Below are 144179 nucleotides of genomic sequence, written 5' to 3'. Positions count from 1 at the left end.
TTTTTCACAAGCCAGTAGTCCTGTCCGTTGGCTGCACCATAGCCCACCACTAGTACAGCATGATTTAGTTGCCGGGAGTTGCAGTATTTTTCATCGTATACACCTGAAAGATCAGTATGGTTCAAAATGCACCCGATGGATAATGAACGAATGAATGGAAAACACACAACTAAAATGTTTACGTGTAGCCTACACTTTCTCCCTGATCGCGAACATCTCACAACAACAACTTCCTTGTTATGCATTTGCAGCTACACTGTGGCAGTAGCGTTATAAGACTTGAGTACAATTATGTATAGCACTGGTAGAAATGTGATGTCTCCCTGGGACCCAAACTAGTGAAAATATGGTACAATATGGTACAATCGGCTATTTTCACTACTTCTTAAGTTTTTTTTTTTTTCTAATTTATGGAATTTATTCTATTTTTTCCATTTTTTTCTCATGAAATTCATAAAAAAAATAGTTTTGTTTTGGTGAAAACGTTTTAAAATCTTTTGAAATAATTATTAAAAACAAAATGTAGGAATACAAAAATAAAGCTGTATTTACTTGTGACCAATACAAATTGGTCCGCGAACCACATATGGGTCCAGACCCACTGTTTGGGCAACAGTAATGTACAGTATATAGTGTGTGTCTCAACCTTACCTCCTTTGTAGCGGTGAAAAGACGGCTGCATGGCATTAATGCCCACAGCTACAGGCCCCACTGTCGCAACAACAGTTTTCAAAGTGTTCTCGTTGCCCTGAGACAGAAGGACCCTGACACCAGAGCAGTATGCAGCCTTTCCCTTCATGGAGTAGCGACATGCACCATCCTTAAGTGACATAATCCAAATGAGATTAATTACACTCACATTCTCTTCAGATGACATTGTAATTACTTTATCGCTATCTAATGTGGCACGTCATACTGTAGGCCTACGTATAGTCTTTAAAGCAAATAAGGAATATGTATTTACTATTTTCTTATCAAAGTAGTAGCAGTAGTAGTAGTAGTAGGCTAGTATTATTATTATTATTATTATTATTATTATATTGTTAGTATTATTATTATGTTACTATGCTTTGCTTAACAAAACGGTTTGTTAACAATTAAAAAAAATACAGAAGATAACCTTGTGTTCATAGGGGTAAAAGCTCTCTGAGTCGATGCCTTTGTTGCGGATGATGTAGTTGAAGGCTTTGGAGATGTATCCACCCCTGCAGCCCAGGTTTCCATCCTGGGTGCTGCAGTCAACCAGGTTCTGGGGACTTAAAGGGATGAGGATACCTGTGTGTCTCTTCATTTGGCCCTCAAGGGCCCCCACTGCACTGAAGGCCCAGCATGACCCACACATTCCCTTTAGGGTTCATATGTGTAACGGAGGGAGAGAGAGAGAAAGAGAGACATTTCAGAAACATCAGGCCAAGTTACCCTTTAGAGCAGTGGTTCTCAAAGTGGGGTCTGGGGACCCTCAGGGGCCCTTAGGGGGATTCCAGGGGGTCCCCCTGCAAAAGTAGTTAAAGTAGCATCACAATCAGAATTTGGGTCCAGGTGCAAAAACAGTTGAGAATCACTAGTAGTCACTAATACAATGGAAAATATTCACATTGTTTACACTCCGCTGTCAGGATCCCCAGGGGGGGGTCCCCAAATGATTTTGGGGGGTCTCCAGATGATTAGCTTAATGTGCAACATTGTTTTCTCACTCAGCAGTAAACCAACCAACATACAGTTCAAGTGTAAACAGGGTATCTGCTGCACACTTCCGAAGTTACAATTTTAAGACTTTTAACTAAGTCTTTGTAATACCAAATTGGCCAAATTGTCAAATATTATGTAAGAAAGAGACACATATTGTGAACATAGCAGATCTACAAGCTCACAACGCCTCGCAGTGACCTTGTGTAGCCAGACTTTCAGAGATCTCCGCCTATAGGCAAAGCTAGGTGGAGCTATGCAATCGTCTGGCTATGCTGAGACTACCTGGTTTTGGACGGGGCTGACCATGTCTCTCTGCCGCCAGTCCACTCCCTGGGGCACTTGCACGCCACTTCCTTGCTTGATCGTCCAGTTTTTCAAATTAATATTGTCCCCCATCTTTAAACCATTCAGATTTGTGTTGATGTCCTCTGTTGTCTTGAAAAAAAAGGGGGGGTCCATTAGTAGATGTAATGTGTGTGATACAGGTATCTCCGTCTTACACCTGATAGAGTCCTTATATTGCCACAATAATATATGTTTTGCTGTTCTTTCAGTACGTGTTTAAAGTATATTTAACTTATCTATATGAAAGCCATTAAATAATGTCCATACTATTAACTAATTTGTATAAATCAAGTGTGTAATGTTAATCTAGCAGAAAATAGGATCCTGCACATTGTCAGATGATGAAGTGTGCCATACCATATATCACCACAGTGGGGTGATGTGAAAAGTGATGTGAGATGAATGAATGCAGGACTACGTCTCACAGACAGGCAAAAACCACCTGAACCCATTTAGCCTTCTTTTACATAAATAATAATAATAATAAACATTACTGTACCCTGGGTCCCTGGGTTTAACACAAAATACAAATCAGGACTCACAAATGCAAATCACACATCACTCCATAAAATTAAGAATACTTATAAAGCAGCATATTAAAACAGGATAGACTGTTTGTGTACATTCTGACCACAGAGGTACCTTGTACAACCATACTGGCCAAAGATGAATGATATTAAACATTAATTTGGTTGTAAAACATTACCATAAAGCAAACAACAGATTACTATATGACAGATAATGTTACACCTCATGTTCAGTGCACACATAGCAGAAGAGTGTCACACAGAAAAGTGATTTGAGATGAACGAATTAATGACACGTTCTCCTGACACCACATAGAACGACTATCATGAAAACAGCCATAAATCACAACACACTATGAGACGAACACTAATTACACAACTGGCTAACATGACAGCTGAGTAACACTTGTGTGATTATGACCTCTGTCCGCTAGTAGGATACTAGCGGACTACAGAATGTACCCAGTGTGTTTGTTAGTTAGTGTGTGATGATGATGCTGACCTCTGTCTGGCAGGTGTAGGTTTGGGATCTCTCCATCCAGATGAGATCTTAGCGCTGCTCTTTCAGCCATCGACCTTGAGAGAACTGAGAGGCTCAGGAGCCTGGAGATTGGAGCACAACAAACAGAGGAAGGAAAGAGTATGGTTAAGTGGATAGATGGATGGGAAGGCGAGGACATGAGTGTGTGTGTGCGTGTGCGTGTGCGTGTGCGTGTGCATGTGCGTGTGCGTGTGTGTGTGTGTGTTTTGTAGTGTGCAACTGACTCTGTGACAAAGATTGTGTTCGGAATTTTTTTTTACCCGAAATCAATTAAAATCTGACCAGTTAAAATCAATGTCGGGTAAAATATTACGCGAAGACAATATTTGTGTATAGCTTCCATGGAAATGTGAACAATGGCAATGTTTCACTTTTCATAATGTTTGGGTCACTTTAGGAAACGTAGTCAAATAAATATAAATACGTTGAAAAAATATCATTTAAGGAAAGTTTCTGCTGTTAAACATGCTGGCGGGTCATTTGAACCGAAGACAACGCAAGGGTTTTAATGGGTTTACCCATGGTTTAACCACTTTAACCCCAGCATCCGTTTTGTGCTATTTGTGCTAATATTGTACTATTTTCCTGTGGAAGCTTTCCCCTCAATAACAAAAAACTGAAAATACACTAGTAAAGAGCCCTGAGGGACTCTGCTCAACCATGTGGTTTAAAATTAAACATGGTGCCCACTGTGGCAGTGAGAATGTGGACACGGAATGAGTGATTCCTGTCAGAGTTAAGCTGGAAGTTATTCTTCATCATGTGTAAATTAAATAAACTCTGATTTTATATTCACCTCCAGTTCATCCTGCTGACAGCCAGGTTTTGAACAGTAGTAGCACATCAACAATGGGTTTTCTCAGGGGAGTGCTAGACCCGAAGTCCTGTATACACATCAAAATAAGGATTTTAAAAATCCCAAAAAGGGTAGCACATCCAAAGTTTGAACGCTTTCATTTATTGGTGTGTCCAATAAAGAAAGTGGAAATGTGAGTACTTTGTCCTCCATTTAATTGAAACTTTGGATGTGCTACCCTTTTTGGGATTTTTTTTATTCCTTATTTTGATGTGTATACTATAGTAATACATGTTTGCACTGTAATACATTGCATTTTGACTTTCAGGCAGTACCACTTATCAGCCAGTAAGTGTCCCACCCGACCTTTATTAACAATCTGCAAAAAAAGCACAGAGGTACAGTACAGGTCCATACAAAAGGATGCTAAAAGGACCCAAGAAAGCACTATGGATTGTTTCCATTGGGGTCCTGTGTATTCAATTCATCGAAACATTTAAAGACAAACAATAATATACAATAATATGCAAAAACATCATATAAACTAGTAGTAATAAAATAAAATAAATATATATACAGTAAACAGTTGAGGGGGTTATTTCTGGTGATAAGCTTAGACTTTTTACAGGGGCCAGTTCCGAATTTCAGCCACCTAAGTAAGTGCTCTTTTAGAGCGGTTTTTAAGGAGAGTAACAGTTTTATGATGGTTGTTAGGGCAGACAGGGCAGATAGACCAAATCCAACCACCATGTTGGGTTAGTTATATCTACTCTATGGTCAAAATAACATTATTAATACAAAAAAAAAATTCACATCACTCCAAGAACAATGGAGATTGTATTAATTGTATTACTGTATTCTATTTTATTTACCGAACATTTACAGGTCGACTGATGAACTTTATCTGACTTGTGTTGTGAGATTTACTTCATATCAGTTTGTCCTGTATGAACGCTGACTGAACATGATTTCAAACAATGAAACATTTGTATCTTCTGACTGTACAGGATGCCTTCAAAACCCCAGTGTGACCTTCACATGTTACAAGTAATGTTTATGTCCTGTCTGAAGGCCTCTTTCTCTCTCTCATAAAAGATTTGTGTTCTTAACATTTTTCAAAATGATTCAAACAATTTTCCAAAAATAGCAGATCTACAAACTCAAAATGCGACGTGCTTTGAGCTTGTGGATCAGCTATTTTTGAATTGTTTTTGTCCGATGAACTTTTAACCCAACAACAGCGTGTGCATGTTAGTGCATGAGGATGCATGTTTTTGACACGTACGCAGTGTCTCAGTGCCCACATAGACTCTCCGAGACTGAGAACCCCGACCCCACTTTGATTTCCTTCAGACTCTGAAAATCAGACTGTCAACGTGTTTGTTGTCTTCTATCAGTGGGAACATTTCAACTGTAACACATCGAAATGTTCAGTGGACTAATCTTTGATGACGCAATGGTCCTCAAAGTATACTTCACCAAGCTAGGGTTTTAAACTGTAGCTTTGTGTGAACAATAATGCTTGTGTGAAGTTCATCTTCTGATGACATTCCACGACAGACAGTCAAGGTTGTGTTATGGCACGTTCCTCAGCCTGCTTTGGACATTTATTTCTCTCTTGTGTTCTTGCTCCCTGTTTGGTTTTGGTGTTTAGTCAGATTTTGTCATTGTTTAGTTTCTGTAGCTCGATGTTCAGTTTATTCTGTATTCAGTGTTTAGGTCTTGTAATTCTGTTGGTCTGTTCTTCCCCAGGTTTCCTATCTTATTTTGTATTATGTCCTTGTCCTTGTGCTTTCTGTCTGCCCTAATTAATGTGTTAATTACCCATTGTGTTCACCTGTGTGTAGTTATCCCTAGTATAGTAGAGTGCCAGCCTAGAGACCCTCTATACTTATTTACTTACATACTTATACGTATTATCTCTTTGAGAACTACAGTATTATCTCTCTAGTATCTCTCTCCATGTTTGCAAAAACACATTTCTTATAATCAATTATGTTATTAAAATCGAAGAACCTCCAGTATGCAGTTAAATAACTGACCTTTCAATTCTGCTTTTTCAGGCCTATGGCCAGGAAGCGACCACCTCTAACCAGAGAGCGTACACTGTGTCAACCCCTGCCACCTCTTTCAGTGTTAATGAAGAGTTTCAAACACATAAAACAACAAAATAAACCAAATTGCACGTGCATGTTCTCAATGCAACAAAAATAATTACATTACTTACAAACAGTAAGATGTATCTCTTTGAAAGACTGACAGACACCCTGGTGTCGAGTAGGAGACCTACTGGGTGACAAGTAGTACTGCCTGAAGCTCATACGTGCAATATATCTCCTTAGGCCAGGCAGGGATTGTGTCTAGTCTCCCAGGCGGGGGACCAGGGGAGATCTGCAGCTTTAAAAGAATGTTTAATAAGTGCTATAAATGTCTCAATGGAAGAGTAGGGCGAGCACCTCCAACCACTGCAGCCAGATAGTTATATTTTATTACAGATTGGTTAAAAGAACATTTACTCTTTGATATAACTTATGGATTGCAGCTTTAAGTAGCTGACAGCTTCTAGGATTCATAATAAATGCTCATTTGGCACAATCGTGTTGCGAGGCCAACCTCTCAGTGCAAGCAATGATCCCCCCCCCTCTCTCTCTCTCTCTCTCACACTGTTAATTTAACTAACAAATGTGTCAATTTGGTTACATTTCGATCCATACCAAATGTTTGATGGTCCTCTGGCAGATTGTGTCATTTTACAGAATGTACTTTATCAAGCAAAGATTATGAACGTGCTGAATTATTATGCAGGAGATGGGAACAGTTCATGTTATAATTCACCAATTAAAATTTGCCAATTAAAGTGTGCACATTGAAAAAACATTAGATGAGGAGAACAACGTGTGATATGTCTTCTTTTCTTTTCCTCTGACAAAGGTGATGACATTTGGTTCAGTCGCCTCCATATAAGTGGATTATGAGACAATGGGCCCTTGGGCACAGATGTAAGCTTATTTTTGGCAACATCACAATAATTCACCTTATTTTCATTGTCAACTGTATTGTCACATCACAGGTTTACAGTTGTAAAGAAATGGATGATTTTTTAGGCAACATTCGCGCAAGCGCAAGCTCTGTTGTTTTTGTTGTTTTCAGAAAGAGAAAATGAACGGAGGGCAGGGAGAGCAAGGAGAGAATAAATCAATCAGTAAAGAAAACCATGTCAATGAGAGGCAAAAATCTAAAATAATTCATACATACACATAAACAATCATGTACGGTATGCACATGAGGTGAGGCATAAGGTGCATAAGGTTAGACAAAAGGTGATAACACTTCGGTAGGTCCACATAGCAGGTATACTGTATGCAGTGGCGGAGCGTCCGGGTAGGCCAGGTAGGCGGCCGCCTACGGGCCCGGGACTCCAGGGGCCCGGGCCGTCAGATCACATGGACCTTTATTTTATTAGAATTAGATGCACTTTGCGTGCTCCGCCTCTCCGCCTCTCAGCAACTTTCCCAGAGATTCACCAGCTTACACCAGGAACGCGTCTTACTTGTATATAATACTTGGGGCCGTGGGTGTGTGTGTCTCCTGTTTTTTGTTTTGCAGGGCCAGTGATTGGAGGCGGAGTGACAGCACCTGGTCGTCATTGCCAATCAACCAAGATAAAATCCTGATAGAAGCTCAACTTTAACCCTTTTTCCACTCTTCATCATTATGTGCTGAACCCTCCTTGTTTAACATACTGTGTCATACTTTTATGCAGTGTGCTTAAGGTACATGGGAAGCTTCTAGTAATAGTGTGCTGCCCTTTTATTTTTATCCTCTTTTTCTCCTGTATTGTTTTAGTCAGGGAGACTAGAATTGTAATTTAATTTGAGTTAATTTATTTAGTGTAGCGTTTGGTTTGTTGTTTTAGCCTTGGCCACCCTGCTGACAGGGTGGGACAGAATACTTAATACACATAACGCAAATAAATCAAATATAAACAACTCAAATAATTTAACTTGCAACAAAAGTAATAAACAAAATCACAGCAACAGTAAATATAATCAAACTCACACAGCAAAAATCATAATAATCAAACTCACAGCAAAATCATAATTATTGTAATATATCTGTCCTGCCGAATGACACAAATGTCACGCAAATCGGTACACAGTATCTCTATAGTCATGTGATCAAGACGAATTTGTCCGATATTTCAAATTCTGTCCTAATTGGCTAACATTGGCATCCAAAGTTTGCAGGATAGGCCCGTTTTGAACAAAATGCCTCAAATCATGAATGCAGAGTCTGATTGCCGTGAAAGGCCTAAGAAGAAATGGTAACCTACTAACTAGCCTCGATCTCCAGGCTTTTATTGCTTAGTTTTGCTAAAAAATAAAACCTACTAACCTACCTGACCTGGCCGAGACTTTTGAGCAGCGCTTTTTCTATAGTTTCATTTCATTTCTTTCTTTTTTTGGTTTTAGGTCTTTAAAGTCCTTAAAGGAGAAATCCGGACATTTTAAATGTTATCTTTGATGTGTCGCTAATCACTCACCATCATTGAAAGGGACGTTGAGTTATTTCAGAGAGTCCCGTGACGTGCAGTCTGTCGACCCCCTCCGTTGGCATAATGGGAGCCCGTGTAAGAGTGAAAATCGTCTATTATAACCGATGCAAAGTTAGTATTTTCTCTACTACTGCTCATTGTGGAGTCTCATGATACTCTAACAGGCACTGAAAGTCCCCGACGAGCTAACGCTAATGCAGAACGAGCTAACGCTGGTTCCTTGTTTCTCTCCCAGAACCTGGCAACTCGGTGTTGCCAGGGAGAGAAACAAGCAACCAGCCTGGCTGTACTGTACCTTACAGCAGTGGTTCTCAAAATAGGGTCCGGGGACCCCCATGGGTCTTTGAAGTGGTTACAGCGGTTCCCCAGCAAAATGTGTTGATATAGCATCACAATGTAACCATTACTATGGCAATTCAAAGATAGCTGATCTACAAGATCATATAGCTTGTAGACATGTTTGCTATCGAAAGATCTTGGAGAAATGTAAAAAACAAACCTAACCAAGCCTAATATATATAATCACTTTGGGGGTCCTTGACATGAAAATGTTTGAGAACCACTGTATTACAGCACACATACACAGTACCAACAGCGAATACAAGAAGACTCACTCCAAAACCAACTCACCCCAACTCAAAAAGGAAAACTCACCCCGGAGCTAGGAACACTCACCCCGGGGGGTGGGTAAACTCACCCCAGGACCTGAGAAAACTCACTCCGGAAAACTCACCCCGGGGGTAGGAAAACTCACCCCGGGGGAGACGCACTGTGATTGGCCAGTAGTCACTTTGAGTGGCAGTTGGGGCAAACGCAGTCAGTGGGGCAAACGCAGTGAGTGTGGCAAACGCAGTCAGTGGGGCAAACGCAGTCCCCACCAAAAATATTTACTATTCTGTCCCTATCGGTACATAACTCGGACGGCGCTGATTCGACTAGCAGACCATCGGCTGGTCGTTGCGGGCACTCGCGCCTGGAGGCGCTCGGGCGCAACTCCTCAGCCTCAAGGTCTGCTGAGTCGGCGCGCCTCCGTCATGGTCCAAAACTATACTTTATCGGCAAAAAAAAGAAAAATGGAAAGCTCACAAAGTTAAAAACCATTGGGGTGAGTTTTCCGGAGTGAGTTTTCTCAGGTCCTGGGGTGAGTTTTCCTACCCCCGAAAATCTTGGGGGTGAGTTTTCCTACCCTGTGGGGTGAGTTTTCCGGAGTGAGTTTTCCTAGCAATGGGGTGAGTTGGTTTTGGAGTGAGTCTTCTTGATACCCCAACAGCATATTAACTTAAAAAAGGCGGCAACACAACTAGAACTAGACGCGTCGCAATTCAGGGCAATTGCAAAGTGTGGTTGCGCCGACGCCGGTCGCGGGCTGCGGCCGCCGGGACTCGAGGAATACGCTGGGAGGAATGCCGTCGGAGGCTGCGCCAGTTACATTGTCACGTCTCTCATGAGATCACTTGCGTATCATTTTGAGAGGATCGATCCACCCCGAAATATTTTTTTTGCATCAAACGGTTACATTTTGCGCATTTGTGGCTCCCCCTATGGATCAAAGTGGAAATGCTTTTGGGGATCCGTTGAGTAAACCACCCTTGACATGTGATTCAAATTTGGGATTGACTGGAGGTTTCGTTTGTGATTCTTGGCCTTTTTTGTAAAACGGGCCCCTCCCGCTAACTTTGGAAGCCATTTAAGGACGAACCGTAAGGACTATCAAAATGCTTGGAGATGTTTATCGCATGGGTCCAGAGATCATGTGAACCGATTTTTGTGAAATTTGGACAAAATATGTGGGAGGAGGAGCTAAAAGTGTGTTTTGAAGAAAATTCAAAATGGCGGAAAATCTATCCTGACGCAAATGGGCGTGACCTATATGGGGAGTTGCGTCATGACCCAAGGAATCTAGGGAAAAAATTATTAGATTTTTATTTTACGACCTACGGTTCAAGAGTTATAAGCCAAAACGTAAAGTGGGTTGTTATAGCGCCACCATGAGGTCGATTGGTGTAATTTTTCTTTAATAATTTCGGACTAAATTATGAACCTCCCCTCGAAGTCTTGTAACTAGCCCTTACGGTTTCCGAGGAAAAATACTTGAATGGGACTTTTTGCAATTCCCATTAAAGTGGATGGGGAAATTTAATGCACTAATAAATCAATATCAATTAAACTGTACAACTTATCTCTTAGCAAAGTACAAGCCTGGGATTCCCGATGAAGCCGGTCAATTTGACATATGGCACGAAATTGGGGGAAAAAAACTGTGGGAGGAGTAGCACGGCAAAATAAAGTTTATCTAGTGGAATAAAGTCGGTAGAGTACTATAGTCTGGTTGCCCATTCGGGCAACCACACTAAAAATAAACAGACAGAGCTTCTAATGACAGAGCTTCTAAGGATTTCTCCCCCACAGAGTTGAAGAGTGAAGAGTCCATGTGGTGCATGGAGTAGGCCTCAGCCCCTCTAAAGTCCTACAGATAAAATGAAGGGATAAACACTGACTTCCAATGTATCTTGATGGCTCTTTCTTTTGACATCTTCAAAGTGAATGTTGAGGCTCTTCCTTCAGTTTCTCAGTTGCACTTTTGGGTCACACAGAGGCTCTGGCTCTGGGCCCCTCCCCTTGGGTCCAGTATAGGCCTGTTCAGTAATACACCCCTACACCCCTACACCCCTACACGCATGCACGCACGCACGCACGCGCACGCACACACACACACACACACACACACACACACACACACACACACACACACACACACACACACACACACACACACACACACACACACACAATTTATTTTCTCTTACTGAAAATAACAAAGACGATGGAGCTTTCACAAAAACACATTTCACCCACTTCTTTACAACTATAAACCTGTGATGTAGTAAAAAAGTTGATTCTGACACACACACCGCTCTAGACGCAGACCAAATCAGCAACCTGCACTAGTGTACTTCTTGATCCCACCCAGTATGGTGGGCGACAGTGTTGCCATGTCCGCTTATTATAAGCGAATTTGGGCTTCTTTTTCTGTAAAGTTGCTTGTAAATAATATATTGGTAGTTGCGGATTGCGTTTTTTTTTACTTGTTTCTAAAGTGTAGTTACATATTTAGGCTTGCTTCCAAATGTTTTAATTATTATTTAAACCAGTGGTTCTCAAATATTTTCATGAAAATGTTTTGTGCACAGGGAGTAATTTGTGTTGTTATAATGTTTCAAAAAAGTATTCCACATTTTATTTCAAGCGTTTTGGAAAATAGCAGATCTACAAGCCCACAATGCCGCGATGCAATGCGTTGTGGTCTTATAGATCGGCTATTTTCACGTAGCCGATTAAGTGCTCATGTGGCCTGTAAGTTGCTAATTTTGGGCTTGTTTTCCTATAGTATACCTTGCTTATTTCTCTCACAAAATATGGCAACACTGCTTCAAATGCGCTCCTACCTGCAGGTGACCGTCAGTCTGGTCACCGTCACTAATTCACCTGATCTAACAGACGAGGGTCCGGGACTAGGAGGCATTTAAACCAACAGTAAGTAACTATTTGATTTAAATATAAATAAATCCACCACACATAGGCTATTAAGATTAAGATGCTATAAGATGGAGTCTGTTATCACTTATATGCATCTTGGGTTTTGTTCTGTTGTAGATGTTTTTCCTGATTTGTATGATGATGATGGTTGATGTTGGAATATAGTTTAGCCTTGGATCACAATATGACAGTTATGTCAGTGGTGGAAAAAGTACTCAAATGTACTTGTAAAAGTATCAATACTGTAAGAAATACTCTGTACAACTACAAGTAAAAGTCCGTAATTAAAAATGTAGGCCTACTTGAGTAAAAGTACGAAAGTATTGGTATCAAAATGTTCTTATAGTACCAAAATTAGAATGTAGGCTACTCATTATGCAGAATGTCCCATTTCACAGGTTTTCAAATGTATGAAATGTATATGAATATTTTGAAAATGGCCAATACAAGCTTGTAGATTTGCTACTTTCAAATGAAGAAGGACTTCTCCTTCTAACGCTATGGACCAGAGCTAGGGTTGAATATTGAATCATATGCTATATTATTATATTAGAGCGCTGAACTGATTGTTGAAGGTTGTTTTAGACTAGCCCTGAAACAGTCTATGGATGAACTTAAACCTGGTGTTTGCACTTTCTCCATTTACGGCCCCCGTACATCTACATAAATGTTCAGATTTCAAATATAAAGTGCTTACCCTATGCCCACGGATGTTACAATTATGTACGGCTTCTCAAAAGCCCCGTATCTTCCTTGTTGTTGAATAAAAAACATTTTAATCCGACCGATGGCCATGTTCTCCGTATTTCCTCCATGCTTTCAACTAACGACCCTATCGGTTGGAAAGTGTACTGCACGCTTATTCATTATAACTCTATGAGGAAACAACCACCAATCGGATTAAAATGCTTTTTATTGAACAATATGGAAGATACGTGTACTTCTGATGACCCGTACATAATTGTAACATTTGTAGCCACGGTGTAAGTACTTTATTTTTGAAATTAGAACGTTTATGTAGATGCACGGGTCGTAAATACATAAAGTGCAACTACCAGGTTGAAGTTCATCCATGACAGACGACCGACGTGTGATCCATGGCTAGTTGTCGTGATTTTGTCTGGTTATTTTGAAGCGTGCGTGAGCTTTGGTTGTTTATTGGTTCTTTTTGGTATAACCCTGCTGTTATGCAGAAAGTTAGCCTTTGGAAAAAAAGTTTCTTGTTTTAGAACTTAACCAATTCTGCAACAGATGTTCTGCCAACTGTATGTTTAGCCTATCATGTGAGCTAGTTAACCAAAATACAGTATCTGATCATTTCATTGAGGACTCCTTTGCTCATTATTAATTTTCAATCAGATGAATTTAAATAAATGGTCTCATGCACCGCAGCTGTCAGACAGTGAGAGGGAAGGCAGCAGGGAGGAGGAGGAAAGAAGGACCACCCTTTTCTTTTATTGTTTGTCATTATAAGACCCCATGGAAACAAGCCATAATAGTGCTTTCTTGGGTTTATCCTTTTAGCATCCCTTTGTATTGAACTGTAGCCTACTTTCTGTGCTTTTTTGCAAACTGTTAATAAAGTATTCAATCAATCAATGTCCACCTGGGGAGAGAATCTCTCTGTGAGAGATGCTGCTCTTTCATTTCCTATGACAGTGTTTGTGCAGGAGACCCTACAGGAGACCATACAATCTGTGTATTGTTTTTAACCCCTGCACATACAAAGTTCTGAACGGAAAATAAAGTAATTTGAAGTTGAAGTCAGGTGACTTGCCCTTCTGTCTGCATTGTTTTTGCATTTGTTTCGCTATCACTGTGCTCACTTTGCCACATGCAGGTTCACATCCATTTCTCCTCTCCTCTCCTCTCCTCTCCTCTCCTCTCCTCTCCTCTCCTCACACAGGTACTCCGTTTATCTATTTGTAAGTTGTGACTCCACTGAAGGATGTGGGGTTCTGCTGTGATGAAAGTCATCATCATCTCTGTGATGATTGACATGAGAGGTAATCTCTTCTTTTGATCTCACACACATGCAGGGTTTGATTTTCTGTTATGTTTCATTAATTGTTATGGCTGGGAGTGGGGGGGGGGGGTGGTATGTTTTATCCATGCTTCTGGTCAGACTGAATGGCCAGACATGTATTTCCTTTTAAGTAAATAGAGTTTATTTGATATTTATGTTTGATAATATCACAATTTAGCAATTTAGCAAAAAAATCATCAAACCAATAATTGCTTTTAAACATTGTCAATATTTGTAATTTATTTTTCATTATTTTCAAATTTAAAATAGTAGTGAAAAAGCTGCTCTATAAGCTTACAATCGGGAATGTGAGTTGTGATCTGTTATTTCCACTATTCAACATGTTACACGCTAAGACTATCCCATCCACTAATTTCATAGTTATGTTCTGATACACACACTTTTTGGTTTGATTTAAACTTCCTTACACTCTATCTAATGAAATATTATTAGAAAACTTATGAAGATATTTCTCATGTTTTTACTTTAAACAGGTGCCGCTAAGGACTGGGAGCTCACCTACGACGTGCATGGACCGATCAATCCTGAAGTTGGAGCCATAGTGATCATTGGCTGTTCTTTCACTCATCCTGCTGGTTTCCAACCTAGATCTGTGATATGGTATAAGTGTGATGAATTTAAACCTGTCTGTAGTCCCTCTGAAATGATCTTCCACTCCGGCAACGAGAATGCAGGTCAGGCCAAGGGTCGGGTGTCCATCTTGCAGCCAGATGTCACCCAGAAGAACGCCAGCATTGTCATCAGAGACCTCAGAGTGTCCGACACTGGGTCATATCGACTTAAACTTGAGGGTATCTGGAATGGAAAGGGTTATAGATATTATTATTCTGAGAAAAAGTTCATCAAAGTTACAGGTATGAATTATTGTTTACCACGTAAACCTTATACTTGTAAAGCAGACCTGAGTTGCAACTGTACTTGATAATAGCTGATCCACAAGCTCATCTACGAGCTTGTACTGTAGATCTGCTATTTTTGACAAATGTTTTTGACAGAATAGGGGAATAGAGAAAACAAAAGCACATTTCCTGTACTTGTGTTCGCTCTCCCACTAGGCCTGAGACAACCTAAAATCGGTGGCCAAACCACTGTGATGGAAGGAGACACCGTGAATTTGACCTGTGAGGCTCAGAGCTCCCCTTCCTCTACCGTGGCATGGACTAAAGATGGATCTGACATCCCACTGGTGACTGGAACGCAGAGGGCCAACCTGATCATCCCGATGGCGACAAGAGACCATTCTGGTGTCTACAGCTGTACAGCAAAAAATCTGATGAAGACCCTGACCTCTTTCATTGGTGTCAGTGTGATGAAGGAATGTAAGTGCTGATCTGCTCTGAGGGAATTGTCAATTGTGGCCAATTTCTTTAGTAAGAAAGTGTGTTATACTGTGTTCGCTCTCCCACTAGGCCTGAGACAACCTAAAATCGGTGGCCAAACCACTGTGATGGAAGGAGACACTGTGAAGTTGACCTGTGAGGCTCAGAGCTCCCCTTCCTCTACCGTGACATGGACTAAAGATGGATCTGACATCCCACTGGTGACTGGAACGCAGAGGGCCAACCTGATCATCCCGATGGCGACAAGAGACCATTCTGGTGTCTACATCTGTACAGCAAAACATCTGATGGAGACCCTGACCTCTTTCATTGGTGTCAGTGTGATGAAGGAATGTAAGTGCTGATCTGCTCTGAGGGAATTGTCAATTGTGGCCAATTTCTTTAGTAAGAAAGTGTGTTATACTGTGTTCGCTCTCCCACTAGGCCTGAGACAACCTAAAATCGGTGGCCAAACCACTGTGATGGAAGGAGACACTGTGAAGTTGACCTGTGAGGCTCAGAGCTCCCCTTCCTCTACCGTGACATGGACTAAAGATGGATCTGACATCCCACTGGTGACTGGAACGCAGAGGGCCAACCTGACCATCCCGATGGCGACAAGAGACCATTCTGGTGTCTACATCTGTACAGCAAAACATCTGATGGAGACCCTGACCTCTTTCATTGGTGTCAGTGTGATGAAGGAATGTAAGTGCTGATCTGCTCTGAGGGAATTGTCAATTGTGGCCAATTTCTTTAGTAAGAAAGTGTGTTATACTTAATCACTGAGCAACAAATGTTCTGTAATCTGTCTAGATCCAATAATTCCAATTCCAGAAAAAAAAGAAGAAAGCTTCTTCAGTGTTCCTGCATTAGTGACTAGCAGCATCGCCACCATCGTCATGATCGCTCTGATTGGTTTAATCTACTGGTTGGGACAGAAATGTCACAGGTGCAGTGTTTTCAATTAGTTTTAATAAATGTTAAACCATAATTTGTAATCATTTATCCTAATGTATCTAATGACGACGCTTTTCTTTTCTTTCTCAACATGTCTACTCAGATGCCCAGAGAAGACCTGCACAAACCAGGCTGTGGTGGAGAGGGTGAGAAATGACGGACCGACTGTGCAGAATGTGAATCTGCAGGTACTTCTTTCTGAATTCTCCTTACTATGCTTTGAAAACTGAAAACATGTTGTTAGAAGAAATGGTTTGTCATCATTATGACTGACTTGCTCCAATCAATTCCACATTGTTCTCACAGATTGGAGGAGTACAAGGCGTGCATGGATGATATGGACCTGAGCAGCCACAGGCTCTGGAGGGAGCAGGAGAGAGCAGAGGAGGAGAGAGAGAGGGTGAGGTTCCGGTTCCTGGAACCACAGAACCATGCACTCCTGTCTGAGGAGGATTTTACAACCAAGCTCAGCTTCCCAGTTGACTGCCGTCAAATCCATTTAGTCAGCTGTGTTGGCAAAGTGTATGAAGGACACAATTTCTCATCACTAAATGGTATTGTGGCTAAAAGATCAATTGACACTGCTTTGATACAGATTCTGCAATACTGGAGCATGAAGTACTGATGAATAACCTCAAAATGGACATTCATGCTGTTTTTATTGAATTCCCCTGTCCCATTGACACAAATCATTGTCAAGTGCTACAGACACTGACTGACATGCCTGTCAGATTACTGGCATTTGGCTCTACAGGCCCTATCTTGGGCGCCGCCTTACCCCTTATCCGTAAAGTTATTAGCCATGTTTTATATTTTTTAAATTACTATTTTAAAATGTTTTTCAAAATTGTGAAAAATGGCAAAGAAGTTTAGGGAAATGGGTAAGGCAGCGCACAAGATAGGGCCCTACATCTCAAGGCCATTACTTGCAAATATTTCCCCCTCAGTGCACTTTGACAAGCATAAGTTAATGGTGGAGTACATATGTCTCGTTAGTTGGACATGCCCCCTGGGTCATTGAGCAATCGATTGACTGTGTGTGATCCCTATTATTATAGCTGGTGTCCCCCAGGGAGGCTATTGTCCCCATTGCTCTTAGTCATTTTGTATCAACAACCTGGACTCATGTCTTCCTCCGTTTGTTATCTCTATGAAATATGCACATGACGTTACAATGCTCCTGAAGGTCCTCTGACCCCGCCCTGGCTTCCCTCCCCCGAACAAGTAAGGACACCATCAGGACAGTTAGAGAAAGCAGGGTAGAAATGCAGGATGGCAGAGGGAAAGCTTTTGGCTGTGATCCACTGTTGAAGATGATGACATGAAAATGCAAGCCTCTGACGATGAATGCGTGTTCAAATAGGATGATTTGAGTATGATGAATGTAAAACTGGAGTTGAACCAGCTAATGATAAATGAAGGGGCAATTGGGTTGCTCGTGGAGTAAATGTCAAGCTTTTCATGTATTGCACATTTTATTTAATCAAGTAACGGGTAATGAATGAATTAGAAGCCTGTCTTTAACATGTATGACTGACTGAACTGCATTGTTTAGAAAAACTAAAACTAAGAAGCTGTGTACAGTATGTTATACTGTAAAAGGAAATGAACTAAGAAGCTGTGTTACCGTAAAAGGAGATGTACCTGAGTCTTGCAGGTTCTGGAATCAGTCATGAATGGAAAGCCACATGTTCGGTGTTAGGGGGGAAATTACTGTGATTTAAAATGTGTTCTTTTTAAAGGTAATCTGTATTATTCTATTGGTGGATAGACTATGTTGCTATTGTGAAAAACAGTGCCATAACTCTTAACTAAAAGATCGAAGACACGGAAATTGTTTCAGTGGAGCGATGTACAATTGTCAACAGAATGAAATGTGGACACAAGATCTTGTTTTTATTTATTTTGTATTAACCTTTATCTAACCAGCCTGCCTCATTGAGATATGGAATCTCTTTTTACCAGAGGGACCTGCCCCAGAGGGCAAGATACAATGTTTTCAACAAAGAATGTTATTGTTTTCAGAGTAACAGCTTTAAACATTGTAATGTTTTCCCCTTAAAGGGCAAGACCACTTTGGTAGAGGTTTGGGTTGTGTAGTTACCTTGCCATGATGTAACTCCAAAGGTGGGCAAGAAATCAAAAATAATTGCTCCATTGATTAGAAATTGATAATTCAAAATATGCTCCTCATTGACTTACATTGTATGGTAAAACAGCTCTCAAAGTCACTATTTTAGCACAAAAACGAACGCAAATAAAGTTGATTCAGACAATATAGAGCATCACCAAACCCAGTACAATTTTTGTTTTAATGAAAATGTCAACTTCCTGTTGATTGATTTTGCGATTTTCCCTCAGGGCTATATCCTTGGACCGTTCATTTTCTCCCTCTACACCAAATCTCTGCCGTAAATACCAATCTACAAGCTCACGCTGAGCTTGTAGATCTGCTATTCTTGCAGAACATTTGCCCCAGAATAGGAACGCTAGGACTCATGTGGTGAAGATTCTTCTAGCTTTAGCCCAACATTCTTTTGTGGCAAAAGTTTACTTGTACTAAAGCATTCCTGACAACCATATAGGCTGTAGTTTGTTTTCCAATTCAGATTAAAAACAGTATAAAAAATAATATAACTAGAAAATGTGCTCCTCGGAGCACAAGTCTCCGCCAGCAGACCCGTGCTATTTTATGAACCATGTAGTCTGACATAGGCATCAGAAGGGGTATCGAATACTTGTTTTGCCATGACTGGAGGTAGTTGATACAGGTCACTGACTGCAAGGATACTGACATTGCCAAAACGGGACTCTGAGCTGTGTATGCCAGTGATGTCTTGAAGGCGTTTGTGAATGTGATGTAGAAGATCTGCGCCCACCATGGAAACTTCGTCAATGATTAGCATAGGTGTTCTCAGAGGGACACACACAGAGGGACACACACACGCACGGACGGACGGACGGGTGATTTGTACTGGAAGGTACTGTTCCAATCAAGACTGATTGATCCTGTCTTACCTCACTTCAAAAAACATAAATGTTTTTTTGAAGTCACACACCTATTTATAGGATTTTATTTCGTCATGCGTCCCTCTAGCAAATCAAAGGCATTGGTGTCAACATATTGACACGTGTCACGTGGAGCTTGACCAATGTTAGCTTGGCTAGGAGGGAGGTGAACACACAGCGGGACGAAGCGAAAACATACTCTCCGCCTCCGGCGAAGACAATAATAAACATAATGGGTGTGTAAGATTAGAACAGTGTGACTGTGCAAGCATACTATGGAGCTCAACTGCATTGTCTAATGTTGTTCTACACAACTTTAGGAAGCAACCCAAAATAAGTAACTACACTGTGGAAACAAGCCCCCTACCATTATTGCATATAATAAGCGGACTTCGCAACTATTATAAGATGGACGGACTGCAGGGGTGCCTGTGCAAATCAGCGTAGTGAGGTGTCCAAGGTAACAATTTGTCTTGTGTGTGAAGTCACACCTGAGCTACCTACAGTATAAAGTGCAATATAATGCGATGAGGAAGTCATTGTGCTTTCATGTTGTTTGAGAGATGTTTTATCAAGAGGCAAGCCAGAGATAAAAGGAAAGACTAAGGTGATATATAAGCTGTATATAAGGGTCACAGAATTCCACGTTATATGTCATCACGTGACACAGCAAAGAGTTACCTCTATCTGCTGCAGACGAAATACCTATCCATAGACTCAAACACTTGGGGACAACTAGTTGCCATGACCCCTGTGCGTGTCCTCTTGTACTTGTTTGTAATAAGCAGCTTTGGCCTAGCTGGCAGCACTCAAGCTCCAGGCTGTGCCTGGCCTATAGCAGGATTGAACACGATTTTGAGTGATGATAACCTCAGAAAAATGACGTTTTCACATAGATCTACAGTTAAATGTAATCCGCCACCAGACATTGCTAACGCCAATAAGTACAGCCCAGTGAAACAAGTGTATGATTATGGAGATGTCGTGAATTACACATGTAAGACCAATTTCACCCTTAATGGAACAAGTTCATTAAAATGTCAAGATGAGGGAAAGTTCCATCCGGATCCTCCAACATGTATAATGGTCAGATGCCCAAGTCCTGACCTTAATAGTCTGAATCTGGTTAGCATTGGAGAGTCTAACAACGGTTCTTATGGATATGGGCGTAAACTGTATTTGCTTTGCGCTAATACGTCTTCTATCATGGTTGTCTCAGAATAGGTGATATGCGAAATGACCAGTGAGTGGTCGTCACCATTTCCGAAATGCAAAGACCCTACCACCATAACCTGCCCCCGACCTACAGCACCAATGAACATGACTTTGACTGATGAATCCATTGGAAATGCAACATTTCCCTACGGCTCTGAAGTTACCTTTGACTGTGTTACTGGCTTTGTAATTAAGGGAGGAAGCCAGATAAGTACTGTACCTGTACCTCCGCTGGCACATGGAGTCCAGTGACGCTGGTGTGTGAAAAGGTAAAATGTAATCCGCCACCAGATGTCGCAAATTCCATTAAATATAGACCAGTGAAAGACGTTTATACTTATGGAGATGTCGTGACATATTCATGTAAAAAAGGTTTCACACTCATTGGAATTAAGTCATTAAAATGTCAAGATGATGGGAAATTCCACCCTGCTCCTCCATCATGCATATTCACCCCAGAGCCAGATGTAAAATGTAAACCGCCCCAAGATGTCGCAAATGCCACCAAGTACAGACCTGTGAAGGACATTTATAATTATGGAGATGTCGTGACATATTCATGTAAAAAGGATTTCACACTCATTGGAATGAAGTCATTAAAATGTCAAGATGATGGGAAATTCCACCCTGCTCCTCCATCATGTATATTCACCCCAGAGCCAGATGTACTTGACCCCAGTGAGGATGATGATGAAACTTCATGGTGCCGGTCATGGAGGCTTATCTCTTTGCTTACATCATCCTCCTTGTTTTTTGCATCCATCCATGCTGTTTTTGCCTACAAGTACATCAAGAAAAAAAATTCATTCACAAATCGCATCGCCAAAAAAAAAGAAGCCAGGGAGTAATAGCCGGACCATTACAACATGCTATATGAAGTTCTGAAGGATATTTTGAAATGTACGCACTCCCTGCACATGCCCGTGGAAGGAAGACCCTGGGAATGTCATCCTTGAAACAAAAAACTTTGCAACACAAGTGAAAAACAATTAGTTAAATCATCTTCTTGTGCTGCCAGTGTTGATTGGACCCACAATCAACACAACCTTTTATTATTTTTTACATTTTAAAATAGTGAAACTAGCCGATGTACGCAACTTGGCCATCCCCGCCCCTCACTTCAACTATCTTTAGCCCGTCCGTCCAGCTCTAGGCCGACAACAGAGCTGGTGTTCTTTCTTCTTTTTTTTTTGCCTTTCTGCCTTTATTGATAGTGCAGGGAAGATTTGACCGGAAACAGAGAAAGAGTCTCGGAATGACATGCAGCAAATCCGCCGCCGAGCTCGGGAATCAAACCTGGGACATGCCGTCAGGCATCAAAGGCTATAGTTGTACGCAACTTAACCACTTGACCATTCTCACCCCTCTCTGCAACTATCTTTAACCCCAGCATGCCACAGTGTAGGACAAAATGCTTACTGCCACAGATTCATAGAACATCCTCAGTAGCCTGCTACACACATAAAAAAGCAGTGGTTCCAAAACTTTTTCGCTCGAGACTCAAAAGAGAAATGTGTCTCCCCGAGACCCAAACTAGTGAAAATAGACGATGTACAAGCTAGATATTTTAGTCTATTTTCACTACTTAATTTCTTTTTTTATGGACTTGATTTTTTTTTTTTGATTTTTTAATTTGAATAAGTTATGTAATGTACTGTATGAAGTTATATTGAAACATTTTTGACTTTTTTTTCTAAACAAGTACGTGTACAGCAACAACAACAACATTACGTGTACAGAGACAACAAGTGAATAACAAACATCCTAATAATAATAAATAACACGCAATGTAGTAATAATGAAAACAATTGAATAACAAACAATGAAACAATGATAACAGTGATATGCAGCAGTTAGTGACTATGTTTAGCCAGATGTGCTTGGTTCTTCTGTCCACTGGCTGTCCCTCAGTTGATGAACTAGGGGACTCCATACATATTGTGCAGCCAAAAAGGTGCTTTTACTGTAGACTGCAGTTCTAGAACATATTGAAGTGATGACTTATTAATGGTGGAGTAAAATTCTTATTATTTTTCATAAATATTAGGGAAGAATGATGCTCAAAAATGTTCTTCATATTTGTCACATTGTAACAGGAAGTGTAGCTCTGTCTCCACCTATCCTTGAGAGCAGAGTGAACACAGTCTGTCTTCTCCCAGTGGTTCTCAACCTTTTCAGGCCGCGACGCCCTCCTAAACAAAATGTTGAACTGCGGACCCCCCACCCTGACAAGCACTTGGAATTATAGAATTTAAAGCGGCACTATGTAACTTTGTATTAATGAATAAAATGTAATTTTGTCCAATCTGTATGGTAGAGAATGGTAGAATCTGGACGCAAAATATAATGTTTTCGATAAAGATCATTTTGTTGTTTTCACTGAGTAACAGCTTTAAGCACTATGGTGCTTCCTGAGTCTTGGGACGGTCCGCCTTCAACTCACCCGATTGGACAGAGGGGGAAAATCAGCTCCTGCCTCCAGTTTTCTGCTTCAAATGGACAAGTCGTGTAGAGCAGATTAACGCAAGGTCTGCGCGACAGGCGGAAAGATCCGCTCTTGCGTGAATCCACGCATTTACATTGATAAAGCATTGGCAGATTCTGCCCCAGAGGTAAAATAAAAGTGCGGTGGGAGCGCGCCCTATAGTAGGGGGTACTAAGTGAAAAATCGTTACGCGGCGGATAAAAGCATGAAATTTGATACAGATGTCCCTTGGGTCATCCTAAAACATCCTAGAAGGGGTGCCCAAAAAAATCTTAAACAGGAAGTGAGTTATGGACAAAATCCAAAATGGCCACCTAAACTGTTGACCGTTGACTCAAAAGACACCAAAATAATCTCCAAAAAGCATAAAATGTGGCACACATGTCCTTTGGGTCATCCTAAGACATCCTAGAAGGGGAGCCCAAAAAAATCTGAAACAGGAAGTGAGTTATTGACCAAATTGAAAATGGCCGCCTAGTGTTGTCGATTGACTCAAAAGACAACTAAAGAATCTCCAAAAAGTATAAAATGTGTCACACATGTCCCTTGGGTCATCCTAAGACATCCTAGAAGGGGTGCCCAAAAAAGTCTTCAACAGGAAGTGAGTTATTGACTAAATTGAAAATGGCCGCCTACAGTGTTGGCGATTGACTCAAAAAGCCTATAGAATCTCCAAAAAGTATACAATTTGGCACATATGTCTCTTGGGTCATCCTAACACATCCTAGAAGGGGTGCCAAAAATAATCTGAAACAGGAAGTGAGTTATTGACTAAATTGAAAATGGTCGCCTACAGTGTTGAAAGATGATGCAAGATACCTACAGAATCTCATAAAAGCATGAAATGTGGTACAAATGTCCCTTGGGTGATCTGAACGCATCCTACAAGGGGTGCCCAAAAAGGTTTTAAACAGGAAGTGACCGCCTAAAAGCAGTTGACACAAAAGAAAACATAAGGGGACGTCATAAAAGTGTATAATTTGGTACGTACATTGAGTGCTTCTTAATATATCCTAGAAGGGGTTATTTATTTGTTTGCTTGTTTATTAAACTTTTTAGGAAGGGACCATGTTGAAGAAATTCTAAATGGCTGTTTAAACAGTTGACCATGGCAGTCTGCATATTATGCAGACTCAATACGACAGGTTATGCAGTGCATAACTTGCCGTATTTTGTAGTCTACCTTCTGTTTTCATTTCTACATCACTTATTTATTTTACTTTCTGCATAATTTTTTTATTGTACTCTTTGAATCTTCTTTATTTATCTAACTCTCTGCATATTCTCATTTATTTTACTCTGCATCTTATCGTACTCTGCATATTCTTATTTTACTCTCTGCATCTTATTTATTTTGCACTCTACATCTTCTTGCTTGTTTTACACTCTATCTTCTCATGTATTTTCTTCTTGATCATTACTGTTTTTTTGTGATTAGTGTTTAGTAACTACATGTATTCATGTGTGCCATTTCGCAATTACCAGCACATTGGCATAATGCTCTGCAAGGTAACCCAGCATCCCGGCATCTACACTTTCTCGAACAGAAGGGCTCAGCTTTGCAGCCACACTTGAGTTCTCTACAAACTTAAGCAGCCTCTGGCAAGAGTGTCCATAAAGGTGTCCACGAATCAGCGACTTTAATTTATTTGTCAGGAGATGGTAGAGATTGCATAGCTTTCAGGCTTCTGGACCAAATGCTAGATTGGCTGCTCGATTTGAATATTGTAGCAGTGCAGCCCGTGTGGGAGGAGTGTTTTCCATTGAGAGACTATTCAAACTTTTTTTGGCACCCCTTAGGATGCATTCAGATCACCCAAGGGACATTTGTACCAAATTTCATGCTTTTATGAGATTATTTTTTATGAGTGTCTTTTGCATCATCTGTCAAGACTGTACACAGCCATTTTCAATTTAGTCAATAACTCACTTCCTGTTTCAGATAATTTCAGGCACCCCTTCTAGGATGTCTTAGGATGACCCAAGGGACATGTATGCCATTATGAGATTCTTTAGTTGTCTTTTGAGTCAATCGACAACACTGTAGGCGGTCATTTTCAATTTTGTCAATGACTCACTTCCTGTTTAAGATTTTTTTGGGCACCCCTTCTGGGATGTCTTGGGATGACCCAAGGGACATGTATGCCAAATTGTATGCTTTTATGAGATTCTTTAGTTGTCTTTTGAGTCAATAGATAACACTGTAGGCGGCCATTTTCAATTTTGTCAATAACTCAGTTCCTGCTTAAGATTTCTTTGGGCACCCCTTCTAGGATGTCTTAGGATGACCAAAAAGACATGTGTGCCAAATTGTATGCTTTTATGAGATTCTTTAGTTGTCTTTTGAGTCAATCGACAACACTAGGCGGCCATTTTCAATTTAGTCAATAACTCACTTCCTGTTTCAGATTCCTTTGGGCACCCCTTCTAGGATGTCTTAGGATGACCCAAGGGACATATGTGCCAAATTTTATGCTTTTTGGAGATTCTTTTGGTGTCTTTTGAGTCAACGGTCAACAGTTTAGGTGGCCATTTTGAATTATGTCCATAAGTCACTTCCTGTTTAAGATTTTTTTGGGCACCCCTTCTAGGATGTTTTAGGATGACCCAAGGGACATCTGTATCAAATTTCATGCTTTTATCCGCCGCGTAACGATTTGGCCATTTTTTGTGCTTAGTACCCCCTACTACTAAAGATATAATGTCACACTCATAGTTAAAATCCCCCTGCTGGATTCCATTACAAACCGCTGAGTTTTATGTCTAAGAAGAGGAAAAATAATTTATCCTGAAATTTCTATTATAGCACTACACAGGTTAAAGGACCAGGTTAAAGCAGCACTATGTAACATTTTTTTAACAACTACTGTATATAGCATATTATATCCCCTCCAAATGTGTATGTTTATTAGTTTTATGTCTATTTGTAGCTTACTTTGATTGACTCTCAGTATACTCTATTATGCTACATTTCCTGCAATAAAAGCATCAATGAAATTCTAATTCTGACTTTCTATTATAACTTGAAATGCTTGTGTAATCCTTTTGTGCAGGCCTCATCCTTGAATGTGGCACTTAGAGGCTATTTAGTTCATCAAAAAGTTACAAAATAATATTTTATCTGGAGTCATACTCATTCTCGAACAAGAGCTCTTTCATGGTTCAAGGGCTCTTAGAACGGAGATAAAAATGTATGTATAATTTAAGGCATAATGAAACACAGCTCTGGTTTGTTTTATAAACGTGAGAAGTTTTTCATCCAAAAGAGGAAAGTTGACAGTGTGTCAATTTAAAGGTGAAGAATGGAAAATAGAACTATTTGTTCATCCTACCCGGTTTCATCAATGCAAAGCTATTGCTGTTCATATCTTGACTGTCAGTCAGTTATTGAATAATTTGTCGGGCCAGATATTAGGCCTATCGCTGGCGGGCCAGTTCTGGTCACTGCAGCAAATATTGTTAGACATTTATAGGCAGTAACTATCCTATAAACTGTCATTATAAACTTGCCTGGACAGAGGAAACGCCAGGACTATTGAGAACTGTTAGAGCCTGACCCTGTTTAGTTGATCAATTTATTTGTAAAGTAGGCTAATTCCATTTCAAATTAGTAGTGTTTTTAAATCAGATAACCATTTTTGTTTTGTGACGTCAGACCAGAGCTCCCTATAAGATTAATATACAGTGTAACATGGCGAGGATGTCTTTGACCTTGTAAGAGAGACCTTTGACCAAGAGAGGCAAGACAGCGTGAGAGAGAGCAGAAAAGAGAGAGGAGACACAGGTGATTTTGAACTATACAGGGTGGAGATAATAGGGTTACGGACAAGTGACACAGCACAGAGTCATCTCTATCTGCTGTAGAAAACTTGAAGACAAGTAGAGGCCATGACCCCTGTACGAGTCCTCTTACTTGTTACTAATAGGCTTTGCTTGCCTTGCTGGCAGCACTCAAGCTCTGTCCCAGACGTAATATCATTTTGAATAATGACTTTGCCACATCGATCATCTACAGTTAGATATAATCCACAGCCACTTGAGTTGTGGCTATTATAACAAGCATGCATAAACTTGTGACTTCTAATGGGTGATATGTGCAAAGAATATATACAAATTGTGATATCTATCAACACTACAAAATGTGCACCTGTTATTTCTTAAAAAGAAAATATTTGAACACTTGACCCTTATACACAGAAGCATGCATGCACACACAGTCACGCATGCTCAAACACACACACACACACACACACACACACACACACACACACACACACACACACACACACACACACACACACGCGCACACACACGCGCACACACACACACACACACACACACACACACACACACACACACACACACACACACACACACCTGTTAAATGTTAGTGAAACTTTCATTTATTATTTGCTTTGTCAAGGATCATGTGAGTGAGGGAGAACAAACGGTAATCAGAGAGAGAGAGAGAGAGAGAGAGAGAGAGAGAGAGAGAGAGAGAGAGAGAGAGGAGATGATTTGCACCTACATAGCTTACATGAAAGAGGAATGTTACTGAGCAAACCAATAGCCCACCTCTGACTTATGGACGAGTCAGGACGACTTTATTAGAATTTATGCCAACAAGGCAGAAGACTGATGTTGTATAGACAGGCAGGCAGGCGATTGATCGATAGATCGTCAAAAATCAGAGCTGTGTGTGTGTGTGTGTGTGTGTGTGTGTGTGTGTGTGTGTGTGTGTGTGTGTGTGTGTGTGTGTGTGTGTGTGTGTGTGTGTGTGTGTGTGTGTGTTGGTGTGTGTGTGTGTGTGTGTGTGTGTGTGTGTGTGTGTGTGTGTGTGTGTGTGTGTGGGGGTGTAGGAGGTGGGCCTAGCACTGAGGACTCTGCTAGCGACAGTGGATGAGACGATTCCGGTGCTACCAGCCAGCACACACAGAGAGGTAAACACAAGACAGCGTATAAACCGGCGTATATTTTTTCATATATTCGGCCGTACACCAACGTCGAAGTTACATTTATCAACGCATCCTACACAGCTGATCCGAGCGTACATTTGGTCCCAGCCTTGATAAATGTCACGGCTGAAACCGAGCGTTATTTAAATAACACGCCCTTAAATATTCTCAAAACGCCCCGATTTTACGAAGATTGAAGAACCAGAATACGACCCAGAATAAGACATCATCATGAAAAGCCAATAAGAAAGAGTTTCCTCCGCTCGCCTCGCCACACACGCACACGCCCCTCTCTCTCTCACACACACACACGCACACACACACACACGCCCGCCCAGCTGTGTTTTTCATGTAATCCGTACCGTAGCGGTACAATCTTTGTCACGTAGGCTTGTAGCCTACATGAATGACATATTATGATACCAATCACATCGCCATGAATGGAATACGTTTGTATATTAATTTATTTAACCCATACCGAGCGGTGCACGTTCGAGTCACACTAAAATAAAGCCATCATGTAGGCTATTCCCATTGAGACTAGGACCGTCGGACGGGCGAGTCCCGTCCCGCTCCGCATTAATGAGAGATAGCCTGGAGAGAACATTAATGGATGAAGGCTGGTGTGTGTTGGACCATGGTCCATGGGTTAAATGTCTGATCTCCCGGTGGCCATGAAAATATAACAGCAGCGCCGCTGCACCGGTCTAAACTCCCGAAAGTGCCCTCACAGAAGCGCTGTATATTTTGAAAATAGCAGATCTACAAGCTCACAACGCGTCGCGATGAGACGCTGGCTTGTGAGCTTGTAGATCTGCTATTTTCAATGCAGCCAGATCTACAATCTTATCTGAATGACTGTTAAAGCAGTTTGTTTAAATTACTTTATAAAATGTTATATTTTCACAGGGATTATTTATTAGTGTAGATATACATTTATGAGTGGATTATGTGTCCAGATGCCTCTCAGACAGTCAGACAATGGTGCTCCGCAGGTCTAGGATGGAATAAACGGGCGCAGCCAAAGTCAACAACTGGTCCCGATTTCAGCGTACCGTAGGATGAAGCCCACGTCAGGATATATTGATAAATGCCGAAAGGTGCGGTGATCTCGCCGTACGCCCATTATTTGGGCTGCACCGCGTTTATAAATGAGGGCCACTCTGTCTTCCTGTCTTCTTTTGCTACTGTCTTTGTCTTCTTCACACATACGCATCCCACATGTAACTGGAACAGATAAGGGATTTAGTAGTCCATTCTACAACTGACTTAGGTGCGCCTACTGAGTAAAATCCTGTGTTAATTTAAAGATGAATTAAAATGAGAGTGTACAAATAGAACCTTACAGGTCCATGTTGTTACATTTGTACAGTCTTGGAGTTACAAATGGATACACTGAGGATTTGACTGTCTAAAAGCATTTCTGACAGGGCTGATGAGTGTAACCCAGAAATACTAGCTTATACCCTTTACACTTCGTTGACCAGGGTCCACCAGGGATCAAATCTTTTCGCCAAAACCAGCCAATGTACAAGCTGGTTTGCTTATTGGTTTCCTCATGCATCGCGTTGTAACAAGATGCCCAGAATATGGACTCTAGGGTTCGAGTGGTTAATACATTGTTAAATCACAGGTTTACATGTTCTACTCAAGTGCCTTTATATATGGCTTTACTGACTTTTTTTCTTTCTTTTTTGTTGAAATAGATTGAGATGGCTCAGAAGTTGTTGAATTCAGACCTGGCAGAGTTCATAGGGAAGATTGCCCAGCAGTGCGTCATGACAACGTAGGTACACAAACATCCACCCCCCATTTATTTATGGGGGGTGGGTGTTCTAGTTTTTATTTTGTAAAATTTGATATTGGTCGTTTTATAATGTGGGTAATTAATGGATTGATTAAAAATGCAGTGACATTGGCTCAGCCATTTAGTACACAAACCATATGCTCCTTGTGAGTGGGAGGACCGGGGTTCAAATCCGACCCGTCTTTTCTCGGATGCCTTCCCTCCCTCTGGCCTTTGTTTCCTGACCATCTACACTGACCTATCTAAAACAAGGCATAATGCAAAAGCGCTCGGGTGGCGCAGTGGTAAAGTCACTGCCCACCACCAGGTTGTGGGTTCGAGTAACTTAAAATGTAAACGCTCAAAGTTATATTACAACCACAATCCACACAGCACTGTTACATGCATTATCTTCTGTCTTTTTATTTTCAAGGGCCCCAGTTTGATATGCATTAGAGTCCTCAGTATTAATGGAACTCTGACAGTGTACAAATGGAACCGAATGGATGCACCCTCGAACACCCCTGGGGTCTCCCACACCCCACGTTGCAAACCAGTGCTGTGTGACCTGTGGAAGCAGATTTGAATGAGTGCTATAATCACTTGCCTTATATAGGATGATTTGGTGTGCAAATATAGTTAGACGGTTTAGAGCTCTCAATATTAACACAACTGTACAGAGTCTAAAATATTGTGTTAATATTGTTCTTTAGGACAACAGTGCAGCTGCACTGTAATCATTTTCCCATCTGGATGAGCAGACAGTGAATTCCACCATACCATTCAAATTCAGGCAGTAGTCTAGAGGTGAGGCTGATCATACATTGACATTTCAACCGTGGCGTTGAATAGAATCCTAAAATTAGTTGAATTCATGACTTCTTGGGGTCAGTTTTGGATAAGCCATTCACACATTTGACACGCCCCGTCTCAGAACCATTACAGATGCCTGCGGATTTAACTTCTGCTAGCCCCAAACTAGGAGCTGCATAGGGTCATAAACCTTTGCATCTGTGCTGGCACCCAGACGTATGACAGAGCCACAGCGTGAGACATTTACACTGAAAAGTTTTGAGTATTGTTCAGTACCTGAGGTTCACGTTGAAAAGCCCATTTTCATTGCACTAGTTTGCCATTATCCAACCAGAAGATCTCACAGAACCTAGTGGCTGTCACTCTGGGTGTTTGCTACATTTTTAGTGACTGGTTTATAAATACAATGGAAGGCTGCAAGTGTCACTTATTTAATATTTTATGTTAATCACATTGTTCTGGTGGTGATACAATTGTGATCAAATATTTTGAATAGTTAATTGAATATATTTGTATTTGGTTTCTTTTGTATGAACTCATTCATATTTTTTCCTGAAATGCTTATGCGAATACGTTTCAGAATGGAGTGTCTAGTCATTTTATGATATAGTAGTCATTACGGTCAGCAGTGAATATTCATGATGGTTTTCACAGTGTGAGTTGAGGTTTGCTTAAACAGGAATTGAGTTGCTAGTTTTGATACTAGCATAGGTCTACTATCTGAGATGATCCTCTATTTTAATTAAGCCCAGATAAGCAAAATAAACTTAAATATTTTGAGGATAAATATACTTTTTGAGCATAAATATACTAAATGCCAAATTGATTTAACTTCAAATAATGTCTAACAACAATTGACCCAATTACTCCACATAGAATCTTAAACAGAAAGGCAAAAGCAAAAAAGTACATTATTCTTCTGTTTATTTATTTTTTTTCATTTGAAAACAAACATCGTGTTTGAAAAATGTGCTGCACCTTGAGTTGGCAGTATAAAAAGGGGTTCCAAACAGTAAAAGAATAAGCACTTGATTATTTCAGATTTTTATGAAGGGGTAGCCCCTTGAGATGCAGCATCACATTTTCAAGGGGTCCCATAAAAACATGAACAGACATAGATAGATACATACAATACAAGTATACAGATACATTCATAAACTGATAGCTAGCTCACCCTCTCCCACCCATCACCACCATCAGCTGTTAAACAGAAGAGAAAGAAGGGTACAGTACAAATACATCAGTGTATATATCCCTACCAGTACAGTCAATTTAGAAGCGTAAACGACTTGTATCAAGATATAAATATAGGGAAGTCCTGAAGCGACAAAATGGATCTAGGAGATAGAGGACGATCATTCCAATCAGATGGAGCTTTGTAGCAGAATGACCTTCGGCCAACTTCTTAAAAGATTTGTGGGTAAATAAAGTAAGTGGACATCTAAAGCAGTAGTATAATGTTGCAGTTTTAGAATTACAACTTTGCCATACTGTTTGCAGTGTACATTTCATGGTACTGGTTTGATGCAGTATCATATAGTATATACACATACTGTGTATGCATAGTACACACATGCAGTTCACAACTAGAGCGGTTAGCGCGCGTTGGTTTAAACATAAAGAAAGCTCACTCACTAGACAAAATGAAACGCATATACCCCTCTGGATACGAGAAAAAGAAAAAGAGAAAACGTCAGACGGAGCTGAGACAACAGCAGTCAGGTAATTAAATACAACTGTAACAGTTTACTTGTCTTGCAATTGCAATAATGTGGTTGTTGTTGTTGTTATGTGCTGCACTGTGAAGCCAGTGAGCCATGCTGTTGTTGCTGTGTTTGTAGCCAGCGTGCAATTGCCTTTGTCAGGTTAGAACAGTCTGTCAGCTATAGTCTGCTAAGTTGCAGTGGCAATGTGGTGGTTGTTGTTGTTGTTAAGTGTTGTACTGTGTGAGCCAGCAAGCCATGCTGCTTCTGCTCCTCCTGCTGTCGTTTGTTTTGTAATCTGATATCTCTCTCATATAACGTGGTGCCTCTGGGTCTGCCTCACTGAGGGTAAAAGCAGCAGCAGTGTCTGTATACCTGCCATTTCATCTTCTAAGTTTTAGTTTGGCAAATATATCCTGAAATCATTTCATGATATATTTACCAAACTAAAACTTAGAAGATATTATCAGCAGGGAGGAAATTATATTTATAGTTGGGGTGGTGCATAGTAAAGTGAAGTGCAAGTGAACACTGAAGAAAAATACACAAAATAACAGAACAACTTTGACCAAAACATGACAATATCATAACCTTTTCTTTTCTTTTTTAACACTATCAGGCAGACCCATGCTAGGTTTAGTTGAAAGTTGAATGCACTGATGCAAAATGGAAAGTTATACAATGACATTGACTAAATAGCTATTGATGAAATATCAAAACATTTTGGGCATACTGGGAAATATATGGATGCACAACATTATCTATATCTATCTGTCTATCTGTCTATCTGTCTAACATGTACTCAAGTACTGTACTAGAGTATAATTTTAAGGTATTTTTATTGAGTAATCAGGGGCACCCAATCGAAAAAATAAGAATTAAACAACATAACCCTAACCCCGAATTAAAGTAACAAAAAAACGAAAATAAAGTACCCAAATCCACGAAATTAACCGCAAATTTCTTTTTTAAAATAACATAACCCTAATCTAACCCTAACCCTAAACCCGAAATAAAGTAACAAAAAAAAACAATATAAAGTACCCAAATCCGCGAAATTAACCGTCTAGTTGTCTAATATAATCCACAAAATACATTAGTATAAACCCATTTTGTTTGAATATTTTAGGCAGAAATTGTTTTTTGTGATAATAAATTGGTAAAATCAGGCAAAAATATGAATTAAATAACATAAACCTAAAACCAAAATAAAGAAACCAAAAACCGCGAAAAAAACGAACCCAATCCGCCCAGAACCGCAAAAAAAACGAACCCAATCCGCCCAGAACCGCAAAAAAAAACGAACCCAATCCGCCCAGAACCGCAAATATTTATGTGTGTGTTTAAGGAACGGTTGGGTCCATTTTGCTCACAGACTCACGGACCAACGGGCAGTGGTGTAAAGTAACTAAGTACATTTACACGAGTACTTCCACTTCCTCTTTTTTGGAGAAGGAGGGGGCAGAGGAAATCTTTAAAATTACTTGTGTAGGGCAAACAATGAAGGAGTAATGGTCTCTTAAGGAACTGGTGGTGGCCATCTTGGAAATCTGACCTTTCTAGTGATCAGATTTCTGTACATTTTTGATATGTCATTAAGTACACCTGATAATAAACCATTGAGAAACCTTTTGTTCAAATTATTTTTTGGGTCAAACCATATTTTCTTTTCCCCGCCTAGCGTATCAGAGGCCCTATCAGAGGCACATAAGATCCTGGAGGACCACGTGGCGGCCATGCACGGACAAGTCGCGGCCGTGGAGGGACGAATGACAGCCCTGGAGGAGCCGCGTCCCCCCGTGGCGTGGAGTACACTTGGAATTCCGAACTTTTACTTGTAACAGAGTATTGCTACATTGTTTTTCTATCAAAAGTCAATAGAAGAAGAAGAATAGGTGCGTACGCAGAAATCTGAATGAGGACTGAGTAAAAAATATGAGACAAATAAGGCAGAGGCCATTATTTCATTCAAGCAGTCAGATAGGGCTTTCACATCCATCTGAATTCATCCTCTCCCAGTATTCTTACCAATTAAAATGTTTTCTGGCTGCTCTCTAGAGAGGAGCTCTGGTAAATGTGTTAATATAAATTGGCAATAAATAGGCACCTGTACTGAACTGATTAGAGCTGATTAGCACCACACCTGAACTGATAGCCTACTCCATTTGTTGGCTGAGAGGCATGCTGGAGCTTCGTTTTAGTAGTTATTTTGGTTTCCTTTGTGCTTTCCTGTTTCCTTTTGATACATGATGCATTTCTGAGTAAGTATTGGTTATTTTTTTTATTATTCGCTCAATATCCCTATATTTCACACTAACAAACTGTGTGACTGTTTTACCCCTAGTAGCTGCATATGTGGTGAGAACCTCTAACTGGAAGGAACACAATCCGGCGAACATCACGACGAAAATTAGGCATCCGACGCCCGAAACGAAAATCCAAGATGTCTCAACAACATCAATAAGACGGTAGGCGAACTAGCTAGCATGGTATGACACTGAAGGATGTAATGTGCAGGTGTAACGTTAGATCTGTAAGGTGTACAGACAGTATATTGTAATGGAAATTCTGTGATTAAATGCGGAGTTGGATCATGGTAAAAGCTTTTAAGAGTATTAGTTTGCCTGCGTCTCCCTGTCAGTTATCCACACAACCATGTATGGTTAATGTAAAGTTGAACATGAAACTAACCGAGTCATTTATGTAGACCTAATTTATTATGACTACCTGCTATTGAAACGGTTGTATTTAAAGAGCACTTTGTCTTCTCTGACTATTTGGAGTTTCTTCCTGGAGGCTGAAACCTTGAGGGTCAAACGTGCCAATAGAGAAACAGCGCTTTAGTGACATAGTAAAAACATACCCTCCCCCTCATTATCATAACACAACAGGTGTGGGCATGAGGAGGAGGAGGGACTAGGACAGGTGGGTGGTGCTAAGGTGGTGGAGGAGGTGCTAAGGTGAGAACCAGGTATACTTAATGAACTGGAGGCGTGTCCACATAAAACATAATTTTAACAATTTCTGTACACTTTTTTGAAAAAAATCTTCCTCCTAGTATAACCATAATACCTGATGATTATGTTTTAGGGGGGGGGGGGGAAATCACTGAAAATCACGGCACCCCGTCTTTAAACGAGCCCTTTTTACCAACCAGTCTGAAAATCTGCTTGTATAGCCATGATCTGATTTCATTTTCTTAAATCGTTCAATAATATTTCCTGATTTGTTCACTGAGACAATAGATGTTTGGGCATACACTGTACATCTTCAGCAGGTTTTGCTTATAATTTACATATCTGGTGTGTTTTCTGTGTAGGTGGCCAATATGGATGCAGATCTCAGTCTTAGAAATATCATCATTGGTCCAGTGAAGCTGCAGGATTTTATTACGGTAAGGATTAAACAAGCCAAAACACAAGTGGCCAAGCTGCAATTGCTGGTCTTTGAAACAGGGATAGGTTTATTCACCGACAATGACGATCAGCTGTTTGAAGACTTTGCCAATGTAAGGATTAAACAAACAGCCAAAACACAACAATCTACACAGTAAAATCTTGGGTGTTAATTTGAACTCCAACTCAGAGTTAGAAAACTGGGGGGTTTACATTTCAGCAAGGATGACAATTGAGCAATCAATTGTTCTGATGAGGAGAGATAAATAATGATTTTTTTTTTGTATAATATGCATTTCTCAGTTGAATGTTCACATCAAAATCTTGTTTTACATGAAAGAAATACACAAGACGTAGGGTATTTTTTGCCACACTACATTAATGTCCTCAGGTCAGAACAATGGGATTCATGTTGAAAATCTTCTGTTTGCCTTTAAAGGAGCTACACCGTGAATTTAAAAAATATATTTGATATTTAATATCATATGGCGTATGTCCCTCAAACCTTTTTCAAAAGGTTTGAGCCTAAATCACTCAGATATACTCATCCCAAGTCAATTGTCTCTGGCTTATACAGCACTTTCAGCTGCAATACCAAAACGTCCTCTTGGGCAGGGGGGGGCTACTGAGCAATTCTGTTAATACAAAATTCTGTTAATAAAAAAATATATAAAAAAAAAAAAAAAGAAATGGAAAAATTCTGCATAAAAAGAAGCATCTAAGAAAAATACAAAATCGAAAAAAAAACACTTTGAACATTTTTGAACAATTCCACCAAGTGTTTGAGGTGCCTGTTTCACCCACTTCCGGGGGGCGGAGCCAAAATCCGAGCCCGAAGTATTTGTTCGTAGACCCCCACTTAGGGGGGGTAGAAAAAGTTTCGGAGCGATTCGGGCACTTTTCATTTAACATTGGGTTTGCCATCAAAAATGTTTATGACCTCATAAACATTGCCATTCTGAGATCGCCTGTTCAGACACGCCCATTCTGGAAATCCATGAAATGAGAAGGAATGACTGAATTTAAAAAAAAGTGATTTTCATGGTGTAGACCCTTTAAGCAGTTAAAATGCTTATGGTACTACATAATTATGAATCTATTAATGGTATGTAAAACAATTACATTCTAAAGTGTGAACCCTAAAGTAATCACTCTGTCCTGTCACATATTTTATCATAATTCTTCTTGTGATGCCCTTTCTGAATGTGTATTTGCAGGCAACACTGGTTGGATCAGAGTTGAGCGACCTGATTGGTGAAGCTACTTGCTCAGCCGACGGCTCCACCAATCAGAGCTCTTCTCTAGCGTACCTCCCAGATAATCAGCTGAAAGTAGAAGATATGAACTCATTGCTGCCAAGTGCTAATCAGACCGAGACGTTAGTACAGATCACGACGCCCGAAAAATACACGCCCGAAAAATACAAGATCAAGATGGCGCTTCTGCTTCGTTTTATGGGTTTGACCGATGACTTGGTGGATGAATGTTGGCTGACGTGGCTGGACCTCGACACTAAGGGACTCCTGGTGAACCATGGCTAGAAGCAAGCCTAAATAAGCAAGTAACACTTTATAAAAAAGCCCAAAAAACCGCAACCCGCGACTTTACAGAAAAAGAAGACCAAAGTCGCTTATAATACGCCGACATGGCAACACTGAGTTGAGCTCTTATCTCACAGAAGAAGAAAGAAACGTATCTCACAGATGACTAGCTGAAAGTATTTTGAACGCATTGCTGCTAATCAGTCCAAGTCGAAAACGAAAACTAGGCATCCGACACTGGCGACACAGCCAAGATCTAAGATGTTTCCAAGATCTACGATGGGGTGGTATACTTGGTTATCTGATCAAGAACAAAAATTTGAAGAATGTGTTCTTACATACTACCACCTCCGCGCTGATGGAGTCCCTATCAATGTAAGTGACGGCTGTTCAAAGTTTTCAAATAATTGTAGTGTAGTAAAAGTACAATATTTGCCTCTGAGATGTAGTGGAGTAGAAGTAAAAGTATAGACAAAAAAAAATTCCAAGATCTAAGATGTTTCCTTTTCAACAGCAGAATTTTCCTCCCTTTTGGTAAAGAAGAAGCGGAGGATGAAATTTGGATAACATACCATAACCTTTGTGCTATACCTGGACTCCGTGTTCTCGATGTAAGTGACGGCAGTTCGAGCAGGTAAACACCAGTGGTGGAAAGTAACTAACTAAGTACATTTACTTAAGTACTGTACTTAAGTAAAATGTTGAGGTGTTTGTACTTTACTTGAGTATTTCCATTTTCCAATACTTTTACTTCTACTCCACTACATCTCAGAGGCAAATATTGTACTTTTACTCCACTACGAGTATTTGAAAACTTTAGTTACTAGTTACTTTGCAGATGGTATTGGTATCAAAATGTACTTAAAGTACCAAAAGTAAAAGTACTAAAATCGATACAGAAATACTTTTAACCCTTTATTTGTATTAAAAAATAGAAATAAAAGGTAATACAAATTAAAAGTATTAAACAAAGATCCAGGGTTAGGGTTAAAGACTCCTCATTAATAAGGGTTAATGAGGAGACATTTCCTTCTCATTTCCGGAGAAGGAAATGAGGGGATGTGGATGGTAGCATTGGGGAAAGCCTTGGTGGCTTGTTGGTGCATGGTTTTGAGTGAGTGATTGAGGGTTTGGGAGGTACCCCTTTCCCTATTATTCAATCCATATGAGACTACCATGGTCACTGATGGGTATGGGTGGGGTAGTTTTTGGAGAATGGCCGTAGCATGGCACAGTGCGGGCCCCGGGTAGGTATCCACCTGCACTCTCTGATCCTTGATGCTGGGTAGCCATTTATTATTAGAGTCTCCCATGAGTAGGACAGGGCGTGTAGGGTTCAGGGACCAGGAGGATTTATTATCATTGTGGTGGTGAGTATAAGAGGGGGCCAAGATGTTCCAGGCCAAGGCCCTGGTCTCATCAGTTAAGTACATTACCCCTAGTTAGGGCCTATTTCGTAAAGGATGGGTATAGTATGTAAGGTCAATAGGTCAAGGCCTATTTATTCTTTCTTAAATCTTCTTTAATACCATCCTACATCTGGTTTCTTCTAATGGTGAGACTTTGCACATAATGAGATCTATCTGTCACTAAACCTGTCTCTTGTTCTTTAGAAGAGGACGACGATACCAGTGACGAAAGCCTGACGAGCCTGCACTGGCTCCAGGACTTCTCCACCCTCGGTGCCAACGGCAGAGGCCCCCAGCCAGGCGGAGGTCCCGGCTGGGACCCTCGCTGTCCAGTCACCGTCGGCCATTGGGTTTGTCTGTGGCGGCTTTGTCCCCTCTGGCCGGGGACATGGGGTCCATGGGTATTCCCCTGACCCCGGTCATGCCCACACCAGCGGCTTGCAGCCGGGCCCAGCAGAGCCTCCCAGGCGTCGTGACGCACGGCCACTACCCCGGTGGGGTGGGCTACAACACAAACGCCCATGAGAGGCCACACTACTCCTGTCCCACGCTGATCTGCATGGCCATACAGGCCAGCGAGAAGAGAAAGCTCATACTGGCCTCTATTTACGAGTGGTTCAGTGAAAACTTCTTTCTGCCGCTGCGCCAAAACCAAGTCCTGGCAGAGCACCAACCCTGTCTCTTGTTCTTTAGAAGAGGACGACGATACCAGTGGCGAAGACAATGAGGAAGCCACTCAACTTGCTTAATTCATGTATACAGTATATGTCCCTTAACCCCTATCTAAAATGTTTTGTGCCAGGGACTCTCATATCAAATCCAAAAACCAAAAATATTTCAAAATGTGTACTCGAGTACAAAATGATTGGATCAAAATGTAACCAAAAACATTTAAGTTTGAATTCCGGACGTGTACTTGTAACAGAGTATTGCTACATTGCTACGTTTTTCTATCAAAAGTCAATAAAAATGATAAACATGTTCAAACAATGTCATCTAACAATGTAATCTAAAATGTTTTGTGCCAGGGACTCATGTCAAATTTGTTACCAAAAATATTGAATTCCGGACGTGTACTTGTAACAGAGTATTGCTACATGTCAATAAAAATGATAAATGTGTTTTTTTTGTTATGTACAATATGTTCATGCACAATGACATCCAGCGGTAGTGAACACTTGACTGCCAATGCAATTTTATATTTGTAGCGATCAAACTAGGAGAGAGAACTAAATATTTAAGCCAATTTTACTACAGCAGTTAAGTGGTCAGATTATGTTCTGTTATATTAACATCATGAATTGTGCTTAAAACATGAATGCTGGTATACCAATCTGTATTTTAACAATGGCCTCTAAGAAGCAGGTCCAGTGCAAGACTTTCACATTAAAAACCAGAGCCATTAGAAATTATGCAGTGGGACAAATCGATAGAGGGGTGGATTTGCTGATTTAAAACCAAATTTGCCTGTAGTAGGCTTCTTTGACAGAATGAATGAATGTCATTTTTAAACTTGTACAGTGCAGATGTAAGAATCTTTCATTTTATCTTTATTCTTAACTTATCTACTGTATGTTTCACGCTTACTGCTATTGCTGCCCCAACTAACACCTGAACTTCACCATGGGGATCAATAAAGGCATATCGTTGTTGTCGGGCAGAACCCTCTTATCTCCATAATTTAACTTTGTTTTCTCACAAAATAACACCCTACTTGATCATACTACAGCGTCACACAAAAGCATCAAAGGTAGCAGCTCCACAAGCTCGAAACGTGACGCGACACGTTTCGAGCTTATAGATCTGCTACTTTTGCTACCTTTTGATTTGAATCCTGGTAAAGTAACAGTTTTGGACATATGAGGTTTACACCCGACAGAGACGATATCCTACTGTATCTTGTCCTAACAATACTAAAGTTAATTCGCACAAATGCAGAATAGATTTTCAACCCATTTGTCAAGTGTTAATCTGATTTTGGCTTTAATAAAAAGAAAATAAGAATCATAACAATAAAACATCCCGTGTTCACATATTGTTACTTGGGGCAATAAATGTCTTGTAAATAAAAGTTGTTCTAGTACTGAAAGTGTGGCTAGGATCCTTTATCTTATTCCAGCAAGCCAAGACTAGACAACATATAACACCACACGAAAATGGGCACCCGAGTCCCCGCTCTATTTTTCTCACTCGTAGCCTACTGTTTCCCACATGTACTGTAACATATCATTTATTTTTTGTATTGTCATGTTATATTTATATAAATTTTCATTCATTTTGTCTCCATTATAACTATATTTTGTATATACCTATTTTGAAGGTTGTTACATTATCTAATACCTTTCATATTTATCTTGATGTAGCTGCCAGAATTGTATTGAAAATGTATATCCTGTTTCTTTTGTATGAAATCATATTCTTTTGCCATTATCCCCAAAAGATCTCCTGTTGCTGCATTAGCATGGTACTGTAAGACTTTAAAATGACTTCTCTCATGAAGCAAATAAATGTAAAAAGCAGCACTTCTATAAAAGGCTTACACAAGTAAATGACTTTGGAGTATCATTCTCAGAATATAATGAGTGGGTCAAATCATTAGATTTCATATAATTTTGTGATTCTCTCTCTTTCATACCTCCTCCTCCTCCTCTGTATCCGTCCCAGGATTGTAGTTTCCATAAATCCATAAAAAAAATCAAAAATCACAACTAGTCCATACCCGGTCGACGCATCCGTGGGGGGATATGTGCACATGATCTGACAACCCGGGAGGCAGTAGTCCCATAGCTGGGCAGCCCCGTAACCATGGCGACATTCTTTTACACAAAACGCTAATTAACAGCTGAGATTTGGTGATATCGAAAAACGGTTGCGTTCAGATGGTAATGGTCAATGGCTGTGTGCAATTTCAGATCAAGTGCTCCAGGAGAACAGGGCATACAGTTTTGGGCTCACCACCACCGCAGAGGTTTCTCAAATTGTAGGAGGATTATAGGAGGATGTTCTGGACATAGACTACAAAGCCATGAATCACCTCGCAATATGTAATGTTAATCACATCATTCTCCTTCAGAAGAGGGTTTTTCATGTCATCTGGGAGGCTGTAACCATCTGAATCCATGCTGATGTACTGGTCGAAGGTGTAGAAAAACTGACAAGTGTTTGCACCCACTTCTCCTAGTCCCGCGAGAATGGGAGGTCGGGGTTCAATCCCCTGGCCGGGTCATACCAAATACTATAATAATGGGACCCAATGCCTCCCTGCTTAGCATTCAGCATAAAGAGTTGGATTGGGGGTAAGTCCATGTGACATACTAGCATTATGTATAGAGGGTGCACATGTACATCAAGCTGCCTCACACTACAGAAACAGGAGATAGGCTCCTGCCCTATCGGCCACATGGCTACTTAGCCCAAAACTAGGAGCTGCATAGGGTCATAAGCCTTTTCATCTGTGCTGGCACCAATGTAAGGGGATGTATGACAAAAGCCACAGGGTGAGACATTTTACACTGAACAGTTTTGCGAATTGTTCAGTACCTGAGGTTCCTGTTTAAAGCCAATTTTCATTGCGCTAGTTTGCCATAATCAAACCAGTAGACTCCCCCAAAACATGGCAAACCGAACAGATGATCCCGAATCTGGATGGGTCGAGGTGAGGATGTTCTTGATCGACACAGAGTGCTCCCACTGAAGTTTGACTGTCCCGGTCCTTGTCAGTTACATCCCGACACAGAAAGAAACAAATTGACAATGAGAGGACATAATCATACCAGTTAGATAATGCTGTGCAAAACGTACTGTTTATAATGGAAAGCATTTTATAATGTAAACTGCAATGAAAGGAATCATTATTTTATTATACCAGTCTTAAATTATCTGGATCTGTACATTACAAGTACTGGTTGCAAAAGTGTGCAACAAATGCTTTGTAACTTGGCAGACAGATATTAAAAACTGTTTTCAGTTCAAATCAGTTTGGCCATAAGATAGAAGTAAAAGTCTGTGGAACACACTGAATAACTCAGGAAATTAGTGGCAGTCTTCATTATGGCTTAAAATAACTGAACACCTGTAACATTTACAACTAATTAAGTTACTTACGGTCCGGAGCAGGTCTTAAAGAAGGCAGAATGCTCGTTCCCCAAGATGACTGGCAGTCCCTGAAGACAAAGGCACTAGCTGTGTGTTGGCTCTGTGGTCTGGAAGACAGTGGATATAACACTAAGGAATGGATATCAACACGTATTTATAAGATGTTTAATAACTTCCCGACACTTTTTTTTATTGTACATATCCAAGACTGTATAGTACAGGAGAGAAGATTACATTTAAGGGGAGAGTAGAGGAAAGGGGAAGACAGAAGGGTAAAGAATAGAAAAAGAGATCAAACACAAAAAGCACAGGACAGGAGTAAGAGGAGAATGGAGACAGGAGATGAGGAAAAGTAGAGATGAGAATAAAGAAGATTGGAAAGGCAACGGGGAGCAAGAGGAACAGAGAAAGAGGTTAGAGAGGAATAGACTGGTAAAGGCACCCACCTTTGTCTGACATAAAAGCTCAGCAAAATGTTTGATGCCATCAACATTTCTTTTCCAGTTTCCAGTTACCTACAACACAACAAAGCAAAACAAACGAGGAACTTAAATTAAGCTAGTTTATCACAACAATGTGTACGTGTTCTGCATTAAACATATTTAGACAGTCACTTCAATCTGGATACCATTAAGGACATAACTCTGCATTTAGCTAATGTTCCCTTCTAATTAGCCAAGGAATGTTATGGTAGAGAATATCACCTGGGCATTTTAAATTACAAAATTAATTAACCAACAGCCCCTTGACCGAGAACGATTAATGAAGAATTAACAGGTGTTACTTTTAGTTTTTTCAAGAGTTTGGGTGTTTTAAGCCAAATTATTTAAAACAAATTTCCAATTTCTCACCAACAGCCTCTGGAATTCAAACACATGCAACCAAAATAATATTGCGTTTTGTGTGACTGCACAAGTGGATGAGGTGGAATCAGGTGCTCTGTAACAAAAAAATTAAAGCTTGGAGATCGAGGCTAGGTGCTCTGTGAATACAATGTGGTTGCTAATGTTAATTGGTTGAAAATGATGAAAAAGCATTGTTAAAAGGACCATAGATCGAGTTGCAACAGTTCTTTGAGATAGTGTTTCTCAAACTTTTCAGGCTTTGACCCCCTAAAATAATCATGTTTGAACTGGGGACCCCCCACGCTGACAAGCACTTGGAATTGTAGGAGTTGAGACATTAAATTTAGCTGGACTTAATTCCACAGATAAATATTGGTAAAATATTTTCACATTTTGGGTATTTTCGCAAAGCGAGGCGTTGAGCATGTAGATTGGGTATTTTCAAAACAAATTCTATCACTCACAACAAGATTAACAGGATTGATTTATCCTAATAGCCAGCTCAGCACTGCAGCAGTGGGAGGTGGAAAGACTGGTGACGCGAGGTTACAGCAGTGGTGTAAAGTAGCTAAAGTACTGTACTTAATTTTGACATATTTGGAGGTACTTTTACTTTACTGGAGTATTTCCAATTTTCAATACTTTTACTCCACTACATCTCAGAGGCAAATATTGTACTTTTTACTCCACTACAATTATTTGAAAACTTTAGTTACTAGTTACTTAAGTATTACAAAACATACATTAATCGCTTGTAGATACTGATCTACAAGCTTCAAAAGATCTTTGAAACATTTTATGATACCTTGTGAAACAGGACACTCTGCATAATGAGTACTTTTACTTTTGGTACTTACAAGTACATTTTGATGCCAATACTTTTGTACATTTACTCAAGTAGCCTACATTTTGATTACCATTGTAACAGTGTTTCTACATGGCAGTATTGATACTTTTACTTAAGAAAAGAAATGTAGTACTTTTTCCACCACTGCAGAGGAGAGAGGTGAGGTGACCAACAATAAAATCAACTTCTTCACGCAGTCTCAATGAATAAACATGTTTAAAAACCATTGCAGTCCTTTTTGTTGTTACCTAAACATGTTGTCAGATGCATGTACACATGTACAGAAAACATGATGCACACAAACACTACTAAACACACATTACCCAGCTGGCTTGATGATGGTGATTGCTATTGGAAGCAGCTGTATAAGTGCTCCTAAACTAATCTCTCAAGAACAGATTCTGCTAGTAAAAAACAGCAGAGGGCGCTTTTTCCTTATTTATTTGGCGATGGGTTCACAGATTGCTCCTTTGTCAATGCAAATGCATGGATTCTTGGAAAAAAATCCTCAAGACTATGAATCCACGCATTTGCATTGACAAAGCATTGGCAGATTCCGCCCCAGAGGTAAAATAAAAGTGCGGTGGGGCCGTGCCCTAAACTGTGTTTTTCTGAGGCAGTGCAGGCAGAGTAAACCACGCTCCGCCTGATGCTCACAAGGGCTTTGTATTTCTCCCAAGAGAGACACCGTGAAAAACTGAATGCAATGACATAAAACAAATACAATATTTTTTAACACAAGTTATAAACGTCATGAATTGTAAATCGGTCAAGCTGTCATTTTAAATGTCCATTAAATGATCAATGAAATGTCCGTATTGATTAATTGTCCACGTTGCATAAACAATAACAATTATCATTGTACAGACAAACAAAATAAACAGGTGACATACCGTGTGCGCCTTCTGCACAGAATAGCTAGGAGTGTTAAGTTATTTTTATCTTATGTATTTATATTTTGTAGACTCTCCTTAGCATAGACAGAGCTCCTTTCAGCTCTGAAACTCTGTTCTGCCCTGCTCAAACCCAACATGTGAAGTCAATGCTGCTGTGATTGGTGTCACGTGATATCTGCTACAGCAGGCCAGTAGAAGGCACTATATCACCATACTCCATACACATACAATACAGTATATTACCCAAAATAAACAATATTCACAATTTCCATGTTTTCAAAAAAATTATAAATACCACAAAATTCAACCCAACTCTGGGACAGCTACAAGCTGTGCAATATATAATGTGTGCGTGTGTGTGTGCATGGCCTATTAACGTCCTCCAAACTCAATTCATTCACTGAAAGTTTCTTCAGAAAGTGATGTGATTGTGTTTGGTAAAAAAATATAGTTTCCGGGGGAAACGCGTACGACGGAAATGCTGTCCATTCAAGACTTCCTAGACCAGGGGTCTTCAACGTTTTCAGGCCACGGCCCCCCTAGCTGAGAGAGAGATGAATCAGGGACCCTTCTATATTGTATAAAATTGTGTTTAAGATAAACTTTTGCTGCTCTTTTTTCCCTCTACACCTATGACTCTTTGCCAAAAATAGCCGATCTAAAAGCTCACAACGCCTCGCGCTGCGAGGCGTTGTGAGCTTGTAGATCTGCTATTTTTGGCTAAAGTTCTCCTCAGAAAAGGGATGCTAGGGTTCAAGTGGTTAATGTAAAAAAGAATAATCATATAATACAAAGATTTGGCGGACCCCCTGTAGTAACTCTGAGGACCCCCTAGGGCAGCGCTACTCAACCCGCGGCCCGCGGGCCGCATGCGGCCCCAACGCAGCGTCTTTTTTTTTTTTAAGCACAGGATAAAAATATACATTTCCGTTCAAATATATGGGTTGCTAATTTTTTTTTCAAAAACAAACATCAATTGTTACAGGTATAATGCATAGTTTTCTATGCATTTCGGGTTTTTTGGGGTGTTTGACCCCCATTTTTTCCCGGCCGCGCGGCTTTGCCGCGCGCCCAGGGTAGGTGTCCCTTATTTCAATCTCTGGGAGTTGGCAACCATAACCTTGCCATACCTTAGCTTTTGCTGAACTGATGCCACTGGACATACACACAAAATAAACAGGTACAGTGAAAAGAATATGATGTCAAAATGTACATTTTCTTATAACAATAACAATGCGTAGTGTGTGTTACAAAATCGAAAAATCCAAAATAGGACCGTCATTTTTAGCTTGCGGCCCCTTGGACTTTTGGTATTTTGCTGAGTGGCCCCTGAGCCATCTTAAGTTGAGTAGCCCTGCCCTAGGGGTCCCGGACCCCCTGTTGAAGACCCCTGTCCTAGACACTCGCTGCTTTAGGTCGTGACCAGGCTCTTCTCTTCGCAGATGAGTGAGGCTGGGACCGAGGCTAGTAGTTTCCGATAGGCTACTCAAGGCTGGCGGCTGCTGGCTGCTCTGTGGACATAGGGTACTCTTTTTCCATAGTATAAATTGATTGGGAACGGCTAACTACAAGATCTTAAACAAAGCCCTCTCCTACCGACTGGCGAGTGGCGACTGCCCAGACCACCAGTCAGACAGACCATACCCGGCCGGAAACATTACATCACCATGTCAAAACCTATGCATTTCTGACTAATAATGGCAATTCCAATACATATCATTTAGCTTATCCACCAAACATCATGAAGGGGAAAAGTACCTTGTGCAAGTTACAAAGCGCGCAAGCTGTAGGCTTGTAAATACTGTAAAAGTATCAATACTGCAATGTAGAAATACTCTGTCACAATTACAAGAATTCAAAATTGACTTGAGTAAAAGTACAAAAGTATTGGTGTCAAAATGTACTTAAAGTACTAAAGGTAGCCTACTCATTAGTTTTTAGAATGTATTGAAATCCTTGGAAAATAGCTGATCAACAAGCTCACAACGCGTCAACGCGTTCTGATTCAAATCAACAGCCAATGAAGAAAAGGGGGCGGGATCCACATGCAGCGGGTGTTGCATGTAAATAGGAGCGACGGGAAGCAATTTCTCCTTGAGAAATTGCGGCCGCCATTGTTGTGTACTGCTGTTTGCCTCTCGTCGGACTGTTTAGACGAGTTGCACAGCTCTCAGACCGGTAAGCGGCGTGTCCGCTCAGATTCTGAGCGTAAGCTACATCCCGCGCACAAATACCAGGACTCTGGGAACTCAAATTACTCCCAACTAGGAGTGTGTGAAGCCTACACGTGTGTTGTTGGTCTGACATTACTCTTTGGATGCAGTGAAGTTTACCAACCTGGAAGAAGTTAATCTGGACTGTGCCGTTCGACAGGTGCAGCACGATGGCACTCTTGGTCCTGAACCAGTGAGAGAGGTAGGGCAGGCCATGTTGCCATGTTGCTTGAGAAGGTGAAGGTGCTCGCTCATGTAGCTACGGAAGTACTTGAGCAACGTTATCTGCAAGAGAGGCGATAAACAAAGTGATAAGAATTAACAAACATAAAAAAGGAGGCAGTGAGACAGAAAAGTGTAAAGACTTCCACAGATCAAGCTGTAATGCTACGACTCCTATAAGTGTGACTACGCCAAGAGATCAGGATAGCATGAGATCTCAGCTATAAAAGTTGCTCCAAGCATGGAGGAAATGACTCCATACTGGGCGAATACGTGAATGAATTGAACTCCTTTCCCACTGTCAGTAGACGAGTATAAGTGAGTATATAGTGTTGAGCCTAGTGTACTTTCAAGCCAGATCATAATATGGGGTGCATGGGCACACAACTCGCCACAGGAGTCAATAATATCCGGCAATACAAATAAAAGGACTTATCTGATGTTTCATCAAATAAGTGTATGTCTCTCATTCCCACAGACTCACTCCCCGCCACACACTTTACTTGCTGTGGACCCAATAGCAAATTACAAAGTACATTTAAACTCAAGTACAATTTTGAGGTATTCATTACTTTACTGGAGTATTTCCCAGTACTTTTACTCCACTACATCTCAAAGACAAATATTGTACTTTCACTACACTACAATCATTTGAAAACCTTACTAGTTATGTTGTAGATTTTGATTACTACAAAAGATACATTAACCACTTCTACATTTCGGCCATTTGAAAATAGCCGAGCTACAAGCTTGTAGATCTGCTCTTTTCAAAATATTTTTATACATTTTATTTATTTGAAAAAATCTGAAATGGGATATTCTGCATAATGAGTACTTTCAGTACATTTTGTTGCCAATACTTGTACTCAAGTACATTTAGAATTCTGGACTTTCACTTGTAACAGAGTATTTCTATATTGCAGTATTGGTACTTTTACTTAAGTAAAGAAATGTGAGTAATTTTTCCACCACTGCCTTAAATACATCTGGCTCCCTGTTTTTGGCTCCATGCCCACCAATAGCTGAGTTAGTAATATCTTAAATGTTTAATAAAATATATATATGCTGGGTCAGAGACGGAGACAACTATTGACCTTCTTGGTGAGCGTGGCAGGGTACGAGCGTACACTGATGTAGCTCTCTGCATTGGTTTTGTCAATGTACTGCAGGCTTTCTCCATCAGTGTACATCATCAACCGTGTGTAATCGTTGACAAGCACACCCACGCTGTTGTCACACAGCTGGTAGCCTGGAAAAACCCCATCAAAACTTTTAAAATACACCAAGCTAGGAAGAAATGGCAGAAGGCAAGTCTACATAGACACTGCACATTATTGCAGTACTGTAGTCACATCATGCGACTAGTTATTCTACCCCTGCAAACAGTTGCATACAAATTCTCTGTTGCAAGAGGCTTTAACTGATATGATGTGAAGGCAGAATAAAACATTTAGAAAACAAATATTTCCCCAAAATGCAGAAGTGTGCCTTACCTAGCCCGTATTTATCAGAATAGTCGACCCATTTGCTGATCCAGAAGATGGGGATGCACGCGGGGTCTTCTGCCTTTTCTGAAAGTTCACACAAACAAATTGATTGTCAGTGTCAGAGGTGGCTTCAGTAAAAGTAGCGATACCACAATGTATAAAATACTCTGAATCCATTACAAGTAAATGCCTGCATTCAAAAAGTTTGACCAATAAGAAAACTTCTCGAAATTGTTCCGATCTACAAGCTATTGAGCTATTTTGAAATTGACAAAGTATAAACTAGGGCTTAAAGGTAGGTAAGTGATATTTTTTGGTAATTTATTTTTGTTTTGTTAAAAATAAAAAGGTTAAAGTACTATATTCTGATAGTAATTATTGCTACAGAACGTTTGTTCGGTCACAGGGGTCTCTCCAGCTCTTTAGTAAACAGAATATAGTACATTTTCAGGTAGGTGACAACATTTAAGCCAATCAGGAGAGAGCATTGAAAAGGCATTTTCTGTTTAATAAAGAGCTGGAGAGACATGGGAGACTCCTTTTACTGACACTCTATAGCAATGAGTACTATCAGAATATAGAGCTATAACACTTATTTTAACCAAAGTAAATCACTTGCCCTACCTTTAAGTGTTTCCTTTTGTAAATAATTGAAATCCACAAAGTAACTTGTAAGGGTGCGGTCACACCAAACTTTCATTCTGCCTATGCGGCGGATTTTGTCAATGGGAACGGAGTGGTTTGTTGCCATTCGCGGAGTACCGCAGAAAAGAAACTGTTCCCGCTGAAAAGCATTGGCAGAATCTGCCGCATAAGCAGAATTAAAGTTCGGTGTGACCGCACCCCAACTCAAGTTTTTAAATAATTGTAGTGGAATAAAAGTTCCAATATTTTCTTCTGCGATGTAGTGGAGTAGAAATATCAAGTATTGTAAAATACATATACATACTCAAGTAGAGGAAAAGTACCTCAAAACAGTACTTTAGTAAATATACTTCAGTTTCTTTCCACCACTGGTCAGCATTCACAATGTTATCACAATTCACAAAGATAAGTTCAGTGATCAGCTGAGAGACACACGGCCAGTCGCAGCTTGGGGTGGAATCTGAACACAGACATTTGAGAGGACATGACAAAGTGTTTGCTCTCACCTTCACATACGAGGGGCCTCTCGGATGGCTTTGTTGCAAGGAAAGCTGTGATTTGCTGTAACATGTCAGTCAGGTTGCAGTCTGGTCCCTCTGGTACATCCCTGCCCGCAACGTCCCTGAGAATACAGAACCAGAACTCACTTGTAAAAATCAATCTGTACTAGACACTGGGCGCTGTCCAAGAGCCAGTGGAGAAACCCCTCAACATATAGTTGCCGTCAGGCGGAATATTTTAATTTGTGAGTCGTAAATGAATGCCCTACTTTATCATACTACAGCGACACACAAGCTCGAAGCGACGCGTTTTGAGCTTGTAGATCTGCAACTTAAGCCATTTTTGAATCCCAAAAGTAACAGTTTTGAACATGTGACGTTTTCACCTGACAAACTATATTAAAAGCAAAACCCTCCCATCGATGCTGAAAAAAGTCATGTTTATTCTGAAATGGCACATGTTTACCACTCAATATTCAGAACTTATAAAGAATAACACATGGCATATACTGAGAGACTACCCTCTACTACAGCACCATCCCAATCTAGCACATTTAGCACATTATGCTTGAAAGCAATTGCTGTGAGTGTTAGTCAATATAATTATACTTAAAAACCGTTAACCCCCTCATGTAGGAAAAATATCCCATTTCGATGTGTTGTTTCACACCACAGTCAGTAGGTTAGCTCATTACTTTCCTGGTGGTAAGTCTGTTAAGTATGTTGGCAGATGCAGAAACATGAATTATCCTACTAGTCAAGTCATTTTTCTGTTTAGTTTCTTCTCTTGGCTAATCTAGCCTAAAAGTATGCTGTAGTAAAGAACAGTGATGTCTCACCTTGGTGCAGGATCATCCTTCACCTGCACCTTTTCTGAACCTCCTGGAAAAATAAGAAAACATTGGTCAGGACCAACCTTTCTCTAGCACATGAAGGTAGTACTTTGTTTCATGATGTGTTGTTGAGTACAGTTTCTACCATTGAGGAACAAAATACCTTTGTTGTTGAGCGAGGTGAGCGGGTTCGAATCCCGAGCCCCATGACCTTGGATGCGTGTCACTCCCCGTCTCCCTCTACTGTGGTGTGCCGACGTAACCAGGGGATGGTATAGTTGTTCTTCTTGATCCAGTTGTATGTCTCCTTCAGACAGGACGTCTCAAATGGAAGCGAGTGACCAGACGTCCACCTCGAAGCTGTGGCCCTTCTTGCAAAGCACTTCAGGGGCGATGTAGTTGGGTGTTCCACACAAGGTCTTCTTCCTCTCACCATCCAACTCGATCTTAGTTTCCAGGGTTTGGTCCCCTTGTGGAGAGATATAAAGATTCATGTTAGCTTTCATTCAAATAAGCCCATGTTTACAACTTTATTAGTAGTATTGGAAACCATTCATTTTGTGAGTTGGGGTGTGCCATGGTCTGTTAAGATGACAAACAGGCTTGTTGTCATTACGAAAAAAAGATAGGGATCCCTACAGTTCTTTGAACACTGTGCTGGACCAAATATTTAAGTGAAAATAAGGGAATGTCCGCACACAATATATTGCTTTCCCATATTTTGCTTAACCAACAAGAATGTTTTGCCCATACAAGGGCTTCATCAGAAACCCGATGAAGCCCTTGCATGGGTGAAACATTGTTCTTGTTGTTTAAATAAAATATGGGAGAGCAGTATATTGTGTTGTGTCATTAGTTAACAATCTATGTGTGGCCTGGGATGAGTCACAGCATGCAATTAACTTACCTATTTTGACCATCATGTCGTCGCTGAGGAAGATGTTTCCCAGCTTTAGATCTCTATGGATGACTCTGTTGTTGTGGAGACCGGCAGCCGTTCAGCAGCAGCATCATGAAGTAACGTGCCTCTGGTTCAGTCACTGCCTTTCGGCGCTTGTGTAGTTCCGGCAGAGACTGTAAATAGAACACAAGACATTATTATTATAACCCTCAGAGGACAAGGGATTTACAAACCCAATTTTTAAAACAAATCACGATGAAGTTTGTGGTTTGTTTAAGTGAAGCCATTTCACACATAGCCAGTAGGCTTTAAATAAATAAAATACAGTAGGCTAGATCAGGGGTTCTTACAGTGGAGTCCTTAAGGGGGTCCCCAGATAAAATATTTGATAGTTAGGATTAGGAACCAAATGGACCCTTATTGGGCTGCAACTCTGAGAAGTGTCCAGATGGAACCAAATGGATCTGTAAGGGTCCATTTGGTTCCGTCTGTACACTCTCAGAGTTATGGTGGTTCTCAAAGTGGGGTCCGGGGACCCCCCAGGGCCCTATATACACAGCCATTTAGAAAAATAAAGTACTGAAAATTGGAAATAGTCCAGTAGAGTAAAAGTACCTCAAAATTGCACACACAATTGCAGTGGGCTACTTGAGAGTAAATGTCCTTATTTACTTTACACCACTGGATAAAAGTCAGACACACATGATTGATAGTCCTGATCTAGCTGTAGTATACAACCCTCGTAGACGTCTTTATGATTCTGACGTCTTTATGATTCTGACGTCTTCAATCTACAGAATCATAAATACGTCTACGAGGGTTGTATACTACAGCTAGTCCTGATCCAAGGCTATTAAAGATAAAGGCTATAAACAACAAATCTACAAACCCTCCATCTGCAGATCTCCAGGACCACGAACACGAAGTCGTCATCCTCGAAGAAGCCGTTGAAGCCCACGATGTGCGGGTTGTCCAGGGCCAGGGCTCTTGTGGATGGCGTTCTCCGAGGTCATCTTCTCTCTCTGGTGCTGCCAACGAGTTGAAAAAAAGCGTTTAAATCGCCTATCTACTAACTAGGAACTAGATTTTTCAAATAATTGTAGTGGAGTAAAAGTATAATATTTGCCTCTGAGATGTAGTGGAGTAGAAGTAAAAGTATTGAAAATTGGAAATATTCCAGTAAAGTAAAAATACCTCAAAATTGTACAGTACTTGAGTAAATGTACTTAGTTACTTTACACCACTGCAGAGACAGAGGCGAGTCAGGTGACCAACAATAAAAATGGTTTAAAAACCATTACAGTCCATTACCTAAAAATGTGGTCAGATCAGATGTTCACATGTACAGAAAACAAAACATGATGCAACACAAACACTACTAAACACACACTTCCCTCCTTCCCAGGCAGCAGCTGTGCAGCGTGTGTGTGTGTGTGTGTGTGTGTGTGTGTGTGTGTCAGTGTGTGTGTGTGTGTGTGTGTGTGTGTGTGTGTGTGTGTGTGTGAGAGTGCGTGGCATGCAAAAACGAGCTCCAAACTCAATTAATTCACTGAAAGTTTCTTCAGAAAGCGATAGATTGCCAATGCTTACATTCATGGTCAGGTTCCAGTTGGCTACTCCAGTCTGGCTGCTAGCTGCTCTGTGCACATAAGGTACTCTTTTTCCATATTACACATTGATAGGCAACAGCTAACTACAATACCAAAAACAAAGCCCTCTCCTCCTACCCACTACCCAGGCCAGACCGTACCCGGAAACATAACCATCTCTAACATAATGTATAAACATTATGCATTTCTGACTTATAAAGTATTTTAGGATCATTCCAATGCATTATCATTAACTTATCCAGCAAACTTCATGAAGGGGAAAAGTACCTTATGTAAGTTACAAAGCACGCACGCTTTTGGGGCCCTCTACTGTTGACCGGGTCTCTGACTTTTAATAGCAGAACTACAAGGACATGTTGTGAGCTTGTAGGCATTTCCAAAAATGTTTGGCATTTCTGATTTAAAAAATATATATATATATTTCCTTTTTTTCCCTTAAAGAAAAAAAATGAAAATAGTTTTAACAATACTAAAGTTATTTATTTGCGACCCCGACAAATTGGGTGGTCCGTGACACCAAATTGGGGAGCGACCCCACGTTTGGGAAACACTGTTGGACCGAATTGTTTACAATTGAAAATGCCTCAGCGAGCAGCGGACCAATAGGAACAGGGCTCTCGGGCATCCTTCCTCTTCGCGCAGGTGTTCTAATGAAGTGCGTTCAGAACCAGACGTCAGTGCTGTCCAGAGACTCTTTGAGATCAGACGTGCATCACACCAGCTCCACAGAGACACCGTTACTGAGGAACTACTGCTTGTTTTCATCGATCTTTTGTCATTTTAACGTGTATTTTTTGCTTTTTCAACATTTGCTGACACTTCTTTTGGAATTCCAAGTCTTCTTCAGGTTAACCGACTAAGGTAAGCGGTGTTTTAGATTTTCAAAACGCTCTTAATGGCTGTGTTTGTAGTTAATTTACACCTTGAGAGAGGCTGATGTCTACAACAGTTGTGGATCGTTTACGTTTTCCAAAGTTTTTTGGGGGATATACAAGAAGAGTGGGTTGTTAGTTTTTAGTAGCTAGCTAGTTGTTTTAATTTGACTGAATGACGATCGGAAAGCCGTTATCGTTGAAAGCACTCAAGTCATCCTGTCGCTTGTCAAAAAGAACAGAAGATAAGCTTCATAGAACTGTTTTGTTTTTAGGTGAGTTTTGTTTATTTTCAAAACGTTAACGGAATTGGTGGGAATGTCATTTCATATTTGTTGATTAGGCTACAATTCTGTATCCAACGGTCATCCACTGGCTGGATGAAGAGGTTGTTTTGAATTAAATACAATGACGAAAGGCCGCATGTTGTCGTACGAAATCAAGCTAACAACAACTGTTACTCGTTAGCTTGTAGATCTGTTTTTTTGGCAAGCGACACGTTTTAGAGGGGTTTAAGGGGGCTGTGACTGAGTCATGTGTATCAGGCGGCCTCCAACATGGCGGCGTTACGGTGACATTGGTGACCACTGACCAGGAGAAATATGTGACCATCGTGTGGACTGGACTTCACATATTAACGTCGATGTCCGACCGTAAATCGTAGTTGTTTACTCTGTTTATTAACAGAGTTAAACCTAGTGGTGTTTAGGCCACGTATTGCAAGACCTCAAATGTCCGTTTTGTGTAGTCCACAAGACATATTTCTCCAGGTCACCAATTTAAACCATAACGGAGGAGACATGTGTTGGAATCTGTGTTGGGTCTTATTATGAACTGAACTGTACACGTTATAAATGTTTCACTGTCCAGCAGACACACAGACCATACACTCTCCATATCATTCAAATGGAGACTGTACACTCTTATTGGCTTATCAGTGGTTCTCAAACGTTTTCATGTAAAGGACCCCCAAATTAATATGCATTCAAATGCATCTGAAACGATTTTGTGACCCCCATAACTGAAACACTGTGTTTAAATGTTTCCAAATTAGTCCAGATTTCCAAATGTTTAGAACATAGCAGATCTACAAGCTTACAACGCACTGCATCGCTACCCGTTGTGAGCTTGTAGATCTGCTATTTTCTGAATAGATGAAATATAAAATAGAGTTAAAGTGGTTAAACTGATTCTGATGCTATATTAACAAATTGTTGGCCTCTGTTATGTGTTTTCAAATGAGGCCATCATTGTGTTGGTGTTTTTGTCATCTTGTTACAGCTATTCGTGTTTACTGACTCCCCCCTCTCTCTCAATTTCTCTCTCTCCTCACTGCAGTGCAGCCAAGAGGACAGGACACCAGTAGACCAATACATACATACACACACACACACACACACACACACACACACACACACACACACACACACACACACACACACACACACACACACACACACACACACACACACACACACACACACACACACACACACACACACACATTATGTTTCAGAGGATAGCCATGCTGCCTCTGCACTGTGCCAAGGTGGACGAAAGCCTGACGAGCCTGCACTGGCTCCAGGACTTCTCCACCCTCGGTGCCAACGGTAGAGGCCCCCAGCCAGGCTGGGACCCTCCGCTGTCCAGTCACCGTCGGCCATTGGGTTTGTCTGTGGCGGCTTTGTCCCCTCTGGCCGGGGACATGGCGTCCATGGGCATTCCCCTGACCCCGGTCATGCCCACACCAGCGGCTTGCAGCCGGGCGCAGCAGAGCCTCCCAGGCGTCGTGACGCACGGCCACTACCCCGGTGGGGTGGGCTACAACACCAACGCCCATGAGAGGCCACACTTCTCCTGTCCCACGCTGATCTGCATGGCCATACAGGCCAGCGAGAAGAGAAAGCTCACGCTGGCCTCTATTTACGAGTGGTTCAGTGAGAACTTCCGTTTCTACCGCTGCGCCAAAACTAAGTCCTGGCAGAGCACCATCCGGCACACCCTGTCCGTCAACAAGGGCTTCATCAAGCTCCCGCGGGAGAAAGACGAGTCGGGAAAGGGGGGCTTCTGGACGGTTGACCCGCAGCATGTTGAGCGCCTCCTCAACGGTGTTTACAAGTTCCAGATCGACCCCCGATCCGGCTCGCAGCAGCTCCCCGGGAACTTTGAACAGAACCAGCCGAGCCAGGCGGTCGGCGGGCACAAGAGGAAGCTGCCCCAAGCCTCTGCAACTAGCCTGGCCAAAGTCCCCCGGCGCTCCAGCTCCCTGCTGCTTCGTGGTGACGAACAGAAAGAGCTGGGGTCGGTCGACGGGAACTTGGACTTGGACGCCCTCCTGGAGTGGGCCTCGAGCAGGGAGCTCAGTCCGGACAGCGGCGAGCCACTGTCCAGACTGAGCTACACACTCCCTCCTATCCAGCACCAGCTTCCGGAGCTCTGCAGTGTGGCTAGCTCCGCTGTGTCTGCGCCTCCTTCCCCTCCTAGCTGTGCCTTGGATTGGCTCCCACAGAGTCAGTGCACCATCCCCACAGAGGAGGACCTGGTGGCTGACTATGACTGGGACGCCTTCCTTGATCCAGCCTTGAGTGAGGAGCTGAGCCAGGACAGCGGGGAGCCACTTAGCCCCACCCCCACAGAGGAGGATCAGGTGGAGGACTTCGACTGGAAGTCCTTCCTCGATTCTGCCTTTGGTGGGGAGCTGAGTCTGGACTGAGGGAGCTGCTGAGCCCCATCTCCTAAGAGGAGGACCAGCCGTGAACATCAGGGAGGATTCCCTGTTTGGTTATGGAGGTCCCCCAAGATGACCCTGGTTAGTTGAGTTGAGGCTTGCTGGAGTTTCCTCTTTGATGTCCTGAGAGCATGTATGGTCTGAGATCAGCGTGTCGAGATAGGATCAGGTTGTTGGACACCAGGGCTTGTCCACACACCGGTGGGCCTGTGCACCCTGCCTCTGGGGCCCACTGCTGCTACTTTCAATTAAAGTTTTTTTTTTATTTGAACTTAAACAGGTAAGAAATCACCTACCACCATACACACATACAATACACCTGTACCTCTGTCTGTCTGTCAGTCATGGACCACACAGCAGGTTCCCCGGACTGGAGGTGGAGGTCCCCCCAGTCGAAGTTGGTCAGTCGAGCCTCGCTCGAGGCGCTCCTGATCGCTCCTGGTGCGCGTGGATGTGCTTCCACAAAGGGGGACGACTGTAGGCATGCATATATGCTGTACTGTGGCTGCCAGGAAACACTAGGAAATGTGTTTGAAATAACCTGAGGTAAGAACATTTACTTTTGTCTGTTACTTTATATGGTTTAGAGTTTAACATCAAGTAGTAATAGTCATTTTAGGAATAGCTGTTAAGAAGACAAAGGGCGAAAATGCAACAAAAAAACCTATCTGTCTTTTTATGGACCGTGTTGGAGTTTCCCCGGACTGGAAGCGGAGGTCCCCCCAGTCGAAGTTGGTCAGTCGAGCCTCACTCCTGATCGCTCCTGGTGCGTGTGGATGCGCTTCCAGAAAGGGACGACGACTGTAGGCATGCATAGGCTGTACTGTGGCTGCCAGAAAACACTGTTTGTTTGAAATAACCTGAGGTAAGCTTCATTTACTTTCGTCTGTCACTTTATATGGTTTAGAGTTTAACATCTGTGTGTGTGTGTGTGTGTGTGTGTGTGTGTGTGTGTGTGTGTGTGTGTGTGTGTGTGTGTGTGTGCACACAGACACACAATCTAAACATTTTGGGGCGTCTGGGTGTGGTAGAGGCAAAACACTCCCCCACCACCGCAGATACCTGGGTTCAATACCCAGCAGCAGCGGCGGTGCATCCAGCTTGGCTGGGCGCTTCAACAAACACAATTGGCCGTGTTTACGGGTGGGAAGCTGGTGAGGATCAAGTGATCATGTCCTTTTTGGGGCTGTACATCAAGATTATTATTGTTCTGAATACTTCATTAGTTTTGACTTCATATTTTCAATATTTCAATTTAGTTGTAATTAGTTTTTAAAGTGAGTTTGCTACTTAATCTTTTTGAAAAGGCTGACTGGATAATGCTGCCTTTGCTAGTCGTTCTTACGGAGGGGGAGAAGCTCAGGGGACGACTGTAGACATAGGCTGTTACATTGCCGCTCGCTAGCGAGCCTGGCTCTTTACCCGACTAATAACATACGCGCCTACCCCAGAAATCCAAGGTTTGCCTCCCGGCCGGTGCTACATTAGTTTTAGTTTTTTATTGTAATATGGGGTATTTGTCAGGGGTGAAATATTAAATGGTTCTAGTTTTGTGATTTCTCTAATTTCATTTACCTATAATAACCTTGATGCACATAGTAGTTTATACCTCCAAAGGTGAGGGGAGGTGGCAGCAACAGGGACTGCAAGACACTTGGGGACAATTGGGAATTGGCAATAACTAAATTGGGTTCTCCTCCCATGGATTGTCACCTTGCCGGTGGTGGAGGAGCTTGCGTTATCCCAGTGACCCAGAGAGCTAAGCCGGCTCTAGTCACGGCTTCTGGCTGGTCCAACCATGCCGGACAGCTCACAAGGGTAGGGATCAGACTAAGGACAATCCATAGTCCTCCATATTGGGGGTTGGGCATGAGGCAACAACGTCATCCCTTAAAACAAACATGTTAGAGAATTCATCACAAAATCAAAGCACTCCGAACGTCCAAGGAGATGCCAGCCACAACAACACAACCGTGGTAGCATCCCCTCCTGGGAAGCCTTGAGCATGAAACCATCAAAGAATGTAAAAACGATTATTTAAACTGTCCTGTGTCTCATTATGCCAATGCTTCCTTAGTTTTGTTTCTGAGCTATTTAGAACAGAGCTCTGCTGTGAAGGTAACAGGTGTGTGAGCTATGAGCCACTGGCATCAAAGCAGCTTGCAGAGGTGCTTGCAATGAAGGTAAGTTTTGTTCATTTCTATATTATTTCCGACTACATGCATTCTTGCTTGCTTTTCTCTGTATATCATTTGACATGAAATGCTGTACTGTATATAGTTGCTGTCTGGCAGAAACCTTGTATCTCCATATTTTAATATTATGTTTTACTTCATCATACAAGAGTGTCGCACAAACGTAGTGAAAATAGCAGATTTATAAGCTCACAATGCGTCGCGATGCGTTGTGAACTTGTAGATGGGCTAGTTTCACTATTTTAAAATCTTTTTTTAAATAAGGAACAGTTTTGGGCATACAAGGTTTCCACCCGACAGCAGCTAAATGTTTTAATACACACAGACATCCTATTATGCTTAAAATGAAAGGAGGAAGCGCTGCAGCAATGGCTCTGCTCTGTGGTGCCCCCCCAACACACACACACCAACCCCCCCACACACACACATATACACTCATGTCCTCGCCTCCCCATCCATCTGTCCACTTAACCATACTCTTTCCTTCCTCTCTGTCTGTGTTGTGCTCCAATCTCCAGGCTCCTGAGTCTCTCAGTTCTCTCAAGGTCGATGGCTGAAAGAGCAGTGCTAAGATCTCATCTGGATGAAGAGATCCCAAACCTACACCTGCCAGAGGTCAGCAGCATCATCATCATCATCATCATAACACACTGACTACACACTAGGTACGTTCTGTAGAGTCCTACTAGCAGACAGAGGTCATCACACACATGTTACTCAGCTGTCATGTTAGCCAGTTGTGTAATTAGACTACACATTGAATGAGTCTCATTCAATGTGTAGTGATTTATGGCCGTTTTCATGATAGTCGTTCTATGGTGTCAGGAGAATTCATTCATTCATTCATCTTAAATCACTTTTCTGTGTTACACTCTTCTGTTATGTGTGCACTGAACATGAGGTGTAACATTATCTGGCTTAAGGTAATCTGTTTGCTTTATGGTAATGTTTTACAACGAAATTAGTGTTTATTATCATTCATCTTTGGCCAATATGGTTGTACAAGGCACCTCTGTGGTCAGAATGTAAACAAACAGTCTATGCTGTTTTAATTCTTAATTTTATGGAGTGATGTGTGATTTGCATTTGTTAGTCCTAATTTGTATTGTGTGTGTTAAACCCAGGGTACATGTTTATTATTATTGATGTAATAGAAGACTAAATGGGTTACTAGATGTTTTTTGCCTGTCTGTGAGACGTCGTCCTGCATTCATTCATCTCACGTCTCTTTTCTGTGTGACACTCTTCTGTTTAAAGTGGACATTGTGAGGAAAGAGGACTGACTGCTCATCGTGCATATGGAGAACTGACTGCTCATCGTGCCTCTGTTCACTGCTGTTCATACCGCACACTTGGACAACTTCGGTATCTCCATTCTCTCCATTTCTTTTTCTATTTTTATTTTTTGGACTGAGGACAAATTATAAGGGCCCTTTTGGATTCTCAACCAGAGAACTAGAGGACTGTTCAGTTAATATCCCAGAAAGGACTTTTCTCTCCCCCCCCCCCCCTTTTTGGGGGGGTTTGAAGGGCAATAGGCTAGACATTTCAGGTTGGATTGGTATGTTTTTTAGTTGATTTAATAATCTGAAGGTTCATGTATATCATGTGTATCCAATATTGTTTGGACATAATCATATACGTTTCATTTTATGCTTAAGGTAGCTACTCAGTTGTGAGTTTATGACTGTTCATTAGACTTTATTGTCACACTAATTTTATCTTTATATATTGTTATTATATCATGTCATTATATGTTCACTATGACTGTTCAGACAGAGGTCAATCATCATCACACACACTGTGTACATTCTATATATGCCCTGCTAGAATAAGTACTGCATACATAGTGAAACTGAGAAACATGACCTTAGATTTTATTTCCCATCTCCCAGAGAATTGGCCAGGATATTGTTTTTTTTTTTTATATATTAATTTGTATTTTCTTTTTATAAGACATGACATTGACAAGACATAACAATAAGACAAACAAACACCAGACTATAAGGATGTAAAACATGAGTAATTAGCCTATCATATATAGGGATGGGTATTGGCAACAATCTCACGATACGATACGTATCACGATACTTGGGTCACGATACGATTATATTGCGATACGCATCACGATACTTGGGTCGTATCACGATATTGCGATATATTGCGATATATTGCGATATATTGTGATATATTGCGATATATTGCGATATATTGCGATATATACATATATCACAACTACATATTGTTTATATATACACTACATATTGAGTAGCTGCAGATCTGTGATAGGTTCTTTGAATGTTTTTCATAAAGCCTGTATCTGAAAAAGCAAAAAAAAAAAAAAAACTTTTTTTTTTTTTTTTTTTTATCGCGATATTGATACTGGAGTATCGATACAGTATCGCGAAATAAAATATCGCGATATATCGTGATATCGATAATATTGCCCATCCCTATATCATAATGAGGTATTGGATATGGGCAAACAGTACAACAGAATGCAACAGTTGGACACATTATAATTGGGTTTGTTAAAACAGAGCAGTCACACAACAGAGTCGAGATGACTCGTGATAGGACCCCAGATGTATTCGAATGTTTACAGACTGTCCGGTTTATTGCAACGCAGCCTCTCTAGATGTATCAGTGATACAAACTCATTAAGCCATCTATTAAAACAAGGAACGGTGGCACTTCCACTCAGTTAAAATTATTCTCTTTGCTACAAGTGTACCAAGCATAAGGGTTTGTTGGATAGAGTACGGCAGAGCAAGAGAGGCTTTGGGGCAACCAAACAAGGCAGTTAGTGCATCAGGTTCAATGTGAAATCCATATACACTGCTATACCAAGATTTTTTTTTTTCCCAGAATGAAATAATCTTTGGGCAAGACCAGAAAGTGTGACCCAAGGTGCCCTTGGAGATGTTGCATCTGACAGATAGTAAAACATATCCATTCCACAGGGTCACAACGTGTTGAGTTGTGACCCTGTACAGTATATCAGCTATTGTAGCTATTTTGGAACATTTTTTAAAAGGTTTGCCTACAATGACATGTCTGACAAAAAACTAACTTTTTTTCAGTATTATCTGTATTGCCTCTAAGATTATTGGCCTTCCCACGCCTACACTTTTTTTATTTATTTAAACGATACAGCCATCACATGTTTAGCACTCCCAATAGCAAATGACACCGATCATCCCCTCAATCGTCACTTTACACTCATGCCATCCGGACGAAGATATAAAACTTTGAAATGGCAGAAAGTTGGTTTTAGTAGGAGTTTTGTCCATTCTGCCATTGCTGCACTAAACAAACTGCCTCGCTGATATGCTTGTTTGTGTATCCTGGGGACTTCATGTATTGTCCTGGTGTTATGTTGTTTTGTTCTAAATTATGTGTTTTGAGTGGAACAGACTGAAGCTGAATATCCCTATGGGACGATAAAGACTATTAAAGTATCTACTTTTGATACTTTAAGTACATTTTGATACCAATACTTTTTGTACTTTTACTCAAGTACATTTTTATCTCCGGACTTTTACTTGTCAGAGTATTTCTACATTGTATTATTGATACTTTTACTTAAGTTAAAAAATTTGAGTACTTTTTACACCATTGGGGAGACGTAAACAGGCGATAGCCCTGGTTTGGTCTTTATCCAATCAGGAGGAAGCACTTATACAGAATGCAGAATAAACAAGGGAAAGTGGTCACACAAAGAAGTGAGCAAATAAATATTTTTTGGGAATTTGTAAAAATTGAAGCTGATAAATGGGAACTCTGAAATTGGCAACCAACCTGATAATGGGATTTCTGTTTAGTAAAGCGCTGGAGAATCTGACAGACCCCTGTTTCTGAACAAACACTATAGCAATGATATTATATTAACCAAGAAGTTATTTGCCTTGTATTGATGTTATACCAGGAGCATTTGATCATTATTCATGTTCCATTATTACAAGTAGACTGTTGACATAATGATTTCTATTGTATTGTGTATGATATGGACTCTTATTTTGAAGTGCTTGTTACAATGTGACTTTTGTATTCAATGAGTGAGCGAATAAACCTGCCTCAGTTACGTTCTTGACTGAGTTCCAGCAACAGCTGATGCCTCCACGTGTATTCTTAATATTTCACTTAAAATTTCTGGTCCACACGTGTAGATTGCTGCACGTTCACTCTGTCAACACAGACAATAGTACTCACATGGGTCGGACAATATTCCTGCCTTCCAGACATTAGGTTGAAACTAGTTTTGAATTGTAATATATAATATAATGTATAATAGTATTCTAATAGTAATAATTGCTATATAGTGTTTCTTCATTAGGGTATCCCTGTCTCTCCAGCTCTTTAGTAAACACAAACGGAAAATACATTTTCAGGGCAGGATATCGATTTCATCCAATCAGGAGAGGGACTCCTACAGGATAAACTAGTGAAATTGGAAGTGATTAAATCGGAACTAACATCTGTAATTTTTGGCAGAGAGATTTGGTGTAAGTCTTAGTCTTATTTAAATGGTTAAAAACTTGTATGAGCTGTTTGAACTTGTAAGATGTTTGTTATTCATTGATTCCGAAAAGTAAGGAACTAAGTGAATCCCTTTTCAGTTCAATAAAGGACGCGTCTTCGTTTCTAAATAAGGGACGATGCTGTATTTCAACAGATGGTTGATAGATGCTGTTCTTCTCTGTCAGACTCAGTTTGATATCTCACTTGACTTATTGACCTTCATAAAACTAATGACAAGCGCCCTCTTGTGGCAAAAGAAGGAATAGCCTTTAATACTGCTCATGTCAAGTAAAAAAAACAGCCATAGGGTCCCCAAAAAGAAAACACTGGGCCTCCAGTTCCAACGACTGTCCCAACACCAAAAACGTTGTCTGTGTGCCGTTTGCTTTGCCTTTTGTTTACCCGATTTGGCGCTCAGATTTCCATGGTGTGTAGTGTACATATTACTGTATATTTAAGAAAACATCTGCAACCACTTTTCCAGGTAAGTGTGATATGTGAACTAGAGGTAAATTCAGTTGCCATTGTCATAGCACCAGTATCCCACTATGCAACACAGGACAGATACAGAAGTGTAAAGAAATACAAAGCTTTAAGAATTAAAACTAATTAGTCAACAGGTAAAATATACAGTACATGTACATGGATCAAGAAATGGGTACCAAAAACCAAAGATTAGGGTCCCTCTGTACTTCGACCACTCAGCATTTACAGTGTATGAGCCATTAACAGTCAAAATACAAATTAGTCCAAGTGTTTGAACAATCTACAGCAGTACGGATAAATTAGTCAATCCACAGTGGAAAATTAATCAAATGTAACAATACTTATCCTAAGTGGCATACAGTGTATAACCTATATAGTGAAGTAGAAGTGATTTTAGGCTGCATTTATATGCACTTATGGGTAGGTTCATTAGGAGTATTACCTGAAGTTAAAACAATATTCCCGTGTTGGCTTGTGTGAACAGTTCAAACTGATGGCAATAAATGTGGGGCAGATGTCATCCCTGTGTTGAACGTGGAATTTAAACTTGGGTCTCAACTCTTAGTCACAGCATCGTGTTCTTCAAGTTCAGAGTAACACTGACTACATTGTGCTGTCGTTATACACCTTAAATATTATTGATGAGATCGAGACTTCAGTGTACTCTTGACTCCAAGTAATATTGACATCAAGGTAAAACGTCTTAATCTTCAAATAAGTGAAAGAAATAGACAAATCTAGATCAGGCATTAATCTTTATTTAATGCAAATGATAAAAAGGTTTCACGAAAGGTGATGCCATATCACAGTATGAAAACAGATCCCACGAGCACATCAACAGAATAGTATGCTTGTATGTGCGATGAACATACAAAGACATACTACAGCATCAGCATATTTTTTGATCCATTTAAACGTACAAAAATGTAGTTCTCCTCCTGTTATGTCACAAACTAACTGTTTATTTCTCATTCCATTATGTCAAAGACCTCCATAAGAGAGAACACTACTGGAAAAATATGTTGAATAAAAAATAAAATAAAATGGAGAAGCATTTGCATGAGAGACATCAAGCAACCGAGTGTATGGTATTCTACACATATTTAAAAACAAAAAACAGAGCAACACATGGTTAAGGATTTTGGGGGAATGTAAAAGGAGAACAGGGAGACAGGATAGGGGCTCATGGCAGGACAGTCCCGTCTCAGGACTAGGAACGAGAACGTGAGCGGGAATGGGAGCGCGATTTGGAGCGAGACTCTGAGCGGGAAACGGATGGGGATCGGGACCGGGCTTTGGCAGGTGTGGGGGAACGGGACTTTGATTTAGACTTGGACTTTGATCTGGCTCTGGGTTTGGATTCAACAGGGGAGTGTGAGCGAGAACGAGAGCCTCTCTCAGCAGCGCCTCCCTCCTCATCGCTTTTCGCCTGATCGCCTTTGGAGGTGGATTTCTTAGAGCGATCCTTGACTCCTGACCTAGATCTAGACCTGGAGCGAGAGCGTGATCTGGACCGTGACTCATCTTTTCGGTTCCTCTTCCCTTCTTTCTTGATCTTTTTGTTCTTCGGGCTGCGGCTCCTACTGCGACTGCGCCCTTCATCACGGCTGCGACCCTCCTTGGTTTTGTGAGCACCATTACTGCGCTCTTCATCCTCCTTCTTGCCCTTTGCCTTGTTCTTCTTGCTGCGGGAGCGGCTGCGGGAGTGAGAAGCCGCCCTGGGGACAAGACAACTTGGTAAATCAAAACGTCTTAAATTCTTTAGCTATTCTGCCCTGCCAAGCCAAAGTGCAGTAACTAAGTTTTTGGACACCGACTAATTTGTGTATCCCAAAGGTCAAATTAGCCTTCGTGATTTTGGGGGGAAAACAATTACCTCAAGAACAGATGTACAATTAGTGTAACATCATCATTTTTCAGTGATTTCTTTTTTCGTAGTTACTGCACTTGGCTTGGCAGAGCAGTCTTAGCCCCCCTATTTTTATTACCCGTTTTCCTGGTTGTTGCCATTATATGCTGATTGGTCAAGTTAAATATTGCTCCTTTCGATGTAGAATTTCACATACTAAGAGGCAGTTCCTTTGTACAATTCGCTACTGTGGTCTCTCTTACCTGGATCGGGAGCGACTACGACTGCTGCTCTCACTGCGACTACGACTCTTGCGGGACCTGCGGCTTCTGGAGCGAGACCTGGGAACCAACCGGGAATAAGTTCTTAGTCAGCAATATTGTTATGATCTTTTAAATGTCCCACCAAAACATTTATAAAAAATGTCCATGACTCATTATTTCTCCCATTTTATTCCTTCCATCCTTTCGCTTTCCCTTCACATCTGTTGTAATGCACTTTGAATTTCCACTGTATGAAATGCAATATACACATACATTTGCCTTGTTCTCCTATAGTGCCCAAAACATGTTAATTCTCAACAGGATTGTGAGGATTAGCAACCATGGTTTTTGATTTCCTTACCTGGAGCGGCTGCGACTACGGGAATAGGAGCGACGAGAACGCCTGGCACCAGGACGGTCCTCAATAAGCCGGATCTTCCTGCCGTTCACCTCTGTGCCATCCAGCTTCTCCAGGGCCCTCTTCATGTCAGCATACAGCCTGAACTCTATGACCCCCTCATTCCTACGGCCCTTGTTGGTGTCAGCATATGTCACCTCCCCTGCCTGTCTCATATAGTCCTAATGAGTGATGAAAACAAGCATTAGATGAGTACGATTTATTGTTGTCAATAGTCAAATCGATTCTATAATTGGAACTATAAAAAACTATAAAAATTAAAATGGTAAACATTTTGAATGGAGTCAATCTTAATGCAATTATCCATCAGTGGATATATTGTATATTTACTGTCCCAACAACTACTGAACTTAAATTCCCTTTAAGAAGCTTTAGAAAATGACTTGTCGTAAGACATTAGAGACTTGCCCACATACCTTCAAATCTTGCCAGCTGCAGCGGCTAGAAAGGTTCTCAACAATGAGCCGATAATCTGTCCGTGTAGGTGGGCCGTATCTGTCCCTTCCTCCACGCCCATATCCACCTTTCAAGTTAAAGAAGGAAGTCCAGAAACAATGAGGACATGAGACCAACCAAGACATGGCTACAATACTACACTCCAAGCTACACACTAGAAAACAATGTCCATATAAATTTGGGGAAAAGCAAACAAAAAGGGGGGAAATAAAGATGATAAAGAGCTACATAAAAATGTGAAATAAAATAAATAAAAACAAAACTCATTACAATTTAAGACTAGCTCATCTTTCCTATTAGACGACGAAACCTTTTATTTATGAAGAACATTAAGGCCTATGGCCAACAATTTATAGATACAAATTTGGTAGCATTGACAAAATAACCCTGCTCTACTTTAAAACAGTGAAATAAGACAAATTATTTAAACAATGACTGAAGAAGTACTTACGGTGAACTAAAGCAACTTTCTAAACTACCACATCTACTAAACATTTCACTTTTCATAAGAACAAGTTCTTTTTTCAGGCACCTATAAGAGCTGAACCCACATCTGTTTTCCTAACCCCATGGTATCCTCACCACCCGGCCTGGGCCTAATGGGAAAAGCGGTCTTCATTCACAATGGCTCCCTTTTTTGGTCTGCCCAGGGGCCCAGAATGGTCAAACCACACTCTTGGAAAGGGGACACCATGGCCAGCAATAGGGGCAGGCAGTCAGCAAAGGACTCTTTCAATTAAAACATTGAGGTTCTTTGTTAAATCTTTAACTTTATATTGACATTCATTTTAAATAAAATAAAAAAATCCTGAACAAAAAACAACAGATTACAAGATACTTCATCACAATTAAAAGTAAAAGTACAGTTTTATAGTCAAATCAATACATTTTTCAACCCATCAGCAAGCATGTAAATTTCCACATCCAAAACATTCTATGGTCCTATATTAGTGATTTCACTGAGAGACCAAGTATATGGAATCCCAGGATAATTTCAAGTCATTGGTGGCTCTGGTGCATACAAAAATGTCACTATCAACTGAAACAGTCTAACCTGACCTCCCACCATTCCCTTTCAAGTAGGGATGCACCGATATATCAGATTACAATCAGTATCAGCCCAGTTGGACTTGGTTATCTCTCAAGGTCAAAGACCATTGTTTGGCAGATAAGCGAGACGGATTAACTACTTGAAGACAAAATGTCCCGGACCAAATTATAATTTGTTAAACCAAAGAACCCATCCCTTATGTGCATCTAACCCCCTCCCCGAAACCATTACTTGATCATCTCAAGATAGGCATGTTTATATTGACCAATACTGCCTCCCCCTAGCCAGCCGGGGCGCCTGATGGAGGGGAAGGGAACTGGTTGGAATAACGTGTTCCTTCCATGCGCTACGTCCAACCAGGAAAACTCTCCCCTGTCAGGTGACAAGATGGTCAGTTGGCTCTCATGCATTGAAGGAGGCATGAGCTCAGCCCTGGCCTCCCTAGGTTGGCAGCGGGAAGGTAGTGCCCAGGATTACATAAACAATTGGCACTGGGTGTAAAAAATAGGGTTACAAAATTGTGGGATAAAAATTTAGGGGAGAAAAAAAGATAGGCATGTTTAAAAAGCTAATCCCAACTTTATACTGCATTTAAGCTAAATCCTTTAATGAAATTGGTAAAGGCTAACACAATCTATATCGGTTTATATGAATTGGGAAATAGGGGATAAAACCAAAACAAAAACTCTACATATTTATGTCTATATCTATATCAGTGCATCCCTACTTTTAAGTGCTATGAAATACTGCGTTGTGCACAATACATTTGAAAGAAAGGGTAGGTAGATAAATTGAATTGTTGGGGCCCTAATAGCTGAAAGCTTTGCCACACCTGTATGCTAATTCAATCAACAGAAACTGGGTGAAAGGCTGAATTAGTCCAAAATAGTATTAGCTAGGTGACATAGAAAAGTATGTTACTCATGAAAGACCACCAATTCCTCTTTGTTACTAAACATTTTTTAAGGATAAGAAAGCTATAGCAGAAATGTGTTATGGGTTGACTACCTGATTCCCACATATACACCTTCAAAACAGAGTACATATTAATTGAATGCACATCAGCCACCAAGGACGAGCTTAAAATTCATGCAAGTAATGTGATTTAACAGTGATTCTCTGAAGTGGATGAAAAGCCCTCCACAAACACATTTAGTCCCAAATCTATAAAAGCGACATTTTAATGAGAACTTACTCCTTCCTCCTCCACCTCCCCCTCCTCCACCACCACCACCTCCACCTCCTCCGCCGCCGCCGCCGCCACCACCACCACCATAGCCTCCATCTCGACGTGGTCCCTTGGTGTGCTCCACTATAACCCTCTCTCCACACAGGTCTTTCCCATTGAGGTCGTCCACAGCATCATCTGCATCACGGGGGTCATCGAATTCGACAAACCCATACCTTCAAGATAGAGAATTTTGTCAATGAATGCAGCATAATAACAATATTGTGTACATGCACACCAGTGCAAACACATGCAATACAAATAAAAGATAAGAGTTTCCAAATTTCTCTTGTCAATATGCACACCAGAGACCCCCCCCCCCAACTAACTGAGTAAAACCACAATGAGAAATCATAATTACATGTGAACTTTAAAACATCCGTCTTAACTAGGCGCGTTAATAATACAGAGTGCATTTTCCATTTTCATCAGGCAAAACTGAAGAAAACTGCATAGTCCACCAACATACCGTAAATACAAAGAACAAAAGGTAAATAAGCCTCACAAGTAAACAACCTCCTATATTGTTACGTTTTTTTGGCGTTGTTTGTTTCACCCTCACGCCCCTTATTTTTGGCTAATTAAATGATAGGATCGGTTATTTTGGGGCAATAATAAATAGGGATTCAGTGATTAAGCCACCATCATCGATACCATAAAAAGGGATTTAATTACAGTCAACGCCAGTGTTCTGCATGTTGAATGTAGCCACGCACCGCACGCTTGTCTTTGTAAACCTGACAGTGTTGCTGGTTGTACAACAACATGGCCACGTAGCATCTGGAAACACAGCAGCAGCAGGCTAGCAAGTAGCTACATCGTTAGCATGCCGCTATAGCTTCAATAGCATTAGCATGTGTTACCACCGGTCAAATGTTTAAGATCTGTAGTAGCACAAATGCTATACACTCACTAAATGTAAATTCACTCATTTGGTGAGTGTGTGTGTGGTCTTTTTCTACACTTTACAGTAAAAGTAATGTGATTTGCATCAAATCACTTCGAGGCAATAACTTTATTTTCCCCCTCCCACACTAACAAGAGTTAGCAAGCCAGCCTTGTTTGGTTCATGTATGCATTAACAAAAACTATTTGAGGGTAAATATAGCCTTACTTTCAACCGCAAATAGTAAAAAATAATAATAATTTTGGTTGAAAATGCGTCGCTTTTGTCGAGGCAAAGGCTCGTGCGATACGGTACACATGAGCCTGTGTGGTGCGGGGGGCCTGCATAGTTGCCAGATTTTGAGAGAAGCAAGCAACCAGGTCTATGAAAACAAAATATTTTCAGATGGGGGGGGGGGGGGGGGAGTCTGTGGACAATTACATTAATTTTGGGTGCGTAACATGAAAATGTTTGAGAACCACTGGCTTAAACAGCATTTAAGAAACAAAAACAACTACACTTCAGAAACGAGGCCCAAAAAAAACGCAAACCGCAGCTAAACAATATTTACAAGCGACTTTACAGAAAAAGAAGCCCAGTGTGGCTTATAATAAGCGGACATGGCAACACTGGGGCCTGCAGTGAAACCAGGCCCAACATGCCGCGGCCTAACCAAGACTACACGTTGTTGTTTTTAGCCTCCATAATAACACGGTTATTTCAACCTTACCCGTTTTTCAGATCGACTTCCAGTATCTTCCCATAGCCTTTGAAGAACTTCTCAACGTCCTTCTCTCTGGCTCGGTAGCTCAGTCTTCCAATGTATACTCTCGACATGTCTGTCCCTGCTTTGTGTGGGTGTGTGTGCAGCCCGGTGCGTCTCACGTTAACACACACAGTAAAGGACAGGAGGTAGTGGTGGTGAGTGAGAAACTCAGCGTGAGGCACATAGACAAGACACGTGACTTATATGGATGGGCGTGGCTTTCAGTGTTGCCAGATTTTGCGAGAGAAATAAGCAATAAGCAGGGGCCAGTTGCACCACCTCACACTAAGTTCAAACTTAGCCTAGTTATAGCTTAAACACATTCAATCCGGGAAAGTCTCTCTGTCATTTTAGATTTCTTTGGCTATTCAAAAATAGCAGATATACAAGCTCATAGCGCGGCATCGAGTGCCGCGCTATGAGCTTGTAGATCTGCTATTTTTTTTTAAAAATCGTTTAAAGATTTGCACAAATTTTCACATAAAAAAACAAAAATAGCAGATCTACAAGCTCATAGCGCGGCACTCGGTGCCGCGCTATGAGCTTGTATATCTGCTATTTTTGAATAGCCAAAGAAATCTAAAAATGACTCAGATGCATATTTTGGGGGTCATTGATCATGCAAATGGTTGAGAACCACTGGTCTAAACAAGCTAAAACAACATTAGGAAACAAGCCCAAATAAGCAACCACACTTTAGAAACAAGCCCCAAAAAACCGCAACCCGCAACTACCAATATTTACAAGCAACTTTAAAGAAAAACAAGCCCAAAGTCGCTTCTAATAAGCAGACATGGCAACACTGGTGGCTTTGTGTAATGTCTTCCTTTGGTGTGTCGCCAAGGTGGCGCCTAAACCTTAACCTTTAACTTCAAGTTCACAACAACTATGCCCCTAAACCTAACCTTAACCTCACAAACACTATGCATAAGCCTAACCTTAACCCTAACCTCACAAAAACTATGCCTAAACTAAACCTAACCTTAACCCTAGCCCTGAAACATGACTGTTCACATGACGCTTGTATACAAGCGTCATGTGAACCATGGCTACCTTAACCCTAACGTCACAAACACGATGCAATTTGTTGAAGACATTTCTTATTTTAAAAAAAAATATCCACAGACTGTCTGATAGATATAAACATAGCACAACAAGTTTAGTAGATTATTTCTCCATTGTAAAAAATAATTTCTCAATAACTTTTATACCGCTGGAAAGCCTGTTTATTTCCCTTAAAAGTGATGATTTGTAAGGAACATGCATTCGTGGGATGAGTAGTAGCCTGGCTTTTAACATTTGTTTTAGTTTTCCTATATATATATATATATGTATATATACACACACACACACATTTAGTTTTTAATAGTGGTGGGAGGGACTACTAACTCAGATTCAGTGTCGTGTCACTGGTCAGGGGGTCAGTCAGTTGTCTCTCATTGTTGATCAACCGACCGCCGGAATACAAACATAGCATATGCCTGTCCACGTCTCGTGTGTAGTATTCTTAGTAACACTCTTAATACACTTATCGCAGGTAAATAAGCAGAATACTCGACACACAGCAATGCATCTCAACGCGTAGTTACACATTGTCTGTGTCAAACATGAGGAAATGTAAGTTATTCCCCCCCTAACGGACTGAAGAAAGTCGCATGGAGAAGATAGCGGTCACACACGAGCGAGCCGCGGGGGGATTAGCATAGTCATGTTAGCTCATGTTAACAGGTAGCTCGTCATCATAGTCGGCTATAATAAACTTTTTATGAAACGACAACAATGGAGTATCCAACTTTTTCTAGGTACTCGTGGCTCGATTTCGCCTTCTCCGTGATCGGGGTGTGCACCTTCCTCTTCGACTGGGGCGCAGACGTGTGGGTGGCCACGGAGTTCTACTGCCGCGGGGACGTGCTGTGGTTCGGGGTGCTGGTCGGCCTCATGGTGCTCTCCTCCGTCGTGGTCCAGATGTTCAGCTGGTTCTGGCTCAAGTACGACCAAGAGCTGGAGGGCTTCAATGCACAGACGCCGGGGACAGTGCTTCTGTTTGGAAACCGACTGAAGCTCTCCTGCTTCCTACATGTGTTCCAGCTCGGCTTCTTTTGCAGGTATATATCGTTAGGGATATATTGCATTTCGTATCCAAAGGAATCCTGAAGGTCCTTGAACCCCACTTTTGAGAACCAATGATCTAATTCAGTGGTTCTCAAACTTTTATATTTCAGGGACCCATCTTAACTCTGACAGTATACAAATGGACCCGTTATGGTCCATTTGGTTCATAAGGAACCCTGAGTCCCAGGACCCCACTTTTGAGAACCAATGATTTAATTGGATTATGCTAAAAGTTCACTGTACCAGTGGTTCTCAAAGTGAGGTCCAGGGCAGGGACTCTCAAGGTTCCATGAGGGGGGTTCTAAATTGACCCTTACAAGTCTGTAACGCTGACAGTATACAAATGGAACGGGTCCATTTGGTTCCATTTGTATTCTGTCAGAGTTAAGGAGGGTCCTTGAAATTTAAAAGTTTAAGAACTACTGTACTAGACTACTAAATTAATCACTTATGCCTAAAGGTTCAGATTTTCATCATTGACTAATATGGACCTCTACGCAAATTCATGTTATGTCATATTCTTAAGCTATGGATGTGATTGTAGTTGTAACCTCCCTGTGATCAACTGACAGTGATTTCTTATGATAGGCTATGGAAAATCATTGGAGCTGGAACTGGTTAGGTTACTGTCTGACATGCAAATAGCAGTTCCATGTCTAAGATGTCTAACTTTGAATGACTATTTACCCTACAGCTTGTTTGGTCTGTCTAATCGTAGTCGTGTGAAACTTGCACTTGACACACGTATAAGCTCAAACATGCGTCTGGTATTTGACAGGTGCAGCTAATACTTTTTCGGTGACAAGAAAATTGTAGTATGATGAAAAGAAAGCTGACAGGTTTGATTAGATTGAAGCAATTTGCATGGGGAATGTGTACTGCTTAAGATCATGTATACCCGTTATTACTGCCTGAGTTGATAAATGGAATTAATTTCTTGCACTATCCATGCAGGCACATCTCTGCCATATGGCAAGGCTTCCGGGTTTGGTGGCGGAAGGAGCAGGGGTCAGAGTATGCTGTGTATCTCATACATGACCTGAGCATGCTCCGGCTCATCGAGACCTTCTGTGAGAGCGCTCCGCAACTTACTCTCATGATCTATATCATGCTTCACACCAACAAGGCCTGGACTGTACAGTGTAAGCATAATCTTCCGCTTTTTCCCCCCAAAAGCAGAAGTATAGTGGAACAAAACAATATAGAAGTATTTGCTGTGAAAACCGCAGCTTGGTTCCTGATGAGGTAACAAACACACAACAAAGACATAGTTGTATCCACTTCCTCATGTGTGTAAAGCAGGGGTACTGGCCTGGGTAACGTTTTGGGGCATACGATCTACTTAGCCGTGTTCCAAGGCTGGTGAGATCTACCATCACCAATCAGTGAAAACACCACTGATTTTACATCTCATACTGTAGGCTGCTAAATTCCAGGAACCTCTGTCTGTCTGTCTGTCAGTCTGTCATTTGCATATCACGAGAACCGCTCATCTGATTTCACACTTGGTGTGAAGAGTATGAAATTGATCGTATGACTGGTTCTGGAGAATGCTGCAAGCAGACTGTGGTTCTTGACAACGCCTCAAGCACTACTTCCAGGGACCAAGTAATCAACCCACTACGAATGGGCATGTGTTCCAAACACATGAATAAAACTGAACATTAATATTTTTGTAAAAAACAAAATGCATATTATAAATATTGAAATGATGCAAAAATGCAAAAACCTTTAAAATATTGATGGCAGCACTTGATCCAGTTTCATGTATACAGTGTACATGGTTGACATTTCAGTTCCTGCTGTCTTTTTTGCTGTTTTGGTTTTCATATTGCTCTTTGATCAATCAAAATGTCCCTTGGGATCAAACGGCTGATCTTAAAAACATGGTTGCCCACCTCTGGTGTGAATCTTATGGCTCAACTGTCATTTTGTAGGTGTGAGTGTTGCTGCATCAACCACTTCCATAGCCTGGATGGTAGTGGACTATCACCGCTCCCTGCGTTCCTTCCTCCCAGACAAGGCTAAGCAAGGCTGGGGCTCCTCCATGGTCTATTTCCTGTGGAACCTGCTGCTGATTGCCCCACGCGTGGCAGCAATTGCCCTCTTCACCTCTGTCCTGCCCAGCTACATCGCTGCCCACTTCCTCCTGCTGTGGCCTGTTTTTGTGTTCTGGGCCTGGCGTCAGAACACATACTTCATGGACAGCGCTACAGGGGAGTGGCTCTACCGAGCTACCATCGGTCTCATCTGGTACTTCAGCTGGTTCAACGTGGCGGAGGGGAGTACCAGGGGCAGGAGCATCATTTACCATTCATTTATGACTACGGATGGAGGGATCCTGCTTGCCACTTGGTGGTGCTACAGGGACCCAGTCCTGACACAATCCTATGCCACCGTCCTGCTCACCGCTCTGCCAGTCACCTACCTCCTCGGATTGGTCTTCAAAGCCGTCTACTACTGCTGCTTCCACCCTAAGCTGTGGAGGCCTCCGGTGAGAGAACCTGGACAGGGCAAAGAGACACCTGATGGAAACATTGTCTTCAGAGACTTTCCACTCCATGATGGTTCCCTGGCTTCCCAGCTGTTCAACAAGAGGATGGCCCATCATGCCACTCATTTTTACTCTGAGGAATCGGATGATGTTACAAGGACTCTTGATAAGACAAAGAGACGCGAGGCCAGCAGCGTTGTATAAACTGAATGTGTCAGACCAAACCATGCACTACTACTTCAAGGCTGCAGACAGTCTTTCAAACTGTCTTGTGTAACTTGCCTTGTCTTTTATGCTGTATTTTCATAATATTTAGAGGTTAAATGTGTTCTAAACCAATTTACAGACTCAGAAGCTGTGGTTATTTGATAAGCTTATTCTAAAATATGTATATATGTTGTACAAAATTAATAATTTGTTGTTTGTACATGTTTTTTCTATTTTTACATTATGTAAATGTACCTATTTTGTAGTGTATATGGCTTTACTTAGATCCTACTGCATAAAAAAATATGCATTTGTGTATTTTTGGATGATTGTGTTAAATCCTTTACTATCACTTAACTTTGTTTACCTTTTCAGAGAACAATGAATGTACAATGAATGTACAGTCTATCTGGTAGACTTGACTATTTAATTTTGTCTTATTTGCTTGCTGTGCCACTCAGTTGTTTGGGTACACAAATATGTTTGGTATTTATCTTTATGACACTTGGATGTAATATATTCAGTTCAAATGATCTTTCCATGTCTTTCAAGCAGCCATTTTTAGACTATGCCATAAAAGTGGTTTATCCAACCGAAGCGGATATCAAGTAAGGAAAGGCACTCCTTTCCTGTCCTGATATCTGCTTTATTAATTTGTGTCCGGTGAACGTTATAGTGTATGACGGTGTCTGGTGGATTCCAAAAGTTATATGCCAAATACATTTTTCGAACTGAAAATATTTCCTAAATGATGATGTCTTGTACATACTCTGTTTGTTTGTATAACTTGTTCAAATGCCACTGATTGCAAAACAGTTTATTTACTTGAGTATCAGTTGGATGTTAAAGGTTCACAGTTTATTTACTTGAATCAGTTGAAGGTTCACTCATAGAAATATGTGTGTAGAATAAAACTGCACAGCGGTATTATAGGAATTTATATCACATTTAACAATACAAATAGGCCTAGTAGTATACTATATGTAAACCTGGTTAGTTGCCCTATACTCTCCTGAACCCAGGGTCAAGGTCAGTAGAGATATGTTTTGCCTTTCCTCATTTGCTATGCAGGAACTTCAACTATCATATCCCATTTTAGACTGTTCTAAAACTGCACGTTCATAACACAGGCTATCTTTCGATCAACATACAAAATATAGCCCTTTGTTTGACTTGCGTATAATAGTATAAAGATAGAGCATTACACAGGTACATTTCACACCTGACATCAACTCAGGTGTTCAACTTGAACTACAGCAAAGTGCCTTTAAGAACTCATGTTACAGTGGGCGGGTCCATGGGAATGGAGGGGTGTGTTCTGAATCTGAACTTTGGCTATTTGCTTACTTTCATTTTGCACTTCCTAGGATATGAGTGAGAGAGAAATAGAAGGCCCACGCACACAGCTGCTAGCAGCAGATACTGTAGTTGAAAGTTTGATCTGTGGACACCATGAAGGATGACACCTTTAAGTACTCTTCGGTGGATTTTGTCTTTATGTTTGGAGGTCTGCTGTTTTTTTTGCTGGATATGGGACTAGATATATGGGCAGTTGTGTCTTTCTACCAAGAAGGGGACTATATTTTTCTGGGGCTCTTGCTACTGTTTTTGCTCGGCTCCTCAGCCCTTACACAGATGTTCAGCTGGCTGTGGTATCATTATGACAACTACAAAACAAACTCTTGTGTAGTAGAGCGCTGCCTCAACCGTTCATCTCTCGTGGCTCTACACGTGTTTCAGATGGGAGTCTACCTCAGGTTGTGCAAACTTTGTTTACTAAAGAATTTAGTATGTTGAAATTGCCATGAGCTGTATTTCCATTTATGGTACTTTGTTTTCACAATGTATGTGGGGAAATTGGGTATGCTACAGGTATGATGGATATACTGCTGATGTAGTGGACAAAATAATTAAAATGTACAACCAAGTCTTTTCCCACGGGTTCCTGACATTCCTCAGTCCATTTACAGGAAATAGGGCTGGGTCAGATGTATATAGTCTGTTACTGAATACAAATGGCATGGCAGTTCCACAAACAAACATTCTATATTAAAATTAAACACATTTAGCATATTCTGTATTTACAGTTGGTAAAATCTAATTGGAACTACCCGTACAAAAACATTTGTGTTGCCTGCTACATTATGTTTCTTTCTTAATATTCACAGAACATATCTTATGACGATATACTCTCATATGCCATGTGCCATCAGTTTTTTAATCCTTGCTATTCTGGTGGTGCTGAAGCAAAGTGAAACATCAGATTAATTCATACAAATGTTCTTCTTTAGGTATGCTTGTGTAATGGAGGTCTCCATACACAGCTTTATGACAAAGAAGCGTGACCCTGAGGGTATTGCAGACTTGCAGTTTCTGACCCATGATCTCAGCATGCTGCGACTCATAGAGACATTTTCTGAGAGTGCTCCACAGCTCGCCCTCATGCTCACTATCATTGTGCAGAGAGGTCATTTGGACCCTTTAACAAGTAGGTACATGCTTTAAAGTGAGACTATGTTAGGAATCCAAAAACTCAATGATAGCCTACAAACACATACAAACTTACATAATATTCTCCAAGAGATGTCACTGAAAGATAGTTTTATTATAGTGGTCAGATTGTATTCAATGATAAATCTGCTATGATAAATCTGCTGAACCAACAGATTTGTTTCAGTTTCAGTTCAGTTTTCTTCAAAGTTTGTAATGCCAGAAGACATGTCACGTGAAAATTAATCAGGGTCCCACAAGTCTACATGTTACTGTATACTCACTGCTTCGGCCAGTTCGTTAATAAAAACATAGATCACTTTGTCATTTATCACTTAATTTTTAGAGGTTGCAATTGTCAAATTGTCTCAAAATTCATTAAAATGTAACCTACCTAATAATCAAGTAAACAAAACGGCATGGTTAATAAGTCACAGATACGTATTTAAATTTATTTCGTAAATCAGTCTTTCCCCAGGGAATTTATTTGGCTGCAACCATAATGTGACTTTGACAAAAGAATTACAGGGCAGTAAAACACCTCAAGCAAGATTCTAGTCCCCTGTAAATTGATTTTCATACATACTCAAATGAATGGCAAATATTAGCTTCTTCCAAGACCAAACGAACCACACTATGTTTTGGAAAATGGTCTGCAGTAATGTCAATTATACAGTGAGTCGTAGTCAGCAGCTCAATCCCAGGAGAGGTGCCAGTTCACCTCCTGGGCATTGCCAATGTGTCGTTGAGCAATGCACCGCACCCCTCGTATGATTTGATTTTGATCACAAGTTATTTTCAGTGAGTGACAGGGTATGACACAAGGTACTATGACAAAGTATTATTTGTCATAATGTATTAAGGCAAATTGTTGGCTTTTCTATAATGACCTCTCTCTTCCTCAGTTTTAAAGGCAGCCGGTTCAGCATCAGCCATCGCCTGTGGTTTAACAATGTACCATCGTTCAATGCGCTCCATCTTGCCTGAAACGAAAAAGCAAAACCTTTGCTCCTTTTTTATCAACTTTGTCTGGAACCTGCTACTCATCATTGCCCGTCTTGTTGCTATTGCCCTTTTTGCCTCTGCACTGCCCTGTTACATCTTCGCCCACTTTCTATGTTCTTGGATGATTTTTTTCTTTTTCACCTGGCGATCAAAGACCAGCTTCATGGAAAGTCCTGGTGGAGAGTGGCTCTACCGGGGTACAGTAAGCCTAATTTGGTATTTCAGTTGGTTCAATTTGCTGGATGGGCAAACAAGGTACACGTCTATTCTCTACCACATCTACATAATAATTGATCTTGGGCTGCTTTGTGGTCTGTGGTGCTTGCAGATTTACAGGGAACAATTGTATTTTGAACTGCCAGCTTATTATGCTATCATAATAAGTTTGATCATAATTGCAGTATACGTCTTTGGTCTCTCTCTAAAAGGAATATATTATAAGTTCTTTCATCCCAGGCTTGCTAAGCGAGAGCACGAAGAGAGTTTGAGCGGAGGGTCAGAAACTGTGGAGCACCCTCAAAATCTATGCTCAGATGGAGAAGATACAGTGGATTTTCGGATGATGACAGACTTTGAAGACAGAGAACCACATCTCACGGATGGCATGAGGCCACAGACAATGACTCAAAAACGTGAAAATAAAAGAATGAGGAAATTGGCCGAGAATTTCTACAACTGATCTGCACCATCTAACAACCCTGTTGACAGATCGGTTTAGGCACACTGGCACAGACACATATCACATGGGAAGTCATGCATCATGGCCTTGTCAGTCAGCTTTAGAAGTAAAATATACAAGGACAATTAGTTTTGAATATGGGCTTAAATGTGACAGACTGTAACTGACATTGCCTTTCTTGTTACGTGTCAGAACGTATTTAAATTGTATGAACCCTAGATCATTACTGACCTAGGGTTCATCCAGTCTCGGAAGTTTTCCTTTAAATACAATTACATCCAAAAGAGAACTGGTGGAGGTGGCCATGGTCATCGCAAGACCTGCTTATAAATGTATTTTCTATAACCTTAAAGCTAGTGTTATGGCACGTTGGACTGTTTTTAATTTATTGGTTTCTGTAATATATGAAATATTTATATTTTAATGAATAAGTAAATTATGCATTTGTCAAACCTTTTTCAAATTATTTATTTACATCGTCTTGTGTCCTCACTACACAGGAAAATCATGTTGGACCATAAAGTGTTCTGGTCCCAAACAGCAAGTGTGGGGACATGATGTCTATTCCATAATCATTAAGTATTTGAACAGCATTGAGAGGGTCATGTTGAGCCAAATATTACAATACCATGTGCTCTCACAGCTCGGTGAAAAATGAGGTGAAAGACATTTAAAATAAAATAAACGGGAACAAATAAAACAGACATGACATTTAAAAAATACAGTTTTTGGCATCGAAAAGAACAGAGAATTTTAAAATCTAAAGCATAAAACCCATAAATATTGCATGGTCAAATGTCCATTGCCATGACAGTTTACACGAAAGACTGACATGCAGACACAAAAGTATAACTAGTATAACCAACTAGGAAACAAATGCAAGTAGAGAAAAAAAAATTAGGCAAAGCCCCATGATTATTTGAAAACAATGTAAAGATTGCATATAGTCTCTGAACTTTATAAAACGTAGGACAGCATTGACCTTGCTAAAGGACACAAATGATTCATTCAGAATAGGCCTATTTCCCTTTGACTCATTTAGGTAGTACAACATTGAACTAAACAAAAATCATACTTAGCATGAGATTACCTGTGATATACAAGCCATCATATGAGGATATTGTGGACTTTATTCAACATACCATATTCAACAGATTGATTGTCTAAGCGAAACAAGCATTTCACAGCAACAAAACAATGCCATTTCCTTTTCAAAAGGCAAGAGGGGGTTCCATTTCAAAGCAGACAACTATTGCTGAGCAATGATAATTTCACAGGAAAATAATTATAGTATAAACAACACAGTCAAATCAAAATGAATTAACCTAATATAGCTGACAATAAGCCTTGGCAGCACAAAGTATGAAGTAAAAAAAAAAGTAAAATAACACTTCAGATAATAACATGATACTGACATAACGGTGATGATAACCTTAATGTATTAAACACATTATGTGTATACAGATGAAGATTAAAGGCACAAAATAAATATGTACAGTCACGCAAGAGAAAGGACAACAAATACTCACGGAAATAAAAAAAATACACATTCTTAATGGTCAAGCTGCATGTTTGTACTGTAAATGCAAAATTTTCCTCAGGCTCAGTATTGTTCAGTCAGTCTCACACAAACCAGGGATAGTTGACCCCCTCCAGCTTTCTTGACCAGCTACCTCAGGTGAATCTAACCTCTTGAAATACAGTCACTGACCATTAGTACTAGCTAGAAATGTATTGCACAGTCATCCCTTGTGTTTACCAATGACATTTAATGACAAGGGCATGGGGTTATCAAAGTGACCGATGATGCCAGAATCTGTGTAAAATCCACAGCTGTACGAGTTCTAACTTACTTTTGGGGTAGTAGCTGTCAAGAACAATGAAGAGAATATCCCCAAGTGCCACCCTATTGCAAATTATAACAATTAACCAACTACTGCCTGATCCATAATTGATTGTGCAACAGGTCACACACCGAAAATGGCAGATCTGCAAGCTCACAATGCAACATGTTGCGAGATTGTAGATCAGCTATTTTCAGTGTGTGACACCGGCACACAACAAAGTATAAATAAGGCATAATGGTCCACACTTAAAATTTACCCTGTCATTAAAAAGTAACTGACTGTTTTAAAAATGATTTCTTTGGATATAAGAACATTGGAGGGGGTGGGGGGTTAAAAAGAACATCATGCTGAAAAAAGAATACATTTAACAAAGTATTTGGAATTTTGTGCAAATCTAAATTTACCTACAAAGAAATGTTTTTTCTGCAAGTGGACTACATGTATTTCTGTTGGTTAACACACCCAAATAGTTGAATGGGCTCCACCCAATCTAATTAACTCTCCACCCTGAATATTTAAAACTAATGCGTTTGTGAATACTGTGATTATTTGTTGTGCGAGAGATTTACATAACATTTCCCAGGGAATAACCTGTTTATTTATTTTTTAAGAGTTAAGAGGCAGTCCTAAAAATAGTTTATCAAGGTGTTTGATAGCATGGTCTATTCATATCTTCCCTATTCTAATGCTCTATTATCCAACAACTGTCACCCAACAAATCCATTTTTATTTAATACAATTTGTGTGCAATTGTGCGATTAATTTACATCCAAACCCTTTGCTTATTCAATAGAAGTCTCCTCTTACGAAATGAAGGACACTTAGGGCTTTGCACTTAGGAACAATGGACACAATAGAAGGACAGGCTTTCTCCATCATACATACATAATACTCCAAGATTATTTTCAAGAAATTGTACCGTACCAGCTTTCAAAGTAACACCAGAAGATTTAGAGAATGTCCAATACCTTGGCTTGTCTAGTAGTAGACATATTAGACAACAGCCACTGATCCTCAACATGCACAAACTTCACAGCTGGTTCCTTCCAGTCCTCAGATCTCTGACCCCAGAGTGCAGAGATCTAAAGCAGTGGTTCTCAAACATTTTCATGTCAAGGATCCCCAAATTGATATGTATTTAGCCGTGGACCCCCATCTGGAAATATTTTGTGTCAGGGAGACTATTGAAGATTTTTCATACTTCAAGATTTTTCATAATTCTTCAAAGATGGCAGCTCACAATGAGAGCGTGTAGATCGGGTATTTTTGAACAGCCAAATTATAAAATAGAATCAAAATGATTATGAGGCTACATAAACTAATTTTGCTGGTGGCCCCCTGGAACCCCCCTCAATGACCCAACTTTGAGAACCACTGGTCTAAAGCCCCTAAGGCCACAGCAGACTGTTGTTGCAACACAGTGGAGAGGTCAGACAGCTGACTGACTGATGGTCTGGTTTGGTCAGATCATGGGGTTGGGAGTCTCATGGTTAATAAGGAGAACACTATCAGTACCTTTAGTCAAGGAGTTAAACTAAACAAAACAAAACCAAAAAAAAATCTGATTATGTGACTATACTATTAAAAAAAAACAAGGAGAATCACTGATCTCAGCTCAGTAATTCAACTGCAACATTGTACATCACTGCTTTCAAGCTTGGGAATGAGTGCAAAATAAACTAGGAAAAAAAATAGATTTTCGAGTTGTGATATTTCCTTCACAAAGGACTGTGAAAAGAGAAAAGTTAAATAATAAAAACCAAAGAGTGCAGAATGATCACCAGTCAGTTCCTTTGGTTGATTCTATTCCGACATCAACAGAGAAACCAGATGGACAATGGCATCCTCTGGGACCTTGAGCTACACACGTATACATATTAAAAATAAAAAAGGACACACACAGAAAGAGAATCAGGGAGAATGCAGACAAATAGGTGGGCGCCTTGCCTTCCATGCCCCAGTCAGTGCCAGTTTTCAGCCTTAAAGAGGTTAGCTGCCGTAGAGGTGGGAGATTTCTGGGCACGAAAAGCTATATAAACTGTACATCCAGTCTGCTTCCCACAATCACTACCGACCCAAATGTCCACCTCAGTACATTACCATCCCGCTGGGAATTATAAGGTCACCAGAGAGAGCAGGGATACGCTTGTGATGCGCGTGTAACTGTAATTGCAGGGCTTTATGAGGGATTCTGAAGACCTACTGTTACTCCACAAGCCAGTAGAGAGATAACTAAAATGTTATGTTCCCTTTTAGTGTGTTGACATCCAGGCCACCCGCCCTTTCCCAATTTCCCACTCCCACTGCTTTACAAGAAATCCAGTTCCAGGGCTTGGTGTAGGGACACAAGATCCCCATGGGTGGAGATCCGCCAGAAAGGCATGTTGTGCTGCAAAGAAAAACCCAATGCAAATCAGCCTCAGATATATTATTCAGCATAACAATTAGAATTTTCCCAAACAGACACAATATGGTTTTAATGAAGAGTGGTTGGCTCCGGCTGAAACCTTTCCCAAATATCAGAGTCATACGTCATAGACAACTGACATTATAGACGTGCCCCAGGAAGTTCGACATCCACATGGAAGCCATTATTAGACTTGTTTTTTTGTTGTTTTATTTACCTGTTTTGCTGCAAATTCCTCATCTCGCCCGTCTCCTATCACCACATAGGTTACTTTCTTCCCAAAGCGAGAGACGATCCGCTCAAAGCAGCTTTCTTTCCCTATGTGAATGAGAGCAACAGGCATAAATTTGACATACATAAACCACCCTCCAAACTGATGTGTAAATTAAAGAACTATCGTCATGTCTTACAGTCATGTAAGACAAGGATTAATACTCTGTGTTTTGTGGTGTGTGTGTGTGTGTGTGTTAAATGAACTCTGTGTTTTGTGTGTGTGTGTGTGTGTGTGTGTGTGTGTGTGTGTGTGTGTGTGTGTGTGTGTGTGTGTGTGTGTGTGTGTGTGTGTGTGTGTGTGTGTGTGTGTGTGTGTGTGTGTGTGTGTGTTAAATCTACCTATCTTGGTGGCGCTGTATATGTTCTCGATGGGGAAGACTTCTCCCAGGCCATAGAGTAGCACCTTGGCCAGAGCTGGAACCAGCTGAGTGGTAGTCACCAGGACATTCATACACTTGCCCCTGTCAGTAGTCAGAAAATACTTTACTGCAAAAAGTCTCAGTCAAGGAATTTAGTTGGTATCTGGTGCTGTGACTGACAACCCCTCAAACAAAAGACTCCCTTGGTATAATTCAATAGACATACTACACAGTAATGGGTATTATTCAGTGGCGCTGGATTGATAAACAACATGGGGGAACATTAATGGTGGGTGTGACCAGACGCCAGAAAGTTCACCAGCATGTCCATGGTTTTATTATCTACACTCTTCATTTGGAGTTTATCCAGAAAATACAGCCCAACGGCAACCATGGGTATTATTAACTATTTTAATTAATATCTTCCAAGTCAATAATGACACATATGCCAATAACCTTCCCCTGTGCTGACCTGGACTGGATGAGCAGCAAGGATTTGAGTGCTGTGCTGAGCCAGGTGTCTGTCACGTTCTCGATTTCTGACTGTAGCCGCAGGAGAAGTTCCCTCTTCATAGGACTCAACAGACCTGGGGATCAGCATGCATTTATAATATCAGCCAGCAGATGGCACAAGAGGACAGCCTCGATATATCAACAGCTGAAGTAATTGACCTTTTGATACAACTATCAGAGATGGTGGGTAATTAAGAATAAATGTTGTTTCCATAACAAACACAACATTTAGGGATTATGCCACTGTTTGGTAAACACAATACATGAGTCAACATTTCAGAGTTCAGCCTAAAGTGTTTCCAGCAAACATCACTCAAGTGATCCAAATAATTAAGCAATCTCACCTCCGACATTCCCTTTGTATCCATTGTAGATCTCTTTTAGCCGCCGGTAGCGAAAGGCCAATTTGCGCATCCACTCCACACCTCCCTGTACTCCTGTGGTGGCACCAGTTTGCCCTCCACCACTGGGGCCATTGAAGCCATCCGCCAAGAAGTTATAATTACTAAGGAGGGTAAACGGTGTGGAAACAGGTTTGTGAAATCATGATAAAACATAAGATTTACTGTATTGACTGTTTGTTTAACCACTTAAACCCTAGTTGACAGTTTTTCCCTCAACACCATGTCTTAGCCAAAAATAGCAGATCTACAAGCTCACAATGCGAAAATAGCAGATCTACAAGCACTGCGCTTGTAGATCTGCTATTTTCACAGAATGTTCGACAAATAGAGACACTATGGTTTAAGTGATTAACCTGGCAGAGTAATGACAAAAGAGGCGCACCTCAGGTCCTGTCCATTGTCATCAGAGGCCACGTCCTCCACATGAACCTGGTCACACTCCTTGGGAGGAAAACATTTTAACAGAGTTATTTTTTGTTTCACAAATTAAACATTGCACACATCCCTTCATTGCAATAGTGTTTGTTCATAAACAGGGGTTTCCACTTCTCTCCAGCACTTTTTCAGGCGGCTTGCCAATTTCATCCAATCAATAGAGTACCCATTTATCAGCTTCTATCTTATAGCGTTCCAGTTTAAATCTCGTTCTTTGTGTCATCTTTTCTTATAAAGGGACACAGACAGACAGATACAGAAATCTCCATATAGAGCGTGCCAAAAATCCTGAAGGGGGCGTCAACAAGTGTCTTTTGGTAGCTGCGGACATCTTTGAGGGGTAAAAACCAGGTTGACTTAACATTGCCCAATGCCACGCCCAATGCCTCGCCCCCGCAGGCTGATTTGCCCCTTCTGCTGGTGACGACACGTTGGCACGCTTAATATGGGCATAAAAGGGACACAGACGGGTACAACGGGTATTGCATAATCAGGTGGGGAATACATTTCAAACTTGCATCGTTCCCGACTTACATTATTCCCGAGTAGGCCGGTGCCCAACCGGTTTAGTCTCTTTCGATTTATGTGTTTTCTGTTCACTTAAGAGCTGGAGAGACCGCTGTTACTGAACACTTACTGCACCTTTAAAAAGGTGCTTTTTCTCAATCTCCTCACTGCATTTGGGATGAAGAGTAAGCACTTCAAAACTCAAAAGGAATTGCTGCGATAGGCTGACTGACAGTGTTGATGCCTCTTCACACACACACACCACTACATTTCAATTTCATTTCATTCAAATAAAGGCTGCTACATTCTATCTGACTGTGGTTTCAGGCCTACTAAAACAAGGAGTTTTTTTTGCAGCATTCCGAAGCAGGGTACGACTCACTGTACCTCTAAGTCATTGAAGAACAAGTGGGTGTCTGCTAGCTCAAAGATCAATTCTTCCATTTGCAAGCCCAAATTCAGCACAGTGGCTGGATCCTGGGCAAATAAAAACAAACAACATACATTCTTCACACAAATGGAACCCAAGTTTGTCATTTTATGGTGTTATGATGGAGGCTTTATATAATTGTGAGTTATTCAGAGGTACAAACCTTGCCAAACTTTTGAGCAAAGGAGCCAGTAAGCAGTGAGTGGAAAATAATGATGGTCTCATCCAGATCCCATAGAAATATCCGCTACAAGATGGAAGTAAAAAGAAACTTAACTGCTTAAAGCTTGGACACGTTTTAAAATAATTTCATGTGCAAAAATAAATGCTTTGCATTTTCCTTCCACAATCTATTATTCTATTCCATCTATTATTATAGCCAAAAGTAAAACACAGCTAAAAATCTTATTAAGCTGCTGATTTTGTACCAATATCACTGCAGTCTTGAATTTGAGAATTAAAAAAAGATATCCTCTAAAAAGGATCATATCTGTGGTCTGGCATGTTTAGCCTATTGATTAGATGAGATAGGCAAAACACACAAAATGTAATTGTGCTTTTGTTGCAATGGTACATGGTAAAATGTGGATTGATTTGAAAAGTCTAGCTGTAAATAATGCCTGGAGAAAAGATAGCTTTATGAGCCAAATCTAAGACTATTGCACACAATTGCATTTGGCCAACATTGACCCAATTATTCAGGTACGTTTGGGAATGTAATAGCTTTGGACATAATTAAATAATAACAATAAAAATAATAATAATAATAAAGCAAAAAAAAAAAAGTGAGATGAGAACATTTTATATTCAAATGTACAATATGTAACCAAAGCAGTAAATTAGACTCTCCAGAAAAACGTGGGCAAAAATCCTTGATCTTGCGGGCAAAAATACTTGATTATGCAATGGAATATGCAGGGGTTTTATGTGAATTTATGCGGTGAAATTGCAGGAATTTGCAAAAATTGCAGGAACTTTTTTGTAAAAAATATGCGTTTTGATTTAAAAAAAATTATTTTCCTACACCCTATGGCAGGGGTGCCCAAAAGGCAGATTGTAATCTACCAGTAGATCACAAAGGCTGTGCAGGTAGACCACATGACATGACCCTAAATTAAAAAGAACATTCAAACAAAATTACAATAAACACTAAATGCGGGGATTGTGAAATCAAGCGAGCACTGCATATTCTGCGCGGAAATATGCGATTATTGCGGTGAATATGCGCCCTTTTAGAAAACAAATTGCCCCTGCATAATCTGCGCCATTTGGCTGATTATGCAATGAATTATGCAATCGATCGCATAATCGTGTTTTTCTGGAGGGTCTAAGTAAATAGATAATGACGTGTACATGTGTTGACGCTCATATGGTGCATCTAAAACTGCACTTTAATGAAAGACACCGTGTAGGAGTGATGTCTTTGCCATTACAAATAACACAGTTACCTCCAGGTCACTGTCTGTAGCTGGGGAACTATCTGACTTCTTTGCCTTGCCCTTGGCTTTTCCAACAGAGTTCCTGCCTGCTGCCTCGTCCTGGTCTCTGGCCCCCGTGGGAAGGGCTACACCCGTCGGAAGGGCAACGCCTGTTGGGAGGTTCTCATGTGGGGACACATCTGAGGTTGAAATGAACATGTTTGCCATTAATTTAAAAAAATTAATAAATAAATTGAAATACATTTGAAAAACAAACCTGATACTAAATAAAGTCAATACATAGAATATGTTGACAAACAATACAACATGTCACATGTTGGACGTAACATGAAAGCCATCATAAATGAGGAAAGTTTCTAGAAAAATGCCAAGTACCTGTAGTGTTAGGGAGCCCGGCTGAGGCAGTGTTCTCCGATTTGACTGCTGGATACCCAGCCACTCCCACACTGGCACCATGGCCATCACTATTGGGCAGACCAGCTGGTGCATAACTGGGAGGTGGCGCATAGTACTGAGGAAACTGATTCTGTCCTAGAGAGTTATAGTTGTTAAATTCCTACAAATGGAAAGGAAAAAACATATTGGGGGGGGGGGGGGGGGGGAGTAAAAAGTTGAGCAGATGGACAAAGAATGATTTATTTATTCCACTGAATAAAATCTAGGTGTCTCTACTTTTGAGGACACTTGCCTGGTGTGCCACAGTGGCTGAGCCAGTGGTGGCAGCTGTAGCTGACGGGATGTTAGTGTACACACTGGACGTTGTGAAACTAGAACCTGGAGACAGAAAACAAACATTGAAGCGACAGATGCTTCGGGAAAAAAACAATTATATTTCCGGATCAAACGCATGCCGCTTGACACCAGGACAATATTGTAAGTGGCTAAATGAAAGAGGAAGAGAGCTGTGCCCCTGCAGAACCAGCAGTCCATTTGGGTCATTGTCCGGTTAAAATATGTGGAAAGCATACGACAGCTAGATGTTGTGAGACAGGGTGGAGGATGCCGCTTGCCTTGGCTGGGGTATGAGTAGTGGAGCTGGCCTGTCTGGGTTGAGGTATATGCGGAGCTGAAGCTGAGAAACCCAGGCTGGCCAACAGAGGGAGCCTCAGGCAACCCTGTCTCTGTCTTTATGCCAGGCCACATAGCACCTGAAGATGAACAGAGCAACAGAAGCAGAAAAAGAAAAGAAAAGGGGAACAAAGGGAAAGAGCAGAGAGTGAAAGTAAGTTAGATAGAGGCAATAGGTTGTACAGTCCTGTCTGTGTGTGTGTGTGTGTGTGTGTGTGTGTGTGTGTGTGTGTGTGTGTGTGTGTGTGTGTGTGTGTGTGTGTGTGTGTGTGTGTGTGTGTGTGTGTGTGTGTGTGTGTGTGTGTGTCAGGAAAAAATTAAAGCCTTTGAATTAACAGCGCCAAAGCATGTTGAAGCCTAATAGAGCAAAGGCAGAGGCGCAGTGCTGGTTTTAGTGAGCATACAATGTTAAGCGGGACCGTGAGGGAAGAAAGGGGGGAACAAACCAAACGGTGGAAGGCCATAGGTCTGGCCCGTTTGAGGGAAGGCAGAGTACACGGTGGATTGGACCAGAGGAGGGAAAGCCACCTGGCTGGTATAGGCTGTCACAGCTGGGCTGGAATAACGAGAGAGAGACAGAGCGAATAAAGGACCTGTCAGATTAACTGCCGCAAATTATATACGGACTGTATGTCACCAATGCAGGAGTGTTTTTTTTGTTCAGCAGTGCACACAGTTCTTATAGCTGTGAAATATTGGGATAGCAACCAAAATTAAAGACATTTATATAAAATGTATGCAAAATACTCACTTGCTTCCTTGGTACATCTGTGAGGTATATTCAGAGGCGGCGGTTGTATCTGTCTCTTTGCAGGTCACAACTTCAATGAAATAACAACACATAGTTCATACAAGAGGTTCCTTTTTTCACAACTTTGTTTTTTAAGCCCAGAATTATTCAAGTTCTCTTCATACCAGAATGTGTGTAGGAGTTCATGGTGTCACCACATGCTTGAGGCGCTGCCTCTCTCTCTGGACCGGATGGCTGTTGCTGCTCTGTAAATCAGGAGCAAACTGTCAACCTCTTACATCATCCCGAAGGGAAGGTGTGAGCTTTGTTAACGGAGTCTTCCCACATTGTCCACTTACCTCCATCCAGTGGGCCAGAAGACAGGGCAGAGTAAGACCTGTCCTGCTCTGCTGAGCCAAGGAGCACAGGTGGGCTCCCATCATCACCGGCACTTCAAACAAGAACAAATGACATATGTCATGAGTGTGACAGGGATACCGGGTTGTAATTTTCGTTGTCGCCAGGCAGGCAGAGTGGACACAGCGAAAACAAAGAGGCTGTATATGCAATATTAAATCAATACTGAACAACTACGTGATCTATTTATCGGATACAATGAATAGTTTGTTTATAAACAAGCTGCGGCAGTCCTGTCTGTTCCCAGCTCTGTTCCCAGCACCGGCGAGCGAAAGCCGTCTGTGTCCACTCTGAGGAGCGCTGTGGCTCGCTTACGCACCCGCCCAGAGCATGGGAACATTTGCAAGCATATCATTGGCTGTCATTCGTCCCAATCATCAAAAGGTCGCGGGAATCCAGTGACATCTGAATATCGGAGTGGTATCCCAGTCAAAAACAAAACCAAAATGATGTGTAAAATAAAAAAATATAAATGTCCATGGTATAGTGCAAGAGAACTTAAGCCCTGGATACAGTAATTATCGATACATGGGGCTGGATAATCAATACAGCCTTTTTGTCGCACAGACCTCCCCTACATGGACAAACTGTCTGCTTAACGAAAAGGAAATAGTGATCTTTATAAATACTTAACCTACAAAAGTACACCACAAGAACAATGTTGGTGTAAGTACGAGATTTGCTGATGAAACAAAGTTTTGACCAAATTTTTTCACTTCAACAGGAATTTCCTCATGCATAATGTTTATGATGACCGGAGGTGGTTCTGTTTTGTGATGCCATGCACGTAATACATGAGCTGTAATTGGTCTACTTTTGATGTGACTAAGATGTAAAAAAAACAATCCAGATATGAATATCCATATCTACTACCTAGCTCAGATAAACCAGAAAGATGCAAAAACAATATGACGGTTTCAAACTGACAACAATAAAAGTGAACACTCCAACTACTACAATGTAATTTGGGTCTGTTTCCTGAACGCAAAATGAGAAAGCCTTGTTTGTTGGTCAGCTGTTAGCCTTTCTAGCTAGCTATAAAGTCCAGTAGTTACCATAATAATTGTGGTGATATCAACTATACTGGGAGAAATTATCTTGTGGGCTTCTCTTTCCATGACCCTTTCCATTATTGACTAGCATACTAAATTGATTGATTATAGCTAACCTAGTTAGTCTATGCTAATTACAAGATAATATTAACCAACTAACAGACGACCGGATGTGTCCAAGAGTTTTGGCTTGTCTCCTAGCAACATGAGAGCATTTGGATGAAAAGGCAAGGATAAAGGCAAGAAAAAAGGGATAGAACTGATACACATACAGTAATACAAAATTAGAGCTTGAGCTCTAGAGCTCAGGCTTATTTCATACATAGAGGTTTTTCATCTTTACGTATGAAGGAATAGCCTATAAATTATGGAAGACTGACCGTGGCTCTTTCTTTTGTGAAACATCCAACTCAAGCCTGGCCTTCTTTACCTGCAAAAAATAAAGGCATTCACATATACATGTTGTGTTGCATGTGTGAGGACCAAGAGAGAATTAAAAATATATACCGTATATATTGTGTAGATAATATTGGCATGACCAGTCACTTATTGTGCTAAATGTTAAATGTTCTCAAGTAAAAACTTCAATCAAATCTAGGTTTTTCAAATTTATTTCAAGATTTTGCATTTTACTAAATATTGGTCAAAACATCAGCAATCGGTGGTCTAGGACTCTCCAAAATTGGGATCAGACCCTGGCATCAGGCAGGCTCCGATTACAATCCAATTAATTTGAGTTGACAAGACAGGGTTTGAACTGTGTGAACTCACCGGCATCTCAGGCAGCTCCTGCGAGTCCTCCATCTCTGCAGCAGAGCGACCCAACACGTCTGCACGTTTAGCCTACTCTTTGTATCTGGGAAGGTTTTCTGGACCCTGATCCACACAAACAGTCAAAAACACATGGGCAGATAATGAGTTGGACAGTGGCTCACTGCTTTATGTAGTCTTTGTGGCCTGCTACACCCCTCCCCTTCATCCCCGACCCCTACACTAACATCAATGAGTGGATCCCCTGCCTGTTATCACGTGGGTGATCAGCAGCAAGGCATGGTTACTACCCCACAACACAGCAAGTGGGGAACTCACTATAATGTCCCGCACAAGATCGGCAGACGAGGCACGTGTGGCACTGACATCGCATCCCTACCAGTACCAACCACCACTATTGTGTTTACTGTTGGATTAAGGCAGCGTGCCTCCTTACACGACCTAACCTAAATTCAGGGAATTATATTCTCCTGGTGCATTAGGTGTTCAAGTACAAGCTGTTGTATCAATAGGTACTCTAAAGGGATAAGATCTAACCTCATTTATGCCACTGCTGGCCTTTTACTGACAACGGAAAGATAGGTAGAACCCATGATGGAAGAAGTACTCACATGTTTTATTTAAGTAAAAGTATCAATACCCTAGTAGAAATATTACAAGTTCGGTATTCAAAATTTACTTGAGTAAAAGTACAAAAGTATTGGCATCAAAATTAAAAGTAAAAGTACTCATTATGCAGGAGGTCCCATTTCACAACTACAAATTCTTTGAAAATAGCAGATCTACAAGCTCACACCGCATCGCAAAGTGACCCATTGTGAGCTTGTAGACTAGAGCTACTATTTTCAAATTGCCAAAGTATATATATAGGTCTGAAGTGTTTTTGTAATAATATAATAATCAAAATCTACAAAGTAACAAGTAATTTAAGTTTTCAAATAATTATAGTGGACTAAAAAGTACAATATTTGCCTCTGAGATGTAGTGGAGTACAAATAAATTTAAAAAAAAAAAGAAATACTCCAGTAAAGTACAAATACCTCAAAATTGTAATTAAGTACAGTACTTGAGTAAATGTACTTAGTTACTTTACACCACAGGGTAGAACATTTATATAACTGCCATAATGCGAGAAAACCCGGTAAATAGGTCAGACGCGACATTCAAAAGCATCCTAATATGTCAAGCACTTGTTAATGGTTCACATGTGCCATCAACAGGATCCCACAATTTCAAAGCAGATGTCAGCTTATGCAAGATCTCTATTAATGATCCCAAAAGCACCCTGACATTCAGAGGAAAATAAGGCCACCCTTACATTTAGCCTCTATACTTACTATAGTTAGAACTTAGCAATTATTCTCCAAAACAGTAAGAACTTCCAGACAATAAATATAATAATCCTACTATTTGAAATTAACTTGCGAAGAATACGTTCACATTTTAATGACATGATAATTGGGACATTTGAGACACTTGAGACCAACTGCAGTGCTAGAGGCTGTAGAAACAAGAAAGGATGGAAGACAATAGGGAGAGACAAAAAAAAGCGAGAGAGATAGTAGATCCTATAGAATGCACATTGCAGAACCAATGATAATTGATTAACATGGTTTTGGCCAGAGCTGTATAAGAGAGTTATGACGCTAACGTTGACTTCCATTGTAAGAATGGAATGCGGAAGACGGAAGTGCTACTGTCTATCTCAATGAGATAGTTCCAATGTTTGGAACCATAGCCCATAGCAGCCTGCTTTGCGGCGAGATCAAACCGTGACGTTACTCTTTTCTACACTCTGGTTTTGGCGAGTATTTTGGTGGTCAGACAGAAAATAGTAGCCTTTTCTGCAAAGAAAAGATAACCTGACTCTATATTGCACCACTTCATTAAATCTGTGTGTATTCAATAATTGTTATAATGCTTGGTGCCATGGCTGGTTGAATTCCACTTAACTTTTAGAGTCACTATTATTTTTTACATGGAATTTGTCCTCCTGAATCCTGATAGTAAACAAGTTTAGCACCTTACAACATTTTAAAGGCTGAATTTAGAGTGCAAGACTATCAGACTCTGTCCTGATTATTCCTAGTGGGACCAGTTCTAAGATGACCCTGGAGCTTCTCAATCTTTGTGTCTTCTTGGAAACTCCAGAAAAGACAGAAGGCAGGATCCCAACTGGTCCAAACTGGCAAGGGAGGGAGATAGTGGTGTACAGGCCTAAAATGAATTAGGCTAAGCACTAAAGCAGGAGCCTCAAGCATTAATTACATTTAATCGAGGTCTTCATTTATTAGAACCACAGGCAAATGTCTGTTAATTAACTTCTGCTATCATTGGTATTGTTATCATGGGTACAGGGCAGGCATGTCATCATATTTAACTACTGTAATTGTTACACAGCTTTGCCTGCTGTAGATTTAGTGCAATTATGCACCATATTGCATAAATGACATTTTACAATACCTCCTCATTAAGTGGTTAGCTTGTATGTTGTCTAGTCTACTCTAGCTCGTCGAGAATGCTAGGCAATGTTGCTGCACTAGACCTGTATGTCCATCCTAGTCTTGTGTTGGTTGTGTTGTTAATATTGTTAACAGACTGACTGACAATATTAAACTTAAACTTCTTGTATGAACCTCACACTAAGGCCTCGCTTATGATTCTGCTAATCATACTTCCATGACTGAAGAACACTAGTGCATGACAGTCACAGTCCGTGACTGTATTCATACATTATTTTTGCTGACAGTGTATAAATACCAGCGCACGTTCGGGGCTTCATTTGAACACTAATAATTAACACTTGTTCATTTGAGCTACGTTGTTAGTAAACCAATGCTTCTATAACTTAAACTAGCACACCTGGTTTGCAAATTACGCTGAAGCTGAACACGGCCAAGGACGGTAAAACCTTATCGTCTGAAGGTGAGCTTTTTACGGTTGTCTTCTAGACCAATGGTTCTCAAACTTTTACAATTTCAAGGTCTCCCCTCAACAAAATGGACCCTAACTGGTTCATTTTGTTCCATTTGTACACTGTTAGAGTTAAAAACACATGTAAGGGTCGATTTAGATACCCCTAAAAAGAACTCAAGAGTCTCTCGAATCCACTTTGAGAAACACTGGTCTAGACTATTTCCTGGAATGCTAATGTGCAGCTAGCCACGATATGTTATGTATTATTATATAATATCATGTTATTATTCTGATGTGCAACCACATTAGCTAGCATAAGTCAAGTCAACATACTGAGTATTATAGGATTGTCTCGGGGGAATGAATGTGTACCAGTAGTAGCACGCTAGCTAGCCGATAGACTAAACAAGAACTCAACGTTAGCCAGCAGTGTTGCCAGATTTTGTGAGAGAAATAAGCAACCAGGTCTATGAAAACAAACCCAAAAGAAGTAACCACACAGCCACACGAGCACTTCTAACATTGGCTATTTGAAAATAGCCGATCTACAAGAGCTTGCAGATATGCTATTTTCAAAAGAAAATGGGATGGGATGGGGTGGGGGGATCACAAAAGTAGAGTATTTTAAATACAAATCTGGTACACAGACAGTCCCTGGCACAAAATATTTTCAGTCCGCAGACAAATACATATTAATTTGGGGGTACTTGACATGAAAATGTTTGAGCACCACTGGTTTAAACAACATTCGGAAACAAGCCCAAATAAGCAATTACACTTTAGAAACAAGCCCCCATAAACCGCGACCCGCAAGTATCAATATTTATAAGCCAGAAGTCACTTATAACAAGCGGACATGGCAACACTGGTTAGCCAGGGACGGTAACGTTATCTATAGCTCGCGTTTCAAATGTATCAAAGCCATTATATTGATTCTTCTGGCATGTGGGGTTTACACGGTAAACGTAGCCACACGTGTTCCACATACTCTGCAGTCAACGCATCACGGTAAATAATGAACGAACAATTGACCCATAATACACTAAAGTAATTTTTTTGAGGCTCCAGATAATAGTCGGGGCCAGTTTTAAGCAGGGATCGAGTGAAATGGCCCCACATTCACTGTCACAGCACTAATATAGCCTTCAATCTATCGTAAATCATGCATTTATGAATTGTAAAAACGACATATTGACCTTACCATTGAGGAGGTAAATGTGCTATGTTTGAAAATAAATGTCTTCACTTGAATCCACACTGTTAAGCTTTGTCTGTTGTTAGGGACCACTATTTTGCAGGAAGTTTTGGTTCACACACAACTGCGCAAACGCAAAACGGCCATTCATGTGAATCCCTCCTTTCGTTAGGCGGGCGGCTGAGTCAGTTGCATTATCACTTGCATATAAAGCAAATAAATTAAGTTATAATTAATTAAGACATGGGTGCTGACCAGGATTATTATTATTATTAAAGATAGGGTAAGTGATATTTTTTGGTTAAAACAAAAAGTATTTTGTTAAAAGGTTAAAATACTATATTCTGATAGTAATCATTGCTATAGAGTGTTTTTTCAGTAACGGATGTCTCCCTGTCTCTCCAGCTCTTTAATAAACAGAAAATACATTTTTCGGTAGGTGTCAAAATCTCAGCCAATCAGGAGAAAGTACCCATTTTTAAGCTTAATTTGTATAGTGTTCCAGTTCCAATTTTGTCTGCTCATTTCTTAGTGTCATCACTTCCAATTTCACTTGTTTAATCTGTATCCTGATTGAGTTCTCTGTCCTGGTTGGATAAAATTGGAAATGAAACTGAAACGAAAATGCATTTTCTGTTTAATAAAGAGGTGGAGAGACAAGGAGACTCCTAATATTGAACAAACACTCTATATAGCAATGAGTACTGTCAGAATATAGAGCTATTTAACACTTATTTTAACCAAAGCAAATCACTTACCCTACCTTTAAGTCAGGTCAAGATTTTAACAAAAAAGTATGATCATGTAAGCTATATGTTTTAACTTTTAATATTATTACGAATTTAAATACAAGTTTGACTATTGCATGACATTTTAGTTGAATGAATTTATTTACCATTTCTTAACCCGAATGTTTCATGCCATATATGGGCATATGTATGGAGATCCCTGATGTCATCAGTATGACGTCACAATGGGGCACTGCACATAGTCCGGCAAAAATATGGATGAAAGGAGCGTGATGTCACCCATTGGTTTCTACAGACCTGGTTTGAAGCCTCTAGTTCAGTCAAAAATGGCAGCAAAAAATGTGTGCTACTGTTGTGTAGGGGGGCGAGGAGTGGGTCAGCATAACCCAATCACAAGCCCCGAAAGCATACCCTGCGCTTTCATACGTTTTTTTTAAATGAATGGGACCATAATGAATAAAAACACATCTGTTTGAAAGAAGACTTGAAACTAGTGATTGAAAACAAAGTCTTTATTTACTAAGGTCATAAAACCAAGTGTAAAGTCAGGTCATGTTCCCATTGACTTCAATGGAATGACATGTCTTTTGCAGCCGGAGGACGGGAATCAACGCCAGCTGCTGGGCCATCAGTGGCTGCGGGTACATGGACAGTTTCATTCGGAATGAATACACTTCTATTCGGAATGAATGAATGGATGAATTCATTCAGAATAGATTTGCTCATGTAAACACCTCAATTGGAATAGAATATTCCATTCCAGTCTGACCCGAATGAATTTTCATTCGGGTTAGGAGGGGTGGTATAGACCGTTTGAATCGGTATATACCAACCGGAATTGACCATGTAAACACCTTATTCCGAACGCTCCTCTCTGTTTGGAATACATGCATTCCTTTGCGCATGTCCGTGCTTAGTAGTGCTGTCAGAATTGTCCAAATATGACCTATTAAATCTCTAATTCGGCCACGGTTGGTGCTGAGAAAAAAATAATAATTAATGGTTCTATTCTATAGCGTCATTTAATAAGCCTGTCATGGTTAAGCCCAGACTTGTCCAGGAGAACGGACGCTCCGAGGATTGCTGGCCGGCTACACTTATTTGGATATTTTTCTAAACAGGTATTTTAGTCCTCAGTTTTTAAAAAGAATCCATGGCCACATGATAAAGATTTACACGTAAACGCAGAAACGCATTGATCAGCTCAGCTGCAAGCTTCAATTTGAAATCAGATTTTACATTTATTTTATATATGAGGGGCCAAATACATATACATTTTTAATCACATGTTAAGGCCCAATACTGCAATAGCTGCATTATTTTAATAGCATACGTGAACAAAAATAAATGAAAACAACATTATTAGGGCGCAGCTGCAGCGAAAACATTTGAGTTTTACTTCATCAATTCATTCCATGGGCAGCTGGAACGGTCGTCCCAAAACACCCCGCCCCATGCACCTTTTGAGCGGGCCATACGCGGCCGCTCCATGGTCGCTGGATTTTCACCCGGGGCGATTGTGTTTTAGGACGACAGACCCCGCATACAACCCGTGTGCGCTACTCGGCGCAGAAAGAGGGGTTTCGTCACAGTGAATGAGTTACAGCATGTTTCAAAGCCTTTTCATAATAATACAAGAAAAACGTGACATTCGGCATAATGAGTAGCCTATACTTTCTACTTTAAGTGTATTTTGATGCCAATACTTTTGTACTTTAGCCATAAATGAGCGTGCCTTGTTTCATAGACTGTAAGTGTTGCTCTCTCTCTCTCTCTCTCATTTATTATTATAATGACCATGAGCGGTCGGGTGTTTATGTAGGCCTATTATTATTTATTATTATAATGACCATGTGCGAATGCGCGATGACGTCATCGTACCTACATGAGAAATGTGACAAATAGTATAGGTTAGCCTAAGTTTTACCGTGTCTGGTACCAATACAAAAAAAGAAACTGGTTTGAACTTGTAGATCTGCTAATTTTGCATTAAAACGGCGATAACAAAGGAACACAGGCTTGCACCGCATACAACGCTGCCTGGCCAGGAGTCGGTGCGTTGCTTACCGGCCTGCCTACGACCAACAGACCTCCTCCGCGGAGGCACAAGGGGGCTATTGCCTCCTCCCATGCCCACCAGGGGAAGCTCTGCTCTGGGTAGTGGCCCCTGGTCCATGCCCGGGTGTAGGCGAGAACCACTTTGCGCATGTCCAAAGTTATATTCAGAATGAATGCTTTGGGTCATGTAAACGAGGAATACTTTTATTCAGGTCCCATGTAAACAGGTGAGTGGATCAGATTCCTCTATTCGGAATGAGTTCATTCGGAATGAATTCATTCTGAATGAATACATGATGGTCCATGTACCCGCAGCCAATGAGAACTTCAGCGTTTTCATTACTTCTGCATTGGCTTCATTTTCAAGACCGAAACCTTGCCGCCTGGTACTGCACTAAGTACTCTGACAACGCACAATGGGTACAACAGGTAATGCATAACTGAAGGGGCATGCGTTTCCAACAGGCATTGTTCCCAACGGCATCGGCCAAGTCTAATTATACAGGAGAAGAATATCTGCATATCCGTCCTTAGCAACTCGTCCGACCCATCGATTTCAAACTCCCAAAACATTTTCACGTCAAGGACCCCCAAATTGATATGCATTTGACAGCAGACAAATGCTATTTTGAACAGAATTGTTCAAGATATTTCGAATGATCTACAACGTGTCGCATCACTACGTATTGGCCAAATTATAACATTTTGCTGTGGACAATCCCCCTCAAGGACCCCACTGTGAGAACCACTGGTGTATACCATTTCGTACCATTGGGTTAGGTCAAGATAGGACAAAGCACAACCATGTTTTTGTTCATAACTTTAATATGTTTTTTACGGCAAAATGTGTTTATTTGGTTGCTGTTTGGATCCCAAAATCGAATCGAGGCTTCTCCAAAAGGGACAGTGTCACATGTTTCTCTGGAAATAATGATCAGAATGTGGACTGGATGTTCATGACATATAAATAAAGCAAAGATACAACACAAGATACAATAAAGAAAAATAATTTTTCATTAATACCACTTTCCATCTTTGAAATGTGTACACTTAGACACACATGAATAGAATTTCTATATCTGTACATACGTATATAATATAAAACTAGTATAGCAGATTCTCTCGTTTGCCATAAAACAGCAAACACTTTCACTCAAAAAAAATAGTATTGATGAATGTGCTATCATTACTGCAGGCCTATTATTGCTGGTTAGACTGTATATCGCATTCTCTGGATTTATGAACATATTTCAGCAAGTCTGTAAACAGCAGATATGTTGACAGTATTTGACTGTATCTGGTATGAAATATGAGAAAATTGGAAGAAGTTTAAACATACAAAAATAAGACATACCCATGCACAGGCTATATTTCTGAACAGGTGTATACACTGAATGGGAGTTAAGAATTTGTAAAGATATAAGATTTGATACAAGGTCAAAGTGAACTGTGAATGGCTGTGGAGCAAGGAAAACGATTTAGTTGAATCTAAATACGTTTTCTATTCAGTACAGCTTTGTTTTTCGGTGTATGAGGGCAAACTGGTCAGAAAAATTGTTTTTAGTTTTTAATTTGTTCTACACAGGAATTAGAGATGTGAGATGTACGTATGTCTAAACCAAGTTGTAATAACAGTGGATGTTTAAGCAAATAGTTTCATTGTCTTTCATTACCATTACCCTTATTCCCTCAAGTGCAATTGGACAAGTTTACATGGAAATAACAATAAATGCAAAGTGAATCTCGACACAAATAATTATCTTTCATATGCAGTAAGATATTGTGAAGTCATTGCCCTCTGTGGCAAATCCCATGTTCTGAAATCTCATCTTATACTGTGATAAAGCTGGTTCTTGCCAAGCTACAGTCCACACTGCCTTTAGTACCTCAGGCACTTCTCTTAATGTCACTTCATCAATAATTTCTGAGGTCCATAGCCATCACAGAGCAATGTCCCTTGAGTACAAAAGTGCATTTCCAAACTTGGCACACCCTTTATCAGTCGTGGGGTTGGAGGTGGAAAAGTAAGGTGTTGAGAGATGACAGTCCTGTGCAATCTCCACACTCCCCACTCACAATCTTACAAGAACTCCACACAAAAACTCATGTCTGTCAAGTCATTGAGATCCTGTTAACAGGCCATGTATGTCAACCCTATGGTTTCCCCTCCATCACGATCCCCATACTGTATAAACAAACCAAGGCAGTTTTTTGTCCTGAGCTCAAGAGCCTTTTCCATTTACTTGTGCGTATTCTGTCCTCTTCTGCCATCTGCTGGCCGATATTATCAATGCATGTAGATCCCCAGGTCTGTTTAGTCCTGTGTTGAGGGAATTCCCCTGCAGCTACAGTCAGAAATGGAGAACGTGTCAGACTCCTGGTCCAACTAAAAAAGTTCACATGAAGTAGAGCTCAGCAGGAGGTCCATATGAAAAGCCTGGGAAAGCTCCAGCAGCCTCCTTGACGCTGTTTGTAATAAACAGGGAATCTGTGTTGCACAGAGATGAGGTCACAGGGAGGAGGGTGAACTCGGTGTCAAAGTGTTTGAGGTCGGTAGGGCCGGACTGTGAAGCCAACAAGGATGACACATTAGAGACATACATTGAAGTGAAAACAATCCACCATTAAGTGCTTTCATGTGGTATTTCATTTCGATATGTAAACGTACCACTGAGGGGGCAAATGGAGGTGTGATCTTCCTCGCCATCAGGTCGTCCCAGTTAATGGGAGAGAAGAAGGAATGGAACTTGAGCTCCAGCTGTCAAATGACCAAAAGAACAATACCATAAGTCCAGTATAAAACGGCTTGCTTGAACTTTTAAAGGTCATCTTGATAATATTTTTTATAAGATCACGTTTAGATCATCTGATTACTAACAATTTGTGCAGACGTAAAGTAAATCTTCCTAGATCTCTATCGTCGCAAGCAAGTGGTAGCAAGGTGCAGCTGAGTATAGACTTACAAAATCCTCCCGTGCTCCCAGCCTCTTGGTACGGTCCTTCTGCAAGAGCCCCTCCAAGATCTCCCTGCCTGCGTTGGACACGTTAGGCTTGAGCACTGGAGCCTTGTGCAGGATATTATTGTACATCTCGGCTGTATTGCGACTGTAGAATGGGGGCTGTTTGGGGAGAAACAAAATTAAGTTTAGAATTCTATTGCCAAATGAAAACGCATTGCAAAAGATATCATGGCTGTCAGGCAGAGACCTTGTAAGTCCACTTCAGGAAATGAAAAAAAAAGAACCTGTGTTACCGTGGATCCATTTTAGTTTAATTTACTTACAATTTCTTGTTGATAATTTTCATTGGTTAAATATTTATAAAACCCACAGGCAGACTTAACCCCTTTAAACCTGACTTCCCTATTTTGGGCATGTCATTATAGGCACAAAAAAAATCAACATTTGTCAGAAATAGAAAGAATTAGCCGATCTATGAGCTCACAACGTGTCGCATCGTGGCGCATTGAGCTTTGCATTTATTTATGAAAAAACATAAAGAAATTAAATGCGTTTCTCCCCGACGATATGGCTAAACAAATTCATAAGGCATTGCTACAGTATAAGTGATTTCACTCACCAGTCCATAGAGCATCTCATAGAGCACACATCCCAGGCACCACCAGTCAACAGTGCGGTCATATGCCTGCTTCTGGAGAACCTCAGGAGCCAAGTACTGTGAACAACGAGAAAGAAAGAAAATCAACCATGGTCCAAACCTTATCATCACTTGTAGTTCCAGAAATGTTATACGTTTCAAAGGCGCAAATACAAGTATATGTTCTGTACCTCAGGGGTTCCACAGAAGGTTGATGTGGTGTCGTTGGGTTCCAGGCCCTCTTTACAGAGACCAAAGTCTGTCAGAACGATATGACCCTGTGAGTCCAGCAGGATGTTCTCAGGCTTGAGATCCCTGTAAAGTAAAAGGAATAATGATCACCACAACGTATCTGAACAAATCATCACAATTCTTACTCCAAAATCATCTAAATCGTTTCTGCTCCCTTCAACTCCTCTATTTAGCTCTGTGTGTAAATGCCCACTAGGGGGTGCTGTAGACTGGTGCATATACATACCTGTAAACAATATGCAGGGAGTGGAGGTAGCCAAGTGCACTGGCAATTTCAGCAGCATAGAACCTTGCTCTACACTCAAGGAAGACCCTCTCCCTCTGAAGATGGTAGAAGAGCTAAGGGAAAGTGGAAGGTGTGTTTTAAAATCTAAATCGCAATGACATTTTGTTCTTCTGACCAGACAGTTACTGTTACTGTGTGTAACAATGAAAGGTTAAGAGTTTTGGCTTACTTCTCCGCCATTGACATAGTCAAGAACAAAGTAGAGCTTCTCTGTTGTCTGGAAGGAGTAGTGTAGCCCCACCAGGAATGGATGTTTGATGTTCTTCATTAGCACGCTTCGCTCTGCCATGATATGCTTTTGCTGAAAGGAGAAGTCGAGGCGGGTACAGAGATGAGAATATATCCCTCGCAATGAAATCAACAGTGTCTCTCTTTAACCACTTTCAACCTGGCACCCCTATTCTGGGCACATCTTTGTAGGCAGAAATGTTCAAAAATGTTCAAAACATTTCAAGCTCAACATATCACGTTAGATGGGTTATTTTCGTTAATTTGTCATATGACAAAGTATATAGGGCTTAAGTGGTTAAGATTGGTTCAGGGTGTGAAGAAAATGGGTTTGTGGCAGATGTAGGCTAATGTAATATACGACTGACCTCTTTCTTTTTCATGATGATTTTCTTCTGGAGGACTTTGACGGCGTAGTACTCGCCTGATTCCTTGTGTCTAGCCAACAGAACCTGTAACCAGGCAGACAATGACATCAGCTTGTGCACCAAATAAACTGTGATGGAGATTTCAGCTGGTGAGCAGATGAGGAGTTACACAATCAGACAGATGCTCACCTTTCCAAAGCTGCCTTTGCCAATGATTTTGAGGTAGTCAAAATCACTGGGTTTTATCCTGATGGACAGGAAAAGACCAAACATTAGGATTACACTGGTAGACAGAGTTGTATTTGAAAGATGTTTACACACACACACACACACACACACACACACACACACACACACACACACACACACACACACACACACACACACACACACACCGTTCACATATAGTAAAAACGATTTGACCACTTACTGAGTCTCCTCAGCCAGTGAGGTTCTTGATTCCAGACACATCTGAAAAACATGAAAGGAAGAGAGATTAATACAAAATTCCAGTGCTCCAAAACGAAATATATAGCAATTATCGTATCAAGTTCAGTTACTGTGCATATTATGCTCACCGGGTTGTGAGGACCTTCATCATCCTCCAGGTCTTCATTTTGATTCTCGTCAATTTTCATAAAGTTTGTGACTTCACCACTGCATGGGGGAAAAAGGAGATAAATCTAAAGGTTAGGTTATTTACTATCTAAAATTATGTTTTTAGCTCTAAATTATCCAACATGGATGTGTTTATTTGGTTTGCAATAGGTCACAGTGAAATCACAAGTTTTGCTCTTGTGTGATTGCAATATGATGTTCAATAGCCTACAGACTTATGCTGTAGGCCTACATATGGACCGGTCCAGTTCAGGACAGGACAGGGCAGATGGTATAATGAATACCTTACCTAACCTGTCTAAGACTGCTAAAGCTGCTGACCCTAAACAAGAACAGCAGAATAGGACTTGTCTACACAACTACTGTGGTATCTAAGCATCTAGATAGTGGACTTAGGGCATAGCAGTGGCGTCCATTTTCTGGTTCCACTCAAAAATAGTCCATGCATTTTTCCTTAGAGATTTCCAAAGATATTTATATCAATTATTTTAAGCCTAGAATCAAGCCATCCAGGATTCTGGTGAATCATGACCATAAAACATTTTATTCTGTGAATTTAAAAAAATGAATATTTAATTATATGATATACTATATTTAATAAATACCCTTTGTTTTGTGGTTTTCAAATATCATTTTTTTCACAGAATCAAATGTTTTATGGTCATGATTCAACAGGACCCTGGATGCCTTGATTCTAGGCTTAAAATAACTGATATAAATATTTTTGGAAATCTCTATGGGAAAAATGCATTGGCTTTTTTTTTTGTGGAACCAGAAAATGGTTGCCACTGCCATGGTTTTGCTCTTGTGTAATGGCAACATGTTCAATGGCCTACAGACCTAAGCTGTAGGCCTATGGACAGATCCAGGACAGGACAGGTCACAGACTTGATGGTATAATACCTTACCTAACTTGTCTGAGTGAGACTGCTAAGCTGCAGACCCTAAACAAGAACAGTAGAATAGGACTTCTCTTACTAAGTACTGCATGTAGTATTTTCTAAGCATCTAGATTCTAGATTGGACATAAATGATGCTGTGTTAGGGGAATTCTCCACTGTACCGGACATCAACCTGAATGCAGGGATGTTCACTATGATGGGTCAACCCATATCATGTAATAATTGAATTACCGGTTTATCCCCGTCCAGGGAACAGAACGGATTTACTGAGATGATTAGGCGCTGTAAAAGGTCATGGCGGGAGCGCGCTTCACATGAAAGAACTATTCTTACACCTGCCTTGTGTTCTTGGACAGATTAGTCTACTTGTCATGGAATGTGCTGCCAAAACCAAATGTCTGATTGGATTTGCCAGTGGGCCAATTACATTTTTTTTTGTTGCAAAACTTCCACTCAGTTATTAACATTATATATATATATATATTTTTTCATTATGATTAAAATGTTCTGCTTTAACGTGATGAATAACAATGTTGTTTTAAGAGCTCATCTGTAGACTCACTGTTGGCAGATGTGTGGCGTTGATACCAGCTTCTGAATGAAGTCGTTCAGTCCCATTTTTCTCTCCTTGATGAAAGCTGCGAATGGAGAAAAGCAGACACAGGCTACCCGTCAAAGGAGAACAATATAACGGCCAAAACGTCACACACTGCGTCCCATTCAGTAGTGTGAAGTCAGTGAAGATATAATAATAGGCTAGCCTACTTCGGATCGGACTGATGCAAAAAATGTCACTAAGAAAGTAGGGTACAATACGATTTGTATCTGTGTTGGGTTTTTAATCTGCTATTTTGTATTCCAAAAAATTCCAAATGCCGTTTTGTAGGCCAGCCTATATATTGTCGGGATGCGCATGCTGCAGGCTTCAAGGCTTGCGTTATGTAACCACAAACGATACACGATTTTGGCGACTGCATAGCCGCGATGGGGAGAAAAGGATATTCTACCAGAATACAAATCAACATTTGGTTAATAAAGTCAATAGAGTTTAAAGACGTTGGTAGAACATTCAAGAAAGCGCATCTGATAGATTATTGTCAGTTGCACAGACAATAATCTACATTTTTAACCCTACAGTACAGTTTCATAACGGACCACAGAATATAGTCTACGCAACAAACGCATACTCCACCATCAGCAATAATAGATCTCTCAAGTCGAAGATACAATAAGGCTAAATGTAGGCTCACCAGCGAGAACTCCTACAATTCCTCTCATTTTGCAGTAAGTCAAGTCACATCCAGCCTCAGTAACTGCCATGATGAGCGAAAAATGTAATCCACCACAAAGAAAACAATTTTCTGTTGCTATATACTGTATATATACAAAAAAACGATCGCCTGCTACTAAGATGTTCCGTCTAATTGGCCCACCTCGCTCTTGTGGGACACTACAGTTCTAAATGCTGCCCAGTGCGCGACAGGCACTCGGTTATTATACGGAACACGTGGTTTCGGAGGCGAAACATTACTGACATCACTCGCGTAACCAAGGCAACTGCCTTAGTTGGAAGTGATGTCACGGGATTCCGCAGCTCTCTGGTTTGACTGACTGCAGGAGGCGGGGGATGACGAGGAGGCGCTCACCGCATAGGTTGCCCCCTCCTCCCTTTCTCTCCATGGAAACTTACAATAACCTACTGTAATAATCTTCTCAGAATCACTACTGTATAGTCACATTTATTATGAATTATGAAAAGGGACAAAATGGCAGGTACCCCGTGGTTCTCAAACCTTTTAATTTCAAAGACCCCCATAACTCTCTGAGAGTGTACCCTTACGGGTCCATTTGGTTCCATTTGTACACTCTCAGATTTACAGACCTGTAAGGGTCCATTTGGAACCCCCTCAAGGAACCCAGATAGTTCCTGGACCCCACTTTGAGAACCACTGCCATAGATCAGTGGTTTTCAACCTGTCAAGGACCCCCAAATTGACACATATTAGCCCACGGACCCCCATTTGAAAAGATATGCCAGGGACTCAACCATTTTGATTTCTTGGGGGTCCCAATCTACACTGTATCATCAGCATTTAGTGCTCATTTAACTCTGAGAGTGTACAAATGGATCCAAATGGACCCGTTAGGGTCCATTTGGTTCCATTTGTACACTCTCAGAGTTACAGACACATAAGGATCAATTTGGTTCCTAACTACTAATTTGGCTGGGGACCCCCTGGAACCCCCTCAAGGACCACTGGTGGTCCCCGGACCACTGGTTGAGAACCACTACCTTACCCCTACCTGCCTATTTGATGAAGATGAGGGCAAATATGTTTTATGACTAACATAGTGTCCCACCTTTTGGGCATGTTATTTTATAGGCATACCTGTTCGAAAAAGTCCAAACTATGATTATAGTTCAAATAAAACATGCACAAGCACTTCAACTCCATGCAATTTGTGCATTTTCCCATGCAATTAAATAATAATAAAGAAAATCCCTCTTTGTCCTCTGCATTGCATGATGTAACTCACAAAGAGTTCTATCTGCTCGCATGGCTTAAGAGAGGACCATAAAAAGTCAAGGTCATAGAAGTAGCATGGTAAATTATATAAATGCAATGAAATCATAGCCTATATATGACATCATGTTCCTTTAAGCCCATGGAATTATCTGACCAGTTGCCGCAGATGTGTCCCACTGACACCGATAAGTTATATAACTCAACTGTGCTATAGTAACACAGCCTATACAGCATTCACAGTAAAGCATCCTCAGTGTTAATTTAGCTCTGAGGGTGTACAAATGTAACCAAATGGATCCTCCATTTGTAAACTCAGATTTATAAAAAAAACTGGAAACACTGGATTTTACTGTGTTAAGTGTTGTGTAAGAGAGACACTAAGGAACCTTTCCTACTGTACATTCTTATACTGCATGTGGCTTCATCCTTATAGTACACAGTAAGTCTGAAGTGTCACTTTTGCTGTGTTTGACCAGCAACACCTGAAAAGCGACTTACTGTAAGGGGAAATCCTGCTCTCATGTCATGTGGCATGTGTCAATATGCATGACAGTCATGCATATTTTAAAGGAAGCAACTCAAGACCTATTTTGACGGTAGTTCTTGTTTTGGCAAAGAGGAACTGAAGTATTCTATTGTAAAAAGTGTGAGCTCACTGATATGGAGCCAGTGGCTCACAATGTCGAAAATTGGTGTGATACCTGGACATACAATCCTAGTCCAGAATTATTTACACAGATACCACATCCAGTTCAACGACACTGACTCCTCATAGACTCTGGCATGGCTTATTCTCTAACCCCAGTTGCATTAAAAGCCTTACGTCTCATGTGTCTCATGAGTCATGTATCGTATAACCCTTTAACAATATTGGACATGATTAGGGACCTTCCATGGAACAGTATAATTTCTGTTTCACTTCCACCTAGGTTGCAATTTGTTTGTATGCCATGTTTGAGTGTGAAACAGAAAGTCAATTGCTGCCATGCTTCAGTGGTACTTCCCTAAAATATTAATATTATTATATGCTATCACATTAATAATTTGAACTATTATTCTAATATTATATAATATTATTAATAATGTATTAGTAATATGTTATGTTGATTTTCTTCTCAGTAAGTATCATCAATAACATACTCTGCCCAGCAGTAATGAATGACAGAAGCTTTGTGCTTGCAGTCTGCAATGGGATTGTGTGTGTGTTTTTGACATCAGTCACACAAATACGACCAGCATCTTCCTGTCTGGTTAAAATGTATGCATTCTCTGCTATGCTTTTCTTTTTGCTAATCATAGTCTGTATCTTCTTTGTTATTGTAAGTCAGTACCAGCTTCTGGATTCATTTCTGAATATATCCTGAATTTTGTAATAATAAAAACAAAACTGAAATGAGCGAACCCACTTTGGAAACAAACTGAAACTAACACAGTGACAGATGCCCCCTCCCCCCCCCCCCCCATCTAAAAGACACTTCAATGGCATGTAACAGATTTGGCAGGTTTTATTTAACGCCTCCTCAAAAGATTCCCCACTTTCTGTCACTCTGTGAAATTGTGTTAGTGACGCCAAGTGGGCAGGTGGTACAGGCGGCCCTTCCGTTTGTAAAGACTGCCCATGTGTGTCACCGGGAACCATGTCAGCAAAGCCAATAAAAGCCTCTGAATTTGACAGGGAGCCATCTATTATCACGGTTACTACAGTGTGTTGCCTTGGCTACAAGTAGGGCTGTCGTCTGGCTGGTGTAGGGACTGGGAGATGGAGGTTGATATTTGCATAAAAGGTGAGGCTGTGCCTAGATCCCGGACGGTGCCAGAGGGTCAATGGATGAGTCACACAGCCAAACAGGTCTTGGGTGACCACCTACCTACTGTACCTTTGGGAGGTGCTATATATGGAATGAGTCTGGCTAGATTTTTTTAATCAGAACTATCTAAAGTGTGCATGGTTTTCTTATATTGACTGGGTTAGCCTTGATTTCCCTCCGACACAGTCATGGTAGCTTTATTCAGCTATGTCTGTGGTGTTAGGTAATAGCTCTGCAGTAAAGTCCCAAGAGTCTTTCACTTGTTTGACCTAATAAATTAATCTGTCCATCATCCAAGCTGCCTTTACTGATGTCTATGCATGTACCAGTGCCTTTTTCTGAGCCAGCCTTGTTCACACCCTCGGCACAGAGCCATAAACGCACACGACTGGAGGTTTGTGGTCCTATTGCTCCCTGGCCCCAGTGAGTGGTTGTAGATTTGTCTCAAACAGCCACAGTAGAAGTCGTTTTGGATTCTTTCCCTGTCAGGAGATGACTGCCTTTCACATCACCACAGGGCATTAGCTGCTGTTCATGAGTCGGCACTGTCAGACATAAACAATTCTTATGTGATGACTCACACACTGCTGTCAAATCAGTGGCATTATATTCAGGAAAGCCATGAGTGAAATTAATCCAGAAATGCTATATAGAACCCCCCCCCCAAAAAAAAAACGGCAATCATTACCACAATTGCTACAGTATGATGTTAATGACACACCCTTTTTAATAGCTGAAATATAACATCTGGAGGGTCTGCTTTTCTAGGTGCAGCCTCAGCACTGCAGATAAGACTGTAAAAGGACATTCATGCCTCAGCAGGTTCCCTACCATTACAGAAACGCCACAGCTCAGTGAATGGTGCACAGCAAAGTGGCTGCAGACAGAACAAGCCCTCTCATTCATTCAGAATACTACACTGACTGACCGCCAAAAGCGTCACTGGATCAACGAGCGGCCTGTTGTGACTCCAGTTATTTCATGCGATGCCTAGAGATCTCTTCCCTGTGACTCCATACATGGACTGAGTTATAAGAATGTGAAATGTGTATGAGCCGACGATCGACTGGACAGCATAAATATACCCATTTTTGAGGGAATGCTTGTTGAACATTACCATAGCCTTCTATGGATACTTGCAGCATAACTTAATTTCCTTGCTATTAATTCTTACCATTTTGCCATCAAATGACAGCAGAGTTCAGTTAACGTCATAACTGACTGAAAACATACTGTATATAAAATAGAAGCTTTACAACATCTTTATAATATTGTTTAGATTAGGGACCTATGTGCCCATCATGGGACCTACTCGTGCACTTTCATGCTAGAAACCACAGGTTTGAAGTGTTGCTGTGGATGGATTTGATGGATCTCCTTCGCCCCGGTTGTCAGGACTTTCAGCACAGACGAGAAATGAAATAAATAGGAGAGTGGGCTATCCAGGCCCAGGCATGGACATTGAACAATACATGAGACCACTGGTTCTCAACGTAGTGTCCGGGGACCCCCAAGGGAACCTGAGGGGCTACCAGGGAGTCCCCATCTACAGTAAATGATTGATAGTTAGGAACCAAATGGACCCTTACAGGTCTGTAAAATAACTGAGGATTTTACAGAGTAGATTGGGGTCATATAAAATGGGGGTCCGTGACCTAATGCAAGTAAGTAAGCCTTGCCGAGCCATGTGACCCACAGGGCAGGAGCCTATCTCCTGTTTATGTAGCGTGAGGCAGCTTGATGTACAAGTTCACCCCCTGGACATGACGCTAGTGTGTCGCAGGGACTTACCCCGATCCAATTGTGCTTGATGCTCAGTGCCAAGCAGGTAGGCATTGGGTCCCATTTTTACAGCCTATGGTATGACCCGGCCGGGGAATCGAACCCCGACCTCCCAATCTCAGGGCGGACACTCTATAACCACAAGGCCACTGAGCTGGACCTTGAAGGGGTCCCGAGCTAAATTGATAGTTAGGAACGAAATGGAACCTTTACAGGTCTGTAAAATAACTGAGGATTTTACACAGTAGATTGGGGTCATATAAAATGGGGGTCCGTGACCTAATGCATGACTGGACCCAAACCAAAACCGGGGTCCTTGAAATTATGAATTAATGCATTTAGACTATGTCAGCAGGAACAGATGGAAGTGTGATATATAAAGCTTTTCATGCTGTGATCCAAATATTTGTTGCACCTCTTAACAGACCAGTGAGAGAAGAGAGGTGAGAAGATTAAAATGGTGGAGGGAATTTAATAATACAATCAATAAAACAGTCACACACAGATAGAGAGAGAGAGAGAGAGAGAGAGAGAGAGAGAGAGAGGCGCACACAGAGAGAACCGGGCAAATAGACAGACAGATTGGAAGACATGCATGTAAATAAGTATTCAAAGTCGCACAATGGGAATACGTAATAATGGGCACAGTGAGATAAGAGATAAGTGTGAATTAAATCAAAATGTTGACCTTGCATCAGAAAACTTAAACCTGCAATGAAGCAGGGTTAAATTGCATGTTATTCTTTTACTGCTGTACCACTGAGATCCGTGGTTGTCAACATCATCTTGCTACTGTACACATCGCAAAGATAATGAAAGGAGCTCCCACCTATGAAAGATTTCTTGCCGGTCTTCATGTCCTCTCGTGCTGTGCAGCCTGCGTATTTCCGTGATTACATGCAACGTGTTATGATCTGAGACGGCGTTTCCGATGAATGTAGGTATGTGTGTCAGATGCAGAATTCCCAGGTGGCTGAGTGCACAAGAAAGACGCCTCTGACTATAGTCCTTCTGCTGTGAGTCTACCTTTCCCTTAGCTCTCCTCTCCCTCTCTTTCTCTCTCTCTCTCTCTCTCTGTTTCTGTCTCTCTCACACACTGCAGCACTGGCTGAATTAAAGTCTATTCACCATCAAACGACTTTCCTCATCGCAGTTCCTCCTGCTCCCTATTTCCTCTGCCTCTCAGGTTATTTCTCTCCCCTTTCCACAGGCAGTGCTGAAACAATGACACCAAATAACTGAAACCAAAGAGCTGTGACGCACCTGCTCCCCCCCTCCCTCCCCCCATCTGTTCTTTCATCTACCTGGGAGCCACGGACACAACAAAAGCAGGTGTCTTGTTTCAAGCTCCCGTGAGTACGGGTGTCCCACCCGGGGAAAGCCGGTTCCTATGATACAGAAGTCACCTGAGGAATACAGGGAACAGGCAGCACGTTTTTTAAAAGATCGAGCTTAAAGGTAGATCTTTTAAAAAACGTGCTGCCTGTTCCCTGTATTCCTCAGGTGACTCGGCTGATGTTGCTCTAATGATGTTGCGTGCTGGTTGTCAGCCCCCATAGCTTCTTTATTTTCCATATCTGAAGTAAGGTTATTATAGTTAACTAAAACTAATACAAAATATCCATATATATATATATATATATATATATATATATATATATATATATATATATATATATATATATATATATATATATATATATATATATATATATATACTGTTTATGTCTTCACTCTTTAGTTTTACTCTTTGTCAATTTGGCCAAATTTGTCAACACAAATTGCCTTCACAATAAACAATAAAAAAAAACATATACTGAAACGAATAAAAACTAAACTAAATGAACATTTTTAAATGATAAAACCAAAACTGAAACTAAACTGAATTGAACAGAAAATTACGGTACTATAATAACTATGCTCTGAAGAGGCTGGAGTATACTGTATGATCTGGTTAGCCATACTGACAGGCCTGATTGCTTTGTTAGCTGACAGCCTTGGGCTCTAGGCCAGGTTACACTCAGTATTATCTGACAGAAGAACTTGGTCTGTAGGGCTAGTCATTAATAAAGATAGGCTCGCTCAGTGTGCAAATAAACCATAGACAAGACAAGAGCATCATTGATAAGTCAAGTCACTATTTGGTGAATCACACAATGTGATAAATTATGGTGCATGTCTTTAGATGCTGGATAAGAAAAACTTTCATCAATATGCACTTCCCTAACTAATGGATTTGTCATGCTGTAATTTCTCAAGACAGATTCTGCAAAAACAAATCCCCTCCCCCCTTTTTTTATTTATTTTTACGAATGGGTTCTGAGATTGGTCATGCACTAATGTAATTGGAGTTATGTCTGTGTTGACGCTAGACTAGAGTATATATATTGACAGGCATTGAAAACAACAAAATAATTACTGGTTTCTTGCTGTGGTCTCACTCAGTATTCCTTATGTGGTGTCCTAATTTCAGCTCACTCTGCATTTTGCAAATGAGAATAATGTCTGCCAATGATGACCGTTGAAATGCTGCCTCAGGCAAAGCCTTTATTTTTAATACTGTGTGCAAATGTATAGATGAACACACTTCAATCATCTCTCAGTCAGGAAATGGAGTGTGACGGGTCTGTGTGTGTGTGCAGTAAAATCATTGCTGCTTGTGCGTGCTTAGTGACCCAGTGGCTATTACAATGAACTGACTTTGTTGTTATACAATCATTATCAAAAGCTTCTGACCAAGGCTACTTGCATGTATATGCCTTGACGCATTCAACGGCTCATTGGGTCTGCCTCTATTGATATTGAAAGTGTTGTACCTCAAGCAACTACAAGTTGTTAAAATTCATATTCATTCATTCAGATTAGAACCTTGAGAAGTCAATGAAAGTCTATCAATTTTTTTTGTGGGAAGTAGGAATACTACTGTTAATAGGAATGATGTGACTATAAGGCACAAGGAATATCTGTGTCAAGTCACTCTGACTCTGCAGATTTGCATGTACATAATAAGTTGAGTGTGAGCCAGCTAATTGAAGGCTCTTGCTGGGGGATATGAGTGAGTTGTGATGTAATGCTGAAGAAATGGGGACCCAGATATTCAATCAGATGTGATTACTGTTATGAGGATATTTCTCATGCAGATGTATATTCTCACTAACAAAAAAGGAAGACAAATGACGAGAGTCTTCCAAGATTGAGATTTTACTTGCTCTTTATTGTCTCCGCCAGGCCGATAGGCATGGCGAGAGAGTATGTTTTGCATATGTTTTGCCAAAAACCACGCAAATCGGTACATAGTATCTCTATAGCCATGTGATCAACACGGATCTGTCTGATTTTCCATATTACATCATGATTGGCTAAAATTGGCTTCCAAAGTTTACAGGATTGCTACATTATGAACAAAATGCCTCAAATCATGAACGCAGCATGTGATTTCCGTGAAATTTTCCACAGAGATTCCCACTTGGCCCAGGAAGAAATGCCACTTGAAAACGTTCACATCAGCCCCATGGTGGCGCTATAACAGGCCGATTCACGTTTTTAGCTATAACTGCACCAATCTGTGTGAAACTTTGCACCCACACTCCCTAGAGGCCAAGGAAAAACCTTTGCCCTGCATTTTTTACATATACCTTTTAGAGCGCCACCAGGAGGCTGAGTTTTGTAATACACATTCTTTGCTCTTACTCCTTCAGATTCTGTCCAAAAATCACGCAAATCGGTATACAGTATCTCTATAGTCATGTGATCAACATGGATGTGTCCGATATTTCATATTCCATCCGACTTGGCTAACATTGCCTTCCAAAGTTTGCAGGATAGGTCCCTTTTGAACAAAATTCCTCAAATCATGACCGCAGTGTGTGATGAAATTTTGCACACACATTCCCACTAAGCCGAGGAAGAAATGCCACCCTTTTCACCTTGGCCTGTTATAGTGCCACCAGCAGGTCTAATTTAGCAAACCACATTTTTGGAACAAAATGCCTCAAATCATGAATGCAGTGTCCGATTGTCGTGCAAGGCCTAAGAAGAAATGGCACCCTTTTCACATTGGCCTATTATAGCGCCACCAGGAGGCCATAATAACCTACCTGACCTGGCGAAGACTTGTGCTCCGAGGAGCACTTTTTCTAGTTTTCTATTGAAATTTCACTTGGCCACACAGTGGTTCATTTTAATCAGATAAGAAGTAATCAGTTCCTAGGAGGTCAGATGAGATGACCGATTGAGCTCTCTCCGTCTGAAGATAACCTGAACCCACGCACTCACCTGTTGCTATCTTTAGCCTGATTAGCTGGTCATATGATCAGGAGCAGGATCTGCTGTCTATTGCACAAGACACCATACTGCCTGATTTATACTGTAAAATCAGTATAACTCTGTTGTACTGTTGTACGACAGTGACACTCGCTGAAAATAGCAGATCTACAATCTCACAACAACCTACGACGATGGAGTATAAATTAAGCAGAAATAGCATAACATCATATGCGTAATTTATCTCGCGTGAACAAACTAGCTTGGTTCCAGAAAATCTATGGGTCATCTCATCTTCTTCATTTGAAAAAGATTCAGATGTTGACTTTGCATGGCATACTGTACAGTACATATGACGCAATGTGATAGCCACCACCACAAGAGCCATGTAAGTCATCAGACACCAGTGTTGTCATCTATCTGTTAGGATCTGGGAACAGGGTTGACTGTGGAGAGACCTGCAAGGTCTCAGACTAAACCAAGATTATATCTGCATGTGTACAGTCAACTAAAACGGAACAAACTTTTGAATGATGAGCCTGTCTAGACTACCATAACACATGTTTTGAATGAACCTGTCTGGACAGCTATAATATGAGAGGAGTTTATACTTTATTGGACAGTGTATTTGTTTAATCTGAAATCAATTCAATATCTTCTACCATTTCAAGGAGTTCAAAGCATAACCTGAACAAGGTAACAGTAATAATAATAATAATAAACTTTATTTGTATAGCACCTTTCATGACATGAAATGCAGCTCAAAGTGCTTTACAGACCAAGAATACAATTACAGTTAGAACCAATTTATGCCAGCAAAGGCATAAAACAACATTAAAATAGGCAATACAGTGAGGAATTAAAAATCAACCAAAGAATCAGCTAAAAATCAGGTCTTATGCTGGGTGGCCGGTGGCCCACAGGTCACATAATTAGAATGTATTTAAAGAGATGCACGCTAAACATAAGAGCTTATCACTGCCTGTTTATTCTTAGCCGCCTTAAGAACCGTGTGATCCTGAAGGTGAATTGTGAATCATAGCACCCATTTGTTTCTTTATTCTATTTACTATGAAAACAGCTAAATTAGACATTTGCTAATGATTATGACCCAATGCAACACAATATGTAAATACAATATATAAATAAACTAAATAGGTAAAACTAAATAAGTAAAACTAAATAAGTAAATTAATATCTGTAAATAAACCACCTATTTAGAATTTCTTTCTTTTTTTCCACCATTCTTTTCTGTTGGTTCATTCGTTGCCTTAGGGGTTTGACTTGAGGCTTAGACACAAATATCTAAACCCCCTGAGTAAACTCATGATGGATACCATCATACTGTATGACATCATATTTTGTCATATGATGGGGAGATGGCGACACCGGAGTATAAATTAAGCATTCAGACCTAATTTTTGCCTATAATGCCATGCCCAAAACAGGGACGCCAGAGTTAATGGTGCTAGCAAACTATAGCTATATAGAACAGCTACATAAACTAAGCCAAATGACCATACAGGGGCTTAACAGTTTCTTTGTATGGTTTTAATAGCGCTTCGACCACCCCAAAGAAACACTGAAGAACCACCATTTTTTTGGTGTGTATATGTGAGCCAAAATGTTTGGCTCACTGTGTGTGTGTGTGTGTGTGTGTGTGTGTGTGTGTGTGTGTGTGTGTGTGTGTGTGTGTGTGTGTGTGTGTGTGTGTGTGTGTGTGTGTGTGTGTGTGTGTGTGTGTGTGTGTGTGTGTGTGTGTGTGTGTGTGTGTGTGTGTGTGTGTGTGTGTGTACGAGTGTGTGTGTGTACGAGTGTGTGTGTGTGTGTGCATACGTCCACTGATCCACACCAGTGAGCAGCATGAGTAGAAATGTCTATTGCAGTGACTGTGTGAAGACAAGGTTACACAACACCTCCCATACACAGCAAACGCCTAAGTGTGAGTTTAACTCTGAGAAGATTATAGAGATAAAGGTTGTATAGAAGTGAGATGTGTTGGATATGACATGAGGGTGTTTTGATGAGTGGGTGGCTTGTGTGTGTGTGTGTGTGTGTGTGTGTGTGTGTGTGTGTGTGTGTGTGTGTGTGTGTGTGTGTGTGTGTGTGTGTGTGTGTGTGTGTGTGTGTGTGTGTGTGTGTGTGTGTGTGTCTGGTGAACTTGTGGGTGTGTGGGTATGTAATTTATTTGAATGGTGTATATATGTTTGGAGGGATGAGGTATCTATGTCTGTCTGTCCTTTGTATAGGCTATATCGAGAACCGTTCATCTGATCATCTTCACACTTGGTGGGATGTAGCCTATTGCTTAGGACCAGTGCCGTGTCAAATGTGAAGCTGATTTAGAATGCTGCAAGTAGCCATACCGCGGTTCTTGACAATGCTGCATCAGCCATATCGCGGTTCTCGGGAACATTGCGAGCAGCACTTCCGGGGGCCAAGCAATTGGCCCGTCCTGAATGGCCACAAATTCTCAATGGCTAATCAGGCAGGCCCCCCGATTATTAACTTAGTTCCCAGGTTTATCCCCATGTCATGAGTAGGTAAAGCCTGGAAAACAGTGCTGAAAGTATCTAACCTGAAGTACCAGTCTGCTGTATCGTCCTGTGATTTTTGATTGATTGAATACTTTATTAACAGTTTGCAAAGACAAGCACAGGGAATTACAGTTCAATACAAGGTCTGTTAAGAAGATTTTAAACCCAAGAAAACACCATGGCTTGTTTCCTTTGGGGTCCTTTGTACTCAATTCACCGAAACATTTAATGACAGATAAATACACACTACTATGCGGTTTTGAAGGAGAGGAAGGATTCACATGATTGTATAACTGTTGGTAGGGCATTCCACATTTTTGTGGCATACCAGTAGAACGAATTTAGTCCCTTGTTAGAGCCAAATCTGTCTTGAACGTGATTTGTGGAGCTCCCTCTGATGTTGTGATTGTGGACGTCATTGACGTTTTTGAAGTAGTTTGACAGGCACATGGGTGTCTTTGTGGTATCTTGTAGAACAGGCCCATTGCAAGTTGCTGTACTCTGTCCTTTACCCCGAGCCATCCCACCCTAGCAAAGTGAGCAGGTGTTAAATGAGTTGTAGATGTAAGACAGTAGCCTGACCAGTTTATTTTGGGATGTCTGGAGCCTTGTTTTTAAGGCTTTTGTGGTGCTAAAATCTTGTTCTTTGGTTGACTTTTTTGATTACTTTTGTTGCAATTTTTTTCACTGGAAAGATTTGCCTCTAAAATGCAACTCAGGTCGGTAATTTCCTCTTTTCTTGTGATCACATTGTCACACCTCTGCAAGGCCTACGGCTTCACAGACACTTATGTGTCTGTGAAGCCGTAGGCCTTGCAGAGGTTTATTTTGGACCTAAAGAGAATGGATTCAGTTTTACCCAGGTGTAATGATAGTTTGTTATCAGCGAGCCAGGTGCAGAGTTTACCGAGTTCAGAGCTAAGGGCTTTTTCAACCTGCAATTTGTCTTTGTCCGAGAGGAGAGCTGAGTCATCCGCGAACAAGAACAAATTGCAGTCACAAGCTGATGTCGCTGATGTTTATATAATAGGAACAGTAAAGGCCCTAGTATGCTTCCTTGTGGAACGCCACAGCTCACTGGGAGAGGGGGGCAGGGTTCCGTTCACCTCCACCACCTGTTCTCTCCCCTCCAGATAGGATTTCATCCAGTTCACCGATTGCTTTTAGCTTATCAATCAATATAGAGTGCCTTTTGGAGGTCCAGCATGACCATGCCGCAGTATTTGCCCATGTCCACCTCATGGTTGATGTGGTTGTTCAAATAGAGAAGGCATGTGTCAGTGGAATGATATAGTCTGAAGCCAGATTGGAATTCGTACATTCGTTTTTTTCAGCAAGATACTTTTCAACCTGTTCATAAACGTTTGCGTACACCTAGAATTTGGTAGAATGCTTGGATGTGCTTTGCACCATAAAGCCCAGAGTGAGAGGGCAGTTTGTTGTGGCTATGGTTGTAAAGAAGATGTTTAAGTGATTAGCCACATCCAGCTTGTCTGTAATGAGAGTGTCGTCCGAAATAATGTTGATGTTTGTAAACCTGGTTTTCAGTTTCTGACTGCAGGCTAGTTGGTTGTTAAGTAACTTCCAAAGCTCACGTGGTTTGTTTATGTTTTCATCAACTTTATCATTGAGGTAGTTTTTTTTTTGCAGATCTGGTCATGGCAGGTTACCTTACTTTTTAGCTTAATGCTCTGTTTTTGGAGTTTCACATGGTGGGTTTTGAGATCATTGTTACATTTTTGAACTTCATAGTATTTTTTTCTCTGACTTTCATAGCAGTCAGTATGTCCAAATTCATCCATGGCTCCGAGCGGGCTTTAATCCTGATGGTTCTCATGGGAGCCATGCTGTTTAAAATTGCTAGGAATTGGGTACTTCCTGTACTTCCAGTTAGACAGATACCTTTGCCAGTAGTTCTTGCCTAGCCTGACAAACCTGCAAGCTGCAATACAGGGAGCCAAGCGATTGGCCCGTTCGGAATGGGCACCTGCTCCAAACTGCCATGCCCTGAACAATCAATAGTTGAATAGTGGCAATAGAATTAAAGTAGCCTGTCTAAGTTATCTCCACAGAGGGCTATTTGAAAAAATTATGAATATTTGTATACAGGGACGAATGAGCTCACGAATAGCGCGTACAAGTCTATTGTCTTCAATAGACATACATTATGTCAAATATATATTTTTAAATGCTTTTTTTTAAGGGGTAGTTGTGGGATCGTTGGCCAGTCAGTCATTTCTCCTAGGGAATGTCAGGTCTGTGGTGTAGGTTCAGATCTGCAGCTGTCTTCAGAGCACACTCTGATCACTGCCTCTGGTTTCCTAACGTCCCTATGACATAAGCTGGAATATGTTGCTCTTGGAACAAGACAGATTTTGTTTATTGTCTCCGCCAGGCCGAAAGGCATGGCGAGAGAGTATGTTTTACCCCCTGTCCGTCCTTCCGTCCGTCCGTCCGTGTGTCCGTGTGTCCTGTCCGTGTGTTACCAGCTAATCTCCGGCACCGTTGGCCCGGTTGCTGCGAAACTGTGCACACACACTCCCTGGATGCCAATTCAGAACCTCTGCCTTTTTCACATGGGCCTGTTATAGCGCCACCTGGAGGCCGAATTGTGCAAAACCAATTTTTTTATATTACTCCTACAGATCTTATCCAAACGTCATGCAAATCGCTACACAGTATCTCTATAGTCATGTGATCAACACGGATCTGTCCGATTTCCCATATTCCATCCTCATTGGCTAAGGTTGCCTTCCAAAATTTGCAGGATTGGTCCGTTTTGAACAAAATGCCTCAAATCATGAACGCAGCTTGTGATGTCCGTGAAATTTCACAAACACATTCCCACTAGGCCGAGGAAGAAATGCCACCTGACATTTTTCACATCAGCCTCATGGTGGCGCTATAAAAGGCTGATTTGTGTTTTTAACTATAACTGCACCGATCTGCGTGAAACTTTGCACGCACACTCCCTAGAGGCCAAGGAAAAACATCCGCCCTGCATTTTTCACATTTGCCTTTTATAGCGCCACCAAGAGGCCGACTTATGTAAAACACATTTTTGGATATTAAGCCTTCACATTTTATCCAAATTTCACACAAATCGGTACACATGATCTCTATAGTCATGTGATCAAGATGGAACTGTTTGATTTTTCATATTTCATCCTGATTGGCTAACAATGACATCTAAAGTTTGCAGAAGTGGCCCGTTTTGAACAAAATGCCACAAATCATGAACGCAGCGTCCGATTGAGGTGACACTTTACAAGCACATTCGCACTAAGTTGAAGAACAAATGCCATCCTTTAACATTGCCCTATTATAGCGCCACCAGGAGGCCGATTTTTTCAAAACTTTTCTTTGTTGTATTACTCCTACAAATGTTGTCCAATCATCATGCAAATCGGTACCCATTATCTCTATAGTCAAGTGATCAAGATGGTTCTGTCCGATTTTTCATATTCCATCCTGATTGGCAAATTCCGAACATTGTTGGCCCACAATAACCTACCTGACCTGGCGGAGACCTGTGCTCCGAGGAGCACTTTTTCTAGTTTAAAATGTAGCGAACATGTAAAAAGTTGTTTATTTGTCACTAAACAGAACACTACAGAATATATATTAGATATAAAATATATAAAATATATATATAATATATATATATATATATATATATATATAGTACACACACACATTTTAACCCTTTATTTATGTCCACATGAAGGATAATACATACAGGGACACAAATATTATAGGTGCAGTAGGGTTACATTCACAAAATCATGGCATATGTTTTCATGATACAATAGGCATGTCACTCAGTACTCTACGGGTATAAGTAACAGCGTCTCCGCCATATATGGCGACTGCCAATTATAGCAGAGATAGCACAATACTTTGCCAGCCTTTTTGCCTCCTTTTTGGGCATCCTAAGTTGTTGAAGCCCTCTAACAACTAGTCTGTGGGTATGTCCCAGGCTGCCGAATATAAAAACAAATAGTCTGCACATATAACCTAGCTCTGAGATGGTATGTAGGAGTGGTTGGTATTTAATGACCTATGTGTGTGTGTGTGTGTGTGTGTGTGTGTGTGTGTGTGTGTGTGTGTGTGTGTGTGTGTGTGTGTGTGTGTGTGTGTGTGTGTGTGTGTGTGTGTGTGTGTGTGTGTGTGTGTGTGTGTGTGTGTGTGTGTGTGTGTGTGTGTGTGTGTGACCACACACACACACACAGTACCGTACATATAATGTCTTTACATTAAATTGAACTTGGTCATTGGTCCGGATAGAGCGTGATGGTCCACTGCAGGCAGACAAGGTTTTTATGTAACAGCACTGAATGGATGCTTGTTCCCCTGCACTTGATAGCCCGGAGGAAGTATAGGCACTGTGCTGTGACACTGCCATGCACCAGTGTCCTTAATATAGGATCCTGGACCACCTGAAGGACCCCCGCACCCATCCGCCACTGGGAAAAGAAGAAATAAGAAAACGAAAAAAGTGAAGCATCGCAGTGTTCTAATCCTGATATCGTGTTATGCTGTATATTTCCACCAGGCAGGGATTAGATTACATGACATCGTCTATGCCAGAATACCCAGAATGCCTATATGCAAGTTCTTGGGGGTGATCGAGAAAAGAAGATTATGTCTCTCCATCCTGTTGATGATGTGTTCAAAATATCAGTATTTGAGTGAAAAAGCATTGCATCTATGTGGGGGAGAATGGATAGAAGAAGCAGGTGCATGCCCACTGATGATGACAAATCACTTCACAGATCCCCATGTACGTGCATGTGAGTGGAACATTTACATTGTGTGTGTGTGTGTGTGTGTGTGTGTGTGTGTGTGTGTGTGTGTGTGTGTGTGTGTGTGTGTGTGTGTGTGTGTGTGTGTGTGTGTGTGTGTGTGTGTGTGTGTGTGTGTGTGTGTGTGTGTGTGTGTGTGTGTGTGTGTGTGTGTGTCTGCGTGTGCCCAGAAACAGAATAAGGACAACAATAATGAAGTCTCCTTTGCTATTAAAATTAGTCCAGCTAATTACCCAGGAGTCTCTCTAATTACTTGTAAAACAAGTGTTGTGAGGGGGTTACCTACTCTCCTCTATATCTGCAGTAGTTCTTTGAGTAAATGTGGTTATAGGGACATCCTCTTTCATCTACTTCCCTTTTCACATTTCATCTTTGTCCTGCTGCTCCAACCCAGCCCGCTTCAAAGCCGTTGGCACAGAATGGTCTGACTCAGAATAAAAAGGATAATTCTAAATCCCAGCCCCCTAATGCGTTGTGCAGTGCTGAATAAGGCAAGAAATAATTAAAGGTGGTATTGAAGAGAAGAATGTTACATCATAACTAGAGCCTTGCATGAAAGTGACTCTAAAATCAGTTTGCTGATGTGCCTACAAAATATATTTTCAAGGGCATTCTTATTCTGGCATTCTATTTCGTGTGCTGGCCGTGTAATGAGTCCTGATGTTATCATTCAATGATTACCCATGTGAAGCAACCACAGGCGGCTGTCTGGACAACCCCCTGTGTTGTGACTTGCCCTTCAATTCTCTCATCTACTGTAGTACTAGGGCAAGAGGCTCCAAAGAATGAAGGAGACTCCCTTGTCAGAGAATGACAACAAGGCTGTTTTTGAGTGCCAGTCTGGACACCACTTAAACCTTTTGCCACTGAAAACATCAACATTTTGCTGTGGTATAAGGAAAAGGAGCAAACAGGAAACTACTAAACTAGATCTAGAAGATATTTCTGTTTACTTGAATCCCTGAATGTGGTTCAGCTGCACTGAAACTGGACATGCTTTGGCCTGGGCATGTCTATTACTCTACTCAAGATAGAGGAATTGGCCTACTTCCCATAAAGGGTATATGATCAACGGGGTCACTTGATATTTCACAATCTGCCAATTAAAAACTATTTGGGCCTCTGATCACTGTGAATGCACCTGCATTATGTTTTATTATTTTATAGGCCTGACAAAACATATTGGACCTTAAGCTTTTGAATGAAAGCTACCAGTGTGACAACAAGCCCGCAAGAAGAGATAAATAAAGGTGGCAATTCATTATTAACGAGGGAAAACTGTACGGTGACACGAGAAACTGCTTGGATCTAATCGTGATCGTATCACCGCGTCTAACCTCCCCTGAATTCCTTGCTTCACATTAACAAACACCCTCTGTTTATCTTAGACGTCAATTTCCCTCAGAGTGCCCGTGATGTCTCCGTTGCACTTTCACGTGGCTACTACTGAAGTGTTGAAACCTGTATCAGCTATTGAGAATTTAGTTGTAACGCACAAGCTCAATTCCTACGAGCACATGCTCACTATGTGCCCTCCGGGAGAGAGACTAGAGAATAGGCCTTTTGTTTCCTTTATATTATAATACAGTCCCATGACAGGACGTTGGAAGCCACAGGCTGAAGTCAACCTGGCTGGAGCCTTGTTGTCAGACACAAATGTCTTTGGTTAAAAGGCTAGATGTAAAGTAAATGCGTGTTGCCCAAAGGGAAAACCAAGAGGTTTTCAAGAAATACTTGGAAGATGGTATTAGGATTTCTGGTCATTTGGGAAATTTCAGTTCACAGTAGTGATATAAGTTATATAACTGGTAGATAACCTGAGGCTCAGTTCACTCGAGGCTTGTGAGTCTTGGCAACAGGGTGTTGGATGTGGCTTTGTGTCTTCAGACCTGATGAAGACCCACATGGGTCAAAACGTTGTCATGCTCTAAATAATTCTTTCTACTGGGAGCTGTGCAGTGTGCAGACTTCCCTTCCTACTTTTGTGTCAACAGCCCACATTAACCAGTCACAGAATGCAAAACCTTTGGTCAGAAACAAATAGAGCATGTCACTGTGAAGGAAAATAAGCAATGAACTAGTCATGGTAAATTGACAGGTAAGAGGAATTTGAATAAAGTTGTGACGGCTTCTGTTCCAAAATGCAATATCTGTCAACTGGAAAAAGCAACACTTAAACTTAAAATTGCATGATGGATCAGAATCAGTTAATTTACTGCATTTCCTGCAGAACAGAACAGAACGCAGACCACAACATTCTCCGCTGTCATTTTGCCAATGTCAGTCCCAGAGTGGGACCATGATTATGTAACCGGCGAAGGGGGGGAGGGGGGATTCTGCCAAGGGAGTCTGTAGCATAAGCAGACAGAATGTAACACCGAAATATGTAGCCTAAGAGATTAATAGTGCAGCACCAGTAGCTGGCATCCAGACCACAGCTAAATGAGGAGAGGTGAACATGGCTAAACTGTTATCACTTCTGTCTCTCCATCTTGGAATGGCCTGAAAGTCAGAAAATCCATTTAGAACCGGAAAATCTACATTAGTACCATATCTGTTCCACATGCTCATAACAGCAGCTTGTGTAATGTATTAGCATCCACTGAGCATATTTCTGGTCCACATGTGTCCCTACTGTACTGATGTGAGATGGGAGCAGTCGGAAGAGAGGCTGAACTTGGTAAAGCTGCAATAATGGAGGAGCTTTTGCAAATTCCTGGACCTAGTTAATCTATTCCATTTATGAATGAGTGCCTAGTGGAGCAGCCAGCCAGTGCACAGACCCCATGCTCCTTGTGAGTCATGAGTTTGAATCTGACACCCATCATTTCTAGCTCCCATGTTCTCTCTACACTCTCCTTACAGTATATAAACAATTCTGCTCCTGTAATAACATGCCAATACTGCAATTGACAACTGGTTGATGTATGTGTTCATCATTTAATTATAACTTATGATGAATTATGTTAATTATGCTAGGGAAGGGCTAATCAATTTTGTTCTTCAATTGATTAGCCACTTATATGTGTCCTCCTGATGCTGCTGCTGTTGGGGAAAATGTTCCATAGTGCAATTGACCATAAATGCTAAACTACAATGATCAGGTCATTTTTCTCTGGATTCTTCTGATGAATAGTCTTAATTAGCCTGTCTCTTTCTCTCTTGTTTAAATCTCTCCTGATCCTTTGGAGACTACTGACGTCATGTAGCCTTATTCAAGTTCTTGCTCTTGCATAAACCCTCAGTCCAGGACAGTGAAACACAAAACATGGACAGCCCTTTAGGCTCTTTGAATTGTGTTGATGCATGGCTGACATCTCTGAGCCTCACATACAGATGTGTGTCTGTTGGTAGAGCCAATGAATGTATTTACTTTCGATCGACATTCCATCCACTCCTTCACTTTACTTTACCTCTTTATGATGCTCTAGTTTTTCATTCCTTTCTCTCGCTCTCACTCTGGGCTCCTAGGATCAGACTGCTGATGATGCTGGCCTATTCAGGATACGTTGCATAAATAGCTAGCTTCTTTTCTTACCAAATGACTGTCCTGTATCTGGGTTAATGCTGCTGCAGCCCGCGAGTACAACATCACATCAGAGTAGGCACAGCTGGGTCGCTGACGGGGAGAGAGAAAACGTTCTTTCATTTGAACTGAACCTCACTTATATCATCATCTATCTATAAAGTGTCTTGAGGCCACTTGTTGTGATTCAACACTATAATAGAATTGAATTGAACAAAATTATCCAAAAAAAAACTCACTGGTAATACAGTACATGTGTGCATGTGCTCCAGAAGGGGGGGGTGAAGGCTGACATGGGTCAATATACAGCAATCTGGGAACCCATCGCCAAATGTTTTTTACTCTTTCACTTGGCTCTGGGGGGAGCAGAATGGAGCACCCGTGCGCAAGGAAACCAGGGTTTTTGGTCTGCCCTCAGCGCTCCACTTCCGATGGTGCGCTTATGTTTTCATTCCCACTAACAATATTTCTACACGGAACACTAACACCACTTCTCCCAGAGAACATGGATCGTTTTGGTTATAAGCCCACTTGTTTCTATGATGAAAGAGCAAGTTAAAATGTGAATATCTTTCCGTGGTTTTGTCTGCTCCGAGGACGCTATTGTTAAATGAGTTTTGGTTTGTTTTAAGTGGGAAGCGAGAGCACAGACAGTAAATCCCGCCCACTACATTTGATTGGGTAAAGCGCAGCCTGCTTCCTGATCTGAAGGCACGCCCACTTGTAGGCCAGTGCGTACACGTTATGACGAACCCCCCCGACAGATTCAAGCGGAGAGCAGAATCTGTTCTTGAGAGATTAAATATACAGTAACACATTACATAATTATTTTGGAATAATAGTTATATAACATAATCATTGAATTATGATCTGAGAGTAATCATAGGAGGCAATCAAGCAGAGTGATGAGTATTTAAACTCCCTGATTGGGTAACTGGATATATTTTAGAGAGGAAAAGCCCTCACTCCAACTGTATGGTAAAAGAGGCAAGAACAGCTTTATTTTAATAAGTGGGTATTAACTGGATATAAACATGATTACAGTGAGATTTGGTGAAAAAAGTGACATAATGGCTCCGTTTACCAGTGGATCTGAAAGGGCTCGGATTATCTTTCTCACTGGGTGAATCCAAGGTCAGTCAAATAATGCAGACACAAAACAGACACACATGTGCACAGCAAAATCCTGTGTAAAAAGTCTGTGAGTCTGTCCGAGGCTAATCTCGCAAACGGCTGGACCGAGCAGTGGCAATTTTCTTGTGTACGCTGCCAGTAGGTCATTATGCTTATATCTTGTCAGATTAGGGCCATGTCTGTTGGGAACATATGCACCTCTGGAGATTACCTGTCGTCAGAGGGCAATGCCTGTTGGGAACGCATGCCCACGCGTGCCCACGCGTGCCCTCCAGTTATACAATATCCGTTACTGCAGTACAGATTATAGTACTTGGAGGCCAGTCTATGACATCTGTACTATGACGTCATATTGATGACATCAGGGGTGTCCTTATATTTATGGGCATTAAAGGGACACACAGACAGATAGATAGATTTGTGGATTTATAGATACTAGGTCGATGCCGGTTGAGAATGATGCCACGTTGACTAGAGCCCACGATGAGGCCAAAACAGGAAGAGATTTAACACCAAAGCACCAGCACTGCACAAAAGGCAAGACATGCTTCCGTAGCAAATAAAGGCTTAATCATTCTGCTTGGTGATAATGCAAAGACAATGACAGAGACCAATAGAGGGCATAGGGGACACAGAGGTCACAGACACAAACAGATAGATGAGTGTATGTGCGCATGTGCCGGGGGGGGGGGGTTAAAGCCTGGCATGGGTCAGAAATGAAAGGCAAAGCTTGAATGGGGGATTAAGAACACAGCGACCTGTTATGAAAGAGCGAACATCTGCTGCAGCTACATTATGCCCTGGCATTCTGTGGCTCGGCACCATGCCACCTCACACCCTTATGTGCCTGGGCACCATGCCATCTCTATACCTTTGTGACCTGTCCTCTCATCCTGCCAACCACATGCCAGCTCAAGAAACGCCGCACCCTGGCTGAGTTCTCTAAAGCTTTTAATCTCCTCACTGTCACGGAGAAACAATGAGGAGTACGCAAACACATGTCATGTGTGGATGAGAGTGAGACCCCAACATTTCCACATGGGGAACCCAACATCTACTGATCAGCCAAAAGGGAATCCCCCCCCCCCATATCTACATTGTCAGGATCACTTTTATTTATTCATATGGTTCTTCTTGTAATCAGTTAGTTACCATGCTTTTACAAACACTCCTTTGTGTAATATTATGCATGATGTCTGGATTGTACACTCTGAACCCAAAGCCACGCGAGGTGCATGTGCTGCAAAAAAAATAAACACGCACTTGACCAATTTGGCTGTAATTCATCATAACCTAATGTTGGAAATTCACTTAGGGGGGGGCTTCTTGGCATCCTATCACATTCGCCCTTGTTGCATACACCCCCTTATGTAACAGTTCCATCAGTGTAATGAAATCATCAGTGGACTGTGAGACGTCTTGGGACAAATGAACTGATGTGACTCTGGCGCTAACAGCCGGATACGTGTCAGGTCTGCTTTCTCTGATATTCTCCTGAAGACACTTATTGATGTAGGGCTGATTAGTGCTTGTGGTGTCACTTGAGTGTTTGCCCTAAAGTTTTGTTGTCATCATGTACATGTTCACTTACAAGACCAGAACATTACACCACACGTGATGCGTTTTGCCTGAGGGGTTCTTTTTTAATCAAAACTCAACAAACAATATAATCAAACTATATGAACTTTATCCTTCACCTTTGTTTATTGTTTAGAGAGTGCTCTAGGTCAGGCGTTTTCAAAATGTTTAATGTCACAAACGCCTGCATTGACTTTCATTAAGCCATAGATAGACCCTCATTTCAAATTATTCTGCCCTAGGGACCCTGATATGAAAATAAATGTGGGTTTAAATTTAAGCATAGGCATATAATGTGATGTCTAAGTGTCCTAGTTCTACATGTGAAATCGATTCATAGTGGTGGTAATATTTAAACATTGTTAGGAAAGTCCGATATTCTTTGTATTGTCATTATTTTAAGGACACTGGATTATAGTTGATTGAAACTGGCCGGGGACCTCTGAAAATACAATCGAGGCCCCCCGAGGGTCCCCGGACTCCACTTTTAAAAGCCACTGCTCTAGGTAATGTTGGTCATAATTACAGCCACATGATGATCAATAGTACACCTTGCCTATTTGTCAGCTGTTCTATTTCTTCCCCTACTTCTGCTCTGTGGAATGTCAATGTTTTTTGATGCAGAGAAATGCTTTGCAACTCCCACCATTTCTCCATGTTCCAGGGACTCCACAGATAAAGCAGTTATTCTTCAGAACAATGCTGAGTTTGTCCAGGCATCTTCTTGGCCCCACGCTGTTTGTTTGACCACTGCAGAAGGAATTTTCCACTTCGTGCCTTCCCTGGTGAGAACAGCTTTGCTCCTTATCTTGTTTTATAGACACAGGTGGAAGTGGGTCACTGCAGTGCATGTGACAGTGTTTTGAATTAAAAACATTGATACAATTGCTTGGAATAATTTTCTTTTCATCATAATGCATTGTCGATTCATTCTATTATAATAGTTTCAATAATGCTTGACCTAGAAAAGATGGCCACAGGACAATGAGATGATACACCGGTTTGCAGACACAGCTAATGTGTGTCAACAGCTTCTGGCATTGACATAATTGCAATGGTATTGTTCAAGAGGTGTGCTGTGAGCAGACCGGTTCTAACACAAAGCAGAGGTTCCATATTGTACTCTGTACTGTAGGTTAGAAATACCATGCTGGGATTCAAATGTCATGCTTAATTTAACAACACTCTCAGCAACAACACCCCAGTTAAAAATAACACCGTCATGGTTTTGATGTAATGGACAGCATCTAAGTTGATCATCTGCCTCACCCCACCTGGCCTGTGTACAGGGGAAAGTACTGAGGTTATTTTCACTTCTTACAAATGTTTCACTTTCCATTAAACTGCACACACAGGGCATGGAACCAGATTGCATTCAAGTGGATAATTTGTTTGCCTGTTGCTTGCCCCTATCTTATGAACGGATTTGCCCAAAACCTGGTGGAAAGGTTGATCCTGGCCTGAGGAAGAACTGACTTTTCACACTGATTAGCCAAAAGGGCGGCAGGCATGGCAGTGCATGTGGCCTGTCACAAAAAGGCACATAATGTATAAACAGACGTTCTTAAAGAATTAGTTCACCCAACAAAATTAAATAATGTTCTTTTTTAACATTCTTTTACGCTGAATGAATAATCAAAAAAATAAGAAAACACTTTATGAATTGAACTAAAATGGAGGCCAAGATTAAGAACAGTAAAACCATATAAAAAATCAGTTTATAAACTCCAAAACAACACTCACAGTGTAGTCCAAAGTCTGTTGTAAACAACTGCATTTTGGGCCGATCAAAAATACCACTAAATAAGAAGAAAAATGACTTTTTAACAACTTCCGGTTCAAACCGTGACATGCACGTGTGAAGCCCTGTGTGCCCGTGGGCTTCAATGGGAGCTAAATTCGCACGCACGCACGCACGCACGCACGCACGCACGCCTGTGCGTCATTGTGTGCATTCATCACAGGCTGAGTAAATGTTACTGTGATTCCATGTATAGGTTTGTTTTAAAGTATGCCAATGGAACAATGGTAAAAGAAACTGTCAAAACAGATTAATAATGGATGATTGTTTCATACTACAAAAAACTGTCCTGTATTACGAAAGTCTGCCAATTGCACTTGAAATTATGAAAAACATTAGGAAGAGGAATTATCAGCATGGATATATACTGTATATATACATAGTACAAAACCCCAATTATTATAGGGGTGGAGGTTCTTCCTTACTGGGAGTGTGTGTGTGACAATTTTCACACCGATCAACCCAGCAGCACCCAAGATGAGCTCTTTGTACAAACAGACACACAGACAGACAGACATGGGCGAAAACATAATCTCCGTCTTCCGGCCGTTCCAGCCTGGTGGAGATACAAAAGTTCATCCTGTCTGCAGATTCTGCACCTTTACTCACTCAGAGATGAAAAAACAAACCAGTGACTGTGGATGTGTTCTTTCATAGTCATCCACATAAAGAACAAAATATAAGTATACATGAGCAGAACAGGTTGTTCTGATAACAGAACAGCCTGTGCACTAAACTTACTGCACATCTCTTTAATTAATATAAAATGACAATCCATCCTCTCGGCTTATCACAACCGAACCGGCACATGCACTCTCCCTCTGTGGCATTCATTTACTTTGATATATTTTAGAATTACCATCTAAACATATACACCATCCTTCCTACTTTCCTCCCATGCACCCCTGATAAAAGCAACACTTCAGCTAGAGTAGGAAGTGGCTCTAAGTGGATGTTTTTCTTGTGGTTCCATGGACAGCAGCTGGCTCATTTAACCAGATCACAGATTACAGATCAAAAGGTACAGTACAGCACAGGCTTCTGCTTTTGCCTGACTGGTGTTCTGGACTCTTTGAAGTTTGTTTTATACAGCCACAGTGAGGAATAAAAAGGTTGGAGAAGCTGCAATATTCACCAGGGTCATTGAACATGTCTTCTTCCTAACCAGCGCCTTCTACCTACAGTACAAAGTTTAGACGCCCAAAGCAGTGCCTGTGGATGGATGTTCCTGTGCCAGTAAGTGTAGTCTCCTCAACCTGGCTTCAACCTGACACCTTGGAAGGGATAGAGTCATGTGTGAGTGGCGAGGATGCACTGACAGGCTCATGTAACTGCCCTAGATCCAGGGAGACTCCAAACATAGCTCGGCTTACAGAGACGATAACATATCCCAACCCTTTGTGATGGCTGATAATGTCCCAGTGCTAGAATGTCACAACCAGCCATACTGTACAATCATACAGACATACTCATCTGCCAAGTGTGAACATATTGATTTATTGCAAGGCCTGTGACATCGTGTAATGTGCCTATTAGGATTCTCCACAAACAAATCACAAGATATTGATTATCATAGACACATTCATGAATCTTGTAGTGCTATTAAGTGTACTGCTTCTTCTTTTTTGCAGGATGAATGCATCCTCTATCATTATCGATTCTCTCTGAATCTGTCTGTATGTATGTCTGTCTGTCTGTCTGTGCAATGCAGTGTGGTGCGGTCTGCGGTGTGGGGCGAATGCTGTAACAAGGCATTCAAAGTTGGTCATGAGACGAGGAACCACTGAGCTGTGCCATGAGAACAAGAGACTGATCAATGGTGCAGACCACAGACACAGGTCACAACCTCTCTCTCTCTCTCTCTCTCTCTCTCTCACTCACACTCACACACACACACACACACACACACACACACACACACACACACACACACACACACACACACACACACACACACACACACACACACACACACACACACACTCTGCTAATGAGAACTACTTAGTGAGTAAATTCTTTATATTCTTAGCCATATACTGTAGAACCACATGAACGGGATTACGCTAACATGCCATTCAAGGGTTATGCAATGAGCCTTTTTCTGCCTACATTGAGCAATGTACGCATGTCTGTTAAAGCTGCACTATGCAAATTTCCTCTTCTACCCCGGATTTGAACCTGGTTTCCTGCGCAAGTCCTGACATTTTTACCATTGAGCTAATAGAGCCTGCCTGCTTGCTCAGGGGATACATTTTATCTTGACCATCAGGTCAAAATTCATGTCAGATCCTGTGTCTAGGTGAGACATGACCTTTGACACGATCTAAATGTCTCAATAGAAGAGCAGGGAGACTAAATACAACCACCCCAATTGTATAAGTTATATTGTTAACATACTCTACCATACAGATTGGACAAAATGTAAATGTATTCATTAAAAAAAAGTTACAAAGTGCCGCTTTAAATAAAATGTGTGACATAGTGAAACTGAAGCTGTATTATTAAATAGGTAAACAACGTACTGTATGTGCGTAAATGCCTGATTTGTACTTCATTGCACTTCAGTGTCGCGTGCGAAAATAGCAGATCTACAAGACCACAACGCTAGATTGGCTATATTCGTGGGTGACACTGGCACGCAGAGACTTTCCACTAGCCCTAGAATAGATAGCTTGGCCCCTGTCGTGTGTGTGTGGTAGACAGTGAGCAGTGACCAGCATAATCTGTTGGTTGAACCATGGGTTAGGACATATTACATCACTGCTCCATCCCTCTAATAATCTCCCTCATCGCAAATCGGACATGCTAATGTATTTTTATTTGTTTTATTTTATTATTTTATATTTCTGGGCGGTTTCACCGCCCCTATAAGTGAGGTTTGGATATTTGTACAACAAATCCTTCTTTTCTTTTCTTTTTCCTTTATTTATTCAGGGAAGCCCGTTGAGAGCAAGCTCTCTTTTTCAAGGACGCCCTGATGACAGCATATAAAATACAGTACATACATAATGAAAAACAATAACAAACATTTGAGTCATATTACATTGTCACAGATGCAAATAAGCATAGAGTTACATGAAGCAGGTACAATCACTATGTAGTGTGTCCTGCGCTGTGATTGGCCAAAATGTACAAAAATGTGCAAAAATGTACCCCGCCTAACCCTGCACCGTGATTGGCCAATCACAGTCTATTCAGGACTGTGATTGGCCAGTGTCACATGACACATGTGCATAGCCCTATATAAGAAACCATAACTTTAAAAAAACCATAAATTGTTTTTTTTAAAGTTATGGTTTCTTCCATCATAAAGAGTGTTTCAATAAATGTATTTATTTTTTGTACATGATTGGTTGACTCCATTCAGTATTGTGATTAGCTAGCAAGACACCGCCCACTTCACACAGGGTGTGATTTTTATTCAATAACGTCTCTTTTCGCTATTTTTGAATATATATATATTTTTTGCCTATAATGACATGTCCAAAATAGGGACACCAGGTTGAAAGTGGTTAAATTATCTAATTATCCCGAAATGTAAACACAAATATATGATGATATACTGTACGTGTAAAGGCTTACTGTATATTCTGCAACATTGCAGCTGTGAATATCTTTCAACAGCTGGGAGTGGGCTTTTGTTGGATTTGAATTCTTCTGGGTATATTACATCAGCGTAACCTCTATGCATGGTCCCATAGCATAATCTGAAGGGGGGGGGGGGGGGACGACATCATTCACGAAAACGCTTGACAACAAGGCTTACAAGGCGAATGGATTATGGAATGTATTAAGAGGTGATCGGGTGCTTAATCTGAGATTGTGAATGAGTGGGGAGGTAGATGAATGAATGTCGAGAAGATGAGCCAGCAGGATAGGTGTGTGTGTGTGTGTGTGTGTGTGTGTGTGTGTGTGTGTGTGTGTGTGTGTGTGTGTGTGTGTGTGTGTGTGTGTGTGTGTGTGTGTGTGTGTGTGTGTGTGTGTGTGTGTGTGTGTGTGTGTGTGTGTGTGTGTGTGTGTGTGTGTGTGCGTGTGTGTGTGTACTTGTATTACTATACTTGTGAGGGCCACATTTCCCTACAAGTAGACGGTTAGGGTTAGAATTTGAGAAAGATATTGTGAGAACAATTTTCCTGGTCCTCACAGGCAAAAAAAAATATTTGGGGAGTTAGCCTTACAATTAGGAAAAGATATAGGATCAGTTTCGGGTTCGGATTAGGTATTTAGAGGTTAGGTTTAGGGGTTGGGGTTGGAGTTATGCCAAATTATACTGTGCACCAGTGTCGTGCACCGAAAATAGAAGATCTAGAAGCTCACCACACGTTGCAGTGTGACACGTTGTGAGCTGACGACTGCTGCACGACACGTTTACTGGATGGGACACTTCCGCTCGACATGATGAAACAGCCACGTCATTATCAGCCGCTATATGCAACATCAACGTGAGCTAACAATCTCCATTGTGTGCATTAAATAGGTCACATTATCTCCTGGAGTCTGATAATATAGTTCAGTAGCACACGTATGGAATTACAGCAACATTGACTTCACAATCTTCTCTCTCTCACACACACACACACACACACACACACACACACACACACACACACACACACACACACACACACACACACACACACACACACACACACACACACACTCACAATCATCACACAACATCAACATCCTCCTATATAATAAGAAATGTAACCAGGCCAGTTCACACACACCCATAATCGGATCTCCGTTTCCATGTATGAAAGGTGAACTTCATGTATCAAATTACAATATACATTTCAACAAGCTATGCTTAAAGGCTGAGTAAAGATCTCTAAACCTATGTAATATAGAAAAACTAATTCGCACACACGCACTCGCACGTGCGCGCGCACACACAGACAAAGAATTTCACTGCCTGCCATGCTGCTACCAGCTGTAGTATTGTCTGTGTATGTGACAATAAACACCCAAGAACCCTTGAACCTTGAACGCACAACAAATTAATACATAAATAAAACACACACAGCCATAAAATCTATACTTAGAGACAGCTTGTCACCAGCCTGCCTGCCCCCTGCAGCAACAGCTGTAGAAGCAGGGTTGGACAGCAGGGTTACACAAAACTCACAGTTTGATAGATCTAACCACTTTTAGCACTGCCTGTACTACTGAGTACAGGCCTTTTAAGCCTCTCCTTATTCCTTATACAACATAAAGGCTTACTGCGGTAAAACAGATCTCATCAACGTGAGCTTGGCTCAAAAATAGGGCTGTCTGAGGTAACGGTTGCTACTGTACCTTGAAGGCCTGTGCGTGCGTGCGTGCGTGCGTGCGTGCGTGCGTGCGTGCGTGCGTGCGTGCGTGCGTGCGTGCGTGCGTGCGTGCGTGCGTGCGTGCGTGCGTGCGTGCGTGCGTGCGTGCGTGCGTGCGTGCGTGCGTGCGTGCGTGGCTTTCCTGGGAAGACGACAGTAAATCCTCAGTTTTCATTTATTCATTAGTGTTCATATACTAATGTATATTAGTAACTCTGAGATTGTACAAATGTTACCAAACACAACATCCTTTTTCGGTTACATTTGTACAATCTCAGAGTTAAATTCACACGGTGGGTTTTACTGGATGTTTTTGCGTTACGGTAAGAGTGGCCCCATCAGGCACTTCAAACGTCTGCCGCGCAGTTCCCAGCAGTGTCGTGTGTGATCGACTTGTACTTTACCTCCTGCTGATATACTTCCTAGGCTCAGGCTCAACTGTGTCTGGCTAATAATAGCAGCTCACCAACTGACATGTCTCCAGATGTCTGGTGTTATGTGCTTTTGTTTGGCCTCCCCCCTGACAAGCCCACACTGCATCAAAGTTCACTCTGAAACAACACTTGTTTTTGAATCTGCATTCTTTTCTAAATCGGGGGGAAAAAAAGGCTCCAGGGTCATAAAATGCACCCAAAAACCTTTTATATACAGAAATAATTAAACCTCAAATTATGGCGTTTTCAAATGACAACAATGTGTTGCTACCTTAAGCTTTCACCAGGAGTGAAAGCTGATATGCCAGCCATGAGTGGAGGAGGTTGGGGAATAATGTTTTTTTACAGTATTATAGTACTGTACCTTACCACATGATTTAGGATAGAGATGATAGAATACAGATCCAACTGACCCTGCACAACAGAAACCCTTTTTTCTCAATGAGAGTGGGATCACTAATGTGGAAACTTGCCCAAGGATCACAGTGTCAGATTAACTAAAGAGGAATGTAGTATTGATTCACTGATTCGCTGTTTAGTTCAGGTTGGAAAATTCCAAGCTTAAAAAAATTATAAAAAAGAAGGAACTTTTGATAGACTCAACCATATCTTCATGGCTATACAGCAATAGTACCTTTAAAGTTAAAAGCAATGACATGAATCATACATCCTTGTTATTTAAGAACAGGTTCTACTGAGCTGGCTAAACTCCTGTGATTATATGTGGCCAGCATGCAAAAGAACCTAATGTTCCCAATTGGAGCACAACCAGATCTGTACAGTACTGTCTTGTCTATGTCTAGCCTCCCACCCAATGTTCTTGACTAAATTTCATTTGAAGGCTTTGAATCATAATGAGACATAAACATCATTGTGATTATCATAATAAAATCACAGATTCTCACAAACTGATGCCCAGCTGTGTCTAAAGGCCTACTATAATCAAATTGTCTCTTACTGTGTGTGTGTGTGTGTGTGTGTGTGTGTGTGTGTGTGTGTGTGTGTGTGTGTGTGTGTGTGTGTGTGTGTGTGTGTGTGTGTGTGTGTGTGTGTGTGTGTGTGTGTGTGTGTGTGTGTGTGTGTGTGTGTGTGTGTGTGTGTGTGTGTGTGTGTGTGTGTGTGTGTGTTGGGAAGGAGCTCTGGTGGTCACAGAATGGAAATTCAAAGTTCCCATGGTTACGGCCCACTCACCTGGCCTTACCTGTGACTTACTGGTTGAGGACAGAGCGCTAAGCAATCAGATGCCCACTTAACCTGAATCTCCTTCACTCTTTGATGGCACAGCAGGTCAAGAACAATATAACCTGGTAGGGCTATGACTTCAAATCAATATCAAGATTACTTCAAACTTTTTCCTTGATTACGATTAATGAAAGATTATTAAAAGATTGAGATAAAAAAAAGGAGAAAGATGTCCATACAGTAAAGACTGAAAAAACAAACAAAACAAAAGAAACCTGTAGGATTCAGTTATATTTAATGGAAATATAGGTGGTAATGAAAACCCTAATCCATAAGCCTCCCTCCATCATTCCACGCCATGTCCTTAAATTGCATCTAAAAGGATTAAAACCCACCACAGGAAAGAAATCCCTGTTCCCATTAGCCATGCTTAATTTATTTTGTGTTTGCCCCCCTATGTAGGCCTACTGTAGATTAAAAAAAAAAAAAAAAAGTTTCATGTTCACTCATATGGGACTGTGTCTGAATGGCTTGTTTCCTCGTAGGAGGTAGAAGACCTTCCTGCCCTGCCTTCAGTTTGAACATCACCCACAGGTACTGCAATCATCTTCCAGAGCATGAGAGCAGTACGTTCTGTACTTGGCCACCTTGCACCCCCCCCCCCCCCGCCTCAGCTTGCCTCATCACATCTATGTCACAATTAGCGCATGTCTGGTGGAGTGTTAAAGACCACAACAGTCAAATCAGACATGAGAGCTGGTTAAGCCTCCTGTACTGCAGTCTGTGTTCCAATGTGCGGCTGGAACGTGTCGATTCTTGACAAGATCCAAAAGGTAAACGCTCTTCTCTTTCACCATGTCTGTTCTCTCTAATATACATACATACTGTATTATTTATCCTCTCTGATTAATGACAAATTTATACTCACCAAAAACAACAGATTATAAAACATGCCACGTCACTATCAGAGGACAAAGTATACTATTAGCCTTTACTTGACCATACAGTACTTTTTACATTATAAGGGCCGCAATGGACAAGATGTACTTGGTGGTGTGTCCTATTGATGAGACCCTGGCTTGTTAGAAACAAAATTCCCAGAACATGGTGTGTGTGTGTGTGTGTGTGTGTGTGTGTGTGTGTGTGTGTGTGTGTGTGTGTGTGTGTGTGTGTGTGTGTGTGTGTGTGTGTGTGTGTGTGTGTGTGTGTGTGTGTGTGTGTGTGTGTGTGTGTGTGTGTGTGTGTGTGTGTGTGTGTGTGTGTGTGTGTGTGTGTGTGTGTGTGTGTGTGTGTGTGTAATTTAGCACAGATGCCTTTGATTGCATCTTTGTGGTTCCTGTGCATGAGGACACTGGAGGCATCAGATTAAGTGTGAATGGCATACGGATAAAACCTCACGCCCTAATCTCAAGATGTACTGCGATGATCCACTCTGCCATCATCACGTGCCAGAAAACAACCACATAAATCTTGGTTACTGTACAGCCTCGAGACTCTCCTTTATCCACAAATCTGTGCTTCGCTCATAATAAGGAAATATAAGCTATTCGGGAAAGTTGATCCATCATTGTGTTCTTTGTCATTTTTAATGGCCTGCAGTTTGTTCAGTGTTTTATGGGCTGTTTATGGGACGCTATACAAATACTGAAATCACATCCATCCTGACACAGCTGTTCAGTAAACAAGCGCAGAGCACGAGTAGTTCTACTGTACAGTAGTCTACATCGGCACATGTGACAACAGGAAATGTTAACTCCACTTTTATTGCTTGTTAACATTTCGGACAAAAGCGTCTTTTTATGGCGTAAGAGACTTGGAGCAATACGCTTAGATGTGGTAATACAGCTTGCTGGTTGTAAATATAATCTTATCCTGAGTCATTTCGTTGAATCACATGTACAGTAGGTTACAAAGAATGTTGTAATGCAGAAACATGTTGCAATTTTATCAAACTAAAATCAGGACCATTTTGTTCTAACTGCATTATGAACACTGACAAAGGACATTTCATAATACGAGATTCAGTTCTTGCCATGCAAATCAGTTAAGGGACGGTACGCAAAATTGTGGCATGAACATTCTGGGTCAATCCTGAAGCCGAACAAGGGCAGCGTTATGCTGAGTAATGTTGCTGATGACGGAGGTGAACCATACAGTCATGGTTGCAGGTACAACTGAGTGGCTCGCTTTAAATCTGTGAAGTGATAAGGCTATTATGGGGCTATTATGACGGATGTGCTCTACTGAATAAGCTGTGGCTGGTGTCACTCTCTCTCTCATGCCATTGAGAGGATGATGCCTGATGAACTGCATGGCTATGCAGGGTGAGGGGAGGATATAACTGCTCTTAAAATGGAGAGGGGATTAGAGGTTTTCTCAATTTGAGGGCAGCACTGTGCTCAGAGATTGACTCAAATCATCTATGCAAGACCTACATTTGTAAAAACGCACGTATCCACTATTGCATAATTATTTGCATGGCATTCTATGGAGGCTATGTCTCCTCTCCCTGTGCAGTTATGCTAAGAAATGTAGGGCAAGCTGAAATAAGGGCCTGCACTGACATGAGCATGACTGCTCATAAAAACACACTAACATTATGCACATTGATAAAGAATAGGGTTACTTTTCACACTGTATGTTAAATATTTCTAAAATCCACACAGAGACTTATACCACTTTCAGCCTGGCATCCATATTTGGGGATGTCATAGGTGAAAATGTACAGCCATGTTTTAAAAAATACCAAAGAAAATAGCCGATCTACCACGCATCTCAGCCGATCTATAACTTCACAATGCATCATGATATTATAGCTACTTTTACGTGACACTGTAAGTATAAAATAGGGCATACATTTCTCGGGGGGTGAAATATAGAGATGAAAGTTTTCTGTCGGCCGACAGCGATGAGTTGCATTCTCCAGCTCCCCTATGATGGTCAGCTGACAGGACGGTGCCCCACACACATAGGCTACAGTACACAAAGACATAATTCATGCGGTGTCTCTCTCAAGTCTACTGCCTGTTTAAATTACATTCACAATAGGCTAAAGCTTTTATTTTAGACAGCGATTAGCCCCACAACCCCCTCTGTGTAGTATGGCCTTCAGCAAAATAAACAGGAGGCTGGAATGAGTAGCATGGTACGGATACAAAGTACTTCCAAGAAAAAGAAAGATGCTCTTATGGTGGAATTCCACATGAAATTCTCAGCTGATGATTCTGAGAATTGACAATCAAGTGCATAATCACATTCATTCAGCAGCATTCACTGTCATAACCCTAACCCTGACCAGTGACCAACACTTCTTTGGGGCAGATTACATCTCTTAATCTCTTCTAGATTGGTTTCTGTCATCAGGCCAATCCTCCAACATGTGTACAGGTTTGATTAACTAGCCAAACCTCTTCTCTGACATCATTCCAATTAGATCAGTGAGCCCCAATTGCCCTTTGGCATAGCCACTACTAATAGAGTGCTACGGGAATTAGGTATTTTTGTAGGCCAGCCCAGACGTTACCTCTGCCATGGGTTCCCATCACAGATTTCCAATGGAAATTATGCATAGGGTTTTGGATAAATAAATAAAAGCTCTGTAGCAAACAAAGGCTTATATGTGTTGTTCAACAAGACAATCTTCACAAATCAATGCACTTTCAACAATTTGTGAACCACACAAAATTAATATAACTTTTAAAAAGAACATGAGGGCTTAAAAACTCACAGTTGAGATATTAACGGGTAAACTATGAACAAAATATTAAACATTCTTAGGCTTGTTTGTGTTAACCACTGACATTATTTTATGCAAAATCAAAAATCGTAGCCTACTAAACATTGCAAAAGCAGTGAAGGAACAAATTGCAAATTTTTTTTTTTAGGGATACTCTATGCTTGAAGTACTTATTTTAAAACATACTATGTCATACCATCATTAGATTTATTACACACATTAGATGTCAGTTACACCCAAGATTCTAAAATGTGTTATTTATAGTTTAGATTATGAAAGCATAAAAACATGACTTGGTTTTGTACTGTTTGTGTAGTTGGTATAACCCTACAGTATATGGACATGCGTTAAGCCAAGTAGACTTCAAGGTTAATCCCAGGGAATGGTTTTAAATTGAATTATTTTAACAAATCTAATGATACAGTATGTTCACAGGGCACTGTCTGGCAGAGATGGGTACAATACATCTGATGCTGCAAACAAAGACAGACATATCCCAACAGATCAGTCTGAGATACACAGTGTGCCTCATTTAAGTCTGTCCCTCGCCCAGGCCCTTTTTTTGTGTTTACTAAACAAATGAAGTTCCTTAAGTCGCCAAAATCTGCAGTGGCACATAGCTAAAGCAACCACTGTTTTCCTGCAAACACAGATAGCAACCACTGTTTTCTTGCAAACACAGATGCAGACTTTCAGGCTGGGTTATTATCAATCTGTATACAAACCATGGCAGCTGGTGAGACAGCCAGCATCACACAGCGGGCAAACAAAGCTAAAATTCATACAGGCTGTCTGGTGATGGTGCCGGCCATCATAGATGCCAAGGAGAGCGGTGCTTTTCTATGGGTTGTATTGTTGTGCCGAGATTTATTCTGAGTCATCAGCCACGAGTGTACTCCCCCTGCATGGCACAATGACCCCCACCTCTACTAAACTGCCCCACCCACCAGCAGTTACTGCTTTGTAACCTCCCTTCTACAAAATAATTGAATAGGGTGTTAGCTGACATTTTAAATTACTGATTTGAAATGACATAACAAAACAAAATAGGTTTTTTGAGAAAAAGATCATTATTTTCTTCTTGCTTGATTTACTTATTTGATTGCGGGGAAAGTTTTATTTCATAATAAGATGTTTTGAGACATTTTGAAAAAATACACCTACTGTGACAAAATTATTGCTGACATAAGAAAAAACTCGATAGCATATTATTGAAGTTACTTGCATTCTTTACTTACACAAACTTATTAGACGATGCAGTCAACTGTGTTGTTACTGTACAATAAATATAATGTTTTCCAAGTTTGAAATAAAATCCAGACTTCATAATTTCAGATGCCCAAGGGTGTGAAGAACTTGATGAGCTGTACTTTACTGCCCCCTACTGTACACAGGAGCACAGTAGAAATGTTTCACCACGCAAGGGAAACATTTGACGTAATATCCGGTATAACCAGGATATATAGACACGTTTGTAAACTAAACAGTCTGTTTCGAGAATTAGA

At 41.0% G+C, this 144179-nt stretch overlaps 6 protein-coding genes, 1 long non-coding RNA gene and 1 pseudogene across 11 annotated transcripts in view; 3 read left to right on the top strand and 5 right to left on the bottom strand.

The window, feature by feature from the left end:
• Positions 1-2085, bottom strand: part of LOC308095649 (cathepsin S-like) — a gene marked incomplete at both ends in the record, with an annotated part of 3214 nt that extends 1129 nt beyond the window's left edge. Inside the window, 4 exons of the mRNA XM_080442696.1 lie at positions 1-103; positions 652-820; positions 1121-1345; positions 1972-2085. The exon at positions 1-103 is cut by the window's left edge and continues 3 nt beyond it. Of these exons, the coding sequence (XP_080298822.1) occupies positions 1-103; positions 652-820; positions 1121-1345; positions 1972-2085 (611 nt within the window). The remainder of the gene's footprint in view (positions 104-651; positions 821-1120; positions 1346-1971) is intronic.
• A 39531-nt stretch (positions 2086-41616) lies between these two features.
• LOC308095648 (serine/threonine-protein kinase PLK1-like) lies at positions 41617-55205 on the bottom strand (annotated as a pseudogene). The gene is made up of 10 exons: positions 55164-55205; positions 53001-53139; positions 52118-52284; positions 51469-51679; positions 51217-51259; positions 50384-50499; positions 49239-49316; positions 48840-48994; positions 47644-47808; positions 41617-41804 (listed from the first exon to the last, which is right to left on the bottom strand). The product of its transcript is annotated as a serine/threonine-protein kinase PLK1-like (transcript).
• A 10056-nt stretch (positions 55206-65261) lies between these two features.
• srsf4 (serine and arginine rich splicing factor 4) lies at positions 65262-71596 on the bottom strand. Its single transcript, XM_080443139.1, has 6 exons — positions 71405-71596; positions 69771-69964; positions 67470-67636; positions 66997-67214; positions 66636-66713; positions 65262-66241 (listed from the first exon to the last, which is right to left on the bottom strand). The coding sequence occupies exons 1-6, from the start codon at positions 71509-71511 to the stop codon at positions 65734-65736; spliced, it is 1272 nt and encodes a 423-aa protein (XP_080299265.1). The 5' UTR covers positions 71512-71596; the 3' UTR covers positions 65262-65733.
• Positions 71597-72861: 1265 nt separating this feature from the next.
• On the top strand, positions 72862-77516 carry xkr8.3 (XK related 8, tandem duplicate 3). The gene is made up of 3 exons (XM_080443193.1): positions 72862-73545; positions 74507-74694; positions 75490-77516. The coding sequence occupies exons 1-3, from the start codon at positions 73220-73222 to the stop codon at positions 76248-76250; spliced, it is 1275 nt and encodes a 424-aa protein (XP_080299319.1). The 5' UTR covers positions 72862-73219; the 3' UTR covers positions 76251-77516.
• Positions 77517-77577: 61 nt separating this feature from the next.
• LOC308095980 (XK-related protein 8-like) lies at positions 77578-80823 on the top strand. Its single transcript, XM_080443192.1, has 3 exons — positions 77578-78010; positions 78545-78741; positions 79649-80823. The coding sequence occupies exons 1-3, from the start codon at positions 77706-77708 to the stop codon at positions 80425-80427; spliced, it is 1281 nt and encodes a 426-aa protein (XP_080299318.1). The 5' UTR covers positions 77578-77705; the 3' UTR covers positions 80428-80823.
• A 71-nt stretch (positions 80824-80894) lies between these two features.
• eya3 (EYA transcriptional coactivator and phosphatase 3) lies at positions 80895-97336 on the bottom strand. Of its 2 annotated transcripts, XM_080443190.1 has the most exons (19): positions 97197-97336; positions 93080-93184; positions 92689-92738; positions 91199-91290; positions 91025-91105; positions 90861-90930; positions 90556-90665; positions 90052-90189; positions 89730-89815; positions 89417-89597; positions 89051-89220; positions 87766-87849; positions 87560-87649; positions 86613-86671; positions 86171-86331; positions 85786-85900; positions 85294-85415; positions 84899-84999; positions 80895-84663 (listed from the first exon to the last, which is right to left on the bottom strand). In XM_080443190.1, exons 2-19 carry the CDS (start codon positions 93110-93112, stop codon positions 84583-84585), a joined length of 1824 nt encoding a protein of 607 aa, XP_080299316.1. In that variant the 5' UTR covers positions 93113-93184; positions 97197-97336; the 3' UTR covers positions 80895-84582. The 2 variants fall into 2 exon arrangements, with proteins under 2 accessions (XP_080299316.1, XP_080299317.1); XM_080443191.1 differs by lacking the exon at positions 90052-90189 and having other exon boundaries at positions 80898-84663.
• A 3449-nt stretch (positions 97337-100785) lies between these two features.
• Positions 100786-107704, bottom strand: LOC308094587 (serine/threonine-protein kinase Sgk1). Its single transcript, XM_080441336.1, has 13 exons — positions 107499-107704; positions 106811-106886; positions 105307-105385; positions 105159-105199; positions 104918-104975; positions 104729-104812; positions 104302-104433; positions 104073-104185; positions 103786-103909; positions 103577-103672; positions 102961-103116; positions 102666-102755; positions 100786-102561 (listed from the first exon to the last, which is right to left on the bottom strand). Exons 1-13 carry the CDS (start codon positions 107566-107568, stop codon positions 102394-102396), a joined length of 1287 nt encoding a protein of 428 aa, XP_080297462.1. The 5' UTR covers positions 107569-107704; the 3' UTR covers positions 100786-102393.
• A 36473-nt stretch (positions 107705-144177) lies between these two features.
• LOC308094972 overlaps positions 144178-144179 on the top strand; it is a 7189-nt gene continuing 7187 nt past the window's right edge. For all 3 annotated transcript variants that reach the window (XR_013934001.1, XR_013934002.1, XR_013934003.1), the window contains exon 1: positions 144178-144179. This exon is cut by the window's right edge and continues 226 nt beyond it. This is a non-coding gene — a long non-coding RNA (uncharacterized lncRNA).

The sequence above is a fragment of the Gymnoscopelus braueri genome, assembly GCF_963280865.1.
Source record: "Gymnoscopelus braueri genome assembly, chromosome: 11".
NCBI classification, from domain to species: domain Eukaryota; kingdom Metazoa; phylum Chordata; class Actinopteri; order Myctophiformes; family Myctophidae; genus Gymnoscopelus; species Gymnoscopelus braueri.
The sequence above is the reverse complement of the archived record's forward strand: the minus strand, read 5'-3'. Positions and strand labels throughout refer to the sequence as shown.

Excerpts from the sequence above, each read along its gene's own strand:
- srsf4 (XM_080443139.1), bottom strand. The coding sequence starts at position 71,511 with ATGTCGAGAGTATACATTGGAAGACTGAGCTACCGAGCCAGAGAGAAG. Across the intron at positions 67,215-67,469 it reads GCAGCTGGCAAGATTTGAAG|GACTATATGAGACAGGCAGG; the intron begins GTATGTGGGCAA and ends ATCACTCATTAG. Across the intron at positions 66,242-66,635 it reads CGTAGTCGCTCCCGATCCAG|GGCGGCTTCTCACTCCCGCA; the intron begins GTAAGAGAGACC and ends TCTTGTCCCCAG.
- xkr8.3 (XM_080443193.1), top strand. The coding sequence starts at position 73,220 with ATGGAGTATCCAACTTTTTCTAGGTACTCGTGGCTCGATTTCGCCTTC. Across the intron at positions 73,546-74,506 it reads CAGCTCGGCTTCTTTTGCAG|GCACATCTCTGCCATATGGC; the intron begins GTATATATCGTT and ends CTATCCATGCAG. Across the intron at positions 74,695-75,489 it reads CAAGGCCTGGACTGTACAGT|GTGTGAGTGTTGCTGCATCA; the intron begins GTAAGCATAATC and ends GTCATTTTGTAG.
- LOC308095980 (XM_080443192.1), top strand. The coding sequence starts at position 77,706 with ATGAAGGATGACACCTTTAAGTACTCTTCGGTGGATTTTGTCTTTATG. Across the intron at positions 78,011-78,544 it reads CAGATGGGAGTCTACCTCAG|GTATGCTTGTGTAATGGAGG; the intron begins GTTGTGCAAACT and ends GTTCTTCTTTAG. Across the intron at positions 78,742-79,648 it reads TCATTTGGACCCTTTAACAA|TTTTAAAGGCAGCCGGTTCA; the intron begins GTAGGTACATGC and ends TCTCTTCCTCAG.
- eya3 (XM_080443190.1), bottom strand. The coding sequence starts at position 93,112 with ATGGAGGACTCGCAGGAGCTGCCTGAGATGCCG. Across the intron at positions 90,931-91,024 it reads GAACTCCTACACACATTCTG|TTGTGACCTGCAAAGAGACA; the intron begins GTATGAAGAGAA and ends ATTTCATTGAAG. Across the intron at positions 86,332-86,612 it reads GACAATGGACAGGACCTGAG|TAATTATAACTTCTTGGCGG; the intron begins GTGCGCCTCTTT and ends TACCCTCCTTAG.
- LOC308094587 (XM_080441336.1), bottom strand. The coding sequence starts at position 107,568 with ATGGCAGTTACTGAGGCTGGATGTGACTTGACTTACTGCAAAATGAGA. Across the intron at positions 105,200-105,306 it reads ATGAAGGTCCTCACAACCCG|ATGTGTCTGGAATCAAGAAC; the intron begins GTGAGCATAATA and ends CATGTTTTTCAG. Across the intron at positions 103,910-104,072 it reads TCCCTGCATATTGTTTACAG|GGATCTCAAGCCTGAGAACA; the intron begins GTATGTATATGC and ends TTTACTTTACAG.